The sequence below is a fragment of the Oncorhynchus mykiss genome, chromosome 26, assembly GCF_013265735.2.
Source record: "Oncorhynchus mykiss isolate Arlee chromosome 26, USDA_OmykA_1.1, whole genome shotgun sequence".
NCBI lineage: Eukaryota > Metazoa > Chordata > Actinopteri > Salmoniformes > Salmonidae > Oncorhynchus > Oncorhynchus mykiss.
Genome location: NC_048590.1, coordinates 4,057,199 through 4,179,459, shown reverse-complemented (window position 1 = coordinate 4,179,459; position 122,261 = coordinate 4,057,199). Strand labels below are relative to the sequence as shown.

Sequence of the window (122,261 nt, the reverse complement as noted above, 5' to 3'; positions counted from 1 at the left end):
GAAGCTATATCTACCAGGCTAACAACGTTAAGGACAGGAAGCTGGATCTACCAGGCTAACAACGTTAAGGACAGGAAGCTGGATCTACCAGGCTAACAACGTTAAGGACAGGAAGCTGGATCCACCAGACCACCTACCCCACCTCAGACAGTAGGGGAAACAGCACCACCTCAGACAGTAGGGGAAACAGCCCCACCTCAGACAGTAGAGGAAACAGCACCACCTCAGACAGTAGGGGAAACAGCCCCACCTCAGACAGTAGAGGAAACAGCACCATCTCAGACAGTAGAGGAAACAACACCACTGTCTGCCCCACCTCAGACAGTAGAGGAAACAGCCCCACTGTCTGCCCCACCTCAGACAGTAGAGGAAACAGCACCACCTCAGACAGTAGGGGAAACAGCATCACCTCAGACAGTAGAGGAAACAGCACCACCTCAGACAGTAAAGAGCACCACCTCAGACAGTAGGGGAAACAGCACCACCTCAGACAGTAGAGGAAACAGCCCCACTGTCTGCCCCACCTCAGACAGTAGAGGAAACAGCACCACCTCAGACAGTAGGGGAAACAGCACCATCTCAGACAGTAGGGGAAACAGCCCCACCTCAGACAGTAGAGGAAACAACACCACCTCAGACAGTAGAGGAAACAGCACCACTGTCTGCCCCACCTCAGACAGTAGAGGAAACAGCCCCACTGTCTGCCCCACCTCAGACAGTAGAGGAAACAGCCCCACCTCAGACAGTAGGGGAAACAGCCCCACCTCAGACAGTAGAGGAAACAGCACCACCTCAGACAGTAGAGGAAACAGCACCACTGTCTGCCCCACCTCAGACAGTAGAGGAAACAGCCCCACTGTCTGCCCCACCTCAGACAGTAGAGGAAACAGCACCACCTCAGACAGTAGGGGAAACAACCCCACCTCAGACAGTAGAGGAAACAGCCCCACCTCAGACAGTAGGGGAAACAGCCCCACCTCAGACAGTAGAGGAAACAGCCCCACCTCAGACAGTAGAGGAAACAGCCCCACCTCAGACAGTAGGGGAAACAGCACCACCTCAGACAGTAGAGGAAACAGCACCACTGTCTACCCCACCTCAGACAGTAGAGGAAACAGCACCACTGTCTGCCCCACCTCAGACAGTAGGGGAAACAACACCACCTCAGACAGTAGAGGAAACAGCCCCACCTCAGACAGTAGAGGAAACAGCACCACCTCATACAGTAGAGGAAACAGCCCCAACTCAGACATTAGGGGAAACAGCACCACCTCAGACAGTAGAGGAAACAGCCCCAGCTCAGACAGTAGGGGAAACAGCACCACCTCAGACAGTAGGGGAAACAGCACCACCTCAGACAGTAGAGGAAACAGCACCACTGTCTGCCCCACCTCAGACAGTAGGGGAAACAGCCCCACCTCAGACAGTAGAGGAAACAGCACCCCCTCAGTCAGTAGAGGAAAAAGCACCACCTCAGTAGAGGAAACTGCACCACTGTCTGCCCCACCTCAGACAGTAGGGGAAACAGCCCCACCTCAGACAGTAGAGGAAACAGCACCACCTCAGACAGTAGGGGAAACAGCCCCACCTCAGACAGTAGAGGAAACAGCACCACCTCAGACAGTAGAGGAAACAGCACCACCTCAGACAGTAGGGGAAACAGCAACCACCTCAGACAGTAGAGGAAACAGCACCAACTCAAACAGTAGAGGAAACAGCACCACATCAGACAGTAGAGGAAACAGCACCACCTCAGACAGTAGAGGAAACAGCACCACCTCAGACAGTAGAGGAAACAGCACCACCTCAGACAGTAGGGGAAACAGCACCACCTCAGACAGTAGAGGAAACAGCACCACCTCAGACAGTAGAAGAAACAGCCCCACCTCAGACAGTAGAGGAAACAGCACCACCTCAGACAGTAGAGGAAACAGCACCAACTCAAACAGTAGAGGAAACAGCACCACCTCAGACAGTAGAGGAAACAGCACCACCTCAGACAGTAGGGGAAACAGCACCACCTCAGACAGTAGGGGAAACAGCAACCACCTCAGACAGTAGAGGAAACAGCACCACCTCAGACAGTAGAGGAAACAGCACCACCTCAGACAGTAGAGGAAACAGCCCCACCTCAGACAGTAGGGGAAACAGCACCACCTCAGACAGTAGAGGAAACTGCCCCACCTCAGACAGTAGAGGAAACAGCACCACCTCAGAGAGTAGATGAAACAGCCCCACCTCAGACAGTAGAGGAAACAGTCCCACCTCAGACAGTAGAGGAAACAGCACCACCTCAGACAGTAGAGGAAACAGCACCACCTCAGACAGTAGAGGAAACAGCACCACCTCAGACAGTAGAGGAAACAGCCCCACCTCAGACAGTAGGGGAAACATCCCCACCTCAGACAGTAGGGGAAACAGCACCACCTCAGACAGTAGAGGAAACAGCCCCACCTCAGACAGTAGGGGAAACATCCCCACCTCAGACAGTAGGGGAAACAGCACCACCTCAGACAGTAGAGGAAACAGCCCCACCTCAGACAGTAGGGGAAACAACCCCACCTCAGACAGTAGGGGAAACAGCACCACCTCAGACAGTAGAGGAAACAGCCCCACTGTCTACCACACCTCAGACAGTAGGGGAAACAGCGTCACCTCGGACAGTAGAGGAAAGCCCCACCTCAGACAATAGAGGAAACAGCCCCACCTCAGAGAGTAAAGGAAACAGCCCCACTGTCTGCCCCACCTCAGACAGTAGAGGAAGCAGCACCACCTCAGACAGTAGAGGAAACAGCACCACCTCAGACAGTAGAGGAAACAGCACCACCTCAGACAGTAGAGGAAACAGCACCACCTCAGACAGTAGGGGAAACAGCACCACCTCAGACAGTGGAGGAAACAGCACCACCTCAGACAGTGGAGGAAACAGCCCCACCTCAGACAGTAGAGGAAACAAAACCACCTCAAACAGTAGAGGAAACAGCACCACCTCAGACAGTAGGGGAAACAGCACCACCTCAGACAGTAGGGGAAACAGCACCACCTCAGACAGTAGGGGAAACAGCACCACCTCAGACAGTAGAGGAAACAGCACCACCTCAGACAGTAGGGCAAACAGCCCCACCTCAGACAGTAGGGGAAACAGCCCCACCTCAGACAGTAGAGGAAACAGCACCACCTCAGACAGTAGGGGAAACAGCCCCACCTCAGACAGTAGGGGAAACAGCACCACCTCAGTCAGTAGAGGAAACAGCACCACCTCAGACAGTAGGGGAAACAGCCCCACCTCAGACAGTAGGGGAAACAGCACCACCTCAGACAGTAGAGGAAACAGCACCACTGTCTACCCCACCTCAGACAGTAGAGGAAACAGCACCACTGTCTGCCCCACCTCAGACAGTAGGGGAAACAACACCACCTCAGACAGTAGAGGAAACAGCACCACCTCATACAGTAGAGGAAACAGCCCCAACTCAGACATTAGGGGAAACAGCACCACCTCATACAGTAGAGGAAACAGCCCCAGCTCAGACAGTAGGGGAAACAGCACCACCTCAGACAGTAGAGGAAACAGCACCACCTCAGACAGTAGAGGAAACAGCACCACTGTCTGCCCCACCTCAGACAGTAGGGGAAACAGCCCCACCTCAGACAGTAGAGGAAACAGCACCCCCTAAATCAGTAGAGGAAAAAGCACCACCTCAGACAGTAGAGGAAACTGCACCACTGTCTGCCCCACCTCAGACAGTAGGGGAAACAGCCCCACCTCAGACAGTAGAGGAAACAGCACCACCTCAGACAGTAGGGGAAACAGCCCCACCTCAGACAGTAGAGGAAACAGCACCACCTCAGACAGTAGAGGAAACAGCACCACCTCAGACAGTAGGGGAAACAGCAACCACCTCAGACAGTAGAGGAAACAGCACCAACTCAAACAGTAGAGGAAACAGCACCACCTCAGACAGTAGAGGAAACAGCACCACCTCAGACAGTAGAGGAAACAGCACCACCTCAGACAGTAGGGGAAACAGCCCCACCTCAGACAGTAGAGGAAACAGCACCAACTCAAACAGTAGAGGAAACAGCACCACCTCAGACAGTAGAGGAAACAGCACCACCTCAGACAGTAGAGGAAACAGCACCACCTCAGACAGTAGAGGAAACAGCACCACCTCAGACAGTAGGGGAAACAGCACCACCTCAGACAGTAGAGGAAACAGCACCACCTCAGACAGTAGAAGAAACAGCCCCACCTCAGACAGTAGAGGAAACAGCACCACCTCAGACAGTAGAGGAAACAGCCCCACCTCAGACAGTAGGGGAAACATCCCCACCTCAGACAGTAGAGGAAACAGCACCACCTCAGACAGTAGAGGAAACAGCACCACCTCAGACAGTAGAGGAAACAGCACCACCTCAGACAGTAGAGGAAACAGCCCCACCTCAGACAGTAGGGAAAACAGCCACACCTCAGACAGTAGAGGAAACAGCACCACCTCAGACAGTAGAGGAAACAGCACCACCTCAGACAGTAGAGGAAACAGCCCCACCTCAGACAGTAGAGGAAACAGCCCCACCTCAGACAGTAGGGAAAACAGCCACCACCTCAGACAGTAGAGGAAACAGCACCACCTCAGACAGTAGAGGAAACAGCACCACCTCAGACAGTAGGGGAATCAGCACCACCTCAGACAGTAGGGGAAACAGCACCACCTCAGACAGTAGGGGAAACAGCAACCACCTCAGACAGTAGGGGAAACAGCAACCACCTCAGACAGTAGAGGAAACAGCACCACCTCAGACAGTAGAGGAAACAGCACCACCTCAGACAGTAGAGGAAACAGCACCACCTCAGACAGTAGGGGAAACAGCACCACCTCAGACAGTAGAGGAAACTGCCCCACCTCAGACAGTAGAGGAAACAGCACCACCTCAGAGAGTAGATGAAACAGCCCCACCTCAGACAGTAGAGGAAACAGTCCCACCTCAGACAGTAGAGGAAACAGCACCACCTCAGACAGTAGAGGAAACGGCACCACCTCAGACAGTAGAGGAAACAGCACCACCTCAGACAGTAGAGGAAACAGCCCCACCTCAGACAGTAGGGGAAACATCCCCACCTCAGACAGTAGGGGAAACATCCCCACCTCAGACAGTAGGGGAAACAGCACCACCTCAGACAGTAGAGGAAACAGCCCCACCTCAGACAGTAGGGGAAACATCCCCACCTCAGACAGTAGGGGAAACAGCACCACCTCAGACAGTAGAGGAAACAGCCCCACCTCAGACAGTAGGGGAAACATCCCCACCTCAGACAGTAGGGGAAACAGCACCACCTCAGACAGTAGAGGAAACAGCCCCACTGTCTACCACACCTCAGACAGTAGGGGAAACAGCGTCACCTCGGACAGTAGAGGAAAGCCCCACCTCAGACAATAGAGGAAACAGCCCCACCTCAGAGAGTAAAGGAAACAGCCCCACTGTCTGCCCCACCTCAGACAGTAGAGGAAGCAGCACCACCTCAGACAGTAGAGGAAACAGCACCACCTCAGACAGTAGAGAAAACAGCACCACCTCAGACAGTAGAGGAAACAGCACCACCTCAGACAGTAGGGGAAACAGCACCACCTCAGACAGTGGAGGAAACAGCCCCACCTCAGACAGTGGAGGAAACAGCCCCACCTCAGACAGTAGAGGAAACAAAACCACCTCAAACAGTAGAGGAAACAGCACCACCTCAGACAGTAGGGGAAACAGCACCACCTCAGACAGTAGGGGAAACAGCACCACCTCAGACAGTAGGGGAAACAGCACCACCTCAGACAGTAGAGGAAACAGCACCACCTCAGTCAGTAGAGGAAACAGCACCACCTCAGACAGTAGGGGAAACAGCCCCACCTCAGACAGTAGGGGAAACAGCCCCACCTCAGACAGTAGAGGAAACAGCACCACCTCAGACAGTATGGGAAACAGCACCACCTCAGTCAGTAGAGGAAACAGCACCACCTTAGACAGTAGGGGAAACAGCCCCACCTCAGACAGTAGGGGAAACAGCCCCACCTCAGACAGTAGAGGAAACAGTCCCACCTCAGACAGTAGAGGAAACAGCACCACCTCAGACAGTAGAGGAAACAGCACCACCTCAGACAGTAGAGGAAACAGCACCACCTCAGACAGTAGAGGAAACAGCCCCACCTCAGACAGTAGGGGAAACATCCCCACCTCAGACAGTAGGGGAAACAGCACCACCTCAGACAGTAGAGGAAACAGCCCCACCTCAGACAGTAGGGGAAACATCCCCACCTCAGACAGTAGGGGAAACAGCACCACCTCAGACAGTAGAGGAAACAGCCCCACCTCAGACAGTAGGGGAAACATCCCCACCTCAGACAGTAGGGGAAACAGCACCACCTCAGACAGTAGAGGAAACAGCCCCACTGTCTACCACACCTCAGACAGTAGGGGAAACAGCGTCACCTCGGACAGTAGAGGAAAGCCCCACCTCAGACAATAGAGGAAACAGCCCCACCTCAGAGAGTAAAGGAAACAGCCCCACTGTCTGCCCCACCTCAGACAGTAGAGGAAGCAGCACCACCTCAGACAGTAGAGGAAACAGCACCACCTCAGACAGTAGAGAAAACAGCACCACCTCAGACAGTAGAGGAAACAGCACCACCTCAGACAGTAGGGGAAACAGCACCACCTCAGACAGTGGAGGAAACAGCCCCACCTCAGACAGTGGAGGAAACAGCCCCACCTCAGACAGTAGAGGAAACAAAACCACCTCAAACAGTAGAGGAAACAGCACCACCTCAGACAGTAGGGGAAACAGCACCACCTCAGAGAGTAGGGGAAACAGCACCACCTCAGACAGTAGGGGAAACAGCACCACCTCAGACAGTAGAGGAAACAGCACCACCTCAGTCAGTAGAGGAAACAGCACCACCTCAGACAGTAGGGGAAACAGCCCCACCTCAGACAGTAGGGGAAACAGCCCCACCTCAGACAGTAGAGGAAACAGCACCACCTCAGACAGTATGGGAAACAGCACCACCTCAGTCAGTAGAGGAAACAGCACCACCTTAGACAGTAGGGGAAACAGCCCCACCTCAGACAGTAGGGGAAACAGCCCCACCTCAGACAGTAGGGGAAACAGCCCCACCTCAGACAGTAGGGGAAACAGCCCCACCTCAGACAGTAGAGGATATATATATATATACAGTGCCTTGCGAAAGTATTCGGCCCCCTTGAACTTTGCGACCTTTTGCCACATTTCAGGCTTCAAACATAAAGATATAAAACTGTATTTTTTTTGTGAAGAATCAACAACACAATCATGAAGTGGAACGACATTTATTGGATATTTCAAACTTTTTTAACAAATCAAAAACTGAAAAATTGGGCGTGCAAAATTATTCAGCCCCCTTAAGTTAATACTTTGTAGCGCCACCTTTTGCTGCGATTACAGCTGTAAGTCGCTTGGGGTATGTCTCTATCAGTTTTGCACATCGAGAGACTGAAATTTTTTCCCATTCCTCCTTGCAAAACATCTCGAGCTCAGTGAGGTTGGATGGAGAGCATTTGTGAACAGCAGTTTTCAGTTCTTTCCACAGATTCTCGATTGGATTCAGGTCTGGACTTTGACTTGGCCATTCTAACACCTGGATATGTTTATTTTTGAACCATTCCATTGTTGATTTTGCTTTATGTTTTGGATCATTGTCTTGTTGGAAGACAAATCTCCGTCCCAGTCTCAGGTCTTTTGCAGACTCCATCAGGTTTTCTTCCAGAATGGTCCTGTATTTGGCTCCATCCATCTTCCCATCAATTTTAACCATCTTCCCTGTCCCTGCTGAAGAAAAGCAGGCCCAAACCATGATGCTGCCACCACCATGTTTGACAGTGGGGATGGTGTGTTCAGCTGTGTTGCTTTTACGCCAAACATAACGTTTTGCATTGTTACCAAAAAGTTCAATTTTGGTTTCATCTGACCAGAGCACCTTCTTCCACATGTTTGGTGTGTCTCCCAGGTGGCTTGTGGCAAACTTTAAACAACACTTTTTATGGATATCTTTAAGAAATGGCTTTCTTCTTGCCACTCTTCCATAAAGGCCAGATTTGTGCAATATACGACTGATTGTTGTCCTATGGACAGAGTCTCCCACCTCAGCTGTAGATCTCTGCAGTTCATCCAGAGTTATCATGGGCCTCTTGGCTGCATCTCTGATCAGTCTTCTCCTTGTATGAGCTGAAAGTTTAGAGGGACGGCCAGGTCTTGGTAGATTTGCAGTGGTCTGATACTCCTTCAATTTCAATATTATCGCTTGCACAGTGCTCCTTGGGATGTTTAAAGCTTGGGAAATCTTTTTGTATCCAAATCCGGCTTTAAACTTCTTCACAACAGTATCTCGGACCTGCCTGGTGTGTTCCTTGTTCTTCATGATGCTCTCTGCGCTTTTAACGGACCTCTGAGACTATCACAGTGCAGGTGCATTTATACGGAGACTTGATTACACACAGGTGGATTGTATTTATCATCATTAGTCATTTAGGTCAACATTGGATCATTCAGAGATCCTCACTGAACTTCTGAAGAGAGTTTGCTGCACTGAAAGTAAAGGGGCTGAATAATTTTGCACGCCCAATTTTTCAGTTTTTGATTTGTTAAAAAAGTTTGAAATATCCAATAAATGTCGTTCCACTTCATGATTGTGTCCCACTTGTTGTTGATTCTTCACAAAAAAATACAGTTTTATATCTTTATGTTTGAAGCCTGAAATGTGGCAAAAGGTCGCAAAGTTCAAGGGGGCCGAATACTTTCGCAAGGCTCTGTATGTATAAAAAGCAGTATATATTCCTCTGTTCTATCGTGATGATGTCACAGTGGGAAAATAATGTGTTGTTGTTTGCAGTAACTTCTTTGTTGTTGTAATACATTTAGTTGTTTTGTCAACACTACGTTTGTTTTCTGTCCCTGTTCCCTCTTCACCCTGTAGTTTTTACAGACGCTCCCCAACCCCGTGGCTGTAACCCTTCTAATTTAGTGTTCCCTGCTTGGACAACACGTGTGAAATTCTTGGTCTCCTGCAGCGTTTTGGAACTGACTCTAACCAGTCAGGCTTCAAGACCGGTTGTTCAACCCAGACTGCGCTTCTCTTTGTCACGGAGGCTCTCCGCTCTGCCAGAGCTGACTCTCTCTCTCCTCTGTTCTCGTCCTCCTACATCTATCCGCTACCTTGGACACCATGAACCATCAGATCCTCCTCTCCACCCTCTCAGGGCTGGGCGTCTCAGGCTCTATCAGATCCTCCTCTCCACACTCTCAGGGCTGGGAGTCTCAGGCTCTATCAGATCCTCCTCTCCACCCTCTCAGGGCTGGGAGTCTCAGACTCTATCAGATCCTCCTCTCCACCCTCTCAGGGCTGGGTGTCTCAGTCTCTATCAGATCCTCCTCTCCACCCTCTCAGGGCTGGGAGTCTCAGGCTCTATCAGATCCTCCTCTCCACCCTCTGAGGGCTGGGCGTCTCAGGCTCTATCAGATCCTCCTCTCCACCCTCTCAGGGCTGGGCGTCTCAGTCTCTATCAGATCCTCCTCTCCACCCTCTCAGGGCTGGGCGTCTCAGGCTCTATCAGATCCTCCTCTCCACCCTCTCAGGGCTTTGTGGGAGGAGGAACAGAGGGGCACTCTGTTCTAAACCCCTACCTTCAGGCTATGGTCACACCCCAACCCGAGCACTCTATTCTAAACCCCTACCTTCAACACACCCCAACCTGAGCACTCTGTTCTAAACCCCTACCTTCAGGCTATGGTCACATCCCAACCCGAGCACTGTGTTCTAAACCCCTAAATTCAGGCTATGGTCACACCCCAACCTGAGCACTCTGTTCTAAACCCCTACCTTCAGGCTATGGTCACATCCCAACCCGAGCACTCTGTTCTAAACCCCTACCTTCAGACTATGGTCACACCCCAACCCGAGCACTCTGCTCTAAACCCCTACCTTCAACACATCCCAACCCGAGCACTCTGTTCTAAACCCCTACCTTCAACACACCCCAACCTGAGCACTCTGTTCTAAACCCCTACCTTCAACACACCCCAACCCGAGCACTCTGTTCTAAACCCCCACCTTCAACACACCCCAACCCGAGCACTCTGTTCTAAACCCCTACCTTCAGGCTATGGTCACATCCCAACCCGAGCACTCTGTTCTAAACCCCTACCTTCAGACTATGGTCACACCCCAACCCGAGCACTCTGTTCTAAACCCCTACCTTCAGACTATGGTCACACCCCAACCCGAGCACTCTGTTCTAAACCCCTACCTTCAACACATCCCAACCCGAGCACTCTGTTCTAAACCCCTACCTTCAACACACCCCAACCCGAGCACTCTGTTCCAAACCCCTACCTTCAGGCTATGGACACATCCCAACCCAAGCACTCTGTTCTAAACCCCTACCTTCAGACTATGGTCACACCCCAACCCGAGCACTCTGTTCTAAACCCCTACCTTCAACACACCCCAACCCGAGCACTCTGTTCTAAACCTCTACCTTCAACACACCCCAACCCGAGCACTCTGTTCTAAACCCCTACCTTCAGACTATGGTCAGATCCCAACCCAAGCACTCTGTTCTAAACACCTACCTTCAGACTATGGTCACACCCCAACCCGAGCACTCTGTTCTAAACCCCTACCTTCAGGCTATGGTCACACCCCAACTCAAGCACTCTGTTCTAAACACCTACCTTCAGACTATGGTCACACCCCAACCCGAGCACTCTGTTCTAAACCCCTACCTTCAGGCTATGGTCACACCCCAACCCGAGCACTCTGTTCTAAACCCCTACCTTCAACACACCCCAACCCGAGCACTCTGTTCCAAACCTCTACCTTCAACACACCCCAACCCGAGCACTCTGTTCTAAACCCCTACCTTCAGACTATGGTCACATCCCAACCCAAGCACTCTGTTCTAAACCCCTACCTTCAGACTATGGTCAGATCCCAACCCAAGCACTCTGTTCTAAACACCTACCTTCAGACTATGGTCACACCCCAACCCGAGCACTCTGTTCTAAACCCCTACCTTCAGGCTATGGTCACACCCCAACCCGAGCACTCTGTTCTAAACTCCTACCTTCAACATATCCCAACCCGAGCACACTGTTCTAAACCCCTACCTTCAGGCTATGGTCACACCCCAACCTGAGCACTCTGTTCTAAACCCCTACCTTCAGGCTATGGTCACATCCCAACCCGAGCACTCTGTTCTAAACCCCTACCTTCAGACAATGGTCACACCCCAACCTGAGCACTCTGTTCTAAACCCCTACCTTCAAAACATCCCAACCTGAGCACTCTGTTCTAAACCCCTACCTTCAACACATCCCAACCCCAGCACTCTGTTCTAAACCCCTACCTTCAACACACCCCAACCCGAGCACTCTGTTCTAAACCCCTAACTTCAACACACCCCAACCCGAGCACTCTGTTCTAAACCCCTACCTTCAACACACCCCAACCCGAGCACTCTGTTCTAAACCCCTACCTTCAACACACCCCAACCCGAGCACTCTGTTCTAAACCCCTACCTTCAACACACCCCAACCCGAGCACTCTGTTCTAAACCCCTACCTTCAGGCTATGGTCACATCCCAACCCGAGCACTCTGTTCTAAACCCCTACCTTCAACACACCCCAACCCGAGCACTCTGTTCTAAACCCCTACCTTCAACACACCCCAACTCGAGCACTCTGTTCTAAACCCCTACCTTCAGACTATGGTCACACCCCAACCCGAGCACTCTGTTCTAAACCCCCACCTTCAACACACCCCAACCCGAGCACTCTGTTCTAAACCTCTACCTTCAACACACCCCAACCCGAGCACTCTGTTCTAAACCCCTACCTTCAACACACCCCAACCTGAGCACTCTGTTCTAAACCCCTACCTTCAACACACCCCAACCCGAGCACTCTGTTCTAAACCCCTACCTTCAACACACCCCAACCCGAGCACTCTGTTCTAAACCCCTACCTTCAGACTATGGTCACACCCCAACCCGAGCACTCTGTTCTAAACCCCTACCTTCAACACACCCCAACCCGAGCACTCTGTTCTAAACCTCTACCTTCAACACACCCCAACCCGAGCACTCTGTTCTAAACCCCTACCTTCAACACACCCCAACCTGAGCACTCTGTTCTAAACCCCTACCTTCAACACACCCCAACCCGAGCACTCTGTTCTAAACCCCTACCTTCAACACACCCCAACCTGAGCACTCTGTCCTAAACCCCTACCTTCAACACACCCCAACCCGAGCACTCTGTTCTAAACCTCTACCTTCAACACACCCCAACCCGAGCACTCTGTTCTAAACCCCTACCTTCAACACACCCCAACCTGAGCACTCTGTTCTAAACCCCTACCTTCAGACTATGGTCACACCCCAACCTGAGCACTCTGTTCTAAACCCCTACCTTCAGACTATGGTCACACCCCAACCTGAGCACTCTGTCCTAAACCCCTATCTTCAACACACCCCAACCCGAGCACTCTGTTCTAAACCCCTACCTTCAACACACCCCAACCCGAGCACTCTGTTCTAAACCTCTACCTTCAACACACCCCAACCCGAGCACTCTGTTCTAAACCCCTACCTTCAACACACCCCAACCTGAGCACTCTGTTCTAAACCCCTACCTTCAACACACCCCAACCCGAGCACTCTGTTCCAAACCCCTACCTTCAGACTATGGTCACACCCCAACCCGAGCACTGTGTTCTAAACCCCTACCTTCAACACACCCCAACCCGAGCACTCTGTTCTAAACCTCTACCTTCAACACACCCCAACCCGAGCACTCTGTTCTAAACCCCTACCTTCAGACTATGGTCACACCCCAACCCGAGCACTCTGTTCTAAACCCCTACCTTCAACACACCCCAACCCGAGCACTCTGTTCTAAACCTCTACCTTCAACACACCCCAACCCGAGCACTCTGTTCTAAACCTCTACCTTCAACACACCCCAACCCGAGCACTCTGTTCTAAACCCCTACCTTCAACACACCCCAACCCAAGCACTCTGTTCTAAACCCCTACCTTCAACACACCCCAACCTGAGCACTCTGTTCTAAACCCCTACCTTCAGGCTATGGTCACACCCCAACCTGAGCACTCTGTCCTAAACCCCTACCTTCAACACACCCCAACCCGAGCACTCTGTTCTAAACCCCTACCTTCAACACACCCCAACCTGAGCACTCTGTTCTAAACCCCTACCTTCAGACTATGGTCACACCCCAACCCGAGCACTCTGTTCTAAACCCCTACCTTCAGACTATGGTCACACCCCAACCCGAGCACTCTGTTCTAAACCCCTACCTTCAACACACCCCAACCTGAGCACTCTGTTCTAAACCCCTACCTTCAGGCTATGGTCACACCCCAACCTGAGCACTCTGTCCTAAACCCCTACCTTCAACACACCCCAACCCGAGCACTCTGTTCTAAACCCCTACCTTCAACACACCCCAACCTGAGCACTCTGTTCTAAACCCCTACCTTCAGACTATGGTCACACCCCAACCCGAGCACTCTGTTCTAAACCCCTACCTTCAGACTATGGTCACACCCCAACCCGAGCACTCTGTTCTAAACCCCTACCTTCAGGCTATGGTCACACCCCAACCTGAGCACTCTGTCCTAAACCCCTACCTTCAACACACCCCAACCCGAGCACTCTGTTCTAAACCCCTACCTTCAACACACCCCAACCCGAGCACTCTGTTCTAAACCCCTACCTTCAACACACCCCAACCCGAGCACTCTGTTCTAAACCCCTACCTTCAACACACCCCAACCCGAGCACTCTGTTCTAAACCCCTACCTTCAACACACCCCAACCCGAGCACTCTGTTCTAAACCCCTACCTTCAACACACCCCAACCCGAGCACTCTGTTCTAAACCCCTACCTTCAACACACCCCAACCCGAGCACTCTGTCCTAAACCCCTAACTTCAACACACCCCAACCCGAGCACTCTGTTCTAAACCCCTACCTTCAACACACCCCAACCCGAGCACTCTGTCCTAAACCCCTACCTTCAGACTATGGTCACATCCCAACCCGAGCACTCTGTTCTAAACCCGTACCACTTCAAAGAGTCTCTTAAATAATCCTCCACCACTCTCACTTGACCTTACTTCCCTACTAGCCTACTCTGCTGATATGCTACTTTATTGAGATGTTATGTTATTTATTTACTCTGACTGAGATACGTGGTTGTTCCACCTAGCTATCTTAAGATGATTTCACTAACTGTAAATCACTCTGGATAATAGGTGTATGCTAAATCAGGATTTTGTGATGTTCAATTTCATTTCAATTAACCTAATACACTATTGATTGTTGAAGAACATAACGTTATGAGCCTTATGAGTGTATATCTGTCTGGCTGACTGCTGTTGTCATCTGTTGTCAGACATACAGTGCCTGGAGGATTTCCAAAGCCCAAAATAAACCTCATACCTGCCTTTTTGTTTGTCCTTATGAGATAGGGATGTTTATGGAAACACCAGACTCACAGTTGACAGTTGGTTTGGGCGGGGGGGAAAGAGGAACAGAGGGGATGGGGGGCCGAGGGTGGGAGGAGGAACAGAGGGGATGGGGGGTCGTGGGTGGGAGGAGGAACAGAGGGGGTGGGGGCTGTGGGTGGGAGGAGGAACAGAGGGGGTGGGGGCTGGGGGGGAGGAGGAACAGAGGGGGTGGGGGCTGGGGGGGAGGAGGAACAGAGGGGGTGGGGTGGGGGGGCATACAGGTAAGAAACATACCATCAGCTCACTTCACAGCTAGCTAGCTAACACACTGATGTAGGTTTCAGAGGTACAGTAGGATAGCTAGGCTACCTGCTGTCATACAGTTATAACACTCTCACCGCTAGGCTACCTGCTGCCATACAGTTACAACACTTTCACCGCTAGGCTACCTGCTGTCACACAGGTTACAACACTCTCACCGCTAGGCTACCTGCTGTCATACAGTTACAACACTCTCACCGCTAGGCTACCTGCTGTCACACAGGTTACAACACTCTCATCGCTAGGCTACCTGCTGTCATACAGGTTACAACACTCTCACCGCTAGGCTACCTGCTGTCATACAGGTTACAACACTCTCACCGCTAGGCTACCTGCTGTCATACAGGTTACAACACTCTCACCGCTAGGCTACCTGCTGTCATACAGTTACAACACTCTCACATGCCCTATGGGGCAAAAGGGTGCCATTTGGGACACCCCCCTGGTTTGAGTCAGTATTGATGTGACGTCATCAGTCAACTCATCAGGTTACACGCCCGAGTAGATGTTCCTCACAAACAACATTTCCTGTCGTGGGACATTACCTTTTCATTTCAGTAGCGGTTGGGCAAATATAATGCAACATGACAACAAACAATAGTTCTACCGTATCTTATCACCATTTGATATCTGCAAAATAATGTCCTACTTAGAAGCCACATTATACAACATTATATCATGGCTTTTGATTCATTTTCTATAAATTCATTGGAAATTCTGACAAAAACACCTGTACTCTAGTCACGCTGTGAGCAGGTGGGCAGTGACCTGATCACGGGTCAGAACCACAGCTCTCCACCAGACAAAGGGACTAAAACACCTGTACTCTAGTCACACTGTGAGCAGGTGGGCAGTGACCTGCTCACGGGTCAGAACCACAGCTCTCCACCAGACAAAGGGACTAAAACACCTGTACTCTAGTCACACTGTGAGCAGGTGGGCAGTGACCTGCTCACGGGTCAGAACCACAGCTCTCCACCAGACAAAGGGACTAAAACACCTGTACTCTAGTCACACTGTGAGCAGGTGGGCAGTGACCTGCTCACGGGTCAGAACCACAGCTCTCCACCAGACAAAGGGACTAAAACACCTGTACTCTAGTCACACTGTGAGCAGGTGGGCAGTGACCTGCTCACGGGTCAGAACCACAGCCATCCACCAGACAAAGGGACTAAAACACCTGTACTCTAGTCACACTGTGAGCAGGTGGGCAGTGACCTGCTCACGGGTCAGAACCACAGCTCTCCACCAGACAAAGGGACTATTTGCAGCGGTGGAAAAAGTACCCAAATGTCATACTTGAGTCAAAGTTTTAAAAAAAATACCTTATTAGAAAATGACACAAAGTAAAAGTGAAAGTCACCCAGTAAAATACTACTTGAGTGAAAGTCACCCGGTAAAATACTACTTGAGTAAAAGTCACCCAGTAAAATACTACTTGAGTAAAAGTCACCCAGTAAAATACTACTTGAGGGAAAGTCACCCAGTAAAATACTACTTGAGTGAAAGTCACCCAGTGAAATACTACTTGAGTGAAAGTCACCCAGTAAAATACTACTTGAGTGAAAGTCACCCAGTAAAATACTACTTGAGTGAAAGTCACCTAGTAAAATACTACTTGAGTGAAAGTCACCTAGTAAAATACTACTTGAGTGAAAGTCACCCAGTAAAATACTACTTGAGTGAAAGTCACCCAGTAAAATACTACTTGAGTGAAAGTCACCTAGTAAAATACTACTTGAGTGAAAGTCATCTAGTAAAATACTACTTGAGTGAAAGTCACCTAGTAAAATACTACTTGAGTGAAAGTCACCTAGTAAAATACTACTTGAGTGAAAGTCACCCGGTAAAATACTACTTGAGTGAAAGTCACCCAGTAAAATACTACTTGAGTGAAAGTCACCCAGTAAAATACTACTTGAGTGAAAGTCACCTGGTAAAATACTACTTGAGTGAAAGTTACCCGGTAAAATACTACTTGAGTGAAAGTTACCCGGTAAAATACTTATTGAGTGAAAGTCACCCAGTAAAATACTACTTGAGTGAAAGTCACCCAGTAAAATACTACTTGAGTGAAAGTCACCTAGTAAAATACTACTTGAGTGAAAGTCACCCAGTAAAATACTACTTGAGTGAAAGTCACCCAGTAAAATACTACTTGAGTGAAAGTCACCCGGTAAAATACTACTTGAGTGAAAGTCACCTAGTAAAATACTACTTGAGTGAATGTCACCCGGTAAAATACTAATTGAGTGAAAGTCACCCGGTAAAATACTACTTGAGTGAAAGTCACCCGGTAAAATACTACTTGAGTGAAAGTCACCTGGTAAAATACTACTTGAGTGAAAGTCACCCGGTAAAATACTACTTGAGTGAAAGTCACCAGGTAAAATACTACTTGAGTAAAAGTCACCTGGTAAAATACTACTTGAGTGAAAGTCACCTGGTAAAATACTACTTGAGTGAAAGTCACCTGGTAAAATACTACTTGAGTAAAAGTGTAAAAGTATGTATGTAAATATCAGAAGTACATGTAAATTATAAAATATACTTAAGTATCAAAAGTAAAAGTATAAATCATTTAAAATTCCTTATATTAATCAAACCAGACGGCACCATTTAAAAAAAAAAAATATTTACTCCAACACTCCGACACACCACCACTCCATCACTCCACCACTCCACCACTCCACACTCCAACACTCCGACACACCACCACTCCAACACTCCACCACTCCACCACTCCACACTCCAACACTCCGACACACCACCACTCCAACACTCCAAAACACAGACACTCCGACACGCCAACACACCGACACTCCGACACTCCGACACTCCGACACTCCATCACTCCACACTCCGACACTCCGACACTCCACCACTCCGACACTCCGACACTCCACCACTCCATCACTCCAACACTCCACCACTCCAACACTCCATCACTCCAACACTCCACCCTCCAACACTCCGACACACCACCACTCCAACACTCCAAAACACCGACACTCCACCACTCCACACTCCAACACTCCGACACACCAACCCTCCAAAACACCGACACTCCGACACACCACCACTCCGACACTCCGACACTCCACCACTCCAACACTCCAACACTCCAACACTCCAACACTCGATCACTCCAACACTCCAACACTCGATCACTCCAACACTCCATCACTCCATCATTCCAACACTCCATCACTCCAACACTCCATCACTCCACCACTCCAACACCCCATCACTCAATCACTCCCCCACTACAACACTCCACCACTCCAACACTCCATCACTCCAGCACTCCATCACTCCAACACTCCATCACTCCAACACTCCACCACTCCACCCTCCAACACTCCGACACACCACCACTCCAACACTCCAAAACACCGACACTCCAACACTCCATCACTCCACCACTCCACACTCCAACACTCCACCACTCCACCCTCCAACACTCCGACACACCACCACTCCAACACTCCAAAACACCGACACTCCAACACTCCATCACTCCACCACTCCACCACTCCACACTCCAACACTCCGACATACCACCACTCCAAAACACTGACACTCCGACAATCCGACACACCACGACTCCGACACTCCGACACTCCACCACTCCAACACTCCATCACTCCAACACTCCAACACTCCAACACTCCATCACTCCAACACTCCATCACTCCAACACTCCAACACTCCATCACTCCATCACTCCAACACTCCAACACTCCAACACTCCAACACTCCATCACTCCATCACTCCAACACTCCATCACTCCATCACTCCATCACTCCATCACTCCAACACTCCATCACTCCATCACTCCAACACTCCATCACTCCATCACTCCAACACTCCATCACTCCAACACTCCATCACTCCAACACTCCATCACTCCAACACTCCAACACTCCATCATTCCAACACTCCAACACTCCATCACTCCAACACTCCATCACTCCATCACTCCAACACTCCATCACTCCAACACTCCATCACTCCAACACTCCATCACTCCATCACTCCAACACTCCATCACTCCAACACTCCAACACTCCATCACTCCAACACTCCAACACTCCAACACTCCATCACTCCAACACTCCATCACTCCATCACTCCAACACTCCAACACTCCATCATTCCACCACTCCAACTAAATTTACAAACAAAGCATGTGTGTTTAGTGAGTCCTCCAGATCAGAGGCAGTAGGGATGACCAGGGATGTTCTCTGTTTAGTGAGTCCTCCAGATCAGAGGCAGTAGAGATGACCAGGGATGTTATCTGTTTAGTGAGTCCTCCAGATCAGAGGCAGTAGGGATGACCAGGGATGTTCTCTGTTTAGTGAGTCCTCCAGATCAGAGGCAGTAGGGATGACCAGGGATGTTCTCTGTTTAGTGAGTCCTCCAGATCAGAGGCAGTAGAGATGACCAGGGATGTTCTCTGTTTAGTGAGTCCTCCAGATCAGAGGCAATAGGTATGACCAGGGATGTTCTCTGTTTAGTGAGTCCTCCAGATCAGAGACAGTAGGGATGACCAGGGATGTTCTCTGTTTAGTGAGTCCTCCAGATCAGAGGCAGTAGGGATGACCAGGGATGTGCTCTGTTTAGTGAGTCCTCCAGATCAGAGACAGTAGGGATGACCAGGGATGTTCTCTGTTTAGTGAGTCCTCCAGATCAGAGGCAGTAGGGATGACCAGGGATGTGCTCTGTTTAGTGAGTCCTCCAGATCAGAGACAGTAGGGATGACCAGGGATGTTCTCTGTTTAGTGAGTCCTCCAGATCAGACAGTAGGGACGAAGAAGGATATTCTCTTGATATGGGTGTGAATTGGACCATTATACTGCCCTGCTAAGCATCCAAAATACAAGGAGTACTTTTGGGTGTCAGGGAAAATGTATGGAGTAAAAAATACAGAATTTTCTATAGGAATGTAGTGAAGTAAAAGTAGTCAAGATAATGAAATAGTAAAGTACATCTACCCCCCTCCCAAGATAATGAAATAAATAGTAAAGTACATATACCCCCCTCCCAAGATAATGAAATAGTACATATACCCCCCTCCCAAGATAATGACATAGTAAAGTACATATACCCCCCTCCCAAGATAATGAAATAGTACATATACCCCCCTCCCAAGATAATGACATAGTAAAGTACATATACCCCCTTCCAAGATAATGACATAGTAAAGTACATATACCCCCCTCCCAAGATAATGACATAGTAAAGTACATATACCCCCCTCCCAAGATAATGAAATAGTAAAGTACATATACCCCCCTCCCAAGATAATGAAATAGTACATATACCCCCCTCCCAAGATAATGACATAGTAAAGTACATATACCCCCCTCCCAAGATAATGAAATAGTACATATACCCCCCTCCCAAGATAATGACATAGTAAAGTACATATACCCCCTTCCAAGATAATGACATAGTAAAGTACATATACCCCCCTCCCAAGATAATGACATAGTAAAGTACATATACCCCCCTCCCAAGATAATGACATAGTAAAGTACATATACCCCCCTCCCAAGATAATGACATAGTAAAGTACATCTACCCCCCTCCCAAGATAATGACATAGTAAAGTACATATACCCCCCTCCCAAGATAATGACATAGTAAAGTACATATACCCCCCTCCCAAGATAATGACATAGTAAAGTACATATACCCCCCTCCCAAGATAATGAAATAGTACATATACCCCCCTCCCAAGATAATGACATAGTAAAGTACATATACCCCCTTCCAAGATAATGACATAGTAAAGTACATATACCCCCCTCCCAAGATAATGACATAGTAAAGTACATATACCCCCCTCCCAAGATAATGACATAGTAAAGTACATATACCCCCCTCCCAAGATAATGACATAGTAAAGTACATATACCCCCCTCCCAAGATAATGACATAGTAAAGTACATATACCCCCCTCCCAAGATAATGAAATAGTAAAGTACATATACCCCCCTCCCAAGATAATGACATAGTAAAGTACATATACCCCCCTCCCAAGATAATGACATAGTAAAGTACATATACCCCCCTCCCAAGATAATGACATAGTAAAGTACATATACCCCCTCCCAAGATAATGACATAGTAAAGTACATATACCCCCCTCCCAAGATAATGAAATAGTACATATACCCCCTTCCAAGATAATGACATAGTAAAGTACATATACCCCCCTCCCAAGATAATGAAATAGTAAAGTACATATACCCCCCTCCCAAGATAATGAAATAGTACATATACCCCCCTCCCAAGATAATGACATAGTAAAGTACATATACCCCCCTCCCAAGATAATGACATAGTAAAGTACATATACCCCCCTCCCAAAAAGGCTTCAGTACTTTGCAGTATTTTACACCACTGACTATTTGCATGCTATTTGAATCAAGCACACTGTCCTACCGCCGCGCATGCGTGTGATGTCCACCGAAACTTGGCGTGCATCGATGCTGTATATGAGCTCAGGCGAAGGAACTGAGTGAGGCAGTTTTATAGTTGCGCGCCTCAGACATGGACGGGACAGAGAGGAGTCGGAAGAGCTGCGCTGAGACGGATCAGGCGCAACAGCCCATGATGGAACTCAATGGAAAGGATAAGAGTGACTCGCCGTCAGATAGAGTCACGCTTAAAAAAGAAATTGGACTCCTCAGCGCATGTGCCATTATTATTGGTGAGAAAAATAAACAGCGTTTATTATAGCCTACTTCTTATGATGTGAACACAGTGGCTTTTGAAAGAGTAGCAAGGTTGTGGAAATGTGGTTGACTGGCTCACGGTCTATTGAGGATTAAAGGAGAGTAGTATGGACTCTTATCTGGTTTCTGTTCTTCCGCTTCATTCAGACACGCGGATTTGGTTCTAGTAGTATAGACTCTTATCTGGTTTCTGTTCTTCCGCTACATTCAGACACGCGGATTTGGTTCTAGTTATGTCGTTGATATCCCGTTGTTTAGTCTACGCTATCACAGATATATAATTGTCCACGGAGAAATCAACTAACTATGTGCCGTAACATTACGCACAGACACGTTTAGTGGTTGATGAAGTCTAATCGTTACCACTGAGGCTATAGTTTGAATGGTAACGTTACCTGCTTCTGAATATCAGAGTAACTCTGAATGGGCTACAAGTTCGGTCGACGTAAGGGAAACCTCCTGACGATGTTGCATCATATGAGAGGTGTAAGTACGGGACTTCAGGGCTACTCTACTGTTACAGACAATGCTTACGTGGCTGGATATCTCTCCGCTGATCTCAACGTGATGCTTGGCCAAGTCGACCAAGTCGACCAGGCAGCGTACTGTATAACACGCCGGCGGACTTTATGAATGGTCCCCTGATCTGGAGGGATACCTACTTAGCTGTTGGCGCTTTAAACCCATACGGTCTCTGATGACGTTAAAGGTCTTTGTTGATCAAATATCATATTTAGGTGTATTATTTGAAAAGTATCCTAATGTTATTGAAACACGTATTATTCCACACTTTAGACATTGTATTTATCATTGAACACATTTTTCCACTTATCTACATTTTGTTGTTACAGCCTGAATTTAAAATTGATTAAATATAATTTTTTTCTCACCCATCTACACACAATACCACCATAATGACATTTTCTCAAATTTATTGAAAATGAAATACAGAAATATTTACATTTTATGTAAGTATTCACACCCCTAATACTTTGTAGAAGCACCTTTGGCGGCAATTACAGCTTTGAGTCATCTAGGGTATTTCTATCAGTTGTGAGTCATCTTGGTTGTCTGTATCAGCTTTGCACATCTAGATTTGGGGATTTTCTCTCATTTTTCTTTGCAGATTTTCTCAAGCTCTGTTATTAAGTTAGATGGGGAGTGGTGGTGAACAGCAATCTTCAAGTCTTTCCATGGATTTTCAATGCGATTCAAGTCTGGGCTTTGGCAAGGCCACTCACGTTCACTCACTACAGAACACCCTCTCTCCACTACAGAACACCCTCTATCCACTACAGAACACCCTCTATCCACTACAGAACACCCTCTCTCCACTACAGAACACCCTCTATCCACTACAGAACACCCTCTCTCCACTACAGAACACCCTCTCTCCACTACAGAACACCCTCTCTCCACTACAGAACACCCTCTCTCCACTACAGAACACCATCCTCCCCCCTCCCCCACTACAGAACACCTCTCCCCTCTACAGAACACCATCCTCCCCCCCTCTGCCACTACAGAACACCCTCTCCACTACAGAACACCTCTCCCCTCTACAGAACACCTCTCCCCTCTACAGAACACCATCCTCCCCCCCCTCCGCCACTACAGAACACCCTCTCCACTACAGAACACCTCTCCCCTCTACAGAACACCTCTCCCCTCTACAGAACACCATCCTCCCCCCCTCCCCCACTACAGAACACCCTCTCTCCACTACAGAACACCATCCTCCCCCCCTCCCCCACTACAGAACACCCTCTCTCCACTACAGAACACCATCCTCCCCCCCTCCGCCACTACAGAACACCCTCTCCACTACAGAACACCATCCTCCCCCCCTCCGCCACTACAGAACACCCTCCTCCCCCCCTCCGCCACTACAGAACACCCTCTCCACTACAGAACACCATCCTCCCCCCCTCCCCCACTACAGAACACCTCTCCCCTCTACAGAACACCATCCTCCCCCCCTCCCCCTCTACAGAACACCCTCTCCACTACAGAACACCATCCTCCCCCCCTCCGCCACTACAGAACACCTCTCCCCTCTACAGAACACCCTCTCCACCCCATTGTGTGACAGACTGGCCAGACTCCTTTTAATTCAGAGTAGAGCTTGTCACAGTTCATGTTTTGTCTGCTTGCCAAGATACTTCTGAGTATTGTGAAAGTGGTATGTTGACCCCTATTTCTGAGTAGTGGATTTATGCCACGTTCTGGTCCACTATATAATCCCCTGTTCCACCCACGCTACTTATTCCCCTTTACCTCAGCTAATCACATGGCTGGTGTTTACTGGCTGGAGGGGATTTACTAACCCAACATTGGGAGCGGTTTTATTTTTTTTTTATCTTTACATTATCTGGGAAGGATATCTTTTGGACAAGGTCAAGTGCATTATGGGTAGTGTCTCAGTGCTCCTAATACAGTAGCACCATTCATGAAGGACAGTGTCTCAGTGCTCCTAGTGTTCCTAATACGGTAGCACCATGCATTAAGGACAGTGTCTCAGTGCTCCTAGTGCTCCTAATACAGTAGAACCATGCATTAAGGACAGTGTCCCAGTGCTCCTAATACAGTAGCACCATGCATTAAGGACAGTGTCTCAGTGCTCCTAGTGCTCCTAATACAGTAGCACCATGCATTAAGGACAGTGTCTCAGTGCTCCTAATACAGTAGCACCATGCATTAAGGTCAGTGTCTCAGTGCTCCTAATACAGTAGCACCATACATTAATGACAGTGTCTCAGTGCTCCTAGTGCTCCTAATACAGTAGCACCATGCATTAAGGTCAGTGTCTCAGTGCTCCTAATACAGTAGCACCATACATTAATGACAGTGTCTCAGTGCTCCTAGTGCTCCTAATACAGTAGCACCATGCATTAAGGACAGTGTCTCAGTGCTCCTAATACAGTAGCACCATACAGCCCGGGATCGAACCAGGGGTCTGTAGTGACGCCTTAGACCGCTGCGCCACTCGCAAACAAAATTAAGTTCTCTCTGTGATGCTGGTTTCAGAAGGCAGACTGTAAAGGTCACTACTCTCTCTGTCCGTTCTGTAAACAGATTTGACCTAAGAACCTCTTCTCTACTGAAAACCTCTTCTAATGCAACTGTAATGCAGAAGGCAGAATGCAGGAGAGCAGTGTCATGTCACTCTCCTCTCTCTCTCTCTCTCCATCTCCGTAGCAGATATATACAGGTCAACCTTTCCCTTCTCTGATTGAAGGGCCTCATCTTCGAAGTCAGAGGCAGGAAGTGGTGTAGCATGCTTGTGCTTGAACAGGAAGCTATGATTACAGAATGTAGTTTAACCCTATAGGCTGTGATGTGATTCTATAGGCTTCGCCCGCCTCTACCCAGGCTCAGCTAGCATCCACTCATTCACCTCCTTCTCATCTGAAGTCCTCAACACAGCTTCAGACACAAAGGAGGATGATGATTGGACCACAACAACCATTCTCCTCTTCCTGGTTTTCTATCTCCTTCCTCAACTGTCCCACTAACTACTTCTTCTCAGCCAGGATCCCCAGCCATCAGTACTATAGACATCAGGTCTGAGCCAGGCTCCCCAGCCATCAGATCTGAGCCAGGCTCCCCAGCCATCAGTACTATAGACATCAGATCTGAGCCAGGCTCCCCAGCCATCAGTACTATAGACATCAGATCTGAGCCAGGCTCCCCAGCCATCAGTACTATAGACATCATATCTGAGCCAGGCTCCCCAGCCATCAGATCTGAGCCAGGCTCCCCAGCCATCAGTACTATAGACATCATATCTGAGCCAGGCTCCCCAGCCATCAGATCTGAGCCAGGCTCCCCAGCCATCCGTACTATAGACATCAGATCTGAGCCAGGCTCCCCAGCCATCAGATCTGAGCCAGGCTCCCCAGCCATCAGATCTGAGCCAGGCTCCCCAGCCATCAGTACTATAGACATCAGATCTGAGCCAGGCTCCCCAGCCATCAGATCTGAGCCAGGCTCCCCAGCCATCAGTACTATAGACATCAGATCTGAGCCAGGCTCCCCAGCCATCAGTACTATAGACATCAGATCTGAGCCAGGCTCCCCAGCCATCAGATCTGAGCCAGGCTCCCCAGCCATCAGTACTATAGACATCAGATCTGAGCCAGGCTCCCCAGCCATCAAATCGGAGCCAGGCTCCCCAGCAATCAGTACTATAGACATCAGATCTGAGCCAGGCTCCCCAGCCATCAGTACTATAGACATCAGATCTGAGCCAGGCTCCCCAGCCATCAGTACTATAGACATCAGATCTGAGCCAGGCTCCCCAGCCATCAGTACTATAGACATCAGATCTGAGCCAGGCTCCCCAGCCATCAGTACTATAGACATCAGATCTGAGCCAGGCTCCCCAGCCATCAGATCTGAGCCAGGCTCCCCAGCCATCAGATCTGAGCCAGGCTCCCCAGCCATCAGTACTATAGACATCAGATCTGAGCCAGGCTCCCCAGCCATCAGTACTATAGACATCAGATCTGAGCCAGGCTCCCCAGCCATCAGTACTATAGACATCAGATCTGAGCCAGGCTCCCCAGCCATCAGATATGAGCCAGGCTCCCCAGCCGTCAGTACTATAGACATCAGATATGAGCCAGGCTCCCCAGCCATCAGATATGAGCCAGGCTCCCCAGCCATCAGATCTGAGCCAGGCTCCCCAGCCATCAGTACTATAGACCTCAGATCTGAGCCAAGAGTTTGTGGGTCACCCATTAAATCTCCTTTCCGATGCAACAATTTGTGATGACACACAAAAACAAAACACAAGAGCGTTATGTAACATCCTCCCCTCTCCTCCCTCTCCTCCCCGTTCCTCCCCTCTCCTCCTCTCTCCTCCCCTCTCCTCCCCTCTCCTCCCCTCTCCTTCCCTCTCCTCTCCTCCCCATTCCTCCCCTCTCCTCTCCTCTCCTCTCCTCTCCTCCCCGTTCCTCCCCTCTCCTCTCCTCCCCATTCCTCCCCTCTCATCCCCTCTCCTCCCCTCTCCTCTCCTCCCCATTCCTCCCCTCTCCTCCCCGTTCCTCCCCTCTCCTCCCCTCTCCTCTCCTCCCCGTTCCTCCCTCTCCTCCCCACTCCTCCCCGTTCCTCCCCTCTCCTCCTCTCTCTCCTCCCCTCTCTTCCCCATTCCTCCCCTCTCCTCCCCTCTGCTCCCCATTCCTCCCCTCTCCTCCCTCTCCTCCCTCTCCTCCCCTCTCCTCCCCTCTCCTCCCCTCTCCTCTCCTCCCCATTCCTCCCCTCTCCTCCCCTCTCCTCTCCTCCCCATTCCTCCCCTCTCCTCCCCTCTCCTCCCTCTCCTCCCCTCTCCTCCCTCTCCTCCCCTCTCCTCCCCTCCCCATTCCTCCCCTCTCCTCCCCTCTCCTCTCCTCCCCATTCGCTCTCCTCCCTCTCCTCCCCTCCCCTCTCCTCTCCTCTCCTCCCCATTCCTCCCCTCTCCTCCCCTCTCCTCCCCTCCCCATTCTCCCCTCTCCTCCCCTCTCCTCCCTCTCCTCCGCTCTCCTCCCCTCTCCTCCCCTCTTCTCTCCTCCCCATTCCTCCCCTCTCCTCCCCTCTCCTCCCCTCTCCTCTCCTCCCCATTCCTCCCCTCTCCTCCCCTCTCCTCCCCTCCCCATTCCTCCCCTCTCCTCCCTCTCCTCCCTCTCCTCACCGTACTCTCTCCAGATCAGAAGTGACAGGAGGAAATCTACTGTTCAGAGTTATTTCACTGGAGCATCATTACATTTACAGAGCTGTTTGTTTCCAGAGAGGCGCTGTGATGGATGGCGTGCTTCGCTGGGCCTCGTTGGAGCTCAGAGCCCTCGCTGTCTCACATCAGACAAACTGTTTACAGTGGGATGACTACCAATTAGACCCCCCCCCCCTATTATCCACTTCTTCTCTTGTTCTGTTCTTTAAAACTTCCCTCTGAAATGGCCGGTGATGTCTGTGTCACAAATGGTACCCTGTTCCCTATGTAGTGCACTACATTAGACCTGAACACTATGGACCCTATATAGTGAATAGGGTGCCATTTGGGACACGTTGGATGTCTTGCCAGGGTCTTTGCTTTGACAGCTGTTGTTGGATCAGATGATGATGTTGTGGACGTTTAAGGGATGGGTACCTCAGCCAGCCTCAGACACAGAGCCAGGGTTACACAGTGTAGTAGCAGACCTCAGTGTTAGTCAGGGTTACACAGTGTAGTAACAGACCTCAGTGTTAGCCAGGGTTACACAGTGTAGTAGCAGACCTCAGTGTTAGTCCAGGGTTACACAGTGTAGTAACAGACCTCAGTGTTAGTCAGGGTTACACAGTGTAGTAACAGACCTCAGTGTTAGCCAGGGTTACACAGTGTAGTAGCAGACCTCAGACACAGAGCCAGGGTTACACAGTGTAGTAGCAGACCTCAGTGTTAGTCAGGGTTACATAGTGTAGTAACAGACCTCAGTGTTAGTCCAGGGTTACACAGTGTAGTAACAGACCTCAGTGTTAGTCAGGGTTACACAGTGTAGTAACAGACCTCAGTGTTAGCCAGGGTTACACAGTGTAGTAGCAGACCTCAGACACAGAGCCACGGTTACACAGTGTAGTAGCAGACCTCAGTGTTAGTCAGGGTTACATAGTGTAGTAACAGACCTCAGTGTTAGTCCAGGGTTACATAGTGTAGTAACATACCTCAGTGTTAGTCAGGGTTACACAGTGTAGTAGCAGACCTCAGTGTTAGTCAGGGTTACACAGTGTAGTAACAGACCTCAGTGTTAGCCAGGGTTACACAGTGTAGTAGCAGACCTCAGTGTTAGTCCAGGGTTACGTAGTGTAGTAGCAGACCTCAGTGTTAGTCAGGGTTACACAGTGTAGTAGCAGACCTCAGTGTTAGTCCAGGGTTACACAGTGTAGTAGCAGACCTCAGTGTTAGTCCAGGGTTACACAGTGTAGTAGCAGACCTCAGTGTTAGCCAGGGTTACACAGTGTAGTAGCAGACCTCAGTGTTAGTCCAGGGTTACACAGTGTAGTAGCAGACCTCAGTGTTAGCCAGGGTTACACAGTGTAGTAGCAGACCTCAGTGTTATTCCAGGGTTACATAGTGTAGTAGCAGACCTCAGTGTTAGTCCAGGGTTACACAGTGTAGTAGCAGACCTCAGTATTAGTCCAGGGTTACAGAGTGTAGTAACAGACCTCAGTGTTAGTCCAGGGTTACACAGTGTAGTAGCAGACCCCTGTGTTAGCCAGGGTTACACAGTGTAGTAGCAGACCTCAGTGTTAGTCAGGGTTACGTAGTGTAGTAACAGACCTCAGTGTTAGTCCAGGGTTACACAGTGTAGTAGCAGACCTCAGTGTTAGTCCAGGGTTACACAGTGTAGTAGCAGACCTCAGTGTTAGTCCAGGGTTACACAGTGTAGAAGCAGACCTCAGTGTTAGTCCAGGGTTACACAGTGTAGTAACAGACCTCAGTGTTAGCCAGGGTTACACAGTGTAGTAGCAGACCTCAGTGTTAGTCCAGGGTTACACAGTGTAGTAGCAGACCTCAGTGTTAGCCAGGGTTACACAGTGTAGTAGCAGACCTCAGTGTTAGTCCAGGGTTACACAGTGTAGTAGCAGACCTCAGTGTTAGTCCAGGGTTACACAGTGTAGTAGCAGACCTCAGTGTTAGTCCAGGGTTACAGAGTGTAGTAACAGACCTCAGTGTTAGTCAAGGGTTACACAGTGTAGTAGCAGACCTCAGTGTTAGCCAGGGTTACACAGTGTAGTAGCAGACCTCAGTGTTAGTCAGGGTTACGTAGTGTAGTAACAGACCTCAGTGTTAGTCCAGGGTTACACAGTGTAGTAGCAGACCTCAGTGTTAGTCCAGGGTTACACAGTGTAGTAGCAGACTTCAGTGTTAGTCCAGGGTTGCACAGTGTAGTAGCAGACCTCAGTGTTAGTCCAGGGTTACACAGTGTAGTAACAGACCTCAGTGTTAGTCCAGGGTTACACAGTGTAGTAACAGACCTCAGTGTTAGTCCAGGGTTACACAGTGTAGTAGCAGACCTCAGTGTTAGCCAGGGTTACGTAGTTTAGTAGCAGACCTCAGTGTTAGCCAGGGTTACACAGTGTAGTAACAGACCTCAGTGTTAGCCAGGGTTACGTAGTGTAGTAACAGATCTCAGTGTTAGTCCAGGGTTACACAGTGTAGTAACAGACCTCAGTGTTAGTCCAGGGTTACACAGTGTAGTAACAGACCTCAGTGTTAGTCAGGGTTACACAGTGTAGTAGCAGACCTCAGTGTTAGCCAGGGTTACCCAGTGTAGTAACATACCTCAGTGTTAGCCAGGGTTACACAGTGTAGTAGCAGACCTCAGTGTTAGTCAGGGTTACACAGTGTAGTAGCAGACCTCAGTGTTAGTCCAGGGTTAGACAGTGTAGTAACAGACCTCAGTGTTAGTCAGGGTTACACAGTGCAGTAGCAGACCTCAGTGTTAGTCAGGGTTACACAGTGTAGTAACAGACCTCAGTGTTAGTCCAGGGTTACAGAGTGTAGTAACAGACCTCAGTGTTAGTCAGGGTTGCGTAGTGTAGTAACATACCTAAGTGTTAGCCAGGGTTACACAGTGTAGTAACAGACCTCAGACACAGAGCCAGGGTTACACAGTGTAGTAACAGACCTCAGTGTTAGTCCAGGGTTACACAGTGTAGTAACAGACCTCAGACACAGAGCCAGGGTTACACAGTGTAGTAGCAGACCTCAGACACAGAGCCAGGGTTACACAGTGTAGTAACAGACCTCAGTGTTAGTCCAGGGTTACACAGTGTAGTAACAGACCTCAGTGTTAGTCAGGGTTACACAGTGTAGTAGCAGACCTCAGTGTTAACCAGGGTTACACAGTGTAGTAGCAGACCTCAGTGTTAGCCAGGGTTACACAGTGTAGTAGCAGACCTCAGTGTTAGTCCAGGGTTACACAGTGTAGTAGCAGACCTCAGTGTTAGTCAGGGTTACACAGTGTAGTAACAGACCTCAGTGTTAGCCAGGGTTACACAGTGTAGTAGCAGACCTCAGTGTTAGTCCAGGGTTACACAGTGTAGTAGCAGACCTCAGTGTTAGTCCAGGGTTACACAGTGTAGTAACAGACCTCAGTGTTAGCCAGGGTTACACAGTGTAGTAACAGACCTCAGTGTTAGCCAGGGTTACACAGTGTAGTAGCAGACCTCAGTGTTAGTCCAGGGTTACGTAGTGTAGTAACAGACCTCAGTGTTAGCCAGGGTGACACAGTGTAGTAACAGACCTCAGTGTTAGTCAGGGTTACGTAGTGTAGTAACAGACCTCAGTGTTAGTCAGGGTTACATATTGTAGTAACAGACCTCAGTGTTAGTCAGGGTTACGTAGTGTAGTAACAGACCTCAGTGTTAGTCCAGGGTTACACAGTGTAGTAACAGACCTCATTGTTAGTCCAGGGTTACACAGTGTAGTAACAGACCTCAGTGTTAGCCAGGGTTACACAGTGTAGTAACAGACCTCATTGTTAGTCCAGGGTTACACAGTGTAGTAACAGACCTCAGTGTTAGCCAGGGTTACACAGTGTAGTAACAGACCTCAGTGTTAGCCAGGGTTACACAGTGTAGTAGCAGACCTCAGTGTTAGTCCAGGGTTACACAGTGTAGAAGCAGACCTCAGTGTTAGTCCAGGGTTACACAGTGTAGTAACAGACCTCAGTGTTAGCCAGGGTTACACAGTGTAGTAGCAGACCTCAGTGTTAGTCCAGGGTTACACAGTGTAGTAGCAGACCTCAGTGTTAGCCAGGGTTACACAGTGTAGTAGCAGACCTCAGTGTTAGTCCAGGGTTACACAGTGTAGTAGCAGACCTCAGTGTTAGTCCAGGGTTACACAGTGTAGTAGCAGACCTCAGTGTTAGTCCAGGGTTACAGAGTGTAGTAACAGACCTCAGTGTTAGTCAAGGGTTACACAGTGTAGTAGCAGACCTCAGTGTTAGCCAGGGTTACACAGTGTAGTAGCAGACCTCAGTGTTAGTCAGGGTTACGTAGTGTAGTAACAGACCTCAGTGTTAGTCCAGGGTTACACAGTGTAGTAGCAGACCTCAGTGTTAGTCCAGGGTTACACAGTGTAGTAGCAGACTTCAGTGTTAGTCCAGGGTTGCACAGTGTAGTAGCAGACCTCAGTGTTAGTCCAGGGTTACACAGTGTAGTAACAGACCTCAGTGTTAGTCCAGGGTTACACAGTGTAGTAACAGACCTCAGTGTTAGTCCAGGGTTACACAGTGTAGTAGCAGACCTCAGTGTTAGCCAGGGTTACGTAGTTTAGTAGCAGACCTCAGTGTTAGCCAGGGTTACACAGTGTAGTAACAGACCTCAGTGTTAGCCAGGGTTACGTAGTGTAGTAACAGATCTCAGTGTTAGTCCAGGGTTACACAGTGTAGTAACAGACCTCAGTGTTAGTCCAGGGTTACACAGTGTAGTAACAGACCGCAGTGTTAGTCAGGGTTACACAGTGTAGTAGCAGACCTCAGTGTTAGCCAGGGTTACCCAGTGTAGTAACATACCTCAGTGTTAGCCAGGGTTACACAGTGTAGTAGCAGACCTCAGTGTTAGTCAGGGTTACACAGTGTAGTAGCAGACCTCAGTGTTAGTCCAGGGTTAGACAGTGTAGTAACAGACCTCAGTGTTAGTCAGGGTTACACAGTGCAGTAGCAGACCTCAGTGTTAGTCAGGGTTACACAGTGTAGTAACAGACCTCAGTGTTAGTCCAGGGTTACAGAGTGTAGTAACAGACCTCAGTGTTAGTCAGGGTTAAGTAGTGTAGTAACATACCTAAGTGTTAGCCAGGGTTACACAGTGTAGTAACAGACCTCAGACACAGAGCCAGGGTTACACAGTGTAGTAACAGACCTCAGTGTTAGTCCAGGGTTACACAGTGTAGTAACAGACCTCAGACACAGAGCCAGGGTTACACAGTGTAGTAGCAGACCTCAGACACAGAGCCAGGGTTACACAGTGTAGTAACAGACCTCAGTGTTAGTCCAGGGTTACACAGTGTAGTAACAGACCTCAGTGTTAGTCAGGGTTACACAGTGTAGTAGCAGACCTCAGTGTTAACCAGGGTTACACAGTGTAGTAGCAGACCTCAGTGTTAGCCAGGGTTACACAGTGTAGTAGCAGACCTCAGTGTTAGTCCAGGGTTACACAGTGTAGTAGCAGACCTCAGTGTTAGTCAGGGTTACACAGTGTAGTAACAGACCTCAGTGTTAGCCAGGGTTACACAGTGTAGTAGCAGACCTCAGTGTTAGTCCAGGGTTACACATTGTAGTAGCAGACCTCAGTGTTAGTCCAGGGTTACACAGTGTAGTAACAGACCTCAGTGTTAGCCAGGGTTACACAGTGTAGTAACAGACCTCAGTGTTAGCCAGGGTTACACAGTGTAGTAGCAGACCTCAGTGTTAGTCCAGGGTTACGTAGTGTAGTAACAGACCTCAGTGTTAGCCAGGGTGACACAGTGTAGTAACAGACCTCAGTGTTAGTCAGGATTACGTAGTGTAGTAACAGACCTCAGTGTTAGTCAGGGTTACATATTGTAGTAACAGACCTCAGTGTTAGTCAGGGTTACGTAGTGTAGTAACAGACCTCAGTGTTAGTCCAGGGTTACACAGTGTAGTAACAGACCTCATTGTTAGTCCAGGGTTACACAGTGTAGTAACAGACCTCAGTGTTAGCCAGGGTTACACAGTGTAGTAACAGACCTCAGTGTTAGCCAGGGTTACACAGTGTAGTAGCAGACCTCAGTGTTAGTCCAGGGTTACGTAGTGTAGTAACAGACCTCAGTGTTAGCCAGGGTTACACAGTGTAGTAACAGACCTCAGTGTTAGTCAGGGTTACGTAGTGTAGTAACAGACCTCAGTGTTAGTCAGGGTTACGTAGTGTAGTAACAGACCTCAGTGTTAGTCCAGGGTTACACAGTGTAGTAACAGACCTCAGTGTTAGTCAGGGTTACATAGTGTCGTAACAGACCTCAGTGTTAGTCAGGGTTACGTAGTGTAGTAACAGACCTCAGTGTTAGTCAGGGTTACATAGTGTAGTAACAGACCTCAGTGTTAGTCAGGGTTACGTAGTGTAGTAACAGACCTCAGTGTTAGTCCAGGGTTACACAGTGTAGTAACAGACCTCAGTGTTAGTCCAGGGTTACACAGTGTAGTAACAGACCTCAGTGTTAGCCAGGGTTACACAGTGTAGTAACATACCTCAGTGTTAACCAGGGTTACACAGTGTAGTAGCAGACCTCAGTGTTAGTCCAGGGTTACGTAGTGTAGTAACAGACCTCAGTGTTAGCCAGGGTTACACAGTGTAGTAACAGACCTCAGTGTTAGTCAGGGTTACGTAGTGTAGTAACAGACCTCAGTGTTAGTCAGGGTTACGTAGTGTAGTAACATACCTCAGTGTTAGTCCAGGGTTACACAGTGTAGTAACAGACCTCAGTGTTAGCCAGGGTTACGTAGTGTCGTAACAGACCTCAGTGTTAGCCAGGGTTACGTAGTGTAGTAACAGACCTCAGTGTTAGTCCAGGGTTACACAGTGTAGTAACAGACCTCAGTGTTAGTCCAGGGTTACACAGTGTAGTAACAGACCTTAGTGTTAGCCAGTAGTAACAGTCCAGTTCACTGACCCTGTAGAACAGAGACTAGGACATGGGAAACAGCACCAGAGACTAGGACCTGGGAAACAGCACCAGAGACTAGGACATGGGAAACAGCACCAGAGACTAGGACCTGGGAAACAGCACCAGAGACTAGGACATGAGAAACAGCACCAGAGACTAGGACATGGGAAACAGCACCAGAGACTAGGACATGGGAAACAGCACCAGAGACTAGGACATGGGAAACAGCACCAGAGACTAGGACATGGGAAACAGCACCAGAGACTAGGACATGGGAAACAGCACCAGAGACTAGGACATGGGAAACAGCACCAGAGACTAGGACATGGGAAACAGCACCAGAGACTAGGACATGAGAAACAGCAACCAGAGACTAGGACATGGGAAACAGCACCAGAGACTAGGACATGAGAAACAGCACCAGAGACTAGGACATGGGAAACAGCACCAGAGACTAGGACATGGGAAACAGCACCAGAGACTAGGACATGGGAAACAGCACCAGAGACTAGGACATGGGAAACAGCACCAGAGACTAGGACCTGGGAAACAGCACTAGAGACTAGGACATGGGAAACAGCACTAGAGACTAGGACATGGGAAACAGCACCAGAGACTAGGACATGGGAAACAGCACCAGAGACTAGGACCTGGGAAACAGCACTAGAGACTAGGACATGGGAAACAGCACTAGAGACTAGGACCTGGGAAACAGCACTAGAGACTAGGACATGGGAAACAGCACTAGAGACTAGGACATGGGAAACAGCACCAGAGACTAGGACATGGGAAACAGCACCAGAGACTAGGACATGGGAAACAGCACCAGAGACTAGGACATGGGAAACAGCATCAGAGACTAGGACATGGGAAACAGCACCAGAGACTAGGACATGGGAAACAGCACCAGAGACTAGGACAGGACATGGGAAACAGCACCAGAGACTAGGACACGGGAAACAGCACCAGAGACTAGGACATGGGAAACAGCACCAGAGACTAGGACATGGGAAACAGCACCAGAGACTAGGACCTGGGAAACAGCACCAGAGACTAGGACATGAGAAACAGCACCAGAGACTAGGACCTGGGAAACAGCACCAGAGCGCCATGGTCATTTCAGGTCACTGTGGTTGTAACCCAGATCTGAAACAGCTGTGTGATGACTAGGGGGGGGGTGGGGGGGTTGTTTAGAACAGAAAACAGATGTTTGTTATGATAAACAACCCCACAACTATATAAAAAAAACCAAGTGCACAAGACTGGGAGGTTGTTGAAGACCAACTATTAAATCAAATCTAAGTTTATTTGTCACATGCGCCGAATACAACAGGTGTGGACCTCACAGTGAAATGCTTACTTACAGGCTCTGTGTGTGTGTGCGTGTGTGTGTGTGTGTGTGTGTGTGTAGTGTGTGTGTGTGTAGTGTGTGTGTGTGTGTGTGTGTGTGTGTGTGTGTGTGTGTGTGTAGTGTGTGTGTGTGTAGTGTGTGTGTGTGTGTGTGTGTGTGTGTGTAGTGTGTGTGTGTGTGTGTGTGTGTGTGTGTGTGTGTGTGTGTGTGTGTGTGTGTGTGTGTGTGTGTGTGTAGGTAAGTAAAGAAATAAAACAACAGTAGAAAGACATTTGAAAAAAGAATAGCAGGGCTCTATACAGACACCTGTTAGTAGCAGGGCTCTATACAGACACCTGTTAGTAGCAGGGCTCTATACAGACACCTGTTACTAGCAGGGCTCTATACAGACACCTGTTAGTAGCAGGGCTCTATACAGACACCTGTTAGTAGCAAGGCTCTCTACAGACACCTGTTAGTCTAGAGTTGATATGAATGTATTTCTCCTCCCTCACAACAAGGGGACAGGACTGGGAGGTTGTTGAAGACCACAGGAAACTACTACACTCGATACTAATGTATCTGTCTGTCTCTCTTGTTCTCCAGGTAACATCATTGGTTCGGGGATATTCATCTCTCCTAAGGGTGTTTTGGAGCACGCTGGTTCGGTGGGTCTGTCCCTCATCGTATGGGTGTGCGGAGGGGGTATCTGCGCCCTGGGGTCCATGTGTTACGCTGAGCTGGGCGTCACCATTCCCAAGTCAGGAGGAGACTACTCCTACGTCACAGAGATATTCGGAGGACTGGTGGGGTACGTGTCTATTTTATGTCCACAATCCTGATTAGGGAACAACCCAGAAACTTTCCCAGAATTCCCAGTTTTTTTCAGAAATGTCCAGGGCCCGTCTCAGAGTAGAAGGGAAGAAATTCTTTCCAAAACACAATATATACATTTTCAGAAATGTTGGTTAATTGACCATTAAAACACATCTAGTGAAAGATATAGAGCTACTATTGTTTCATCTGACCACAACATGGACTAGTGAGAGAACTGGCAGGATTAATCTGACCACAACATGGACTAGTGAGAGAACTGGCAGGATTAATCTGACCACAACATGGACTAGTGAATAGACTGTCAGGATTAATCTGACCACAACATGGACTAGTGAGAGGATCTGCAGAGAGGAATGGGAGAAACTCCCCAAATACAGGTGTGCCAAGCTTGTAGCGTCATACCCAAGAAGACTGGAGGCTGTAATCGTTGCCAAAGGTGCTTCAACAAAGTACTGAGTAAAGGGTCTGAATACTTATGGAAATGTGATATTTCCGGTTTTGAATTTTTTTATTAATTTGCTCAAATTTCCGAAAAAACTGTTTTTGCTGTGTTATTATGAGGTATTGTGTGTAGATGTTTTTAAATCAATTTTAGAATGAGGCTGTAATGTAACAAAATATGGAAAAAGTCCAGGGGTCTGAACACCTTCCGAAGGCCCTGTCTACAAAATGTGTTTTCTTTTCAGACATTTAAGCAACTTTTGGAACAATTTTCTAGGAGTTTCAGATTTTTTTTTTGTTAATGAATTTGCCGGTTAAGGCTGAATTGATTCGTATTGTTGGAGCGACATAGCCCTCTATTTCCCCCCTATTTGCCCCCTATTTCCCCCCTATTTGCCCCCTATGGCTCTCCCCCTTTCATCAGCTGGATCTTGGCTCTCCCCTTTCCATCAGCTGGATCTTGGCTCTCTCCTTTCCATCAGCTGGATCTTGGCTCTCTCCTTTCCATCAGCTGGATCTTGGCTCTCTCCTTTTCATCAGCTGGTTTAGAACGTTTGCTCTTTCGGTCAACAGGACCACATATCACAGGCTCCAACAGGACTAGGTATCACAGGCTCCAACAGGACTAGGTATCACAGGCTCCAACAGGACCACATATCACAGGCTCCAACAGGACTAGGTATCACAGGCTCCAACAGGACTAGGTATCACAGGCTCGAACAGGACTAGGTATCACAGGCTCCAACAGGACTAGGTATCACAGGCTCCAACAGGACTAGGTATCACAGGCTCCAACAGGACCACATATCACAGGCTCCAACAGGACTAGGTATCACAGGCTCCAACAGGACTAGGTATCACAGGCTCCAACAGGACTAGGTATCACAGGCTCCAACAGGACTAGGTATCACAGGCTCCAACAGGACTAGGTATCACAGGCTCCAACAGGACTAGGTATCACAGGCTCCAACAGGACCAGGTATCACAGGCTCCAACAGGACTAGGTATCACAGGCTCCAACAGGACCAGGTATCACAGGCTCCAACAGGACCAGGTATCACAGGCTCCAACAGGACCAGGTATCACAGGATCCAACAGGACCAGGTATCACAGGCTACAACAGGACCAGGTATCACAGGCTCCAACAGGACCAGGTATCACAGGCTCCAACAGGACTAGGTATCACAGGCTCCAACAGGACTAGGTATCACAGGCTCCAACAGGACCACATATCACAGGCTCCAACAGGACTAGGTATCACAGGCTCCAACAGGACTAGGTATCACAGGCTCCAACAGGACTAGGTATCACAGGCTCCAACAGGACTAGGTATCACAGGCTCCAACAGGACTAGGTATCACAGGCTCCAACAGGACTAGGTATCACAGGCTCCAACAGGACTAGGTATCACAGGCTCCAACAGGACCAGGTATCACAGGCTCCAACAGGACTAGGTATCACAGGCTCCAACAGGACCAGGTATCACAGCCTCCAACAGGACCAGGTATCACAGGCTCCAACAGGACTAGGTATCACAGGCTCCAACAGGACCACATATCACAGGCTCCAACAGGACCAGGTATCACAGGCTCCAACAGGACCAGACATCACAGTCTCCAACAGGACCAGATATCACAGGCTCCAACAGGACCAGAGATCACAGGCTCCAACAGGACCAGACATCACAGGCTCCAACAGGACCAGGTATCACAGGCTCCAACAGGACCAGACATCACAAGCTCCAACAGGACCAGATATCACAGGCTCCAACAGGACCAGACATCACAGGCTCCAACAGGACCAGACAACATCCGGATGCTCATTTTGTTAACAGGAGCCAACATGGCTGCCATAGAATGTTATTAAATGCATCATGATGCAGAAACCTCAATGTCCCAACTCTCTAGATGGCAAGATGGCGACGACAGAAAGGGTCGCCTCGCTTCTAGTCCTTAGGAAACTATGCAGTATTTAGATTTTTTTGTGTATTATTTCTTACATTGTTAGCCCAGAAAATCTTAAGTCTTATTACATACAGCCGGGAAGGACTATTGGATATCAGAGAGATGTCAACTAACCAGCACTACAACCAGGAATACGGCTTTCCCGAAGTGGATCCTTCGTTCGAACAACCCAAGAGGCTAAGCCAAAAGAAAGTTGCCACAGGAGAGGTAGACAGAGCGGCCTTCTGGTCAGGCTTCTGAGGCGCGCACCTCTTCTGAGTATTTTACTCGCTAATGTCCAGTCTCTAGAACACAAGGCAGATGGAATTAGGGCTAGTTGCTTTCCAGAGAGACCCTTAAGATTGTAACATACTCTGTTTCATGGAAACATGGCTCTTTGGGGACATGCTGTCCAAGTTGATACAGCCACCGGGATTCTTTGTGCATCCGCGCTGACAGGACATCTCTCATGGAAGAAGAAGGGCGGGGGTGTATGTTTCATGATTAACGACTCATGTGTAATTGTAACAACATACAGGAACTCAAGTCTTTCTGTTCACCAGACCTGGAATTCCTCACAATCAAATGCTGTCCGTATTATCTCCCAAGAGAACTCTCATCAGTTATTATGACTGGCTGGCAAAACTCTGGATCACTGCTCCTCTAACTTACGCGATGCATACAATGCCCTCCCCCGTCCTCCGTTTGGCAAATCTGACCATGACTCCATTTTGCTTCTCCCCTCCTATAGGCAGAAACTGAAACAAGGATGTACCTGTGACTAGGAACATGCAACGCTGATCTGACCCAATCAGAATCAACCCTTCAAGATTGTTTTGATCACGTGGACTGGGACGTGTCCCGGGCAGCCTCAGATAATAATATAGATTTATACGTTGATTCAGTGAGTGAGTTTTATAAGGAAGTGCATAGGAGATGTTGTTCCCACCGTGACTATTATAACCTACCCTACCCAGAAACTGTGGATAGATGGTGGAATTCGCAAAAAACTGAAAGCGCGAACCACCGCATTTAACAACAGGAAGATGACCGGGAATTTGGCCGAATACAAAACAGTGCAGTTATTCCCTCCGCAAGGCAATCAGACAAGCGAAACGTCTATATATGGACAAAGAGTCGCAAATCAACGGCTCAGACACGAGACGTATGTGGCAGGGTCTACAGGCAACCACAAACTACAGAAAGAAAACCAGCCACGTCACGAACACCGACGTCTTGCTTCCAGACAAACTAAACAACTTCTTTACTCGCTTTGAGGATAATACAGTGCCACTGACGCGGCCCGCTACCAAGGACTGCCCCCCCCCCTATCCTTCTCCATGGGCCGATGGAGGAGGGTGACAGGTAAGGTGGAGGTGATATGATCCTTGACTAGTCTCTCAAACCACTTCATGATGACAGAAGTGAGCGCAATGGGGCGATAGTCATTTAGTTCAGTTACCTTTGCCTTCTTCAGTGGAACAATGGTGGCCATCTTGAAGCATGTGGGGACAGCAGACTCGGATAAGGAGAGATTGAAAATGTCCGTAAAAACCAGCCTGCTGGTCTGGGCCGGCAGCCTTGCGAGGGTTAACACGTTTATTTCACATTAAATAATGCTCATGTTAAACGTTTGAGTGTTTTATTGTATTTTGTAGTTAGGATCTAGTCCCCTGTGTGTTTGTAATGTTACTCATTCTGATCTAAATAACTGGTCTCAGATCAGTACTCAGGGGAGAGAGAGACTGTCTGATCTAAATAACTGGTGTTAGATCAGTACTCAGGGGGAAGAGAGACCGTCTAATCTAAATAACTGGTCTTAGATCAGTACTCAGGTGGGGAGAGAGACTGTCTGATCTAAATAACTGGTGTTAGATCAGTACTCAGGGGGAAGAGAGACCGTCTGATCTAAACAACTGGTCTTAGATCAGTACTCAGGGGGGAGAGAGACCGTCTGATCTATATAACTGGTCTTAGATCAGTACTCAGGGGGAGAGAGAGACCGTCTGATCTATATAACTGGTCTTAGATCAGTACTCAGGGGGAGAGAGAGACCGTCTGATCTAAATAACTGGTCTTAGATCAGTACTCAGGGGGGAGAGAGACCGTCTGATCTAAATAACTGGTCTTAGATTAGTACTCAGAGGGAGAGGGAGACCATCTGATCTAAATAACTGGTCTTAGATCAGTACTCAGGGGGAGAGAGAGACCGTCTGATCTATATAACTGGTCTTAGATCAGTACTCAGGGGGAGAGAGAGACCGTCTGATCTAAATAACTGGTCTTAGATCAGTACTCAGGGGGGAGAGAGACCATCTGATCTAAATAACTGGTCTTAGATCAGTACTCAGGGGGGAGAGAGACCGTCTAATCTAAATAACTGGTCTTAGATCAGTACTCAGGGGGGAGAGAGACCGTCTGATCTATATAACTGGTCTTAGATCAGTACTCAGGGGGAGAGAGACCGTCTGATCTAAATAACTGGTCTTAGATCAGTACTCAGGGGGGCGATAGAGACTGTCTGATCTATATAACTGGTCTTAGATCAGTACTCAGGGGGGAGAGAGACCGTCTGAATACGGCCACAGATCCTGGTCCTTCCTTCGTTCCTCCTCTACATGTTGACCTGTAATCATGTAAAAAGAAGGCTGTGTTTTAATGTGTAAAGTGGATTAGATATAAATCGTACTGGTCGTCCCCATGATACTCGTTACAAGTGAGAGTCCACAAAGATGTCACTTAGGTCTCCGAGGCAGGAGACTCTCGGAGTTCATGAAAAGGTCAAATAAGTCATTGAGTTTGCCCAGCACTCTCCACAGCTGCCATACAATATAAACAATATACAAGTCTACAGTCTATATGCATATTTTGACTGCGTCACCCTGACTGTCTACATACAAGTTTAAATATATATAGTTTTAACAGTATATGTGCTGTCTTCCTATAGGTTCCTGCTCCTATGGAGCGCGGTTCTCATCATGTACCCCACCACCCTGGCTGTCATAGCTCTCACCTTCTCCAACTATGTCCTGCAGCCGGCCTTCCAGAACTGTGTCCCTCCATACTTGGCCACCAGGCTTCTCTCCACCATCTGCATATGTAAGTCCAGTATAATAAACACTATTTAGTTGTGGTATACTACAATAATGACTATTTAGTAGTAGTAGTATAGTACAATAATGACTATTTAGTAGTAGTAGTATAGTACAATAATGACTATTTAGTAGTAGTACTATAGTACAATAATGACTATTTAGTAGTAGTATAGTACAATAATGACTAGTTAGTAGTAGTATAGTACAATAATGACTAGTTAGTAGTAGTATAGTACAATAATGACTAGTTAGTAGTAGTATAGTACAATAATGACTAGTTAGTAGTAGTATAGTACAATAATGACTAGTTAGTAGTAGTATAGTACAATAATGACTAGTTAGTAGTAGTATAGTACAATAATGACTAGTTAGTAGTAGTATAGTACAATAATGACTAGTTAGTAGTAGTATAGTACAATAATGACTAGTTAGTAGTAGTATAGTACAATAATGACTAGTTAGTAGTAGTATAGTACAATAATGACTAGTTAGTAGTAGTAGTATAGTACAATAATGACTAGTTAGTAGTAGTATAGTACAATAATGACTAGTTAGTAGTAGTATAGTACAATAATGACTAGTTAGTAGTAGTATAGTACAATAATGACTAGTTAGTAGTAGCATAGTACAATAATGACTAGTTAGTAGTAGTATAGTACAATAATGACTAGTTAGTAGTAGTATAGTACAATAATGACTAGTTAGTAGTAGTATAGTACAATAATGACTAGTTAGTAGTAGTATAGTACAATAATGACTAGTTAGTAGTAGTATAGTACAATAATGACTAGTTAGTAGTAGTATAGTACAATAATGACTAGTTAGTAGTAGTATAGTACAATAATGACTAGTTAGTAGTAGTATAGTACAATAATGACTAGTTAGTAGTAGTAGTATAGTACAATAATGACTAGTTAGTAGTAGTATAGTACAATAATGACTAGTTAGTAGTAGTATAGTACAATAATGACTAGTTAGTAGTAGTATAGTACAATAATGACTAGTTAGTAGTAGTATAGTACAATAATGACTAGTTAGTAGTAGTATAGTACAATAATGACTAGTTAGTAGTATAGTAAAATAATTACTAGTTAGTAGTAGTATAGTACAATAATTACTAGTTAGTAGTATAGTAAAATAATTACTAGTTAGTAGTAGTAGTAGTAGTAGTAGTAGTATAGTACAATAATGACTAGTTAGTAGTAGTAGTATAGTACAATAATGACTAGTTAGTAGTAGTATAGTACAATAATGACTAGTTAGTAGTAGTATAGTACAATAATGACTAGTTAGTAGTAGTATAGTACAATAATGACTAGTTAGTAGTAGTATAGTACAATAATGACTAGTTAGTAGTAGTATAGTACAATAATGACTAGTTAGTAGTAGTATAGTACAATAATGACTAGTTAGTATTAGTATAGTACAATAATGACTAGTTAGTAGTAGTATAGTACAATAATGACTAGTTAGTAGTAGTATAGTACAATAATGACTAGTTAGTAGTATAGTAAAATAATTACTAGTTAGTAGTATAGTAAAATAATTACTAGTTAGTAGTAGTAGTAGTAGTAGTAGTAGTATAGTACAATAATGACTAGTGTAGTCAGGGTGTAGTGTCATCATATCTAATGGGGACTGAGGTCCGTATCGGTAGACAGGGTGTAGTGTCATCATATCTAATGAGGACTGAGGTCCGTATCGGTAGTCAGGGTGTAGTGTCATCATATCTAATGAGGACCGAGGTCCGTATTGGTAGTCAGGGTGTAGTGTCATCATATCTAATGAGGACAGAGGTCCGTATCGGTAGTCAGGGTGTAGTGTCATCATATCTAATGAGGACCGAGGTCCGTATCGGTAGTCAGGGTGTAGTGTCATCATATCTAATGAGGACTGAGGTCCGTATCGGTAGACAGGGTGCAGTGTCATCATATCTAATGAGGACCGAGGTCCGTATCGGTAGTCAGGGTGTAGTGTCATCATATCTAATGAGGACCGAGGTCCGTATCGGTAGTCAGGGTGTAGTGTCATCATATCTAATGAGGACTGAGGTCCGTATCCGTAGTCAGGGTGTAGTGTCATCATATCTAATGAGGACTGAGGTCCGTATCCGTAGTCAGGGTGTAGTGTCATCATATCTAATGAGGACTGAGGTCCGTATCCGTAGTCAGGGTGTAGTGTCATCATATCTAATGAGGACTGAGGTCCGTATCGGTAGTCAGGGTGTAGTGTCATCATATCTAATGAGGACTGAGGTCCGTATCGGTTGTTAGGGTGTAGTGTCATCATATCTAATGAGGACAGAGGTCCGTATCGGTAGTCAGGGGGTAGTGTCATCATATCTAATGAGGACTGAGGTCCGTATCGGTAGTCAGGGTGTAGTGTCATCATATCTAATGAGGACTGAGGTCCGTATTGGTAGTCAGGCTGTAGTGTCATCATATCTAATGAGGAATGAGGTCCGTATTGGTAGTCAGGGTGTAGTGTCATCATATCTAATGAGGACTGAGGTCCGTATCGGTAGTCAGGGTGTAGTGTCATCATATCTAATGAGGACTGAGGTCCGTATTGGTAGTCAGGCTGTAGTGTCATCATATCTAATGAGGACTGAGGTCCGTATCGGTAGTCAGGGTGTAGTGTCATCATATCTAATGAAGACTGAGGTTCGTATCAGGGTGTAGTGTCATCATATCTAATGAGGACTGAGGTCCGTATCGGTAGTCAGGGTGTAGTGTCATCATATCTAATGAGGACTGAGGTCCGTATCGGTAGTCAGGGTGTAGTGTCATCATATCTAATGAGGACTGAGGTCCGTATCGGTAGTCAGGGTGTAGTGTCATCATATCTAATGAGGACTGAGGTCCGTATCGGTAGTCAGGCTGTAGTGTCATCATATCTAATGAGGACTGAGGTCCGTATCCGTAGTCAGGGTGTAGTGTCATCATATCTAATGAGGACTGAGGTCTGTATCGGTAGTCAGGGTGTAGTGTCATCATATCTAATGAGGACTGAGGTCCGTATCCGTAGAGAAAACCATACCTGTCTGTCTGTCTTTCTGTGTCAGCTGCTGGTTTGAACTTGTCTAAACCGGATGGAGCAGGGTTGGAGGAATGTGTGTGTGTGTGTGTGTGTGTGTGTGTGTGTGTGTGTGTGTGTGTACGGTTCACCATAACCCACGGCCTTGGCACATTGACGGTGTGCTGGCCATGCAGCACTATTTCTGGAGACAGAATGTGAAGCCTTTGACTTTCATTAACCTGCCAGCCGTGGTGCTAGCGTGTGTTCCCTGGATGTCAGCGCAGGACTCTCCATGGCGGGTGGCGATGTGTGTGTGTGTGTGTGTGTGTGTTCCCTGGATGTCAGCGCAGGACTCTCCGTGGCGGGTGGCGATGTGTGTGTGTGTGTGTTCCCTGGATGTCAGCGCAGGACTCTCTGTGGCGGGTGGCGATGTGTTTGTGTGTGTGTGTGTGTTAGTTAGCATACCAGCCCCCTTTTGCTTGGGCGTCCCAGGGCAGGCGTGTGTGTGTGTGTGTGCCCTTGATAACTTTCAATAAATGGGTTGTGTGTGGGGGGGTGGAGACGAGCCCCTGTGTTGCTGGCCCTCAATCACCTGATCAGTGTGTGTGTGTGTGTGTGTGTGTGTGTGTCAGACTACGTAATGGTGTGTGTGTGTTCACTGAATGACTTTCTACGGACCAGTGTGTGTATGTGGGGGGGTGGAAGAGGGACGAGCCCCTGTGTTGGGACCTGACCTGACCCGTCAGTGTGTGTGTGTGTACCAGGCGGTGTGTGTGTGTGTGTCAGACTACGTAATGGTACCAGCGTTTGACTCCACCGATAATAGAAGGTCATGTCCTCAAAGCCATTGTGTATTGTTTCCACGGTTGCCGTGACAGTTGCTATGACACCCCTGTCACTGGGTGACAGGCGGGAGAAAGTGGGCGGGACGACCCTACTAACCAACCCTGGAGGGGCGCGCGGGGACGGTCAAGACCCTATTGGCTATTTGACATTCCGACGGTTTACAACTGATATATCTCTTCTAGACACACAGTAATTATTTCACAGTACCTCTTTCACAGCACCCCCTTCACAGTACCCCTTTACAATACCCCTTTACAGTACCTCCTTCACAGTACCTCCTTCACAGTACCTCCTTTACAATACCCCCTTCACAGTACCTCCTTCACAATACCCCCTTTACACTACCTCCTTTACAATACCCCCTTCACAGTACCTCCTTTACAGTACCTCCTTCACAGTACCTCCTTCACAGTACCTCCTTCACAGTACCCCCTTCACAGTACCTCCTTTACAATACCCCCTTCACAGTATCTCCTTTACAATAACTCCTTCACAGTACCTCCTTCACAGTACCTCCTTTACAGTACCTCCTTCACAGTATCTCCTTCACAGTATCTCCTTTACAGTCCCTCCTACAGTGGAGAAGGAAGGAAAAGTCTGAATCCCAAATGGCACCCTATTCCCTATATAGTGCACTACTTCAGACCAGAGCCCTATGGCACCCTATTCCCTATATAGTGCACTACTTTAGACCAGAGCCCTACGGCACCCTGTTCCCTATATATAGTGCACTACTTCAGACCAGAGCGCTATGGCACCCTGTTCCCTATATATAGTGCACTACTTCAGACCAGAGCCCTATGGCACCCTGTTCCCTATATAGTGCACTACTTTAGACCAGAGCCCTATGGCACCCTATTCCCTATATATAGTGCACTACTTTAGACCAGAGCCCTATGGCACCCTGTTCCCTATATATAGTGCACTACTTTAGACCAGGGGCCATTGGGTATACAGCATGCTCATGTCAACGCAGGTTCTGCGTTGTTCTGCAGAGTGTTCCCTAGCTGGCACAGCCACAAAGTCATACAATCTGTTTTACAAATAGGTATGTAAAATAATTAAGGAAGTCAAATCCGGCTTTATTAAACTTCCTCTTGAACGTTGTGGTAGTAGAATACCCAAGGTGTGGTAGTAGAATACCCAAGGTGTGGTATTAGAATACCCAAGGTGTGGCAGTAGAATACCCAAGGTGTGGTAGTAGAATACCCAAGGTGTGGTAGTAGAATACCCAAGGTGTGGTAGTAGAATACCCAAGGTGTGGTAGTAGAATACCCAAGGTGTGGCAGTAGAATACCCAAGGTGTGGTAGTAGAATACCCAAGGTGTGGTATTAGAATACCCAAGGTGTGGCAGTAGAATACCCAAGGTGTGGTAGTAGAATACCCAAGGTGTGGCAGTAGAATACCCAAGGTGTGGTAGTAGAATACCCAAGGTGTGGTAGTAGAATACCCAAGGTGTGGTAGTAGAATACCCAAGGTGTGGTAGTAGAATACCCAAGGTGTGATGTCTAAACTGGGTGGTGCTTCATCAGTTCCTCTTATTATAATTTTGTACCTTTATTTAACAAGTCAGTTAAGAACAAATTATTATTTTCAATGACAGCCTAGGAAGAGTGGGTTAACTGGTTTAGGAACAGTGGGTTAACTGCCTGTTCAGGGGCAGAACGACAGATTTGTACCTTGTCAGCTCGGGGGTTTGAACTTGCAACCTTTCGGTTACTAGTCCAACACTCTAACCACTAGGCTACCTGCCGCCCAATTATCATCGCTTACCTTAGAGAGATATTTATATATATATTGTTGTAATTTGCTAGTCACTCAATCATTTCCACATTTAACAGACTCTCTGATCCAGAGAGACTTACAGTAGAGAGTCATTTAACAGACTCTCTGATCCAGAGACACTTACAGTAGAGAGTCATTTAACAGACTCTCTGATCCAGAGACACTTACAGTAGAGAGTCATTTAACAGACTCTCTGATCCAGAGAAACAGACTCTCTGATCCAGAGACTTACAGTAGAGAGTCATTTAACAGACTCTCTGATCCAGAGAGACTTACAGTAGAGAGTCATTTAACAGACTCTCTGATCCAGAGAAACTTACAGTAGAGAGTCATTTAGGGTAGTTAGAACCAGTGAGGACTGAGGAGTTGTAGCTACTAAGACATAGGGTCTAACTACCCTGCCTCTGTCTTAGTAGCTACAACTCCTCAGTGGTTCTAACTACCCTGTCTCTGTCTTAGTAGCTACAACTCCTCAGTCCTCACTGGTTCTAACTACCCTGTCTCTGTCTTAGTAGCTACAACTCCTCAGTCCTCACTGGTTCTAACTACCCTGCCTCTGTCTTAGTAGCTACAACTCCTCAGTCCTCACTGGTTCTAACTACCCTGTCTCTGTCTTAGTAGCTACAACTCCTCAGTCCTCACTGGTTCTAACTACCCTGTCTCTGTCTTAGTAGCTACAACTCCTCAGTCCTCACTGGTTCTAACTACCCTGTCTCTGTCTTAGTAGCTACAACTCCTCAGTCCTCACTGGTTCTAACTACCCTGCCTCTGTCTTAGTAGCTACAGTCACTGAGATAATATACTATATCTGGATAGGTTTCGTGGCTCGGCCAGGTCATCACAGGGTCACAAAGTCACAGGGAATGTAACCCTTCAGTACACTGACCCGGTCTGATGCCCTTTCCCATTGCCACGAGGTTAATGGGACCACACCGCTGTGACACCGGGCCAACGGGCCAATGGGCGTTCAACGGGCCAACGGGCCAACGGGCCAACAATCTGGTGCCTTCTTAAAGGCCAGGGTTTTCCCAAATGGAACCCTATCCCCTATATAGTGCACTACTTTAGACCAGAACCCTATGGCACCCTATTCCCTATTTAGTGCACTACTTTATACCAGAGCCCTATGGCACCCTATTCCCTATATAGTGCACTACTTTAGACCAGATACCTATTCCCTATATAGTGCACTACTTTAGATCAGAGCCCTATGGCACCCTATTCCCTATATAGTGCACTACTTTAGACCAGAACCCTATGGCACCCTATTCCCTATATAGTGCACTACTTTATACCAGTGCCCTATGGCACCCTATTCCCTATATAGTGCACTACTTTAGACCAGATACCTATTCCCTATATAGTGCACTACTTTAGATCAGAGCCCTATGGCACCCTATTCCCTACATAGTGCACTACTTTAGACCAGTGCCCTATGGCACCCTATTCCCTATATAGTGCACTACTTTGGATCGTAGTACACTATATAGGGAATCGGGTGCCATTTCTTGTCCCCTGGGTTTTATTTGTCTGCATCGGAAGCAGTTTATTTTGGGGGGTTAGGAGGACTGACAGACTCTCTTTGGGGGGTTAGGAGGACTGACAGACTCTCTTTGGGGAGGAAGCAGTTTATTTTGGGGGGTTAGGAGGACTGACAGACTCTCTTTGGGGGGTTAGGAGGACTGACAGACTCTCTTTGGGGTGGAAGCAGTTTATTTTGGGGGGTTAGGAGGACTGATAGACTCTCTTTGGGGAGGAAGCAGTTTATTTTGGGGGGTTAGGGGGTCTGACAGACTCTCTTTGGGGAGGAAGCAGTTTATTTTGGGGGGTTAGGAGGACTGACAGACTCTCTTTGGGGTGGAAGCAGTTTATTTTGGGGGGTTAGGAGGACTGACAGACTCTCTTTGGGGGGTTAGGAGGACTGACAGACTCTCTTTGGGGAGGAAGCAGTATATTTTTGGGGGTTAGGGGGTCTGACAGACTCTCTTTGGGGAGGAAGCAGTATATTTTGGGGGGTTAGGAGGACTGACTGACTCTCTTTGGGGAGCCGGCACATCTGTGATGGATGAAGTAGAGGGAGTGGTGCCTGTCTCAAACCCCCTGCACCCCTCTACTCCTCTCCTGCCCCCCCCCCCTACCCTCTCCTGCCCCCCTCTACCCCTCTCCTGTCCCCTCATACCCTCTCCTGCCTCCTCCTGCCCCTTCTACCCCTCTCCTGTCCCCTCATAACCTCTCCTGCCTCCTCTTGCCCCCTCTACCCCTCTCCTGCCTTCTCATACCCTCTCCTGCCTCCTCATACCCTCTCCTGCCTCCTCATACCCTCTCCTGCCTCCTCCTTCCCCCCTCTACCTCACTCCTGCCCCCCTCTAACCCTCTCCTGTCCCTCATACCCTCTCCTGCCTCCTCCTGCCCCCCTCATACCCTCTCCTGCCTTCTCCTGCCCCCCGTAACCCCTGTGCACCCTCCTCTCCCTGAGGACAGGACCCCCTCCTCTCCCCCTTAACCCCTGTGCACCCTCCTCTCCCTGGGGACAGGGCCTCCTCCTGCCCCCCTCTACCCCTCTCCTGCCTCCTCCTGCCCCCCTCTACCACCCTCCTCTCCCTGGGGACAGACAACCTGCTGTGTCCCAGCTTGCTGCTGCTGTTACTAAACACATTGACACAGGAAGTGGTAACATACTACACGGGACTACACTACACTGATATAGATAGCTACAGATCTAGGATCAGATTCCTCCAACCGTAACCTTAACCATTAGACGGGGGAAAATGAAGAAGGAAACTGACCCGAGACCAGCGTCTCTGTTGGTCTGCGTGGATAATAATACGTGGGTCAGCCTACACCTACAGAAACACAGCTGATTCAATACTAGGCCAAGTTTCCTCTGTTTCAGTTCAGTTTAATGTGTGTCTCCCACTGGTGATTACCGGGTGTATCACCACCATGCAGCAGATGACATAGAGCCCTCTGACTGGAGGGATACGAGACACCCAGACAGGCCCTCTGCCAGCCCAGCCATGCTGTTCTGATTAGCCACGTCGTGCCCCTCCCTCTAAACTCACTCACTTCCTGCAATGGAACTTGTGACTCCACTTGTGTCGTTCCAGATCGACAGAAAAAGGAGAGGAGAGAGGGAAGAGAGGAGAGAGGGAAGAGAGGAGAGAGAGGAGAGGAGAGAGGGAAGAGAGGAGAGAGGGAAGAGAGGAGAGAGGGAAAAGAGGAGAGAGGAGAGAGGGAAGAGGGAAGAGAGGAGAGAGGAGAGAGGGAAGAGGGAAGAGAGGAGAGAGGGAAGAGAGGAGAGAGGGAGGAGAGGAGAGGGAAGAGAGGAGAGAGAGGAGAGAGGGGAGAGGGAAGAGAAGAGAGAGAGAGAGAGACAGAGAGAGAGAGACAGAGAGAGAGAGAGAGAAGGGTAGAGAAGGGTAGAGAAGGGTAGAGAAGAGAGAGAGAGAGAGAGAGAGAGAGAGAGAGAGAGAGCTGTACCACCCATGTTCACGTCTATTTTCTAATTAGTCATGCGTCTGTCATGTGGTAATGATAAAGTGGTGTAATGGCCTAACAGTTTGACATTTTGTTTAATTATTGTGATGAGCTCATGTTTCTCTGTACCAGGATCATACAGCCTCACCATACAGCCTTACCATACAGTCTTACCATACAGTCTTACCATACAGCCTGTACCAGACCATACAGCCTGTACCAGACCACACAGCCTTACCATACAGCCTGTACCAGACCATACAGCCTTACCATACAGCCTCACCATACAGCCTTACCATACAGCCTTACCATACAGCCTGTACCAGACCATACAGCCTGTACCAGACCATACAGCCTTACCATACAGCTTTACCATACAGCCTGTACCAGACCATACAGCTTGTAACAGACCATACAGCCGGTACCAGATCATACAGCCTTACCATACAGCTTTACCATACAGCCTGTACCAGACCATACAGCTTGTAACAGACCATACAGCCTTACCAGACCATACAGCTTGTAACATACCAGACAGCCTGTAACAGACCATACAGCCTTACCAGACCATACAGCTTGTAACATACCAGACAGCATGTACCAGACCATACAGCATGTACCAGACCATACAGCCTGTACCAGATCATACAGCTTGTAACATACCAGACAGCCTGTAACAGACCACACAGCCTGTACCAGACCATACAGCCGGTACCAGATCATACAGCCTGTACCAGACCACACAGCCTTACCATACAGCTTGTACCAGACCATACAGCCTGTACCAGACCAGACAGCCTGTACCATGATCATACAGCCTGTAACAGACCATACAGCCTGTACCAGACCAGACAGCCTGTACCAGACCAGACAGCCTGTACCAGACCATACAGCATGTACCAGACCATACAGCCTGTACCAGATCATACAGCTTGTAACATACCAGACAGCCTGTAACAGACCACACAGCCTGTACCAGACCATACAGCCGGTACCAGATCATACAGCCTGTACCAGACCACACAGCCTTACCATACAGCTTGTACCAGACCATACAGCCTGTACCAGACCAGACAGCCTGTACCATGATCATACAGCCTGTAACAGACCATACAGCCTGTACCAGACCAGACAGCCTGTAACAGACCAGACAGCCTGTACCATGATCATACAGCCTGTAACAGACCATACAGCCTGTACCAGACCAGACAGCCTGTACCAGACCATACAGCCTGTACCAGACCAGACAGCCTGTAACAGACCAGACAGCCTGTACCAGACCAGACAGCCTGTACCATGATCATACAGCCTGTACCAGACCATACAGCCTGTACCAGACCATACAGCCTGTACCAGACAGCCTGTACCAGACCAGACAGCCTGTACCAGACCAGACAGCCTGTACCATGATCATACAGCCTGTACCAGACCATACAGCCTGTACCAGACCATACAGCCTGTACCAGACAGCCTGTACCAGACCATACAGCCTGTACCAGACAGCCTGTACCAGACCATACAGCCTGTACCAGACCAGACAGCCTGTACCAGGACCATACAGCCTGTACCAGACAGCCTGTACCAGACCAGACAGCCTGTACCATGATCATAAACAGGGTTGACCGTAAACAGGGTTGACCGTAAACAGGGTTGACCGTATCAGAGTTGACTGTATCAGGGTTGACTGTATCAGGGTTGACTGTATCAGGGTTGACTGTATCAGGGTTGACTGTAACAGGGTTGACCGTAAACAGGGTTGACTGTATCAGGGTTGACTCTAAACAGGGTTGACTGTATCAGGGTTGACTGTACCAGGGTTGGCTGTACCAGGGTTGACTGTACCAGGGTTGACTATAAACAGGGTTGACCGTAACAGGGTTGACCGTAAACAGGGTTGACCGTAACAGGGTTGACCGTAAACAGGGTTGACTGTACCAGGGTTGATGATTTTATCTTAAATCAGCCATAGATACCCTTCAGACAGGTGGAATTGAAGCTTGAATTGTGCAACAGGGAGAGACACACATGATTTGTTGTTGTTGGTAGAACATGCCTAGCCTGTCTATCTACGGGTAACGGGGGGGTTGACATGTTGTGTTCGGGGGGGCCAACCCTGACAGGATGACCACATCAGTGAATCAACCCACTCAGGTGACGCACCCCCTCCAGGGACGGCATGAGAGAGCCCCAGTAAGCCAGTGACTCAGCCCCTGTAATAGGGTTAGAGGCAGAGAATCCCAGTGGAAAGAGGGGAACCGGCCAGGCAGAGACAGCAAGGGCGGTTCGTTGCTCCAGAGCCTTTCCGTTCACCTTCCCACTCCTGGGTCAGACTACACTCAATCCTTTGACCCACTGAAGAGATGAGTCTTCAGTAGAGACTTGAAGGTTGAGACCGAGTTTGCATCTCTGACATGGGTAGGCAGACCGTTCCATAAAAATGGAGCTCTATAGGAGAAAGCCCTGCCTCCAGCTGTTTGCTTAGAAATTCTAGGGACAATTAGGAGGCCTGCGTCTTGTGACTGTAGCGTACGTGTAGGTATGTACGGCAGGACCAAATCAGAGAGATAGGTAGGAGCAAGCCCATGTAATGCTTTGTAGGTTAGCAGTAAAACCTTGAAATCAGCCCTTGCTTTGACAGGAAGCCAGTGTAGAGAGGCTAGCACTGGAGTAATATGATAAAATGTTTGGGTTCTAGTCAGGATTCTAGCAGCCGTATTTAGCACTAACTGAAGTTTATTTAGTGCTTTATCCGGGTATCCGGAAAGTAGAGCATTGCAGTAGTCTAACCTAGAAGTGACAAAAGCATGCATTAATTTTTCTGCATCATTTTAGGACAGAAAGTTTCTGATTTTTGCAATGTTACGTAGATGGAAAAAAGCTGTCCTTGAAATGGTCTTGATATGTTCTTCAAAAGAGAGATCAGGGTCCAGAGTAACGCCGAGGTCCTTCACAGTTTTATTTGAGACGACTGTACAACCATTAAGATGAATTGTCAGATTCAACAGAAGATCTCTTTGTTTCTCGGGACCTAGAACAAGCATCTCTGTTTTGTCCGAGTTTAAAAGTAGAAAGTTTGCAGCCATCCACTTACTTATGTCTGAAACACATGCTTCTAGCAAGGGCAATTTTGGGGCTTCACCATGTTTCATTGAAATGTACAGCTGTGTGTCATCCGCATAGCAGTGAAAGTTAACATTATGTTTTCGAATAACATCCCCAAGAGGTAAAATATATAGTGAAAACAATAGTGGTCCTAAAACGGAACCTTGAGGAACACCGAAATTTACAGTTGATTTGTCAGAGGACAAACCATTCACAGAGACAAACTGATATCTTTCCGACAGATAAGATCTAAACCAGGCCAGAACTTGTCCGTGTAGACCAATTTGGGTTTCCAATCTCTCCAAAAGAATGTGGTGATCGATGGTATCAAAAGCAGCACTAAGGTCTATGAGCACGAGGACAGGTGCAGAGCCTCGGTCCGATGCCATTAAAATGTCATTTACCACCTTCACAAGTGCCGTCTCAGTGCTATGATGGGGTCTAAAACCAGACTGAAGCATTTCGTATACATTGTTTGTCTTCAGGAAGGCAGTGAGTTGTTGCGCAACAGCCTTTTCTAAAATTTTTGAGAGGAATGGAAGATTCGATATAGGCCGATAGTTTTTTATATTTTCTGGGTCAAGGTTTGGCTTTTTCAAGAGAGGCTTTATTACTGCCACTTTTAGTGAGTTTGGTACACATCCGGTGGATAGAGAGCCGTTTATTATGTTCAACATAGGAGGGCCAAGCACAGGAAGCAGCTCTTTCAGTAGTTTAGTTGGAATAGGGTCCAGTATGCAGCTTGAAGGTTTAGAGGCCATGATTATTTTCATCATTGTGTCAAGAGATATAGTAGTAAAACACTTGAGCGTCTCTCTTGATCCTAGGTCCTGGCAGAGTTGTGCAGACTCAGGACAACTGAGCTTTGAAGGAATACGCAGATTTAAGGAGGAGTCCGTAATTTGCTTTCTAATAATCATAATCTTTTCCTCAAAGAAGTTCATGAATTTATCACTGCTAAAGTGAAAGTCATCCTCTCCTGGGGAATGCTGCTTTTTAGTTAGCTTTGCGACAGTATCAAAAAGGAATTTCGGATTGTTCTTATTTTCCTCAATTAAGTTAGAAAAATAGGATGATCGAGCAGCAGTAAGGGCTCTTCGGTACTGCACAGTACTGTCTTTCCAAGCTAGTCGGAAGACTTCCATTTTGGTGTGGCGCCATTTCCGTTCCAATTTTCTGGAAGCTTGCTTCAGAGCTCGGGTATTTTCTGTGTACCAGGGAGCTAGTTTCTTATGAGAAATGTTTTTAGTTTTTAGGGGTGCAACTGCATCTAGGGTATTGCGCAAGGTTAAATTGAGTTCCTCAGTTAGGTGGTTAACTGATTTTTGTCCTCTGGCGTCCTTGGGTAGACAGAGGGAATCTGGAAGGACATCAAGGAATCTTTGTGTTGTCTGTGAATTTATAGCACGACTTTTGATGATCCTTGGTTGGGGTCTGAGCAGATTATTTGTTGCAATTGCAAACGTAATAAAATGGTGGTCCGATAGTCCAGGATTATGAGGAAAAACATTAAGATCCACAACATTTATTCCATGGGACAAAACTAGGTCCAGCGTATGACTGTGACAGTGAGTGGGTCCAGAGACATGTTGGACAAAACCCACTGAGTCGATGATGGCTCCGAAAGCCTTTTGGAGTGGGTCTGTGGACTTTTCCATGTGAATATTAAAGTCACCAAAGATTAGAATATTATCTGCTATGACTACAAGGTCCGATAGGAATTCAGGGAACTCAGTGAGGAACGCTGTATATGGCCCAGGAGGCCTGTAAACAGTAGCTATAAAAAGTGATTGAGTAGGCTGCATAGATTTCATGACTAGAAGCTCAAAAGACGAAAACGTCATCATTTTTTTTTTGTAAATTTAAATTTGCTATCGTAAATGTTAGCAACACCTCCGCCTTTGCGGGATGCACAGGGGATATGGTCACTAGTGTAGCCAGGAGGTGAGGCCTCATTTAACACAGTAAATTCATCAGGCTTAAGCCATGTTTCAGTCAGGCCAATCACATCAAGATTATGATCAGTGATCAGGGATCTAACATTAAGTAGCCCTATTTTGAGATGTGAGGTATCATGATCTCTTTCAATAATGACAGGAATGGAGGTGGTCTTTATCCTAGTGAGATTGCTAAGGCGAACACCGCCATGTTTAGTTTTGCCCAACCTAGGTCGAGGCAAAGACACGGTCTCAATGGTGATAGCTGAGCTGACTACACTGACTGTGCTAGTGGCAGACTCCACTATGCTGGCAGGCTGGCTAACAGCCTGCTGCCTGGCCTGCACCCTATTTCATTGTGGAGCTAGAGGAGTTAGAGCCCTGTCTATGTTGGTAGATAAAATGAGAGCACCCCTCCAGCTAGGATGGAGTCCGTCACTCCTCAGCAGGTCAGGCATGGTCCTGTTTGTGGGTGAGTCCCAGAAAGAGGGACAATTATCTACAAATTCTATATTTTGGGAGGGGCAGAAAACAGTTTTCAACCAGCGATTGAGTTGTGAGACTCTGCTGTAGAGCTCATCACTCCCCATTAACATTAACATGAGGGACAGAGTAACAGGGTTGACATTAACATGAGGGACAGAGTAACAGGGTTGACATTAACATGAGGGACAGAATAACAGGGAAAAACATTAACATGAGGGACAGAGTAACAGGGTTGACATTAACATGAGGGACAGAATAACAGGGTTGACCTTAACATGAGGGACAGAATAACAGGGTTGACCTTAACATGAGGGACAGATTAACAGGGTTGACCTTAACATGAGGGACAGAGTAACATGGTTGACCTTAACATGAAGGACAGAATAACAGGGTTGACATTAACATGAGGAACAGAATAACAGGGTTGACCTTAACATGAGGGACAGAGTAACAGGGTTGACCATGAGGGACAGAATAACAGGGTTGACATTAACATGAGGGACAGAGTAACAGGGTTGACATTAATATGAGGGACAGAATAACAGGGTTGACATTAACATGAGGGACAGAATAACAGGGTTGACATTAACATGAGGGACAGAATAACAGGGTTGACCTTAACATGAGGGACATAATAACAGGGTTGACCTTAACATGAGGGACAGAGTAACAGGGTTGACCATGAGGGACAGAGTAACAGGGTTGACCATGAGGGACAGAGTAACAGGGTTGACCTTAACATGAGGGACAGAGTAACAGGGTTGACCTTAACACGAGGGACAGAGTAACAGGGTTGACATTAACATGAAGGACAGAATAACAGGGTTGACCTTAACATGAGGGACAGAGTAACAGGGTTGACATTAACATGAGGGACAGAATAACAGGGTTGACCTTAACATGAGGGACAGAGTAACAGGGTTGACCTTAACACGAGGGACAGAGTAACAGGGTTGACATTAACATGAAGGACAGAATAACTGGGTTGACCTTAACATGAGGGACAGAGTAACAGGGTTGACCATGAGGGACAGAATAACAGGGTTGACATTAACATGAGGGACAGAATAACAGGGTTGACATTAACATGAGGGACAGAATAACAGGGTTTACATTAACACGAGGGACAGACGTAAATTAATCACTATGAAATAATTAATAATATTCAGAAATCCCTTTTTGGAAGCAACAAAATAACTGTGGCATTTCAATGATGGTGAAACCTAGAGACATTTTGGGGGATAAGTTGGTTAAAGTCCTCCTAGAAATCACAGAGGGTCACAATTGCTGAATGTTTTAGCAAGTCCTTCTTCATATTAATAAGTGATTTAGAGTCAGAGTGTACATGGTTAGTCACCTCTCTGTCTCTCTGTCCCAGTGTTCCTGGGTTAGAGTACATGGTTAGTCACCTCTCTGTCCCAGTGTTCCTGGGTTAGTGTACATGGTTAGTCACCTCTCTGTTCCAGTGTTCCTGGGTTAGAGTACATGGTTAGTCACCTCTCTGTCCCAGTGTTCCTGGGTTAGAGTACATGGTTAGTCACCTCTCTGTCTCTCTGTCCCAGTGTTCCTGGGTTAGAGTACATGGTTAGTCACCTCTCTGTCCCAGTGTTCCTGGGTTAGTGTACATGGTTAGTCACCTCTCTGTTCCAGTGTTCCTGGGTTAGAGTACATGGTTAGTCACCTCTCTGTCTCTCTGTCCCAGTGTTCCTGGGTTAGTGTACATGGTTAGTCACCTCTCTGTCTCTCTGTCCCAGTGTTCCTGGGTTAGAGTACATGGTTAGTCACCTCTCTGTCCCAGTGTTCCTGTGTTAGAGTACATGGTTAGTCACCTCTCTGTTCCAGTGTTCCTGGGTTAGAGTACATGGTTAGTCACCTCTCTGTCTCTCTGTCCCAGTGTTCCTGGGTTAGAGTGTACATGGTTAGTCACCTCTCTGTCGCTCTGTCCCAGTGTTCCTGGGTTAGAGTACATGGTTAGTCACCTCTCTGTCCCAGTGTTCCTGGGTTAGTGTACATGGTTAGTCACCTCTCTGTCTCTCTGTCCCAGTGTTCCTGGGTTAGAGTGTACATGGTTAGTCACCTCTCTGTCGCTCTGTCCCAGTGTTCCTGGGTTAGAGTACATGGTTAGTCACCTCTCTGTCCCAGTGTTCCTGGGTTAGTGTACATGGTTAGTCACCTCTCTGTCCCAGTGTTCCTGGGTTAGAGTACATGGTTAGTCACCTCTCTGTCCCAGTGTTCCTGGGTTAGAGTACATGGTTAGTCATCTCTCTGTCCCAGTGTTCCTGGGTTAGAGTACATGGTTAGTCACCTCTCTGTCCCAGTGTTCCTGGGTTAGAGTACATGGTTAGTCACCTCTCTGTCTCTCTGTCCCAGTGGTCCTGGGTTAGTGTACATGGTTAGTCACCTCTCTGTCTCTCTGTCCCAGTGGTCCTGGGTTAGAGTACATGGTTAGTCACCTCTCTGTTCCAGTGTTCCTGGGTTAGAGTACATGGTTAGTCATCTCTCTGTCCCAGTGTTCCTGGGTTAGAGTACATGGTTAGTCACCTCTCTGTCCCAGTGTTCCTAGTTTAGAGTACATGGCGTGGGTAAACAGCTCCAGTGTTCCTGGTTAGAGTATATGGTTAGTCATCTCTCTCTTTCTCTCTGCCCCAGTGTTCCTGACGTGGGTAAACTGTTCCAGCGTGCGCTGGGCCACCAGGATCCAGGACGTGTTCACGGTGGCCAAGTTGCTGGCTCTGGGACTCATCATAGCTGTGGGACTGGTGCAGATCTGCAGAGGTGAGGACACACACACACACACACACACACACACACACACACACACACACACACACACACACACACACACACACACACACACACACTTGTATGCAGGCAGGCACACACAGTTCTGTTGCCAAATCATTCTACATATCTGTAGTTATCAGTTATGTTTAACCTGTCTGGGAACGGGGTTCCGCTAGCGGGGCTCCAAATTCGAACAACAGAAATCTAATAAATCTAATTTCTCAAACAAACAAGTATTAGGCACCATTTTAAAGATACAATTCTCGTTAATCCAGTCACAGTGTCTGATTTCAAAAATGCTTTACAGCGAATGCTCCACAAATGATTATGTTAGGTCACCACCAAGTCACCGAAAAACACAGCCATTTTTCCAGCCAAAGAGAGGAGTCTCAAAAAGCACAAATAGAGATAAAATGAATCGCTAACCTTTGATGATCTTCATCAGAGGACACTCATAGGACTTCATGTTACACAATACATGTATGTTTAGTTCGATAAAGTTCATATTTATATACAAAAATTGCATTTTACATTGACGTGTTATGTTTAGTAGTTCCAAAACATGCATTTTGCATTTTGCAGAGATCCACATCAATATACATAAATACTCATAATAAACATTGATAAAAGATACAACTGTTATGCATGGAATTTTAGATACTCTTCTCCTTAATGCAACCGCTGTGTAAGATTTAAAAATAACTTTACGGAAAAAGCAAACCATGCAATAATCTGAGTACGGCACTCAGAGACCAAAACAGCCCAAACAGATATCCACCATGTTGTGGAGTCAACATTAGTCAGAAATAGCATTATAAATATTCACTTATCTTTGATGATCTTCATCAGAATGCACTCCCAGGAATCCCCGTTCCACCATAAATGTTTGATTTGTTCGATAAAGTTGATCATTTATGTCCATCCTTTTGTTAGGGTGTTTGGTAAACAAATCCATACGCGCGTGCAGGTCCAGCGGAAAGGTCGGATGAAAAGTCCAAAAAGTTATATTACTGGTCGTAGAAACATGTCAAGCGTAGTATAGAATCAATCTTTAGGATGTTTTTATCATAAATCTTCAATAATGTCCCAACCAGAGAATTCCTTTGTCTGTAGAAAAGCAAAGGAACGCGAGCTAACTCTCTCATGACCGCGTGTCACGAGCCCGTGGCTCTCTGCCAGACACCTGACTCAATCCCATCTCATTCAGCCCCCCTTCACAGTAGAAGCCTGAAAAAAGGTTCTAAAGACTGTTGACATCTAGTGGAAGCCTTAGGAAGTGCAATATGACCCCTTAGACACTGTATATTGGATAGGCAATCACTTGAAAAACTACAAAAACACACAGAGGTCTGAGACACACGGACAAACACACAGAGGTCTGAGACACACGGACCAACACACAGAGGTCTGAGACACACGGACAAACACACACAGAGGTCTGAGACACACGGACCAACACACAGAGGTCTGAGACACACGGACACACACACAGAGGTTGAACCTTATAATTGTCTCTGAATCACAGGATAAATGTGAGTTTCAACTGCTTCTTTAGGATGCTCCTCACCATACTGATTACAGTCATTAACTTCAGGTCAAATGACAGGAGTGAGGAAATGAATAGCCTCTGCTTCCACCTGGTGGACGTGTATAGACACTACCACAGATAGAAAAACGAGCCAGATATTATACATGTGAAGCTTTTTGTTGGCGTTTCCATTCACTACCAAAGATGGTGATGAGAGGAAGCCCAGTGGCTGGCAGTGGGGGAAAGATGGTGATGAGAGGAAGCCTAGTGGCTGGCAGTGGGGGAAATATGGTGATGAGAGGAAGCCCAGTGGCTGGCAGTGGGGGAAATATGGTGATGAGAGGAAGCCCAGTGGCTGGCAGTGGGGGAAAGATGGTGATGAGAGGAAGCCCAGTGGCTGGCAGTGGGGAAAAGATGGTGATGAGAGAAAGTCCAGTGGCTGGCAGTGGGGAAAAGATGGTGATGAGAGGAAGCCCGGTGGCTGGCAGTGGGGGAAATATGGTGATGAGAGGAAGCCCAGTGGCTGGCAGTGGGGGAAAGATGGTGATGAGAGGAAGTCCAGTGGCTGGTAGTGGGGGAAAGATGGTGATGAGAGGAAGCCCAGTGGCTGGCAGTGGGGGAAAGATGGTGATGAGAGGAAGCCCAGTGGCTGGCAGTGGGGGAAAGATGGTGATGAGAGGAAGCCCAGTGGCTGGCAGTGGGGGAAAGATGGTGATGAGAGGAAGCCCAGTGGCTGGCAGTGGGGGAAAGATGGTGATGAGAGGAAGCCCAGTGGCTGGCAGTGGGGGAAAGATGGTGATGAGAGGAAGTCCAGTGGCTGGCAGTGGGGGAAAGATGGTGATGAGAGGAAGCCCAGTGGCTGGTAGTGGGGGAAAGATGGTGATGAGAGGAAGCCCAGTGGCTGGTAGTGGGGGAAAGATGGTGATGAGAGGAAGCCCAGTGGCTGGTAGTGGGGGAAATATGGTGATGAGAGGAAGCCCAGTGGCTGGCAGTGGGGAAAAGATGGTGATGAGAGGAAGCCCAGTGGCTGGTAGTGGGGGAAAGATGGTGATGAGAGGAAGTCCAGTGGCTGGCAGTGGGGGAAAGATGGTGATGAGAGGAAGCCCAGTGGCTGGCAGTGGGGAAAAGATGGCGTGAGATGTTATTTTGGCTGACATTCTGTACATTTTCTCATTGATTAAACATTTGATCTCAATACATTTTTTTTTTGTTTCCAAAACTCTAGTCTGTTATGAACAGAGTGGACTACGTTTTGTAGACTTTACTCTTTGTCAAAGTTTTAAAAAATTGAGTTCTTCAGAAAGAGCGAAAAAGGGCGAATTGAGTTATTTCACACACGCTCACTTCACAAAGTAGGCGTTCCCTAACAGAAATATGCAAATACATGCTAGAATGCACCAATAGAATCTCGCTAACTCCTCATGCTTGGCTCTGCCCACCTCCTTACTTGTTCTGCCCACTATGATTAATTTACTCCCATTGGAAACGACAGGCTGTGCTCTATCTTGGGTTAGTTATAAACATCTTTGACGCTACTGTTACAGACGCCTGAATCACAGAGAGTCTTACTAACCCCTGGTGTAGATGAAGGAGATGACTTACCAGGAGTCCAGGGGAGTTCAGCTGAAACCAAGCAGCTTATCAATGTTCAAATGGTTGACAAAACGATATTATACAACAGGCAGATCTGATCCTGTCCAAAAGAAAACTAACATCCAATATGAATCCTGCCACGTCAGGAGGCTTCCATCAATCAGCTTCTCAGATCAATAATCACCTGGGAGTGATCACACCCTTAACAACCCTTCCTCTGCTCCCTCCTGCTCCTGACCTGGTGGCTGCTGGGAGATGAAACTCCCGGCCTGGTGGCTGCTGGGAGATGAAACTCCTGGCCTGGTGGCTGCTGGGAGATTAAACTCCTGGCCTGGTGGCATCTGGGAGATTAAACTCCTGGCCTGGTGGCTGCTGCCCCGTAGAGGTGGGAGATGAAAAGGGGAAATTGACTATCTAACTGTCTAGTTAGCCCTATCCCTATCACTATCATACAGTCACTGGGCCCTGTCCAGTTTGGGGAGGGTTAGAGGCAGGCGGAGAGAGGCAGGCGGAGAGAGGCAGGCAGAGAGAGGCAGGCGGAGAGAGGCAGGCGGAGAGAGGCAGGCGGAGAGAGGCAGGCGGAGAGATGCAGACGGAGAGAGGCAGGCGGAGAGAGGCAGGCGGAGAGAGGCAGGCGGAGAGATGCAGACGGAGAGAGAGAGGCAGGCGGAGAGAGGCAGGCGGAGAGAGGCAGGCGGAGAGAGGCAGGCGGAGAGAGGCAGGCGGAGAGATGCAGACGGAGAGAGGCAGGCGGAGAGAGGCAGGCGGAGAGAGAGAGGCAGGCGGAGAGAGAGAGGCAGGCGGAGAGAGAGAGGCAGGCGGAGGGAGGCAGACGGAGAGAGGCAGGCGGAGAGAGGTAGGCGGAGAGATGCAGGTGGAGGTAGTTTAGCCTTGTACACTAGCAGTTTGAAGTGACTCAATCATATTTGTTTTGCATACATGATTTGCAGTCTGAACAGCCAAAAAGCACATGGAATCAGATATTTCAAGCCACATTTCAAACCACATTTATAATGGTTTGAAATCAGATACAGATCTGATTCCTGGCCGTGCGACTTCTATCTGAACGATCAAATCTGATTTATTATCCCTCAAGTGATATTTAGATAGTTTTTGGCATATCTTGTCAGTCGCTAGTTACTCTGTTTACAGTTTAACAAGAACACATGGTAGCTAACTAGCTTGTTCATTGTTTACAAACAAAGGAGTGAATGTGTGCTAGCAAACTAAACAACTAGCTAGAGAGCTAGTTGACTGTTGCGGTTTGCCAACAAACAAAAAAATAGGACCGTTTTTTTTAAAAGTTCTTACACCGTGATTGTGAATGTGCAAAGAATCCTGGGAAACGTCCGTGGCGGACATTGTTGTCACCTTAGCTTGTCACATACCAACGTCTGACCTGAGAGGAAGCACAACCACCAATTGGCCAACACCACTGCACACACACACACACACACACACACACCCGCCGTTACCGTGACAACTAGCGTAAGCATGTTACAGCAAATTACTACAGTCTGAACACACAGCAACTCTGATTTTGGTCTCTTTGTAACTTTCTGTTTGGACAGTAGTCGGTGTTCCAAAACGGATTTTGAAAAACCAAACTGATTTGAGCACCAAAACACTAAAACATGCAGTGTAGAACAAGGCTTTAGAGAGGCAGCGTTCGGGATCTGAATCAAACATATAGACATTGGACCTCATGCGGTTTGGGCTGGATTTTAGGCAGCCAGAGAGGCAGCGTTCGTGACCCAATAGAAGTTCTGTTGTCTCAGCTAATCTTCCAGACTGACATGGGAAAGAATCGTAGAAACCAGAGAGAGACAAAGTGTGAGCCGAGCGTGCTCCCTTTTATATATCACATCAGTCCAACTGTGTGATCTGTCTGCCATTAAACACTGATCTGTCTGCCATTAAACACTGTGATGTGTCTGCCATTAAACACTGTGTGATCTGTCTGCCATTAAACACTGTGTGATCTGTCTTCCCATTAAACACTGTGTGATCTGTCTGCCATTAAACACTGTGTGATCTGTCTGCCATTAAACACTGTGTGATCTGTCTGCCAATTAAACACTGTGTGATCTGTCTGCCATTAAACACTGTGTGATCTGTCTGACATTAAACACTGTGTGATCTGTCTGCCAATTAAACACTGTGTGATCTGTCTGCCATTAAACACTGTGTGCTCTGTCTGCCATTAAACACTGTGTGATCTGTCTGCCAATTAAACACTGTGTGATCTGTCTTCCAATTAAACACTGTGTGATCTGTCTTCCCATTAAACACTGTGTGATCTGTCTGCCATTAAACACTGTGATCTGTCTGCCATTAAACACTGTGTGATCTGTCTGCCATTAAACACGGTGTGATCTGTCTTCCAATTAAACACTGTGTGATCTGTCTGCCATTAAACACTGTGTGATCTGTCTGCCATTAAACACTGTGTGATCTGTCTGCCATTAAACACTGTGATCTGTCTGCCATTAAACACTGTGTGATCTGTCTGCCAATTAAACACTGTGTGATCTGTCTGCCATTAAACACTGTGTGCTCTGTCTGCCATTAAACACTGTGTGATCTGTCTGCCAATTAAACACTGTGTGATCTGTCTTCCAATTAAACACTGTGTGATCTGTCTTCCCATTAAACACTGTGTGATCTGTCTGCCATTAAACACTGTGATCTGTCTGCCATTAAACACTGTGTGATCTGTCTGCCATTAAACACGGTGTGATCTGTCTTCCAATTAAACACTGTGTGATCTGTCTGCCATTAAACACTGTGTGATCTGTCTGCCATTAAACACTGTGTGATCTGTCTGCCATTAAACACTGTGATCTGTCTGCCATTAAACACTGTGTGATCTGTCTGCCATTAAACACTGTGTGATCTGTCTTCCAATTAAACACTGTGTGATCTGTCTGCCATTAAACACTGTGTGATCTGTCTGCCATTAAACACTGTGTGATCTGTCTGCCATTAAACACTGTGTGATCTGTCTACCATTAAACACTGTGTGATCTGTCTGCCATTAAACACTGTGTGATCTGTCTTCCAATTAAACACTGTGTGATCTGTCTGCCATTAAACACTGTGTGATCTGTCTGCCATTAAACACTGTGTGATCTGTCTGCCATTAAACACTGTGTGATCTGTCTACCATTAAACACTGTGTGATCTGTCTGCCATTAAACACTGTGATCTGTCTGCCATTAAACACTGTGATCTGTCTGCCATTAAACACTGTGTGATCTGTCTGCCATTAAACACTGTGTGATCTGTCTGCCATTAAACACTGTGATCTGTCTGCCATTAAACACTGTGTGATCTGTCTGCCAATTAAACACTGTGTGATCTGTCTGCCATTAAACACTGTGTGCTCTGTCTGCCATTAAACACTGTGTGATCTGTCTGCCAATTAAACACTGTGTGATCTGTCTTCCAATTAAACACTGTGTGATCTGTCTTCCCATTAAACACTGTGTGATCTGTCTGCCATTAAACACTGTGATCTGTCTGCCATTAAACACTGTGTGATCTGTCTGCCATTAAACACGGTGTGATCTGTCTTCCAATTAAACACTGTGTGATCTGTCTGCCATTAAACACTGTGTGATCTGTCTGCCATTAAACACTGTGATCTGTCTGCCATTAAACACTGTGTGATCTGTCTGCCATTAAACACTGTGTGATCTGTCTTCCAATTAAACACTGTGTGATCTGTCTGCCATTAAACACTGTGTGATCTGTCTGCCATTAAACACTGTGTGATCTGTCTGCCATTAAACACTGTGTGATCTGTCTACCATTAAACACTGTGTGATCTGTCTGCCATTAAACACTGTGTGATCTGTCTTCCAATTAAACACTGTGTGATCTGTCTGCCATTAAACACTGTGTGATCTGTCTGCCATTAAACACTGTGTGATCTGTCTGCCATTAAACACTGTGTGATCTGTCTACCATTAAACACTGTGTGATCTGTCTGCCATTAAACACTGTGATCTGTCTGCCATTAAACACTGTGATCTGTCTGCCATTAAACACTGTGTATCAGGAAGTAGTCTGTCTGCCATTAAACACTGTGTATCAGGAAGTAGTCTGTCTGCCATTAAACACTGTGTATCAGGAAGTAGTCTGTCTGCCATTAAACACTGTGTATCAGGAAGTAGTCTGTCTGCCATTAAACACTGTGTATCAGGAAGTAGTCTGTCTGCCATTAAACACTGTGTATCAGGAAGTAGTCTGTCTGCCATTAAACACTGTGTATCAGGAAGTAGTCTGTCTGCCATTAAACACTGTGTATCAGGAAGAAGTCTGTCTGCCATTAAACACTGTGTATCAGGAAGTAGTCTGTCTGCCATTAAACACTGTGTATCAGGGAGTATCTGTCTGCTATTAAACACTGTGTATCAGGGAGTATCTGTCTGCTATTAAACACTGTGTATCAGGGAGTATCTGTCTGCTATTAAACACTGTGTATCAGGGAGTATCTGTCTGCTATTAAACACTGTGTATCAGGAAGTAGTCTGTCTGCCATTAAACACTGTGTATCAGGAAGTAGTCTGTCTGCCATTAAACACTGTGTATCAGGAAGTAGTCTGTCTGCCATTAAACACTGTGTATCAGGAAGTAGTCTGTCTGTCTGGAATCATGTCCCAGATTGTAACAAGCCCCATCGGATACTGGCCATCTCTCCGTCTGGACACATGTTGAATCACTACTGTAGTTGCTGCCTCTTTCGACTGAGGGCTGGTGATGATGATGATGGTGTGTGTGTGTGTGTGTTATTACAGAAGCAATCCTCATTAGTAAAATCTTAATCTAGTCTCTCTCTCTCTCTCTCTCTCTCTCTCTGTCTCTCTCTCTATCTCTATCTCTCTCTCTCTCTCTCTCTCTCTCTCTCTATCTCCATCTCTCTCTCTCTATCTCTATCTCTATCTCTCTCTCTCTCTCTCTCTGTCTCTCTCTCTCTCTCTGTCCATCTCTCTGTCTCTCTCCCTCCCACCTCTCTCTCTCTCTCTCTCTGTCTCCCTCCCACCAGGTCACTATGATGCTCTGAGACCCAGTCAGGCGTTTGAGTTCACACGGGACCCGTCTGTCGGTCAGATAGCTCTGGCTTTCCTCCAGGCTTCCTTCGCCTTCAGCGGCTGGAACTTCCTGAACTACGTCACTGAGGAGGTGGTCGAGCCACGCAAGTAAGGATAGATCTCTAGACTTAGGCTGCGTCCCAATTTAATCAGGATAGATCTCTAGATTTAGCGTGCATCCCAATTTAATCAGGATAGATCTCTAGATTTAGGATGCGTCCCAATTTAATCAGGATAGATCTCTAGATTTAGCGTGCGTCCCAATTTAATCAGGATAGATCTCTAGATTTAGGATGCGTCCCAATTTAATCAGGATAGATCTTTAGATTTAGCGTGCGTCCCAATTTAATCAGGATAGATCTCTAGATTTAGGATGCGTCCCAATTTAATCAGGATAGATCTCTAGATTTAGGATGCATCCCAATTTAATCAGGATAGATCTCTAGATTTAGGATGCATCCCAATTTAATCAGGATAGATCTCTAGATTTAGGATGCATCCCAATTTAATCAGGATAGATCTCTAGATTTAGGTTGCATCCCAATTTAATCAGGATAGATCTCTAGATTTAGGATGCGTCCCAATTTAATCAGGATAGACCTCTAAATGTAGGCTACGTCCACATTTAATCAGGATAGATCTCTAGATTTAGGCTGCGTCCCAATTTAATCAGGATAGACCTCTAGACCTCTAGATGTAGGCTGCGTCCCAATTTAATCAGGATAGACCTCTAGACCTCTAGATGTAGGCTGCATCCCAATTTAATCAGGATAGACCTCTAGATCTCTAGATGTAGGCAACGTCCCAATATTTACCCTTCTAACAAGGTGCGCGCTTGCACACTCCCTGTTATGAATTTCAAAGCATTGGTCTGTTCTAAACATTAGCTGAAGCGAATTTTTCAAGTGCACACTTTCAGGAGAAGGGTGGAGAATCGGAGCGCAACGAACTGTGTCGTCATATCGCCATCTAGTGGTGGAAAGTGGAAGAGCACCTGTTGTCATACATTAATATATGGACTTTGTCTCACTGCTGTCTAATGGGTTGACTGTCTAATGGGTTGACTGTCTCACTGCTGTCTAATGAGTTGACTGTCTGACTGCTGTCTAATGAGTTGACTGTCTCACTGCTGCCTAATGAGTTTAGTGTCTCACTGCTGTCTAATGGGTTGACTGTCTCACTGTTGTCTAATGAGTTGACTGTCTAATGAGTTGACTGTCTCACTGCTGTCTAATGGGTTGACTGTCTAATGGGTTGACTGTCTCACTGCTGTCTAATGGGTTGACTGTCTCACTGCTGTCTAATGAGTTGACTGTCTGACTGCTGTCTAATGAGTTGACTGTCTCACTGCTGTCTAATGGGTTGACTGTCTCACTGCTGCCTAATGAGTTTAGTGTCTCACTGCTGTCTAATGGGTTGACTGTCTCACTGTTGTCTAATGAGTTGACTGTCTAATGAGTTGACTGTCTCACTGCTGTATAATGGGTTGACTGTCTAATGGGTTGACTGTCTCACTGCTGTCTAATGGGTTGACTGTCTAATGGGTTGACTGTCTCACTGCTGTCTAATGAGTTGACTGTCTGACTGCTGTCTAATGAGTTGACTGTCTCACTGCTGCCTAATGAGTTTAGTGTCTCACTGCTGTCTAATGGGTTGACTGTCTCACTGTTGTCTAATGAGTTGACTGTCTAATGAGTTGACTGTCTCACTGCTGTCTAATGGGTTGACTGTCTAATGGGTTGACTGTCTCACTGCTGTCTAATGGGTTGACTGTCTCACTGCTGTCTAATGAGTTGACTGTCTGACTGCTGTCTAATGAGTTGACTGTCTCACTGCTGTCTAATGGGTTGACTGTCTCACTGCTGCCTAATGAGTTTAGTGTCTCACTGCTGTCTAATGGGTTGACTGTCTCACTGTTGTCTAATGAGTTGACTGTCTAATGAGTTGACTGTCTCACTGCTGTATAATGGGTTGACTGTCTAATGGGTTGACTGTCTCACTGCTGTCTAATGGGTTGACTGTCTCACTGCTGTCTAATGAGTTGACTGTCTCACTGCTGTCTAATGAGTTGACTGTCTCACTGCTGTCTAATGAGTTGACTGTCTCACTGCTGTCTAATGAGTTGACTGTCTCACTGCTGTCTAATGGGTTGACTGTCTCACTGCTGTCTAATGAGTTGACTGTCTCACTGCTGTCTAATGAGTTGACTGTCTCACTGCTGTCTAATGAGTTGACTGTCTACTGAGTTGACTGTCACAAGTCATTGTTATTTACAAATGCTTTTCAATATGTAACATGTTCCTGTTATTGCTGACTGTCAGTGTCATGACATTTTATTGTAATATGTTACCTGTTACTCTAGGAACCTGCCTCCAACCATCTACATATTACTGTAATATATTATTACAGTACTATATTACTGTAATATAATGTACTGTTTTACAGGAACCTGGTATATTACTGTAAAATATGTATCTTATCTCAGGAACCTGCCCCCAGCCATCTACATATTACTGTAATATATTATTACAATACTATATTACTGTAAAATATGTATATTATCTCAGGAACCTGCCCCCAGCCATCTACATATTACTGTAATATATTATTACAATACTATATTACTGTAAAATATGTCTCTTATCTCAGGAACCTGCCCCGGGCTATCTACATATTACTCTAATATAATGTACTGTTTTACAGGAACCTGGTATATTACTGTAAAATATGTATCTTATCTCAGGAACCTGCCCCCAGCCATCTACATATTACTGTAATATATTATTACAATACTATATTACTGTAAAATATGTCTCTTATCTCAGGAACCTGCCCCAGGCTATCTACATATTACTGTAATATATTATTACAGTACTATATTACTGTAATATAATGTACTGTTTTACAGGAACCTGGTATATTACTGTAAAATATGTCTCTTATCTCAGGAACCTGCCCCGGGCTATCTACATATCCATTCCCCTGGTGACGTTAGTCTACACTCTGACCAACATTGCATACTTCTCCTCCATGACCCCCGAAGAGCTGTTGGCATCCAACGCCGTGGCCGTGGTGAGAATTCATTAATTAATTAATCTGTAAATAAAATAATAGAAACGTTATAACACTTAATAATGAAGTCATAATAAATACACAATGAGTAACAATAATAAGCCTATATACAGGAAGTACCAGGTAATAACATGGCTATATACAGGAAGTACCAGTACTGAGGTAATAACATGGCTATATACAGGAAGTACCAGGTAATAACATGGCTATATACAGGAAGTACCAGTACTGAGGTAATAACATGGCTATATACAGGAAGTACCAGGTAATAACATGGCTATATATAGGAAGTACCAGGTCATAACATGGCTATATACAGGAAGTACCAGGTAATAACATGGCTATATACAGGAATACCAGGTCATAACATGGCTATATACAGGAAGTACCAGGTAATAACATGGCTATATACAGGAAGTACCAGGTAATAACATGGCTATATACAGGAAGTACCAGGTAATAACATGGCTATATACAGGAAGTACCAGGTAATAACATGGCTATATACAGGAAGTACCAGTACTGAGGTAAAACATGGCTATATACAGGAAGTACCAGGTAATAACATGGCTATATACAGGAAGTACCAGTACTGAGGTAATAACATGGCTATATACAGGAAGTACCAGGTAATAACATGGCTATATACAGGAAGTACCAAGTAATAACATGGCTATATACAGGGAGTACCAGGTAATATGGCTATATACAGGAAGTACCAGTACTGAGGTAATAACATGGCTATATACAGGAAGTACCAGTACTGAGGTAATAACATGGCTATACACAGGAAGTACCAGTACTGAGGTAATAACATGGCTATATACAGGAAGTACCAGGTAATAACATGGCTATACACAGGAAGTACAAGTACTGAGGTAATAACATGGCTATATACAGGAAGTACCAGTACTGAGTCAATGTGCAGGGGTACGAGGTAGGTAATAACATGGCTATATACAGGAAGTACCAGTACTGAGTCAATGTGCAGGGGTACGAGGTAATTGAGGTAGGTATGTACATATAACTAGGAATAAAGTGACTAAGCAACAGGATAGGTAATAGACAGTAACAGCAGTATGCTGTAGGTAGGGGTAAAGGATAGATAATAGACAGTAACAGCAGTATAATGTAGGTAGGGGTAAAGGATAGATAATAGACAGTAACAGCATTATACTGTAGGTAGGGGTAAAGGATAGATAATAGACAGTAACAGCAGTATACTGTAGGTAGAGGTAAAGGATAGATAATAGACAGTAACAGCAGTATACTGTAGGTAGGGATAGATAATAGACAGTAACAGCAGTATGCTGTAGGTAGGGGTAAAGGATAGATAATAGACAGTAACAGCAGTATGCTGTAGGTAGGGGTAAAGGATAGATAATAGACAGTAACAGCAGTATGCTGTAGGTAGGGGTAAAGGATAGATAATAGACAGTAACAGCAGTATAATGTAGGTAGGGGTAAAGGATAGATAATAGACAGTAACAGCATTATACTGTAGGTAGGGGTAAAGGATAGATAATAGACAGTAACAGCAGTATACTGTAGGTAGGGATAGATAATAGACAGTAACAGCATTATACTGTAGGTAGGGGTAAAGGATAGATAATAGACAGTAACAGCAGTATACTGTAGGTAGGGGTAAAGTGACTAGACAACAGGATAGATAATAGACAGTAACAGCATTATACTGTAGGTAGGGGTAAAGGATAGATAATAGACAGTAACAGCAGTATACTGTAGGTAGGGGTAAAGGATAGATAATAGACAGTAACAGCAGTATACTGTAGGTAGGGGTAAAGGATAGATAATAGACAGTAACAGCAGTATACTGTAGGTAGGGGTAAAGGATAGATAATAGACAGTAACAGCAGTACATTGTAGGTAGGGGTAAAGGATAGGTTATAGACAGTAACAGCAGTATACTGTAAGTCTTTTCAGTCTCCTGAGGGGGAATAGGCTTTGTCGTGACCTGTTCATGACTGTCTTGGTGTGTTTGGACCATGATAGTTTGTTGGTGATGTGGACACCAAGGAACTTGAAGCTCTCAACCTGTTCTACTACTGCCCGGTTGATGAGAATGGGGGCGTGTGCTCGGTCCTCCTTTTCCTTTAGTCCACAATCATCTCCTTTGTCTTGATCACATTGAGGGAGAGGTTGTTGTCCTGGCACCACACGGCCACGTCTTTGACCTCCTTCCTATTGGCTGTCTCATCGTTGTCGGTGATCGGGCCTACCACTGTTGTGTCGTCGGCAAACTTAATGATGGTGTTGGAGTCGTGCTTGGCCACTCAATCATGAGTAAACAGGAAGTACAGGAGGGGACTAAGCACGCACCCCCGAGTGGCCCCTGTGTTGAGGATCAGTGTGGCAGATGTGTTGTTGCTTACCTTCACCACCTGGGTGCGGCCCATAAGGAAGTCCAGGATCCAGTTGCAGAGGGAGGTGTTTAATGCCAGGGTCTGAGCTTTGAGGGCACTATGGTGTTGAACGCTGAGCTGTCGTCAGTGAACAGCATTCTCACGTAGGTGTTCCTTTTTGTCCAGGTGTTTTATTACATGGAACTAATGGGGATCCATAATAAACCCCAGGAAGAGTAGCTGCTACCTTGGCAACAGGAACTAATGGGGATCCATAATAAACCCCAGGAAGAGTAGCTGCTGCCTTGGCAGGAACTAATGGGGATCCATAATAAACCCCAGGAAGAGTGGCTGCTGCCTTGACAGGAACTAATGGGGATCCATAATAAGCCCCAGGAAGAGTAGCTGCTGCCTTGGCAACAGGAACTAATGGGGATCCATAATAAACCCCAGGAAGAGTAGCTGCTGCCTTGGCAGGAACTAATGGGGATCCATAATAAACCCCAGGAAGAGTGGCTGCTGCCTTGACAGGAACTAATGGGGATCCATAATAAACCCCAGGAAGAGTAGCTGCTGCCTTGGCAACAGGAACTAATGGGGATCCATAATAAACCCCAGGAAGAGTAGCTGCTGCCTTGGCAACAGGAACTAATGGGGATCCATAATAAACCCCAGGAAGAATAGCTGCTACCTTGGCAACAGGAACTAATGGGGATCCATAATAAACCCCAAGATGAGTAGCTGCTGCCTTGGCAGGAACTAATGGGGATCCATAATAAACCCCAGGAAAAGTGGCTGCTGCCTTGACAGGAACTAATGGGGATCCATAATAAACCCCAGGAAGAGTAGCTGCTGCCTTGGCATGAACTAATGGGGATCCATAATAAACCCCAGGAAGAGTAGCTGCTGCCTAGGCAGGAACTAATGGGGATTCATAATAAACCCCAGGAAGAGTAGCTGCTACCTTGGCAACAGGAACTAATGGGGATCCATAATAAACCCCAGGAAGAGTAGCTGCTGCATTGGCAACAGGAACTAATGGGGATCCATAATAAACCACAGGAAGAGTAGCTGCTGCCTTGGCAACAGGAACTAATGGGGATCCATAATAAACCCCAGGAAGAGTAGCTGCTGCCTTGGCAACAGGAACTAATGGGGATCCATAATAAACCCCAGGTAGAGTAGCTGCTGCCTTGGCAACAGGAACTAATGGTGATCCATAATAAATCCCAGGAAGAGTAGCTGCTGCCTTGACAGGAACTAATGGGGATCCATAATAAACCCCAGGAAGAGTAGCTGCTGCCTTGGCATGAACTAATGGGGATCCATAATAAACCCCAGGAAGAGTAGCTGCTGCCTAGGCAGGAACTAATGGGGATTCATAATAAACCCCAGGAAGAGTAGCTGCTACCTTGGCAACAGGAACTAATGGGGATCCATAATAAACCCCAGGAAGAGTAGCTGCTGCATTGGCAACAGGAACTAATGGGGATCCATAATAAACCACAGGAAGAGTAGCTGCTGCCTTGGCAACAGGAACTAATGGGGATCCATAATAAACCCCAGGAAGAGTAGCTGCTGCCTTGGCAACAGGAACTAATGGGGATCCATAATAAACCCCAGGTAGAGTAGCTGCTGCCTTGGCAACAGGAACTAATGGTGATCCATAATAAATCCCAGGAAGAGTAGCTGCTGCCTTGACAGGAACTAATGGGGATCCATAATAAACCCCAGGAAGAGTAGCTGCTGCCTTGGCAGGAACTAAAGGAGATCCATAATAAACCCCAGGAAGAGTAGCTGCTGCCTAGACAGGAACTAATGGGGATCCATAATAAACCCCAGGAAGAGTAGCTGCTGCCTAGACAGGAACTAATGGGGATCCATAATAAACCCCAGGAAGAGTAGCTGCTGCCTTGGCATGAACTAATGGGGATCCATAATAAACCCCAGGAAGAGTAGCTGCTGCCTAGGCAGGAACTAATGGGGATTCATAATAAACCCCAGGAAGAGTAGCTGCTACCTTGGCAACAGGAACTAATGGGGATCCATAATAAACCGCAGGAAGAGTAGCTGCTGCATTGGCAACAGGAACTAATGGGGATCCATAATAAACCACAGGAAGAGTAGCTGCTGCCTTGGCAACAGGAACTAATGGGGATCCATAATAAACCCCAGGAAGAGTAGCTGCTGCCTTGGCAACAGGAACTAATGGGGATCCATAATAAACCCCAGGTAGAGTAGCTGCTGCCTTGGCAACAGGAACTAATGGTGATCCATAATAAATCCCAGGAAGAGTAGCTGCTGCCTTGACAGGAACTAATGGGGATCCATAATAAACCCCAGGAAGAGTAGCTGCTGCCTTGACAGGAACTAATGGGGATCCATAATAAACCCCAGGAAGAGTAGCTGCTGCCTTGGCAGGAACTAAAGGAGATCCATAATAAACCCCAGGAAGAGTAGCTGCTGCCTAGACAGGAACTAATGGGGATCCATAATAAACCCCAGGAAGAGTAGCTGCTGCCTAGACAGGAACTAATGGGGATCCATAATAAACCCCAGGAAGAGTAGCTGCTGCCTTGGCAACAGGAACTAATGGGGATCCATAATAAACCCCAGGTAGAGTAGCTGCTGCCTTGGCAACAGGAACTAATGGGGATCCATAATAAACCCCAGGAAGAGTAGCTGCTGCCTTGACAGGAACTAATGGGGATCCATAATAAACTCCAGGAAGAGTAGCTGCTGCCTTGGCAGGAACTAATGGGGATCCATAATAAACCCCAGGAAGAGTAGCTGCTGCCTTGGCAGGAACTAATGGAGATCCATAATAAACCCCAGGAAGAGTAGCTGCTGTTTAGACAGGAACTAATGGGGATCCATAATAAACCCCAGGAAGAGTAGCTGCTGCCTAGACAGGAACTAATGGGGATCCATAATAAACCCCAGGAAGAGTAGCTGCTGCCTCTGCTACTGAGGATCCATAATAAACCCCAGGAAGAGTAGCTGCTGCCTTGACAACAGGAACTAATGGGGATCCATAATAAACCCCAGGAAGAGTAGCTGCTGCCTTTGCAACAGGAACTAATGGGGACCCATAATAATCCCCAGGAAGAGTAGCTGCTGCCTTTGCAGGAACTAATGGGGATCCATAGTAAACCCAGGAAGAGTAGCTGCTGCCTTGGCAACAGGAACTAATGGGGATCCATAATAAACCCCAGGAAGAGTAGCTGCTGCCTTGGCAACAGGAACTAATGGGGATCCATAATAAACCCCAGGAAGAGTAGCTGCTGCCTTGACAGGAACTAATGGGGATCCATAATAAACCCCAGGAAGAGTAGCTGCTGCCTTGACAGGAACTAATGGGGATCCATAATAAACCCCAGGAAGAGTAGCTGCTGCCTTGGCAGGAACTAATGGAGATCCATAATAAACCCCAGAAAGAGTAGCTGCTGCCTAGACAGGAACTAATGGGGATCCATAATAAACTCCAGGAAGAGTAGCTGCTGTCTAGACAGGAACTAATGGGGATCCATAATAAACCCCAGGAAGAGTAGCTGCTGCCTTGGCAGCAGGAACTAATGGGGATCCATAATAAACCCCAGGAAGAGTAGCCGCTGCCTTGGTAACAGGAACAAATGGGGATCCATAATAAACCCCAGGAAGAGTAGCTGCTGCCTTGACAGGAACTAATTGGGATCCATAATAAACCCCAGGAAGAGTAGCTGCTGCTTCTGTAAAAGCTAATGAGGATCCATAATAAACCCCAGGAAGAGTAGCCGCTGCTTCTGTAAAAGCTAATGAGGATCCATAATAAACCCCAGGAAGAGTAGCTGCAGCTTCTGTAAAAGCTAATGAGGATCCATAATAAACCCCAGGAAGAGTAGCTGCAGCTTCTGTAAAAGCTAATGAGGATCCATAATAAACAAATAAATATGGTTATTTAACAGTTAACTTTCTGTGGTTGTTGATTTTTTGTTTGTTTGTTTTTTAAAGGTTGTTTAATGATTGTTGAATGGTTTTCTACAGACATTTGGTGAGAAGTTGCTGGGCGTATTCTCCTGGGTGATGCCCATCTCTGTAGCTCTGTCTACATTCGGAGGAATCAACGGCTATCTCTTCACTTCATCCAGGTACTAATAGTCTCATAATATAGTCAGCGGTTCTCAACCTCTCCTCAGGGGACCACCCCAATATAGTCAGTGGTTCTCAACCTCTCATTGCCCCAATATAGTCAGCGGTTCTCAACCTCTCCTCAGGGGAACGCCCCAATATAGTCAGCGGTTCTCAACCTCTCCCCGGGGGACCACCCCAATATAGTCAGCGGTTCTCAACCTCTCCTCGCCCCAATATAGTCAGCGGTTATCTACCTCTCCTCAGGGGACCATCTCAATATAGTCAGTGGTTCTCAACCCTCTCCTCGCCCCAATATAGTCAGCGGTTATCAACCTCTCCTCAGGGGACCATCTCAATATAGTCAGTGGTTCTCAACCCTCTCCTCGCCCCAATATAGTCAGCGGTTATCTACCTCTCCTCAGGGGACCACCCCAATATAGTCAGCGGTTCTCAACCCTCTCCTCGCCCCAATATAGTCAGCGGTTATCTACCTCTCCTCAGGGGACCATCTCAATATAGTCAGTGGTTCTCAACCCTCTCCTCGCCCCAATATAGTCAGCGGTTATCTACCTCTCCTCAGGGGACCGCCCCAATATAGTCAGCGGTTCTCAACCTCTCCTCAGGGGACCATCTCAATATAGTCAGTGGTTCTCAACCCTCTCCTCGCCCCAATATAGTCAGCGGTTCTCAACCCTCTCCTCAGGGGACCATCTCAATATAGTCAGTGGTTCTCAACCCTCTCCTCGCCCCAATATAGTCAGCGGTTCTCAACCCTCTCCTCAGGGGACCACCCCAATATAGTCAGCGGTTCTCAACCTCTCCCCTGGGGACCGCCCCAATATAGTCAGCGGTTCTCAACCTCTCCTCAGGGGACCGCCCCAATATAGTCAGCGGGTCTCAACCTCTCCTCGGGGGAAAGCCCTAACATAGTCAGCGGTTCTCAACCTCTCCTCGGGGGAAAGCCCCAATATAGTCAGCGGTTCTCAACCTCTCCTCGGGGGAAAGCCCCAATATAACCCAATGCAATATCCAGTCCACTTCATTTATAACCCAATGCAATATCCAGTCCATCTACAACCCCAGTGTTGTTGTTGGCATCACTCTCCAATCCACAACCCTGGTGTTGTTGCTGGCATCACTCTCCAACCCACAACCCCGGTGTTGCTGGCATCACTCTCCAACCCACAACCCCGGTGTTGTTGCTGGCATCACTCTCCAACCCACAACCCCGGTGTTGTTGGCATCACTCTCCAACCCACAACCCTGGTGTTGCCGGCATCACTCTCCAACCCACAACCCTGGTGCTGTTGATGGCATCACTCTCCAACCAACAACCCTGGTGTTGATGGCATCACTCTCCAACCTTACAACCCTGGTGCTGTTGCTGGCATCACTCTCCAACCCACAACCCTGGTGCTGTTGCTGGCATCATCTCCAACCCACAACCCTGGTGTTGCTGTCATCACTCTCCAACCCACAACCCTGGTGTTCCTGGCATCACTCTCCAACCCACAACCCTGGTGTTCCTGGCATCACTCTCCAACCCACAACCCTGGTGTTGCTGGCATCACTCTCCAACCCACAACCCTGGTGTTGCTGGCATCACTCTCCAACCCACACCCCTGGTGTTGCTGGCATCACTCTCCAACCAACAACCCTGGTGTTGTTGCTGGAATCACTCTCCAACCCACAACCCTGGTGTTGATGGCATCACTCTCCAACCCACAACCCTGGTGTTCCTAGCATCACTCTCCAACCCACAACCCTGGTGTCGCTGGCATCACTCTCCAACCCACAACCCTGGTGCTGCTGGCATCACTCTCCAACCCACAACCCTGGTGTTGCTGGCTTCACTCTCCAACCCACAACCCCGGTGTTGCTGGCATCACACTCCAGACCACAACCCCGGTGTTGCTGATATCACTCTCCAACCCACAACCCTGGTGTTGCTGGCATCACTCTCCAACCCACAACCCCGGTGTTGCTGGCATCACTCTCCAACCAACAACCCTGGTGTTGATGGCATTACTCTCCAACCCACAACCCTGGTGCTGTTGCTGGCATCATCGCCAACCCACAACCCTAGTGTTGCTGGCATCACTCTCTAACCCACAACCCTGGTGTTGCTGGCATCACTCTCCAACCCACAACCCTGGTGTTCCTGGCATCACTCTCCAACCCACAACCCTGGTGTTCCTGGCATCACTCTCCAACCCACAACCCTGGTGTTGCTGGCATCACTCTCCAACCCACAACCCTGATGTTGCTGGCATCACTCTCCAACCCACAACCCTGGTGCTGTTGCTGGCATCATCGCCAACCCACAACCCTAGTGTTGCTGGCATCACTCTCCAACCCACAACCCTGGTGTTGCTGGCATCACTCTCCAACCCACAACCCTGGTGTTCCTGGCATAACTCTCCAACCCACAACCCTGGTGTTCCTGGCATCACTCTCCAACCCACAACCCTGGTGTTGCTGGCATCACTCTCCAACCCACAACCCTGGTGTTGCTGGCATCACTCTCCAACCCACACCCCTGGTGTTGCTGGCATCACTCTCCAACCCACAACCCTGGTGTTGTTGCTGGCATCACTCTCCAACCCACAACCCTGGTGTTGATGGCATCACTCTCCAACCCACAACCCTGGTGTTCCTAGCATCACTCTCCAACCCACAACCCTGGTGTCGCTGGCATCACTCTCCAACCCACAACCCTGGTGTTGCTGGCATCACTCTCCAACCCACAACCCTGGTGTTGCTGGCATCACTCTCTAACCCTGTTGTTGCTGGCATCACTCTCCAACCCTGTTGTTGCTGGCATCACTCTCCAACCCTGGTGTTGCTGGCATCACTCTCCAACCCACAACCCTGTTGTTGCTGGCATCACTCTCCAACCCTGTTGTTGCTGGCATCACTCTCAAACCCTGGTGTTGCTGGCATCACTCTCCAACCCTGTTGTTGCTGGCATCACTCTCCAACCCTGTTGTTGCTGGCATCACTCTCCAACCCTGGTGTTGCTGGCATCACTCTCCAACCCTATTGTTGCTGGCATCACTCTCCAGCCCTGGTGTTGCTGGCATCACTCTCCAACCCTGTTGTTGCTGGCATCACTCTCCAACCCTGTTGTTGCTGGCATCACTCTCCAACCCTGGTGTTGCTGGCATCACTCTCCAACCCTGGTGTTGCTGGCATCACTCTCCAACCCTGGTGTTGCTGGCATCACTCTCCAACCCTGGTGTTGCTGGCATCACTCTCCAACCCATAACCCTGGTGTTGCTGGCATCGCTCTCCAACCCACAACCCTGTTGTTGCTGGCATCACTCTCCAACCCTGTTGTTGCTGGCATCACTCTCCAACCCTGGTGTTGCTGGCATCACTCTCCAACCCTGTTGTTGCTGGCATCACTCTCCAACCCATAACCCTGGTGTTGCTGGTATCACTCTCCAACCCTGGTGTTGCTGGCATCACTCTCCAACCCTGGTGTTGCTGGCATCACTCTCCAACCCACAACCCTGTTGTTGCTGGCATCACTCTCCAACCCTGTTGTTGATGGCATCACTCTCCAACCCTGGTGTTGCTGGCATCACTCTCCAACCCTGTTGTTGCTGGCATCACTCTCCAACCCTGTTGTTGCTGGCATCACTCTCCAACCCTGGTGTTGCTGGCATCACTCTCCAACCCTGTTGTTGCTGGCATCACTCTCCAGCCCTGGTGTTGCTGGCATCACTCTCCAACCCTGGTGTTGCTGGCATCACTCTCCAACCCTGTTGTTGCTGGCATCACTCTCCAACCCACAACCCTGGTGTTGCTGGCATCACTCTCCAACCCACAACCATGGTGTTGCTGGCATCACTCTCCAACCCTGTTGTTGCTGGCATCACTCTCCAACCCTGTTGTTGCTGGCATCACTCTCCAACCCTGGTGTTGCTGGCATCACTCTCCAACCCACAACCCTGTTGTTGCTGGCATCACTCTCCAACCCTGTTGTTGCTGGCATCACTCTCCAACCCTGGTGTTGCTGGCATCACTCTCCAACCCTGTTGTTGCTGGCATCACTCTCCAACCCTGTTGTTGCTGGCATCACTCTCCAACCCTGGTGTTGCTGGCATTACTCTCCAACCCCGGTGTTGCTGGCATCACTCTCCAACCCTGTTGTTGCTGGCATCACTCTCCAACCCTGTTGTTGCTGGCATCACTCTCCAACCCTGTTGTTGCTGGCATCACTCTCCAACCCTGGTGTTGCTGGCATCACTCTCCAACCCTGGTGTTACTGGCATCACTCTCCAACCCTGGTGTTGCTGGCATCACTCTCCAACCCTGGTGTTGCTGGCATCACTCTCCAACCCTGGTGTTGCTGGCATCACTCTCCAACCCATAACCCTGGTGTTGCTGGCATCACTCTCCAACCCTGTTGTTGCTGGCATCACTCTCCAACCCACAACCCTGTTGTTGCTGGCATCACTCTCCAATCCTGGTGTTGCTGGCATCACTCTCCAACCCTGGTGTTGCTGGCATCACTCTCCAACCCATAACCCTGGTGTTGCTGGCATCACTCTCCAACCCTGTTGTTGCTGGCATCACTCTCCAACCCATAACCCTGGTGTTGCTGGTATCACTCTCCAACCCTGGTGTTGCTGGCATCACTCTCCAACCCATAACCCTGGTGTTGCTGGCATCACTCTCCAGCCCTGGTGTTGCTGGCATCACTCTCCAGCCCACAACCCTGGTGTTGCTGGCATCACTCTCCAACCCACAACCCTGGTGTTGCTGGCATCACTCTCCAACCCTGTTGTTGCTGGCATCACTCTCCAACCCTGTTGTTGCTGGCATCACTCTCCAACCCTGGTGTTGCTGGCATCACTCTCCAACCCACAACCCTGTTGTTGCTGGCATCACTCTCCAACCCTGTTGTTGATGGCATCACTCTCCAACCCTGGTGTTGCTGGCATCACTCTCCAACCCTGTTGTTGCTGGCAACACTCTCCAACCATGTTGTTGCTGGCATCACTCTCCAACCCTGGTGTTGCTGGCATCACTCTCCAACCCTGTTGTTGCTGGCATCACTCTCCAGCCCTGTTGTTGCTGGCATCACTCTCCAACCCTGTTGTTGCTGGCATCACTCTCCAACCCTGTTGTTGCTGGCATCACTCTCCAACCCATAACCCTGGTGTTGCTGGCATCACTCTCCAACCCTGTTGTTGCTGGCATCACTCTCCAACCCTGGTGTTGCTGGCATCACTCTCCAACCCACAACCCTGTTGTTGCTGGCATCACTCTCCAACCCTGGTGTTGCTGGCATCACTCTCCAACCCTGTTGTTGCTGGCATCACTCTCCAACCCTGTTGTTGCTGGCATCACTCTCCAACCCTGGTGTTGCTGGCATCACTCTCCAACCCTGTTGTTGCTGGCATCACTCTCCAGCCCTGGTGTTGCTGGCATCACTCTCCAACCCTGTTGATGCTGGCATCACTCTCCAACCCTGTTGTTGCTGGCACCACTCTCCAACCCTTTTGTTGCTGGCATCACTCTCCAACCCACAACCCTGGTGTTGCTGGCATCACTCTCCAACCCACAACCCTGGTGTTGCTGGCATCACTCTCCAACCCTGTTGTTGCTGGCATCACGCTCCAACCCTGTTGTTGCTGGCATCACTCTCCAACCCTGGTGTTGCTGGCATCACTCTCCAACCCACAACCCTGTTGTTGCTGGCATCACTCTCCAACCCTGTTGTTGCTGGCATCACTCTCCAACCCTGGTGTTGCTGGCATCACTCTCCAACCCTGTTGTTGCTGGCATCACTCTCCAACCCTGTTGTTGCTGGCATCACTCTCCAACCCTGGTGTTGCTGGCATCACTCTCCAACCCTGTTGTTGCTGGCATCACTCTCCAGCCCTGGTGTTGCTGGCATCACTCTCCAACCCTGTTGTTGCTGGCATCACTCTCCAACCCTGGTGTTGCTGGCATCACTCTCCAACCCTGTTGTTGCTGGCATCACTCTCCAACCCTGGTGTTGCTGGCATCACTCTCCAACCCTGTTGTTGCTGGCATCACTCTCCAGCCCTGGTGTTGCTGGCATCACTCTCCAACCCTGTTGTTGCTGGCATCACTCTCCAACCCTGTTGTTGCTGGCATCACTCTCCAACCCATAACCCTGGTTTTGCTGGCATCACTCTCCAACCCTGTTGTTGCTGGCATCACTCTCCAACCCTGGTGTTGCTGGCATCACTCTCCAACCCTGTTGTTGCTGGCATCACTCTCCAACCCTGGTGTTGCTGGCATCACTCTCCAACCCTGTTGTTGCTGGCATCACTCTCCAGCCCTGGTGTTGCTGGCATCACTCTCCAACCCTGTTGTTGCTGGCATCACTCTCCAACCCTGTTGTTGCTGGCATCACTCTCCAACCCATAACCCTGGTGTTGCTGGCATCACTCTCCAACCCTGTTGTTGCTGGCATCACTCTCCAACCCACAACCCTGTTGTTGCTGGCATCACTCTCCAACCCTGGTGTTGCTGGCATCACTCTCCAACCCTGGTGTTGCTGGCATCACTCTCCAACCCATAACCCTGGTGTTGCTGGCATCACTCTCCAACCCTGTTGTTGCTGGCATCACTCTCCAACCCATAACCCTGGTGTTGCTGGTATCACTCTCCAACCCTGGTGTTGCTGGCATCAGTCTCCAACCCATAACCCTGGTGTTGCTGGCATCACTCTCCAGCCCTGGTGTTGCTGGCATCACTCTCCAGCCCACAACCCTGGTGTTGCTGGCATCACTCTCCAACCCACAACCCTGGTGTTGCTGGCATCACTCTCCAACCCTGTTGTTGCTGGCATCACTCTCCAACCCTGTTGTTGCTGGCATCACTCTCCAACCCTGGTGTTGCTGGCATCACTCTCCAACCCACAACCCTGTTGTTGCTGGCATCACTCTCCAACCCTGTTGTTGCTGGCATCACTCTCCAACCCTGGTGTTGCTGGCATCACTCTCCAACCCTGTTGTTGCTGGCATCACTCTCCAACCCTGTTGTTGCTGGCATCACTCTCCAACCCTGGTGTTGCTGGCATCACTCTCCAACCCTGTTGTTGCTGGCATCACTCTCCAGCCCTGGTGTTGCTGGCATCACTCTCCAACCCTGTTGTTGCTGGCATCACTCTCCAACCCTGTTGTTGCTGGCACCACTCTCCAACCCTTTTGTTGCTGGCATCACTCTCCAACCCACAACCCTGGTGTTGCTGGCATCACTCTCCAACCCACAACCCTGGTGTTGCTGGCATCACTCTCCAACCCTTTTGTTGCTGGCATCACTCTCCAACCCTGTTGTTGCTGGCATCACTCTCCAACCCTGGTGTTGCTGGCATCACTCTCCAACCCACAACCCTGTTGTTGCTGGCATCACTCTCCAACCCTGTTGTTGCTGGCATCACTCTCCAACCCTGGTGTTGCTGGCATCACTCTCCAACCCTGTTGTTGCTGGCATCACTCTCCAACCCTGTTGTTGCTGGCATCACTCTCCAACCCTGTTGTTGCTGGCATCACTCTCCAACCCTGGTGTTGCTGGCATCACTCTCCAGCCCTGGTGTTGCTGGCATCACTCTCCAACCCTGTTGTTGCTGGCATCACTCTCCAACCCTGGTGTTGCTGGCATCACTCTCCAACCCTGGTGTTGCTGGCATCACTCTCCAACCCTGTTGTTGCTGGCATCACTCTCCAACCCTGTTGTTGCTGGCATCACTCTCCAACCCTTTTGTTGCTGGCATCACTCTCCAACCCACAACCCTGGTGTTGCTGGCATCACTCTCCAACCCACAACCCTGGTGTTGCTGGCATCACTCTCCAACCCTGTTGTTGCTGGCATCACTCTCCAACCCTGTTGTTGCTGGCATCACTCTCCAACCCTGGTGTTGCTGGCATCACTCTCCAACCCACAACCCTGTTGTTGCTGGCATCACTCTCCAACCCTCTTGTTGCTGGCATCACTCTCCAACCCTGGTGTTGCTGGCATCACTCTCCAACCCTGTTGTTGCTGGCATCACTCTCCAACCCTGTTGTTGCTGGCATCACTCTCCAACCCTGGTGTTGCTGGCATCACTCTCCAACCCTGTTGTTGCTGGCATCACTCTCCAGCCCTGGTGTTGCTGGCATCACTCTCCAACCCTGTTGTTGCTGGCATCACTCTCCAACCCTGGTGTTGCTGGCATCACTCTCCAACCCTGTTGTTGCTGGCATCACTCTCCAACCCTGTTGTTGCTGGCATCACTCTCCAACCCATAACCCTGGTGTTGCTGGCATCACTCTCCAACCCTGTTGTTGCTGGCATCACTCTCCAACCCACAACCCTGTTGTTGCTGGCATCACTCTCCAACCCTGGTGTTGCTGGCATCACTCTCCAACCCTGGTGTTGCTGGCATCACTCTCCAACCCATAACCCTGGTGTTGCTGGCATCACTCTCCAACCCTGTTGTTGCTGGCATCACTCTCCAACCCATAACCCTGGTGTTGCTGGTATCACTCTCCAACCCTGGTGTTGCTGGCATCAGTCTCCAACCCAGAACCCTGGTGTTGCTGGCATCACTCTCCAGCCCTGGTGTTGCTGGCATCATTCTCCAGCCCACAACCCTGGTGTTGCTGGCATCACTCTCCAACCCACAACCCTGGTGTTGCTGGCATCACTCTCCAACCCTGTTGTTGCTGGCATCACTCTCCAACCCTGGTGTTGCTGGCATCACTCTCCAACCCTGGTGTTGCTGGCATCACTCTCCAACCCACAACCCTGTTGTTGCTGGCATCACTCTCCAACCCTGGTGTTGCTGGCATCACTCTCCAACCCTGTTGTTGCTGGCATCACTCTCCAACCCTGGTGTTGCTGGCATCACTCTCCAACCCACAACCCTGGTGTTGCTGGCATCACTCTCCAACCCACAACCCTGGTGTTGCTGGCATCACTCTCCAACCCTGTTGTTGCTGGCATCACTCTCCAACCCTGTTGTTGCTGGCATCACTCTCCAACCCTGGTGTTGCTGGCATCACTCTCCAACCCACAACCCTGTTGTTGCTGGCATCACTCTCCAACCCTGGTGTTGCTGGCATCACTCTCCAACCCTGTTGTTGCTGGCATCACTCTCCAACCCTGTTGTTGCTGGCATCACTCTCCAACCCTGGTGTTGCTGGCATCACTCTCCAACCCTGTTGTTGCTGGCATCACTCTCCAGCCCTGGTGTTGCTGGCATCACTCTCCAACCCTGTTGATGCTGGCATCACTCTCCAACCCTGTTGTTGCTGGCACCACTCTCCAACCCTTTTGTTGCTGGCATCACTCTCCAACCCACAACCCTGGTGTTGCTGGCATCACTCTCCAACCCTGTTGTTGCTGGCATCACTCTCCAACCCTGCTGTTGCTGGCATCACTCTCCAACCCACAACCCTGTTGTTGCTGGCATCACTCTCCAACCCTGTTGTTGCTGGCATCACTCTCCAACCCTGGTGTTGCTGGCATCACTCTCCAACCCTGTTGTTGCTGGCATCACTCTCCAGCCCTGGTGTTGCTGGCATCACTCTCCAACCCTGTTGTTGCTGGCATCACTCTCCAACCCTGGTGTTGCTGGCATCACTCTCCAACCCTGTTGTTGCTGGCATCACTCTCCAACCCTGGTGTTGCTGGCATCACTCTCCAACCCTGTTGTTGCTGGCATCACTCTCCAGCCCTGGTGTTGCTGGCATCACTCTCCAACCCTGTTGTTGCTGGCATCACTCTCCAACCCTGTTGTTGCTGGCATCACTCTCCAACCCTGGTGTTGCTGGCATCACTCTCCAACCCTGTTGTTGCTGGCATCACTCTCCAACCCTGTTGTTGCTGGCATCACTCTCCAACCCTTTTGTTGCTGGCATCACTCTCCAACCCACAACCCTGGTGTTGCTGGCATCACTCTCCAACCCACAACCCTGGTGTTGCTGGCATCACTCTCCAACCCTGTTGTTGCTGGCATCACTCTCCAACCCTGTTGTTGCTGGCATCACTCTCCAACCCTGGTGTTGCTGGCATCACTCTCCAACCCACAACCCTGTTGTTGCTGGCATCACTCTCCAACCCTGTTGTTGCTGGCATCACTCTCCAACCCTGGTGTTGCTGGCATCACTCTCCAACCCTGTTGTTGCTGGCATCACTCTCCAACCCTGTTGTTGCTGGCATCACTCTCCAACCCTGGTGTTGCTGGCATCACTCTCCAACCCTGTTGTTGCTGGCATCACTCTCCAGCCCTGGTGTTGCTGGCATCACTCTCCAACCCTGTTGTTGCTGGCATCACTCTCCAACCCTGGTGTTGCTGGCATCACTCTCCAACCCTGTTGTTGCTGGCATCACTCTCCAACCCTGGTGTTGCTGGCATCACTCTCCAACCCTGTTGTTGCTGGCATCACTCTCCAACCCTGTTGTTGCTGGCATCACTCTCCAACCCTGGTGTTGCTGGCATCACTCTCAAACCCTGTTGTTGCTGGCATCACTCTCCAACTCTGTTGTTGCTGGCATCACTCTCCAACCCTGTTGTTGCTGGCATCACTCTCCAACCCTGTTGTTGCTGGCATCACTCTCCAACCCTGTTGTTGCTGGCATCACTCTCCAACCCTGTTGTTGCTGGCATCACTCTCCAACCCTGTTGTTGCTGGCATCACTCTCCAACCCACAACCCTGGTGTTGCTGGCATCACTCTCCAACCCTGGTGTTGCTGGCGTCACTCTCCAACCCTGTTGTTGCTGGCATCACTCTCCAACCCTGGTGTTGCTGGCATCACTCTCCAACCCTGTTGTTGCTGGCATCACTCTCCAACCCTGTTGTTGCTGGCATCACTCTCCAACCCTGGTGTTAATGGCATCACTCTCCAACCCTGTTGTTGCTGGCATCACTCTCCAACCCTGTTGTTGCTGGCATCACTCTCCAACCCTGGTGTTGCTGGCATCACTCTCCAACCCACAACCCTGTTGTTGCTGGCATCACTCTCCAACCCTGTTGTTGCTGGCATCACTCTCCAACCCTGTTGTTGCTGGCATCACTCTCCAACCCTGTTGTTGCTGGCATCACTCTCCAACCCTGTTGTTGCTGGCATCACTCTCCAACCCTGGTGTTGCTGGCATCACTCTCCAACCCTGTTGTTGCTGGCATCACTCTCCAACCCTGTTGTTGCTGGCATCACTCTCCAACCCTGGTGTTGCTGGCATCACTCTCCAACCCTGTTGTTGCTGGCATCACTCTCCAACTCTGTTGTTGCTGGCATCACTCTCCAACCCTGGTGTTGCTGGCATCACTCTCCAACCCTGTTGTTGCTGGCATCACTCTCCAACCCTGGTGTTGCTGGCATCACTCTCCAACCCTGTTGTTGCTGGCATCACTCTCCAGCCCTGGTGTTGCTGGCATCACTCTCCAACCCTGTTGTTGCTGGCATCACTCTCCAACCCTGTTGTTGCTGGCATCACTCTCCAACCCATAACCCTGGTGTTGCTGGCATCACTCTCCAACCCTCAACCCTGTTGTTGCTGGCATCACTCTCCAACCCTGGTGTTGCTGGCATCACTCTCCAACCCTGGTGTTGCTGGCATCACTCTCCAACCCATAACCCTGGTGTTGCTGGCATCACTCTCCAACCCTGTTGTTGCTGGCATCACTCTCCAACCCATAACCCTGGTGTTGCTGGTATCACTCTCCAACCCTGGTGTTGCTGGCATCAGTCTCCAACCCATAACCCTGGTGTTGCTGGCATCACTCTCCAGCCCTGGTGTTGCTGGCATCACTCTCCAGCCCACAACCCTGGTGTTGCTGGCATCACTCTCCAACCCACAACCCTGGTGTTGCTGGCATCACTCTCCAACCCTGTTGTTGCTGGCATCACTCTCCAACCCTGTTGTTGCTGGCATCACTCTCCAACCCTGCTGTTGCTGGCATCACTCTCCAACCCACAACCCTGTTGTTGCTGGCATCACTCTCCAACCCTGTTGTTGCTGGCATCACTCTCCAACCCTGGTGTTGCTGGCATCACTCTCCAACCCTGTTGTTGCTGGCATCACTCTCCAACCCTGTTGTTGCTGGCATCACTCTCCAACCCTGGTGTTGCTGGCATCACTCTCCAACCCTGTTGTTGCTGGCATCACTCTCCAACCCTGTTGTTGCTGGCACCACTCTCCAACCCTTTTGTTGCTGGCATCACTCTCCAACCCACAACCCTGGTGTTGCTGGCATCACTCTCCAACCCACAACCCTGGTGTTGCTGGCATCACTCTCCAACCCTGTTGTTGCTGGCATCACTCTCCAACCCTGTTGTTGCTGGCATCACTCTCCAACCCTGGTGTTGCTGGCATCACTCTCCAACCCACAACCCTGTTGTTGCTGGCATCACTCTCCAACCCTGTTGTTGCTGGCATCACTCTCCAACCCTGGTGTTGCTGGAATCACTCTCCAACCCTGTTGTTGCTGGCATCACTCTCCAACCCTGTTGTTGCTGGCATCACTCTCCAACCCTGTTGTTGCTGGCATCACTCTCCAACCCTGGTGTTGCTGGCATCACTCTCCAACCCTGTTGTTGCTGGCATCACTCTCCAACCCTGTTGTTGCTGGCATCACTCTCCAACCCTTTTGTTGCTGGCATCACTCTCCAACCCACAACCCTGGTGTTGCTGGCATCACTCTCCAACCCACAACCCTGGTGTTGCTGGCATCACTCTCCAACCCTGTTGTTGCTGGCATCACTCTCCAACCCTGTTGTTGCTGGCATCACTCTCCAACCCTGGTGTTGCTGGCATCACTCTCCAACCCACAACCCTGTTGTTGCTGGCATCACTCTCCAACCCTGTTGTTGCTGGCATCACTCTCCAACCCTGGTGTTGCTGGCATCACTCTCCAACCCTGTTGTTGCTGGCATCACTCTCCAACCCTGTTGTTGCTGGCATCACTCTCCAACCCTGGTGTTGCTGGCATCACTCTCCAACCCTGTTGTTGCTGGCATCACTCTCCAGCCCTGGTGTTGCTGGCATCACTCTCCAACCCTGTTGTTGCTGGCATCACTCTCCAACCCTGGTGTTGCTGGCATCACTCTCCAACCCTGTTGTTGCTGGCATCACTCTCCAACCCTGGTGTTGCTGGCATCACTCTCCAACCCTGTTGTTGCTGGCATCACTCTCCAACCCTGTTGTTGCTGGCATCACTCTCCAACCCTGGTGTTGCTGGCATCACTCTCAAACCCTGTTGTTGCTGGCATCACTCTCCAACTCTGTTGTTGCTGGCATCACTCTCCAACCCTGTTGTTGCTGGCATCACTCTCCAACCCTGTTGTTGCTGGCATCACTCTCCAACCCTGTTGTTGCTGGCATCACTCGCCAACCCTGTTGTTGCTGGCATCACTCTCCAACCCTGTTGTTGCTGGCATCACTCTCCAACCCACAACCCTGGTGTTGCTGGCATCACTCTCCAACCCTGGTGTTGCTGGCGTCACTCTCCAACCCTGTTGTTGCTGGCATCACTCTCCAACCCTGGTGTTGCTGGCATCACTCTCCAACCCTGTTGTTGCTGGCATCACTCTCCAACCCTGTTGTTGCTGGCATCACTCTCCAACCCTGGTGTTAATGGCATCACTCTCCAACCCTGTTGTTGCTGGCATCACTCTCCAACCCTGTTGTTGCTGGCATCACTCTCCAACCCTGGTGTTGCTGGCATCACTCTCCAACCCACAACCCTGTTGTTGCTGGCATCACTCTCCAACCCTGTTGTTGCTGGCATCACTCTCCAACCCTGTTGTTGCTGGCATCACTCTCCAACCCTGTTGTTGCTGGCATCACTCTCCAACCCTGTTGTTGCTGGCATCACTCTCCAACCCTGGTGTTGCTGGCATCACTCTCCAACCCTGTTGTTGCTGGCATCACTCTCCAACCCTGTTGTTGCTGGCATCACTCTCCAACCCTGGTGTTGCTGGCATCACTCTCCAACCCTGTTGTTGCTGGCATCACTCTCCAACTCTGTTGTTGCTGGCATCACTCTCCAACCCTGTTGTTGCTGGCATCACTCTCCAACCCTGTTGTTGCTGGCATCACTCTCCAACCCTGTTGTTGCTGGCATCACTCTCCAACCCTGGTGTTGCTGGCATCACTCTCCAACCCTGTTGTTGCTGGCATCACTCTCCAGCCCTGGTGTTGCTGGCATCACTCTCCAACCCTGTTGTTGCTGGCATCACTCTCCAACCCTGGTGTTGCTGGCATCACTCTCCAAACCTGGTGTTGCTGGCATCACTCTCCAACCCTGTTGTTGCTGGCATCACTCTCCAACCCTGGTGTTGCTGGCATCACTCTCCAACCCATAACCCTGGTGTTGCTGGCATCACTCTCCAACTCCATAGACACCAAACGCTGTGGTTCTTTTTCTCCCCAGGTTGTGTTTCTCTGGAGCCAGAGAGGGTCACCTGCCTTACCTGTTGGCCATGATCCACCTGAAAAACTGCACCCCTATTCCCGCTCTGCTAGTCTGTGTAAGTTACTGTGCCCCTATTCCCACTCTGCTAGTCTGTGTAAATTACTGTGCCCCTATTCCCACTCTGCTAGTCTGTGTAAGTTACTGTGCCCCTATTCCCACTCTGCTAGTCTGTGTAAGTTACTGTGCCCCTATTCCCGCTCTGCTAGTCTGTGTAAGTTATTGTGCCCCTATTCCCACTCTGCTAGTCTGTGTAAGTTACTGTGCCCCTATTCCCACTCTGCTAGTCTGTGTAAGTTATTGTGCCCCTATTCCCACTCTGCTAGTCTGTGTAAGTTATTGTGCTCCTATTCCCACTCTGCTAGTTTGTGTAAGTTATTGTGCCCCTATTCCCACTCTGCTAGTCTATGTAAGTTATTGTGACCCTATTCCCGCTCTGCTAGTCTGTGTAAATTAGCCCCATTCTTGCCTGCATTTGCCCACAGTTCCTATAGCCCCAAACCCCAGGGATACACTAGTTCCTATAGCCCCAAACCCCAGGGCTGTGTTAGTTCCTATAGCCCCAAACCCCAGGGCTGTGTTAGTTCCTATAGCCCCAAACCCCAGGGCTGTGTTAGTTCCTATAGCCCCAAACCCCAGGGCTGTTCTAGTTCCTATAACCCCAAACCCCAGGGCTGTGTTAGTTCCTATAGCCCCAAACCCCAGGGCTGTGTTAGTTCCTATAGCCCCAAACCCCAGGGCTGTGTTAGTTCCTATAGCCCCAAACCCCAGGGCTGTGTTAGTTCCTATAGCCCCAAACCCCAAGGCTGTGTTAGTTCCTATAACCCCAAACCCCAGGGCTGTACTAGTTCCTATAGCCCCAAACCCCAGGGCTGTACTAGTTCCTATAGCCCCAAACCCCAGGGCTGTGTTAGTTCCTATAGCCCCAAACCCCAGGGCTGTGTTAGTTCCTATAGCCCCAAACCCCAGGGCTGTACTAGTTCCTATAGCCCCAAACCCCAGGGCTGTGTTAGTTCCTATAGCCCCAAACCCCAGGGCTGTGTTAGTTCCTATGGCCCCAAACCCCAGGGCTGTGTTAGTTCCTATAGCCCCAAACCCCAGGGCTGTGCTAGTTCCTATAGCCCCAAACCCCAGGGTTGTACTAGTTCCTATAGCCCCAAACCCCAGGGCTGTGTTAGTTCCTATAGCCCCAAACCCCAGGGCTGTACTAGTTCCTATAGCCCCAAACCCCAGGGCTGTGTTAGTTCCTATAACCCCAAACCCCAGGGCTGTGTTAGTTCCTATAGCCCCAAACCCCAGGGCTGTGTTAGTTCCTATAGCCCCAAACCCCAGGGCTGTGTTAGTTCCTATAGCCCCAAACCCCAGGGCTGTGTTAGTTCCTATAGCCCCAACCCCCAGGGCTGTACTAGTTCCTATAGCCCCAAACCCCAGGGCTGTGTTAGTTCCTATAGCCCCAAACCCCAGGGCTGTGTTAGTTCCTATAGCCCCAAACCCCAGGGCTGTGTTAGTTCCTATAGCCCCAAACCCCAGGGCTGTGTTAGTTCCTATAGCCCCAAACCCCAGGGCTGTGTTAGTTCCTATAGTCCCAAACCCCAGGGCTGTGTTAGTTCCTATAGCCCCAAACCCCAGGGCTGTACTAGTTCCTATAGCCCCAAACCCCAGGGCTGTGTTAGTTCCTATAACCCCAAACCCCAGGGCTGTGTTAGTTCCTATAGCCCCAAACCCCAGGGTTGTACTAGTTCCTATAGCCCCAAACCCCAGGGCTGTGTTAGTTCCTATAGCCCCAAACCCCAGGGCTGTACTAGTTCCTATAGCCCCAAACCCCAGGGCTGTGTTAGTTCCTATAACCCCAAACCCCAGGGCTGTGTTAGTTCCTATAGCCCCAAACCCTAGGGCTGTGTTAGTTCCTATAGCCCCAAACCCCAGGGCTGTGTTAGTTCCTATAGCCCCAAACCCCAGGGCTGTGTTAGTTCCTATAGCCCCAAACCCCAGGGCTGTTCTAGTTCCTATAGCCCCAAACCCCAGGGCTGTGTTAGTTCCTATAGCCCCAAACCCCAGGGCTGTGTTAGTTCCTATAGCCCCAAACCCCAGGGCTGTGTTAGTTCCTATAGCCCCAAACCCCAGGGCTGTGTTAGTTCCTATAGCCCCAAACCCCAGGGCTGTGTTAGTTCCTATAGCCCCAAACCCCAGGGCTGTGTTAGTTCCTATGGTCCCAAACCCCAGGGCTGTGTTAGTTCCTATAGCCCCAAACTCCAGGGCTGTGCTAGTTCCTATAGCCCCAAACCCCAGGGTTGTACTAGTTCCTATAGCCCCAAACCCCAGGGCTGTGTTAGTTCCTATAGCCCCAAACCCCAGGGCTGTGTTAGTTCCTATAGCCCCAAACCCCAGGGCTGTGTTAGTTCCTATAGCCCTAAACCCCAGGGTTGTACTAGTTCCTATAGCCCCAAACCCCAGGGCTGTGTTAGTTCCTATAGCCCCAAACCCCAGGGCTGTGTTAGTTCCTATAGCCCCAAACCCCAGGGCTGTGTTAGTTCCTATAGTCCCAAACCCCAGGGCTGTGTTAGTTCCTATAGCCCCAAACCCCAGGGCTGTACTAGTTCCTATAGCCCCAAACCCCAGGGCTGTGTTAGTTCCTATAACCCCAAACCCCAGGGCTGTGTTAGTTCCTATAGCCCCAAACCCCAGGGTTGTACTAGTTCCTATAGCCCCAAACCCCAGGGCTGTGTTAGTTCCTATAGCCCCAAACCCCAGGGCTGTACTAGTTCCTATAGCCCCAAACCCCAGGGCTGTGTTAGTTCCTATAACCCCAAACCCCAGGGCTGTGTTAGTTCCTATAGCCCCAAACCCCAGGGCTGTGTTAGTTCCTATAGCCCCAAACCCCAGGGCTGTGTTAGTTCCTATAGCCCCAAACCCCAGGGCTGTGTTAGTTCCTATAGCCCCAAACCCCAGGGCTGTTCTAGTTCCTATAGCCCCAAACCCCAGGGCTGTGTTAGTTCCTATAGCCCCAAACCCCAGGGCTGTGTTAGTTCCTATAGCCCCAAACCCCAGGGCTGTGTTAGTTCCTATAGCCCCAAACCCCAGGGCTGTGTTAGTTCCTATAGCCCCAAACCCCAGGGCTGTGTTAGTTCCTATAGCCCCAAACCCCAGGGCTGTGTTAGTTCCTATGGCCCCAAACCCCAGGGCTGTGTTAGTTCCTATAGCCCCAAACCCCAGGGCTGTGCTAGTTCCTATAGCCCCAAACCCCAGGGTTGTACTAGTTCCTATAGCCCCAAACCCCAGGGCTGTGTTAGTTCCTATAGCCCCAAACCCCAGGGCTGTGTTAGTTCCTATAGCCCCAAACCCCAGGGCTGTGTTAGTTCCTATAGCCCCAAACCCCAGGGTTGTACTAGTTCCTATAGCCCCAAACCCCAGGGCTGTGTTAGTTCCTATAGCCCCAACCCCCAGGGCTGTGTTAGTTCCTATAGCCCCAAACCCCAGGGCTACACTAGTTCCTAAAGCCCCAAACCCCAGGGCTGTGTTAGTTCCTATAGTCCCAAACCCCAGGGCTGTGTTAGTTCCTATAGCCCCAAACCCCAGGGCTGTGTTAGTTCCTATAGCCCCAAACCCCAGGGCTGTGTTAGTTCCTATAGCCCCAAACCCCAGGGCTGTGTTAGTTCCTATAGCCCCAAACCCCAGGGCTGTGTTAGTTCCTATAGCCCCAAACCCCAGGGCTGTGTTAGTTCCTATAGCCCCAAACCCCAGGGCTGTGTTAGTTCCTATAGCCCCAAACCCCAGGGTTGTACTAGTTCGTATAGCCCCAAACCCCAGGGCTGTGTTAGTTCCTATAGCCCCAAACCCCAGGGCTGTACTAGTTCCTATAGCCCCAAACCCCAGGGCTGTGTTAGTTCCTATAACCCCAAACCCCAGGGCTGTGTTAGTTCCTATAGCCCCAAACCCCAGGGCTGTGTTAGTTCCTATAGCCCCAAACCCCAGGGCTGTGTTAGTTCCTATAGCCCCAAACCCCAGGGCTGTGTTAGTTCCTATAGCCCCAAACCCCAGGGCTGTTCTAGTTCCTATAGCCCCAAACCCCAGGGCTGTGTTAGTTCCTATAGCCCCAAACCCCAGGGCTGTGTTAGTTCCTATAGCCCCAAACCCCAGGGCTGTGTTAGTTCCTATAGCCCCAAACCCCAGGGCTGTGTTAGTTCCTATAGCCCCAAACCCCAGGGCTGTGTTAGTTCCTATAACCCCAAACCCCAGGGCTGTGTTAGTTCCTATGGCCCCAAACCCCAGGGCTGTGTTAGTTCCTATAGCCCCAAACCCCAGGGCTGTGCTAGTTCCTATAGCCCCAAACCCCAGGGTTGTACTAGTTCCTATAGCCCCAAACCCCAGGGCTGTGTTAGTTCCTATAGCCCCAAACCCCAGGGCTGTGTTAGTTCCTATAGCCCCAAACCCCAGGGCTGTGTTAGTTCCTATAGCCCCAAACCCCAGGGCTGTGTTAGTTCCTATAGCCCCAAACCCCAGGGCTGTGTTAGTTCCTATAGCCCCAAACCCCAGGGCTGTGTTAGTTCCTATAGCCCCAAACCCCAGGGTTGTACTAGTTCCTATAGCCCCAAACCCCAGGGCTGTGTTAGTTCCTATAGCCCCAACCCCCAGGGCTGTGTTAGTTCCTATAGCCCCAAACCCCAGGGCTACACTAGTTCCTAAAGCCCCAAACCCCAGGGCTGTGTTAGTTCCTATAGTCCCAAACCCCAGGGCTGTGTTAGTTCCTATAGCCCCAAACCCCAGGGCTGTGTTAGTTCCTATAGCCCCAAACCCCAGGGCTGTGTTAGTTCCTATAGCCCCAAACCCCAGGTCTGTGTTAGTTCCTATAGCCCCAAACCCCAGGGCTGTGTTAGTTCCTATAGCCCCAAACCCCAGGGCTGTGTTAGTTCCTATAGCCCCAAACCCCAGGGTTGTACTAGTTCCTATAGCCCCAAACCCCAGGGCTGTTCTAGTTCCTATAGCCCCAAACCCCAGGGCTGTACTAGTTCCTATAGCCCCAAACCCCAGGGCTGTACTAGTTCCTATAGCCCCAACCCCCAGGGCTGTGTTAGTTCCTATAACCCCAAACCCCAGGGCTGTGTTAGTTCCTATAGCCCCAAACCCCAGGGCTACACTAGTTCCTATAGCCCCAAACCCCAGGGCTGTGTTAGTTCCTATAGCCCCAAACCCCAGGGCTGTACTAGTTCCTATAGCCCCAACCCCCAGGGCTGTACTAGTTCCTATAGCCCCAAACCCCAGGGCTGTACTAGTTCCTATAGCCCCAACCCCCAGGGCTGTGTTAGTTCCTATAGCCCCAAACCCCAGGGCTGTGTTATATAGCTTTGTGTATAATGTCTATGTTCATTGACCTCTGCTTCCCTCCTCCTCCTCCACAGTGCGGAGCCACCATTGTGATCCTGTGTATCGGAGAGACTCACAACCTGATCAACTATGTGTCGTTTATTAACTTCCTGTCCTATGGAGTGACCATCGCTGGCCTGCTGTACTATCGCTGGAAGAGACCCAACCTGCTACGACCCATCAAGGTACAGCAGGCCTATATCTGCTGCTACTATATCTGCTACTATATCTGCTGCTATATCTACTGCTACTATATCTACTGCTACTATATCTACTGCTATATCTAGTGCTACTATATCTACTGCTACTATATCTGGTGCTACTATATCTACTGCTATATCTAGTGCTACTATATCTACTGCTACTATATCTACTGCTACTATATCTACTGCTACTATATATGCTATTATATCTACTGCTACTATATCTACTGCTACTATATCTACTGCTACTATATCTACTGCTACTATATCTGATGCTACTATATCTACTGCTACTATATCTGCTACTATATCTGCTACTATATCTGCTACTATATCTGCTGCTACTATATCTACTGCTACTATATCTACTGCTACTATATCTGCTACTATATCTGCTGCTACTATATCTACTGCTACTATATCTACTATATCTACTGCTACTATATCTACTGCTACTATATCTACTGCTACTATATCTGCTACTATATCTGCTGCTACTATATCTACTGCTACTATATCTACTATATCTACTGCTACTATATCTGATGCTACTATATCTACTGCTACTATATCTGATGCTACTATATCTACTGCTACTATATCTGCTACTAAATCTGCTGCTATTATATCTACTGCTACTATATCTACTGCTACTATATCTGATGCTACTATATCTGCTACTATATCTGGTGCTACTATATCTGGTGCTACTATATCTGGTGCTACTATATCTACTGCTACTATATCTGCTGCTACTATATCTACTGATACTATATCTACTGCTACTATATCTACTGCTACTATATCTGCTACTATATCTGCTGCTACTATATCTGCTACTATATCTGGTGCTACTATATCTACTGCTACTATATCTACTGCTATATCTAGTGCTACTATATCTGCTACTATATCTGCTGCTACTATATCTGCTACTATATCTGATGCTACTATATCTACTGCTACTATATCTACTGCTATATCTAGTGCTACTATATCTGCTACTATATCTGCTGCTACTATATCTGCTACTATATCTGATGCTACTATATCTACTGCTACTATATCTACTGCTATATCTACTGCTACTATATCTGGTGCTATATCTACTGCTACTATATCTGCTACTATATCTGCTACTATATCTACTGCTGCTATATCTACTGCTACTATATCTGCTGCTACTATATCTGCTACTATATCTACTGCTACTATATCTACTGCTACTATATCTACTGCTACTATATCTACTGCTACTATATCTGCTACTATATCTACTGCTACTATATCTGGTGCTATATCTACTGCTACTATATCTGCTACTATATCTGCTGCTATATCTACTGCTGCTATATCTACTGCTACTATATCTGGTGCTATATCTACTGCTACTATATCTGCTACTATATCTGGTGCTACTATATCTGCTGCTACTATATCTGGTGCTACTATATCTGCTGCTACTATATCTGCTATTATATCTACTGCTACTATATCTGGTGCTACTATATCTACTGCTACTATATCTGCTGCTACTATATCTACTGCTACTATATCTACTGCTACTATATCTGCTACTATATCTGGTGCTACTATATCTACTGCTACTATATCTACTGCTACTATATCTGCTGCTACTATATCTGCTGCTACTATATCTACTGCTACTATATATGGTGCTACTATATCTGCTGCTACTATATCTGCTGCTACTATATCTGGTGCTACTATATCTACTGCTACTATATCTACTGCTACTATATCTGGTGCTACTATATCTACTGCTACTATATCTACTGCTACTATATCTGCTGCTACTATATCTGGTGCTACTATATCTACTGCTACTATATCTACTGCTACTATATCTACTGCTACTATATCTGCTGCTACTATATCTGGTGCTACTATATCTACTGCTACTATATCTACTGCTACTATATCTGCTGCTATATCTGCTGCTACTATATCTACTGCTACTATATCTACTGCTACTATATCTGGTGCTACTATATCTGCTACTATATCTGCTACTATATCTGCTGCTACTATATCTACTGCTACTATATCTACTGCTACTATATCTACTGCTACTATATCTGGTGCTACTATATCTACTGCTACTATATCTACTGCTACTATATCTACTGCTACTATATCTACTGCTACTATATCTGGTGCTACTATATCTACTGCTACTATATCTACTGCTACTATATCTGCTGCTACTATATCTGGTGCTACTATATCTACTGCTACTATATCTGCTGATACTATATCTACTACTATATCTACTGCTACTATATCTGCTGCTATATCTGCTGCTACTATATCTACTGCTACTATATCTACTGCTACTATATCTGGTTCTACTATATCTGCTACTATATCTGCTACTATATCTGCTGCTACTATATCTACTGCTACTATATCTACTGCTACTATATCTACTGCTACTATATCTGGTGCTACTATATCTACTGCTACTATATCTACTGCTACTATATCTACTGCTACTATATCTGCTACTATATCTGCTGCTACTATATCTACTGCTACTATATCTACTATATCTACTGCTACTATATCTGATGCTACTATATCTACTGCTACTATATCTGATGCTACTATATCTACTGCTACTATATCTGCTACTATATCTGCTGCTATTATATCTACTGCTACTATATCTACTGCTACTATATCTGATGCTACTATATCTGCTACTATATCTGGTGCTACTATATCTGGTGCTACTATATCTGGTGCTACTATATCTACTGCTACTATATCTGCTGCTACTATATCTACTGATACTATATCTACTGCTACTATATCTACTGCTACTATATCTGCTACTATATCTGCTGCTACTATATCTGCTACTATATCTGGTGCTACTATATCTACTGCTACTATATCTACTGCTATATCTACTGCTACTATATCTGCTACTATATCTGCTGCTACTATATCTGCTACTATATCTGATGCTACTATATCTACTGCTACTATATCTGCTGCTATATCTACTACTGCTATATCTACTGCTACTATATCTGGTGCTATATCTACTGCTACTATATCTGCTACTATATCTGCTACTATATCTACTGCTGCTATATCTACTGCTACTATATCTGCTGCTACTATATCTGCTACTATATCTACTGCTACTATATCTACTGCTACTATATCTACTGCTACTATATCTACTGCTACTATATCTGCTACTATATCTACTGCTACTATATCTGGTGCTATATCTACTGCTACTATATCTGCTACTATATCTGCTGCTATATCTACTGCTGCTATATCTACTGCTACTATATCTGGTGCTATATCTACTGCTACTATATCTGCTACTATATCTGGTGCTACTATATCTGCTGCTACTATATCTGGTGCTACTATATCTGCTGCTACTATATCTGCTATTATATCTACTGCTACTATATCTGGTGCTACTATATCTACTGCTACTATATCTGCTGCTACTATATCTACTGCTACTATATCTACTGCTACTATATCTGCTACTATATCTGGTGCTACTATATCTACTGCTACTATATCTACTGCTACTATATCTGCTGCTACTATATCTGCTGCTACTATATCTACTGCTACTATATATGGTGCTACTATATCTGCTGCTACTATATCTGCTGCTACTATATCTGGTGCTACTATATCTACTGCTACTATATCTACTGCTACTATATCTGGTGCTACTATATCTACTGCTACTATATCTACTGCTACTATATCTGCTGCTACTATATCTGGTGCTACTATATCTACTGCTACTATATCTACTGCTACTATATCTACTGCTACTATATCTGCTGCTACTATATCTGGTGCTACTATATCTACTGCTACTATATCTACTGCTACTATATCTGCTGCTATATCTGCTGCTACTATATCTACTGCTACTATATCTACTGCTACTATATCTGGTGCTACTATATCTGCTACTATATCTGCTACTATATCTGCTGCTACTATATCTACTGCTACTATATCTACTGCTACTATATCTACTGCTACTATATCTGGTGCTACTATATCTACTGCTACTATATCTACTGCTACTATATCTACTGCTACTATATCTAGTGCTACTATATCTACTGCTACTATATCTACTGCTACTATATCTGCTGCTACTATATCTGGTGCTACTATATCTACTGCTACTATATCTGCTGATACTATATCTACTACTATATCTACTGCTACTATATCTGCTGCTATATCTGCTGCTACTATATCTACTGCTACTATATCTACTGCTACTATATCTGGTTCTACTATATCTGCTACTATATCTGCTACTATATCTGCTGCTACTATATCTACTGCTACTATATCTACTGCTACTATATCTGGTGCTACTATATCTACTGCTACTATATCTACTGCTACTATATCTACTGCTACTATATCTACTGCTACTATATCTGGTGCTACTATATCTACTGCTACTATATCTACTGCTACTATATCTGCTGCTACTATATCTGCTGCTACTATATCTACTGCTACTATATCTACTGCTACTATATCTACTGCTACTATATCTGCTACTATATCTACTGCTACTATATCTACTGCTATTATATCTACTGCTACTATATCTACTGCTACTATATCTGGTGCTACTATATCTGGTGCTACTATATCTGCTACTATATCTACTGCTACTATATCTGCTGCTACTATATCTACTGCTACTATATCTGCTACTATATCTACTGCTACTATATCTGCTGCTACTATATCTACTGCTACTATATCTGCTACTATATCTACTGCTACTATATCTACTGCTATTATATCTACTGCTACTATATCTACAGCTACTATATCTGGTGCTGCTATATCTACTGCTACTATATCTACTGCTACTATATCTACTGCTACTATATCTGCTACTATATCTACTGCTACTATATCTGCTGCTACTATATCTGCTACTATATCTACTGCTACTATATCTGCTACTATATCTACTGCTACTATATCTACTGCTACTATATCTGCTACTATATCTACTGCTACTATATCTGCTGCTACTATATCTGCTACTATATCTACTGCTACTATATCTGCTACTATATCTACTGCTACTATATCTACTGCTACTATATCTGCTACTATATCTACTGCTACTATATCTGGTGCTACTATATCTGGTGCTACTATATCTACTGCTACTATATCTACTATATCTACTGCTACTATATCTACTGCTACTATATCTACTGCTACTATATCTACTGCTACTATATCTACTGCTACTATATCTACTATATCTACTGCTACTATATCTACTGCTACTATATCTACTGCTACTATATCTACTGCTACTATATCTGGTGCTACTATATCTGGTGCTACTATATCTACTGCTACTATATCTACTGCTACTATATCTGGTGCTACTATATCTGGTGCTACTATATCTACTGCTACTATATCTACTGCTACTATATCTGGTGCTACTATAGCTACTATATCTGGTGCTACTATATCTGGTGCTACTATATCTACTGCTACTATATCTACTGCTACTATATCTACTGCTACTATATCTGGTGCTACTATATCTGGTGCTACTATATCTACTGCTACTATATCTACTGCTACTATATCTGGTGCTACTATATCTGGTGCTACTATATCTACTGCTACTATATCTACTGCTACTATATCTACTGCTACTATATCTGGTGCTACTATATCTGGTGCTACTATATCTACTGCTACTATATCTACTGCTACTATATCTGGTGCTACTATATCTGGTGCTACTATATCTACTGCTACTATATCTACTGCTACTATATCTACTGCTACTATATCTGGTGCTACTATATCTGGTGCTACTATATCTACTGCTACTATATCTACTGCTACTATATCTGGTGCTACTATATCTGCTGCTACTATATCTGCTGCTACTATATCTGGTGCTACTATATCTACTATATCTACTGCTACTATATCTGATGCTACTATATCTGCTACTATATCTGCTGCTACTATATCTGCTGCTACTATATCTGGTGGTAGTATATCTACTATATCTGGGAACTATTTACTTGTGCACACCTTAACCAGGAAATGAACTGTAAGTCTATTACTGATGGGAAACCAGGAAATGAACTGTCAGTCTATTACTGATGGGAAACCAGGAAATGAACTGTCAGTCTATTACTGATGGGAAACCAGGAAATGAACTGTCATTCTATTACTGAATGGAAACCAGGAAATGAACTGTCAGTCTATTACTGATGGGAACCAGGAAATGAACTGTCAGTCTATTACTGATGGGAAACCAGGAAATGAACTGTCAGTCTATTACTGATGGGAAACCAGGAAATGAACTGTCATTCTATTACTGATGGGAAACCAGGAAATGAACTGTCAGTCTATTACTTCCTTCCTTCCTCTCCCTCCTCCCCCTCCCCCATCCTTCCCATCTTCCCTCTCCTCTCCCTCCTCCCCCTCCCCCATCCTTCCCATCCTCCCTCTTCTCTCCCCCCTCCCTCTATCCTCTACTCATTCCCCTTCTCTACTCTCCCTCCTCCCCCTCTCCCTTCAGGTGAGTGTGTTGGTCCCTATCAGTTACCTGGTGTTCTGGGCGGTGCTGCTGGGGTTCAGCCTGTACTCGGAGCCCGTGGTGTGTGGCATGGGGATCGTCATCATGCTCACCGGGGTACCCGTCTACTTCGTCGGAGTCCACTGGAAGAACAAGCCCAGATGTGTCTACAGGGTCGTGGGTGAGTGACTCCTACACTCCTTGTATTGCAAGTCCATGTAGGTCATTCACCAGACGCTCTTAGTCAGAGCAACTTACAGTCAACTAAGTTAGGTATGCTGTCGTCTCTGAATCGACACTGATAAGGCAGAATGACATGCTGTCGTCTCTGAATCAACACTGATAAGGCAGAATGACATGCTGCCGTCTCTGTATCGACACTGATAAGGCAGAATGACATGCTGCCGTTTCCATATCGACACTGATAAGGCAGAATGACATGCTGTCGTCTCTGTATCGACACTGATAAGGCAGAATGACATGCTGCCGTCTCTGCATCGACACTGATAAGGCAGAATGACATGCTGCCGTCTCTGTATCGACACTGATAAGGCAGCAGAATGACATGCTGCCGTCTCCGTATCGACACTGATAAGGCAGCAGAATGACATGCTGCCGTCTCCGTATCGACACTGATAAGGCAGAATGACATGCTGCCGTCTCTGTATCGACACTGATAAGGCAGAATGACATGCTGTCGTCTCTGTATCGACACTGATAAGGCAGAATGACATGCTGTCGTCTCTGTATCGACACTGATAAGGCAGCAGAATGACATGCTGTCGTCTCTGTATCGACACTGATAAGGCAGAATGACATGCTGTCGTCTCTGTATCGACACTGATAAGGCAGAATGACATGCTGCCGTCTCTGTATCAACACTGATAAGGCAGCAGAATGACATGCTGCCGTCTCCGTATCGACACTGATAAGGCAGAATGACATGCTGTCGTCTCTGTATCGACACTGATAAGGCAGAATGACATGCTGTCGTCTCTGTATCGACACTGATAAGGCAGAATGACATGCTGTCGTCTCTGTATCGACACTGATAAGGCAGAATGACATGCTGTCGTCTCTGAATCGACACTGATAAGGCAGAATGACATGCCGTCGTCTCTGTATCGACACTGATAAGGCAGAATGACATGCTGCTGTCTCTGCATCGACACTGATAAGGCAGCAGAATGACATGCTGTCGTCTCTGTATCGACACTGATAAGGCAGAATGACATGCTGCCGTCTCTGCATCGACACTGATAAGGCAGAATGACATGCTGCCGTCTCCGTATCGACACTGATAAGGCAGAATGACATGCTGCCGTCTGCAGGCTATGTGTCTTACAACAGAATTACATTTTTGTCATGCAGTTGTCATCTACCACTAGAGGGCAGTACACGCCTGCTTTTCCAGAGTCACCCAAACACTCTCATGTTGAGTCAAGTGTTGAAGTCAGGGACTTTACTGTATATGTCTCTGACCCCCTGCCTGTCTGTTCCAGAGTGTGTGACCTACGTGGGTCAGAAGCTGTGTTTCGTGGTGTTCCCCCAAGAAGACCTGTCAGAGATCACCCCCCTCACAGCCTCAGATAAACACATCGACTGAACGAGCTCCTCCTCACAGCCTCGGATAAACACAACAACTGAACGAGCCCCCCCCCCCCCCCCTCACAGCCTCGGATAAACACAATGACTGAACGAGCTCCCCCCTCACAGCCTCGGATAAACACAATGACTGAACGAGCGAACGAGCCCCCCCCCCTCACAGCCTCGGATAAACACAATGACTGAACGAGCGAACGAGCCCCCCCCCTCACAGCCTCGGATAAACACATCGACTGAACGAGTTCCTCCTCACAGCCTCGGATAAACACATTGACTGAACGAGCCCCCCCCTCACAGCCTCGGATAAACACAATGACTGAACGAGCCCCCCCTCACAGCCTCGGATAAACACATCGACTGAACGAGCCCCCCCCCTCACAGCCTCGGATAAACACAATGACTGAACGAGCCCCCCCATCACAGCCTCGGATAAACACAACGATTGAATGAGCCCCCCCTCACAGCCTCGGATAAACACAATGACTGAACGAGCCCCCTCTCACAGCCTCGGATAAACACAATGACTGAACGAGCGAACGAGCCCCCCCCCTCACAGCCTCGAATAAACACAATGACTGAACGAGCGAACGAGCCCCCCCCCTCACAGCCTCGGATAAACACATCGACTGAATGAGCCCCCCCTCACAGCCTCGGATAAACACAACGATTGAACGAGCCCCCCCCTCACAGCCTCGGATAAACACAACGATTGAATGAGCCCCCCCTCACAGCCTCGGCTAAACACATCGACTGAACGAGCCCCCCCTCCTCACAGCCTCGGATAAACACAACAACTGAAGGAACCCCCCCCCCCCCCCCCCTCCCCCTCACAGCCTCGGATAAACACAACAACTGAACGAGCCCCCCCCCTCACAGCCTCGGATAAACACAATGACTGAACGACCCCCCCCTCACAGCCTCGGATAAACACAACGACTGAACACCTCTCTCCCTCGGTCCATCTAACAGGGGCTGAGCTGCCAGAACGCCCTGATCCGCCCGCCTACCAGGGACTTGTTAAACCTCTTTCTGTCCGTTGCCTTCTCCTCCCTGAATGCATCCCAAATGGCACCCTATTCCCTTTTTAGTGCACTACTTTTGACCAAAGCACCATGGGCCCGGGTGTAAAGTAGTGCACTACATAAGGAATAGAGTACTATTTGGGCCACACAGGCTCTCTCCTTAACAGTAAAGAGAGAGTTTCCATCCTGGTACTTCTGAGAAGCTGCCTCAGGCTCTTCCATCCTGGTACTTCTGAGAGGCTGCCTCAGGCTCTTCCATCCGGGTACTTCTGAGAGGCTGCCTCAGGCTCTTCCATCCTGGTACTTCTGAGAGGCTGCCTCAGGCTCTTCCATCCGGGTACTTCTGAGAGGCTGCCCCAGGCTGTGTTTAGTGGGAGGGGCATCAGGATCAGTAAAGGTTGTATTGGTGGATACTCCTCCCCTTCTCTTCACTAGACAACCAATGCCAAGACACCGTACTCAAGGAACTTTTGTTTTCTGAGATATTTATTTTATTTTTTTTTAGTAGTATTATTTGTTTTTGAAATGAGTCTAAACTTTGTCCATTTTATTGTGCCTTACAAGTGGGATGAATTGTAATGTTTTTAATGTTTTGTTTCTTTGATGCGGCCTATTGATTTTGTGGTGATATTAAGTTTAAACTGTGTACTACTCCCTGAGGTACAGTAGTATTTGCAGCGGTTTTCCTTTGGCTGCACTTCCCACTACTTCCTATGACTTCCTGTTTTCCCTGTAGTGACTTCTAGAGTTTGGAGTTCATGGGATACGGTCTGACCTGAGATACGGTCTGACCTGAGATACGGTCTGACCTGAGATACGGTCTGACCTGAGATACGGTCTGACCTGAGATACGGTCTGACCTGTAGTAACTTCTAGAGTTTGGTGTTAATGGGGTACGGTCTGACCTGAGATACGGTCTGACCTGTGGTAACTTCTAGAGTTTGGTGTTAATGAGATACGGTCTGACCTGTAGTAACTTCTAGAGTTTGGTGTTAATGAGATACGGTCTGACCTGTAGTAACCTCTAGAGTTTGGTGTTAATGAGATACGGTCTGACCTGTTGTAACTTCTAGAGTTTGGTGTTAATGAGATACGGTCTGACCTGTAGTAACTTCTAGAGTTTGGTGTTAATGAGATACGGTCTGACCTGTAGTGACTTCTAGAGTTTGGTGTTAATGAGATACGGTCTGACCTGTAGTAACTTCTAGTGTTTGGTGTTAATGAGATACAGTCTGACCTGTAGTGACTTCTAGAGTTTGGTGTTAATGAGATACGGTCTGACCTGTAGTAACTTCTAGAGTTTGGTGTTAATGAGATACGGTCTGACCTGTAGTAACTTCTAGAGTTTGGTGTTGATGGGATACGGTCTGACCTGTAGTAACCTCTAGAGTTTGGTGGTGATGAGATACGGTCTGACCTGAGATACGGTCTGACCTGTAGTAACCTCTAGAGTTTGGTGTTAATGAGATACGGTCTGACCTGTAGTAACTTCTAGAGTTTGGTGTTAATGAGATACGGTCTGACCTGTAGTAACTTCTAGAGTTTGGTGTTAATGAGATACGGTCTGACCTGTAGTAACTTCTAGTGTTTGGTGTTAATGAGATACGGTCTGACCTGTAGTAACTTCTAGAGTTTGGTGTTAATGAGATACGGTCTGACCTGTAGTGACTTCTAGAGTTTGGTGTTAATGAGATACGGTCTGACCTGTAGTAACTTCTAGTGTTTGGTGTTAATGAGATACGGTCTGACCTGTAGTGACTTCTAGAGTTTGGTGTTAATGAGATACGGTCTGACCTGTAGTAACTTCTAGAGTTTGGTGTTAATGAGATACGGTCTGACCTGTAGTAACTTCTAGAGTTTGGTGGTGATGAGATACGGTCTGACCTGAGATACGGTCTGACCTGTAGTAACTTCTAGAGTTTGGTGGTGATGAGATACGGTCTGACCTGTAGTAACTTCTAGAGTTTGGTGTTAATGAGATACGGTCTGACCTGTAGTAACCTCTAGAGTTTGGTGGTGATGAGATACGGTCTGACCTGTAGTAACCTCTAGAGTTTGGTGGTGATGAGATACGGTCTGACCTGTAGTAACCCCTAGAGTTTGGTGGTGATGAGATACGGTCTGACCTGTAGTAAACTCTAGAGTTTGGTGTTAACGGTTACCCCCTGCATCCCAAATGGCACCCTATTCCCTTGATGGTGCACTACTTGTGTGCACTACGTAGGGAATAGGGTGCCATCGTTGACACCACCATGGTCTCTCTCTATCTCTTCCTAGAAGACGGATGCTTCAGTGAAGCCCTAAGGCATTCAGCAGGTGAAAGGATCCAAACTAAACCCAGCAGCACTTACTCAACTTGCTTCAATCGACTTGCTTCAACGAGGCAATTTAAGGTGTTAACTGCCTTTTTTAAAATACCAGACGCCAAGTACATAGAGTCAAACGTACTTTGACATTGAAGCACAAGTTCAAAGTCCACAACTAGTGAAACTCCTGAAAACACAGAGAGGAGATTGAAAACTATTGAGGAGATTGAAAACTATTGATTCTCCTGAAAAGAGAGAGGAGATTGAAAACTATTGAATCTCCTGAAAAGAGAGAGGAGATTGAATACTATTGAATCTCCTGAAAAGAGAGAGGAGATTGAATACTATTGAATCTCCTGAAAAGAGAGAGGAGATTGAAAACTATTGAGGAGATTGAAAACTATTGAATTTCCTGAAAAGAGAGAGGAGATTGAAAACTATTGAGGAGATTGAAAACTATTGAATTTCCTGAAAAGAGAGAGGAGATTGAAAACTATTGAATCTCCTGAAAAGAGAGAGGAGATTGAATACTATTGAATCTCCTGAAAAGAGAGAGGAGATTGAAAACTATTGAATCTCCTGAAAAGAGAGAGGAGATTGAAAACTATTGAGGAGATTGAAAACTATTGAGGAGATTGAAAACTATTGATTCTCCTGAGAAGACAGAGAGGAGATTGAAAACTATTGAAAACTCCTGAAAAGAGAGAGGAGATTGAAAACTATTGAATCTCCTGAAAAGAGAGAGGAGATTGAAAACTATTGAATCTCCTGAAAAGAGAGAGGAGATTGAAAACTATTGAAAACTCTCTAACTAATTTTAGTCTATGCAAACAGTGTTTGGGATTCCAGACTAGAGGAGCCCCTCAAATGGCATCATATTCCCTACGTAGTGCACTACTTTAGACCAGGGTCTATAGGGTAGTAGTGCACTACTTTAGACCAGGGTCTATAGGGTAGTAGTGCACTACTTTAGACCAGGGTCTATAGGGTAGTAGTGCACTACTTTAGACCAGGATCTATAGGGTAGTAGTGCACTACTTTGGACCAGGATCTATAGGGTAGTAGTGCACTACTATAGACCAGGGTCTATAGGGTAGTAGTGCACTACTTTGGACCAGGGTCTATAGGGTAGTAGTGCACTACTTTAGACCAGGGTGCATACAGCTCAGCTCAAAAGCAGTGCACTACATAGGGAATAGGGTACCGTTAGGAACGACGCCTAGGAATGCTCATGTTGTTTATTGCCTTTTTATAGCCTAGATTGTGAGGACTGAGGTTTTGCACTAGAATCTCTCTGCAGGGTTTTTAATGCAGAGGGGTAAGTAACTATGCCACTAATATCAACGGATGCTTCCTGCCCATCTGCCTATAAACAGCACTGCCAATCATTATGAAATGATGAGTCCACAGAGTTAATTCACTGTGTCCCAGACAGTACTTTCAGAATGGGATCCGCTTCCTCATCTAATTCACTGTGTCCCAGACAGTACTATCAGAATGGGATCCACTTCTCATCTGTGGGAATAACTAGCTATACTGTTACAGATGTGACAGGCCATGCATGTGTTTTAAAGGTCTGACACAGAGCCATACTTAGACCCAGGCTAAATATATGGTCTCTGGTTCTACAAATGCTGTCTATTTCTGGTCTCACAGACAGTCACTGTGGGTCCCTGGTCCCTCCTCCTCTACAGACAGTCACTGTGTGTCCCTAGTCCCTCCTCTACAGACAGTCAGTGTGTCCCTAGTCCCTCCTTCAATACAGACAGTCACTGTGTGTCCCTAGTCCCTCCTTCAATACAGACAGTCACTGTGTATCCCTAGTCCCTCATCCTCTACAGACAGTCACTGTGTATCCCTAGTCCCTCCTCCTCTACAGACAGTCACTGTGTGTCCCTAGTCCCTCCTCCTCTACAGACAGTCACTGTGTGTCCCTAGTCCCTCCTCCTCTACAGACAGTCACTGTGTATCCCTAGCCCCTCCTCCTCCTCCTCTGTGTATCCCTAGTCCCTCCTCCTCTACAGACAGTCACTGTGTGTCCCTAGTCCCTCCTCCTCTACAGACAGTCACTGTGTGTCCCTAGTCCCCTCCTCCTCTACAGACAGTCACTGTGTATCCCTAGCCCCTCCTCCTCCTCCTCTGTGTATCCCTAGTCCCTCCTCCTCTAAAGACAGTCACTGTGTGTCCCTAGTCCCTCCTCCTCTACAGACAGTCACTGTGTGTCCCTAGTCCCTCCTCCTCTAAAGACAGTCACTGTGTCCCTAGTCCCTCCTCCTCTACAGACAGTCACTGTGTGTCCCTAGTCCCTCCTCCTCTACAGACAGTCACTGTGTGTCCCTAGTCCCCGCCTCCTCTACAGACAGTCACTGTGTGTCCCTAGTCCCTCCTCCTCTACAGACAGTCACTGTGTGTCCCTAGTCCCCGCCTCCTCTATAGACAGTCACTGTGTGTCCCTAGTCCCCGCCTCCTCTACAGACAGTCACTGTGTGTCCCTAGTCCCCGCCTCCTCTACAGACAGTCACTGTGTATCCCTAGTCCCCGCCTCCTCTACAGACAGTCACTGTGCATCCCTAGCCCCTCCTCCTCTGTGTATCCCTAGCCCCTCCTCCTCTGTGTATCCCTAGCCCCTCCTCCTCTGTGTATCCCTAGCCCCTCCTCCTCTGTGTATCCCTAGCCCCTCCTCCTCTGTGTATCCCTAGCCCCTCCTCCTCTGTGTATCCCTAGCCCCTCCTCCTCTGTGTATCCCTAGCCCCTCCTCCTCTGTGTATCCCTAGCCCCTCCTCCTCTGCATACTGTGTAGTTCACCAGGACTTCTCCTGAAAGGTCTGGGTCTGCTGCTTCACACACACTGGGTGTGTTCCAGGTGGTCTGTTTTGCAGTCATGCTGCACATCTCAGAAGATTTCAATATGTCATATTTATGAGCTGCCTGAGAAAAACCTCTCCAGGAACGCACCCACACCCTCAATGCTAATACTGTTAACATGTCTGTGTGTTTTCTACAGTTTCCTTCCTCATTGCTAATACTGTTAACATGTCTGTGTGTTTTCTCCAGTTTCCTTCCTCATTGCTAATACTGTAAACATGTCTGTGTGTTTTCTACAGTTTCCTTCCTAATACTGTAAAGATGTCTGTGTGTTTTCTACAGTTTCCTTCCTAATACTGTAAAGATGTCTGTGTGTTTTCTGCAGTTTCCTTCCTCAATGCTAACACTGTAAACATGTCTGTGTGTTTTCTACAGTTTCCTTCCTAATACTGTAAAGATGTCTGTCTGTTTTCTACAGTTTCCTTCCTCAATGCTAACACTGTAAACATGTCTGTGTGTTTTCTACAGTTTCCTTCCTAATACTGTAAACATGTCTGTCTGTTTTCTACAGTTTCCTTCCTAATACTGTAAAGATGTCTGTGTGTTTTCTGCAGTTTCCTTCCTCAATGCTAACACTGTAAACATGTCTGTGTGTTTTCTACAGTTTCCTTCCTAATACTGTAAAGATGTCTGTCTGTTTTCTACAGTTTCCTTCCTCAATGCTAACACTGTAAACATGTCTGTGTGTTTTCTACAGTTTCCTTCCTAATACTGTAAACATGTCTGTCTGTTTTCTACAGTTTCCTTCCAGCCCTACCACAGTGAGGCACGTTGTTAGCTCAACACAACAATGTAAATATTGTGTAACGTAAAAGTGTCAGGGGTTCACGGTAAACATCGCATTCCTCCGACGTATTGTGATGCTAAACATACGTACTGTAACTAGGGTGTATTTTTGGTGTACTTTTCTGTTTTGTAAAATAATATGAAATGTATGATGATAACAATAATAGTTTATTAAATATAATTCTGAGGAACAAAAGTGACAATTTATATTTTCATCATTTTTTGTGTTTGTTTTGTGTGCATAGTGGTACCTCTACTATCATCAGTGGTACCTCTACTATCATCAGTGGTATCTCTACTATCATCAGTGGTACCTCTACTATCATCTGTGGTACCTCTACTATCATCAGTGGTACCTCTACTATCATCAGTGGTATCTCTACTATCATCAGTGGTACCTCTACTATCATCAGTGGTATCTCTACTATCATCAGTGGTATCTCTACTATCATCAGTGGTACCTCTACTATCATCAGTGGTACCTCTACTATCATCTGTGGTATCTCTACTATCATCAGTGGTACCTCTACTATCATCAGTGGTATCTCTACTATCATCAGTGGTACCTCTACTATCATCAGTGGTATCTCTACTATCATCAGTGGTATCTCTACTATCATCAGTGGTACCTCTACTATCATCAGTGGTACCTCTACTATCATCAGTGGTATCTCTACTATCATCAGTGGTAGGTATCTCTACTATCATCAGTGGTAGGTACCTCTACTATCATCAGTGGTATCTCTACTATCATCAGTGGTATCTCTACTATCATCAGTGGTATCTCTACTATCATCAGTGGTACCTCTACTATCATCAGTGGTAGGTACCTCTACTATCATCAGTGGTAGGTACCTCTACTATCATCAGTGGTAGGTATCTCTACTATCATCAGTGGTACCTCTACTATCATCAGTGGTATCTCTACTATTATCGGTGGTATCTCTACTATCATCAGTGGTATTTACCTCTACTATAATTAGTGGTACCTCTACTATCATCTGTGTTATCTCTACTATCATCAGTGGTATCTCTACTATCATCAGTGGTACCTCTACTATCATCAGTGGTACCTCTATTATCATCTGTGTTATCTCTACTATCATCAGTGGTATCTCTACTATTATCAGTGGTACCTCTACTATCATCAGTGGTACCTCTACTATCATCTGTGTTATCTCTACTATCATCAGTGGTATCTCTACTATTATCAGTGGTACCTCTACTATCATCAGTGGTACCTCTACTATCATCAGTGGTACCTCTACTATCATCAGTGTTATCTCTACTATCATCAGTGGTACATCTACTATCATCAGTGGTATCTCTACTATCATCAGTGGTACCTCTACTATCATCAGTGTTATCTCTACTATCATCTGTGTTATCTCTACTATCATCAGTGATACCTCTACTATCATCAGTGGTAGGTATCTCTACTATCATCAGTGGTATCTCTACTATCATCAGTGGTACCTCTACTATCATCAGTGGTATCTCTACTATCATCAGTGGTACCTCTACTATCATCAGTGGTATCTCTACTATCATCAGTGGTATCTCTACTATCATCAGTGGTACCTCTACTATCATCAGTGGTAGGTACCTCTACTATCATCAGTGGTAGGTACCTCTACTATCATCAGTGTTATCTCTACTATCATCAGTGGTATCTCTACTATCATCAGTGGTACCTCTACTATCATCAGTGTTATCTCTACTATCATCTGTGTTATCTCTACTATCATCAGTGGTATCTCTACTATTATCAGTGGTACCTCTACTATCATCAGTGGTACCTCTACTATCATCAGTGGTACCTCTACTATCATCAGTGGTATCTCTACTATCATCAGTGGTATCTCTACTATCATCAGTGGTACCTCTACTATCATCAGTGGTACCTCTACTATCATCAGTGGTACCTCTACTATCATCAGTGGTACCTCTACTATCATCAGTGGTATCTCTACTATCATCAGTGGTACCTCTACTATCATCAGTGGTACCTCTACTATCATCAGTGGTATCTCTACTATCATCAGTGGTACCTCTACTATCATCAGTGGTACCTCTACTATCATCTGTGTTATCTCTACTATCATCAGTGGTATCTCTACTATTATCAGTGGTACCTCTACTATCATCAGTGGTACCTCTACTATCATCAGTGGTACCTCTACTATCATCAGTGGTATCTCTACTATCATCAGTGGTATCTCTACTATCATCAGTGGTACCTCTACTATCATCAGTGGTAGGTACCTCTACTATCATCAGTGGTAGGTATCTCTACTATCATCAGTGGTACCTCTACTATCATCAGTGGTATCTCTACTATTATCGGTGGTATCTCTACTATCATCAGTGGTATTTACCTCTACTATAATTAGTGGTACCTCTACTATCATCAGTGGTATCTCTACTATCATCAGTGGTACCTCTACTATCATCAGTGGTATCTCTACTATCATCAGTGGTATCTCTACTATCATCGGTGGTACCTCTACTATCATCAGTGGTACCTCTACTATCATCAGTGGTATCTCTACTATCATCAGTGGTAGGTATCTCTACTATCATCAGTGGTAGGTACCTCTACTATCATCAGTGGTATCTCTACTATCATCAGTGGTATCTCTACTATCATCAGTGGTATCTCTACTATCATCAGTGGTACCTCTACTATCATCAGTGGTAGGTACCTCTACTATCATCAGTGGTAGGTACCTCTACTATCATCAGTGGTAGGTATCTCTACTATCATCAGTGGTACCTCTACTATCATCAGTGGTATCTCTACTATTATCGGTGGTATCTCTACTATCATCAGTGGTATTTACCTCTACTATAATTAGTGGTAACCCCCCTACTATCATCTGTGTTATCTCTACTATCATCAGTGGTATCTCTACTATCATCAGTGGTACCTCTACTATCATCAGTGGTACCTCTATTATCATCTGTGTTATCTCTACTATCATCAGTGGTATCTCTACTATTATCAGTGGTACCTCTACTATCATCAGTGGTACCTCTACTATCATCTGTGTTATCTCTACTATCATCAGTGGTATCTCTACTATTATCAGTGGTACCTCTACTATCATCAGTGGTACCTCTACTATCATCAGTGGTACCTCTACTATCATCAGTGTTATCTCTACTATCATCAGTGGTACATCTACTATCATCAGTGGTACCTCTATTATCATCAGTGGTATCTCTACTATTATCGGTGGTATCTCTACTATCATCAGTGGTATTTACCTCTACTATAATTAGTGGTACCTCTACTATCATCAGTGGTACCTCTACTATCATCAGTGGTATCTCTACTATTATCGGTGGTATCTCTACTATCATCAGTGGTATTTACCTCTACTATAATTAGTGGTACCTCTACTATCATCAGTGGTACCTCTACTATCATCTGTGTTATCACTACTATCATCAGTGGTATCTCTACTATCATCAGTGGTACCTCTACTATCATCAGTGGTACCTCTATTATCATCTGTGTTATCTCTACTATCATCAGTGGTATCTCTACTATTATCAGTGGTACCTCTACTATCATCAGTGGTATCTCTACTATCATCAGTGGTAGGTACCTCTACTATCATCAGTGGTACCTCTACTATCATCAGTGGTAGGTACCTCTACTATCATCAGTGGTACCTCTACTATCATCAGTGGTACCTCTACTATCATCAGTGGTACCTCTACTATCATCAGTGGTACCTCTACTATCATCTGTGTTATCTCTACTATCATCAGTGGTATCTCTACTATCATTAGTGGTATCTCTACTATTTTCAGTGGTACCTCTACTATCATCAGTGGTATCTCTACTATCATCAGTGGTACCTCTACTATCATCAGTGGTAGGTATCTCTACTATCATCAGTGGTACCTCTACTATCATCAGTGGTATCTCTACTATCATCAGTGGTACATCTACTATCATCAGTGGTATCTCTACTATCATCAGTGGTACCTCTACTATCATCAGTGTTATCTCTACTATCATCTGTGTTATCTCTACTATCATCAGTGGTACCTCTACTATCATCAGTGGTAGGTATCTCTACTATCATCAGTGGTATCTCTACTATCATCAGTGGTACCTCTACTATCATCAGTGGTATCTCTACTATCATCAGTGGTACCTCTACTATCATCAGTGGTATCTCTACTATCATCAGTGGTACCTCTACTATCATCAGTGGTACCTCTACTATCATCTGTGTTATCTCTACTATCATCAGTGGTATCTCTACTATTATCAGTGGTACCTCTACTATCATCAGTGGTACCTCTACTATCATCAGTGGTACCTCTACTATCATCTGTGTTATCTCTACTATCATCAGTGGTAGGTATCTCTACTATCATCAGTGGTACCTCTACTATCATCAGTGTTATCTCTACTATCATCAGTGGTACCTCTACTATCATCAGTGGTACCTCTACTATCATCAGTGGTACCTCTACTATCATCAGTGGTATCTCTACTATCATCAGTGGTACCTCTACTATCATCAGTGGTATCTCTACTATCATCAGTGGTATCTCTACTATCATCTGTGTTATCTCTACTATCATCAGTGGTATCTCTACTATCATCAGTGGTACCTCTACTATCATCAGTGTTATCTCTACTATCATCTGTGTTATCTCTACTATCATCAGTGGTATCTCTACTATCATCTGTGTTATCTCTACTATCATCAGTGGTACCTCTATTATCAGTGGTATCTCTACTATCATCAGTGGTACCTCTACTATCATCAGTGTTATCTCTACTATCATCAGTGGTACCTCTACTATCATCAGTGGTACCTCTACTATCATCTGTGTTATCTCTACTATCATCAGTGGTATCTCTACTATCATCAGTGGTACCTCTACTATCATCAGTGTTATCTCTACTATCATCTGTGTTATCTCTACTATCATCAGTGGTATCTCTACTATCATCTGTGTTATCTCTACTATCATCAGTGGTACCTCTATTATCAGTGTTATCTCTACTATCATCAGTGGTATCTCTACTATCATCAGTGGTACCTCTACTATCATCAGTGTTATCTCTACTATCATCAGTGGTATCTCTACTATTATCAGTGGTACCTCTACTATCATCAGTGGTACCTCTACTATCATCTGTGTTATCTCTACTATCATCAGTGGTATCTCTACTATTATCAGTGGTACCTCTACTATCATCAGTGGTACCTCTACTATCATCAGTGGTACCTCTACTATCATCAGTGTTATCTCTACTATCATCAGTGGTACATCTACTATCATCAGTGGTACCTCTATTATCATCAGTGGTATCTCTACTATTATCGGTGGTATCTCTACTATCATCAGTGGTATTTACCTCTACTATAATTAGTGGTACCTCTACTATCATCAGTGGTACCTCTACTATCATCAGTGGTATCTCTACTATTATCGGTGGTATCTCTACTATCATCAGTGGTATTTACCTCTACTATAATTAGTGGTACCTCTACTATCATCAGTGGTACCTCTACTATCATCTGTGTTATCACTACTATCATCAGTGGTATCTCTACTATCATCAGTGGTACCTCTACTATCATCAGTGGTACCTCTATTATCATCTGTGTTATCTCTACTATCATCAGTGGTATCTCTACTATTATCAGTGGTACCTCTACTATCATCAGTGGTATCTCTACTATCATCAGTGGTAGGTACCTCTACTATCATCAGTGGTACCTCTACTATCATCAGTGGTAGGTACCTCTACTATCATCAGTGGTACCTCTACTATCATCAGTGGTACCTCTACTATCATCAGTGGTACCTCTACTATCATCAGTGGTACCTCTACTATCATCTGTGTTATCTCTACTATCATCAGTGGTATCTCTACTATCATTAGTGGTATCTCTACTATTTTCAGTGGTACCTCTACTATCATCAGTGGTATCTCTACTATCATCAGTGGTACCTCTACTATCATCAGTGGTAGGTATCTCTACTATCATCAGTGGTACCTCTACTATCATCAGTGGTATCTCTACTATCATCAGTGGTACATCTACTATCATCAGTGGTATCTCTACTATCATCAGTGGTACCTCTACTATCATCAGTGTTATCTCTACTATCATCTGTGTTATCTCTACTATCATCAGTGGTACCTCTACTATCATCAGTGGTAGGTATCTCTACTATCATCAGTGGTATCTCTACTATCATCAGTGGTACCTCTACTATCATCAGTGGTATCTCTACTATCATCAGTGGTACCTCTACTATCATCAGTGGTATCTCTACTATCATCAGTGGTACCTCTACTATCATCAGTGGTACCTCTACTATCATCTGTGTTATCTCTACTATCATCAGTGGTATCTCTACTATTATCAGTGGTACCTCTACTATCATCAGTGGTACCTCTACTATCATCAGTGGTACCTCTACTATCATCTGTGTTATCTCTACTATCATCAGTGGTAGGTATCTCTACTATCATCAGTGGTACCTCTACTATCATCAGTGTTATCTCTACTATCATCAGTGGTACCTCTACTATCATCAGTGGTACCTCTACTATCATCAGTGGTACCTCTACTATCATCAGTGGTATCTCTACTATCATCAGTGGTACCTCTACTATCATCAGTGGTATCTCTACTATCATCAGTGGTATCTCTACTATCATCTGTGTTATCTCTACTATCATCAGTGGTATCTCTACTATCATCAGTGGTACCTCTACTATCATCAGTGTTATCTCTACTATCATCTGTGTTATCTCTACTATCATCAGTGGTATCTCTACTATCATCTGTGTTATCTCTACTATCATCAGTGGTACCTCTATTATCAGTGGTATCTCTACTATCATCAGTGGTACCTCTACTATCATCAGTGTTATCTCTACTATCATCAGTGGTACCTCTACTATCATCAGTGGTACCTCTACTATCATCTGTGTTATCTCTACTATCATCAGTGGTATCTCTACTATCATCAGTGGTACCTCTACTATCATCAGTGTTATCTCTACTATCATCTGTGTTATCTCTACTATCATCAGTGGTATCTCTACTATCATCTGTGTTATCTCTACTATCATCAGTGGTACCTCTATTATCAGTGTTATCTCTACTATCATCAGTGGTATCTCTACTATCATCAGTGGTACCTCTACTATCATCAGTGTTATCTCTACTATCATCTGTGTTATCTCTACTATCATCAGTGGTATCTCTACTATCATCTGTGTTATCTCTACTATCATCAGTGGTACCTCTATTATCAGTGGTATCTCTACTATCATCAGTGGTACCTCTACTATCATCAGTGGTATCTCTACTATCATCAGTGGTACCTCTACTATCATCAGTGGTACCTCTACTATCATCAGTGGTATCTCTACTATCATCAGTGGTATCTCTACTATCATCAGTGTTATCTCTACTATCATCAGTGGTACCTCTACTATCATCAGTGGTACCTCTACTATCATCTGTGTTATCTCTACTATCATCCGTGGTATCTCTACTATCATCAGTGGTACCTCTACTATCATCAGTGTTATCTCTACTATCATCTGTGTTATCTCTACTATCATCAGTGGTATCTCTACTATCATCTGTGTTATCTCTACTATCATCAGTGGTACCTCTATTATCAGTGGTATCTCTACTATCATCAGTGGTACCTCTACTATCATCAGTGTTATCTCTACTATCATCAGTGGTACCTCTACTATCATCAGTGGTACCTCTACTATCATCTGTGTTATCTCTACTATCATCAGTGGTATCTCTACTATCATCAGTGGTACCTCTACTATCATCAGTGTTATCTCTACTATCATCTGTGTTATCTCTACTATCATCAGTGGTATCTCTACTATCATCTGTGTTATCTCTACTATCATCAGTGGTACCTCTATTATCAGTGGTATCTCTACTATCATCAGTGGTATCTCTACTATCATCTGTGTTATCTCTACTATCATCAGTGGTATCTCTACTATCATCAGTGGTACCTCTATTATCAGTGGTATCTCTACTATCATCAGTGGTACCTCTACTATCATCAGTGGTATCTCTACTATCATCAGTGGTATCTCTACTATCATCAGTGTTATCTCTAAAAAATATGAAAACGCTTTCTTTGGGGCCAAATTTGAGCAAATGTTAAAAAATGTACTAACGAATGCTATGTACTCGATTCATTATTTAAATCGTTTGACGACAGCCCTAATCTATATCGTTCCTTCAGAAAGTATTCACACCCCTCGACATATTCACATTTTATTATGTTACAACCTGAATTCAAAATGGATGACAAGAATCTCACCCATCTACAAACAATAACCCATAATGACAAAGTGAAAACATCCCACGGGTGATATTCTCCACGGGTGATATTCTCCACGGGTGATATTCTCCACGGGTGATATTCTCCACTGGTGATATTCTCCACGGGTGATATTCTCCACTGGTGATATTCTCCACGGGTGATATTCTCCACGGGTGATATTCTCCACTGGTGATATTCTCCACGGGTGATATTCTCCACTGGTGATATTCTCCACGGGTGATATTCTCCACGGGTGATATTCTCCACGGGTGATATTCTCCACGGGTGATATTGTCCATAAGGGTTAACGAGGTATTAAAACACCTCAGCGGACACAGACCATATAGCCAGGGAAGAGTCAATGATACAATGCCAGTCTGATAGTTATTTCCCCTGTTGGTTATAATAGGACTGGATGTAACCGTTAGCCTGGTGTGACTGCTAGCACGGACAGACAGACAGACAGACAGACAGTACATCAGACAGACAGACAGACAGACAGAGAGACAGAGAGACAGACAGACAGACAGACAGTACATCAGACAGTACATCAGACAGACAGATAGACAGACAGACAGACAGATAGACAGACAGACAGTACATCAGACAGACAGACAGACAGACAGACAGACAGACAGTACATCAGACAGACAGACAGTACATCAGACAGACAGATAGACAGACAGACAGACAGATAGACAGACAGAGAGTACATCAGACAGACAATACATCAGACAGACAGATAGACAGACAGACAGACAGACAGACAGACAGACAGACAGACAGACAGACAGACAGACAGACAGACAGACAGACAGAGGGTTGGAAGGGGAGATACTTCTCTAATGGAACATCACTAAGTCTGTAATAGTACTCGTTAAAGTGGAACTGACAGTGTTTTAACTACTTTGTAGATATGAAAGAAATAGACAATCATAATATCTGTCAAATTCCCAGTTTATGCTATAAAACCAACTTGGTAACATTCCATGACGTAGAGTAAGGCATTGTTGGCAGAACAGATGGATGCAGTTCAATGCATGATTAATAGAATTCACCAATACATTTCTTAGTAGTCCCAAAAAAGCATATTGCTATCGGGTTGTAAATCCCAGCTGGCCTGGTACGTTGTTTACTGCCTCCCATTCGGGATCCACTGTTTCAGTTTCAACGACTCAATATTCTGGACAAAAACATACTTATGTTATAAAGGCTGGGAGTGTCACTACAATCAAACTAGCAAAGTCAATGATCACAAGTCAGTGTTAACGTGGCTAGTAGCCTAGCTTATCTATTTATGTAGCGAGCTAAAAGCACAGAGTCTAACGTTAGCTAGCTAGCTGTTTAGGAGGATGACATGTCATTGGAAGGATGAGGGTGAGTGACTGACTTTTTCCTCCTCATGTCGGTTTTCGGTGGCTATACACAGCTAGAGATGCAAGTGTCATTTCGGTTAGCGAGCAAGAAATGTGAAATCGCTTTGCTAGCTAGCTATGTTGGAAGTTGAACGACTGCTTATCCAGTTAGCATATCTCTTGCGTCCGCAAATTCACTCTGGCTATCTGCTCTGATTTCAGAGCGT

The 122,261-nt window shown here is 47.1% G+C and overlaps 1 protein-coding gene across 2 annotated transcripts; it reads left to right on the top strand.

The window, feature by feature from the left end:
* Positions 1-21,415: 21,415 nt before the first annotated feature.
* Positions 21,416-105,415, top strand: LOC110516700 (asc-type amino acid transporter 1). 2 transcript variants are annotated; one of them, XM_036963774.1, is made up of 11 exons: positions 21,416-21,597; positions 36,202-36,406; positions 41,764-41,915; positions 59,213-59,338; positions 67,519-67,672; positions 70,513-70,636; positions 77,023-77,126; positions 91,513-91,609; positions 96,948-97,097; positions 103,735-103,912; positions 105,234-105,415. In XM_036963774.1, exons 1-11 carry the CDS (start codon positions 21,438-21,440, stop codon positions 105,335-105,337), a joined length of 1,554 nt encoding a protein of 517 aa, XP_036819669.1. In that variant the 5' UTR covers positions 21,416-21,437; the 3' UTR covers positions 105,338-105,415. The 2 variants fall into 2 exon arrangements, with proteins under 2 accessions (XP_036819669.1, XP_036819668.1); XM_036963773.1 differs by having other exon boundaries at positions 91,513-91,999; positions 105,234-105,408.
* Positions 105,416-122,261: the final 16,846 nt, after the last annotated feature.

Bases quoted from the DNA above. Each gene is read 5' to 3' on its own strand.
- LOC110516700 (XM_036963773.1), top strand. From the start codon at position 21,438: ATGGACGGGACAGAGAGGAGTCGGAAGAGCTGCGCTGAGACGGATCAG. The intron at 21,598-36,201 runs GTGAGAAAAATA...CTTGTTCTCCAG, and splicing joins CGCATGTGCCATTATTATTG to GTAACATCATTGGTTCGGGG. The intron at 103,913-105,233 runs GTGAGTGACTCC...TGTCTGTTCCAG, and splicing joins ATGTGTCTACAGGGTCGTGG to AGTGTGTGACCTACGTGGGT.